Source organism: Crinia signifera, chromosome 7 (assembly GCF_055691185.1).
Source record: "Crinia signifera chromosome 7, ASM5569118v1, whole genome shotgun sequence".
Lineage (NCBI taxonomy): Eukaryota > Metazoa > Chordata > Amphibia > Anura > Myobatrachidae > Crinia > Crinia signifera.
The window spans coordinates 73,832,794-73,976,972 of record NC_139223.1 but is presented as its reverse complement, the minus strand read 5'-3'; the positions used below and the strand labels follow the sequence as shown (position 1 = coordinate 73,976,972).

At 42.0% G+C, this 144,179-nt stretch overlaps 1 long non-coding RNA gene across 1 annotated transcript; it reads right to left on the bottom strand.

Annotated features, from left to right (window-relative positions):
- Positions 1 to 48,811: 48,811 nt before the first annotated feature.
- LOC146020314 (uncharacterized) lies at positions 48,812 to 132,752 on the bottom strand. Its single transcript, XR_014450764.1, has 3 exons — positions 132,161 to 132,752; positions 51,957 to 53,974; positions 48,812 to 48,958 (listed from the first exon to the last, which is right to left on the bottom strand). It is a non-coding gene; the product is annotated as an uncharacterized LOC146020314 (long non-coding RNA).
- Between the last annotated feature and the right edge of the window lie 11,427 nt (positions 132,753 to 144,179).

Here is a 144,179-nt window from a genome sequence, read left to right as displayed (position 1 = left end):
TTTTTCTTCAAGTTTCAATACATGCCCACGTGTCCTAAGTATAGACCTGTTAGTGAACAAATCATCTCCCAGTTCTATATGATTCCCAATCCTGTATTTGAACATGCTAATCAAATCTCCTCTCGACCTCCATTTCTCCAGTGAAAACATATTCAGCCTGGTTAGCCTATCTTTGTATTCTAGTGATTTGAGACCTTTTACTAGCTTAGTCGCCCTTCTTTGTACCAATTCATTTATGTCCTTTTTAAGGTGCGGTGCCTAGAAAAGGAAAACACAGTATTCCAAGTGTGGTCTCACCAATGCCTTGTAAAGAGGCACTATCACATTAGTATCCCTTGAATCCCTTGAATCCATTCCCCTTTTAATGCATTCCAGTGTCCGGTTATCTTTTTCTGCTGCACTTGAGCAGTGTGTGCAATTAGCCAATTTTGTATCTATGATGACCCCCTAGTACTTCTCTACAACAGAATAGCCTATAACTCCATTTAGCCTATAAGAAATGAAAATAAACTTAATGAAAGTTTATTTTGAGAGGTTAAGCACAGCATCTGATCAACAGTAGGCTAATCAGGATACAGCTGAGGGTACAAGGATTTTGGGGGGTGTCTTGCATCTGACCTACACAGAGGGCTCACTCCTCTATCCTTCTTTACTTTGAGGTCACCTGCAAATAGCAAGTCACGATTGCAGCACAGATAGCATAGAGGTTAACATTACTGCCTAACAGCATTAAAGTCATGCTCTCAATTCCCATGCATGCCTTATCTGTGTAGGGCTTGCATGTTTTGCCAAATTTACATTTGTTTCCTCAAGATGCTCCAGTTTCTTCCCACACTCCAAAGACATACTGATAGGTTAACTGAAATTAGTTAAAAATTAACCTAAGTGTGTATGTCCATCTGTGAGAGACTATAGATAGAAAGCAGCACTGGGCAGGAACCACTAATAGCTCGAGGAGGGGGCTGCCCACTCTGCAGTTTTCCATTCCCAGACAGCAGTGCCCATGTCTCACTGCCTGCCATGACCTACTGCCAGGACTGATGACAAAAAAGGGGAATAGCTTTCCATCAATACCGTCTGCTAAGGCCGATGGCCAATGTCGTTGACGCATGTAAAATCAAAGAGCAAAAATTAATAACATTAAATTATCTGATGAGAAACATAAACTTGCCAAAATGCCATTCACAACACAAAGTGGCAAGTAAAGGCTAAGGCTTTGTCCTATGTTCCTAAATGATGGTTCAGCTTCTCATGATGTTGAAAGCCCAACTCCCTCTTGAAAAAAACAACACAGATATCACAAATTTCCAAGGAGAGTAGTTGCGATGTCTTTCCAACTCTGAACGGAAAGAGAATGTTCCTTCCATGCCCTCTGCAAGTGCTGTTAGGAGCACCGTTAGTACAGTTGCTGACATTGAGATTGAGGATTTCACTGTAGAAGTATACCAGGATGAGGAGGACATTGGTGTAGCTGGTGCTGAGTAAGTTGACAATGAGACTTCTAATTGCAATGTGGTTTGTTTGAGTCAGGCATCGGTGGAGTTGTTGGCAGTGGGATGAAAAAGCCCATTGTCATGCCTGGGCAAAAGGCCAAAAAATCCACCTCTTTGGTCTGGAATTATTTCTATCCAAATCCGGACAACAACTGTCTTGCCACATGTAGTTTTTGTAAAACCATAAAAAGTAGGGGTAAGGATGCAAAACACCTAGGGACATCTACTCTAATATGTCATCTGCAGCACAGTCATTGTCAAGTTTAGAAACTTTGGCTGTATATCCAAGCACCTAAAATCGACACCACCAACTCCCTTATCATCAATTTCCTCCTTGATCAGGATCGGAATTAGGGCTGTATTCAGGGTCCGTCGTTAGGACGTCCAGTTCTGCCTGTTCTAGCTTTTACATCAGCTAAACAGGCGGATTGGATTTCCCCTTTTCACCAATTACTGTATTCAGTGTGAATAGAGGGCGGAACGCCTCCTGGCGTTAAAACACCTAGGAGGCGAAAGGGGGCATGTCCAATTCGCCTGTAGTCCAGTAACTCCCCTGCTTCTATCCACTGCAGGGGAGTTAGCTGGACACCCCCGCTCTCACTTCATACTGGCTGGCCAGCCCGGCGCCTGTGTCCCCCGTCCTATCCTCTCTTCTAGCAAGGCTGTCCCCTGTGTGCCTCTAGCTCCCACTCCGCCTCCTGCACCATCCGCCCGCTGCCCGGCCGCCGGGGGATTGTTACAGCCAGCCTTGAAGGAGTCTCCTGGGAGCCGTGCTGCCCTGGAATGTCACTGCGCTGTCCCCATGCTTGCCAGCCGCCCGCTCTCTGCCAGCCCCCCGCCATGCATACCTGCGTGTACTCGCCGGTCCCCGCTCCAGAGCTGCCGGGATAGCGGCACTGACAGCTGCATAAGTAATGAGCGCTCATTGTGCGCACACTGACAGCCTGCTGCCCCGCCGGAGGATTGTTACAGCCAGCTTTGAAGGAGTCCACTGGGAGCCATCCCCCTGCAGCTCTGGAGCGGGGACCGGCGAGCACACGCAGGTATGCAGGGCGGGGGGCTGGCAGAGAGCGGGCGGCTGGCAGGACAGCGCTGTGACATTCCAGGGCAGTACGCAGGGGGACGGCTACCGGTGGACTCCTTCAAAGCTGGCTGTAACAATCCTCCGGCGGCCGGGCAGCGGGCTGTCAGTGTAGCAGCCTGGAAGGGGGAAAGAGGGCGCAGCAAGCTGTGCCTCTTCTCTCCCTTGTGAACATACACACCCTCTAATGACCCCCATCGGCTGCCGATGTCCAGCTGGCCTGCATGCCCGGCACCTGCTGCCTGCCTTCATGGATTAACTCACTGGGTTGACTTTAAGCTGCCCCACCTGATGCCCACCTGCATCCCCCTGCTGCCCCCCTGCATCATCCCCCCCCACTGCTGCCCACCTGTAACCCCCCCCCCGGCTGCCCACCTACACCCCCCCTGCTGCCCACCTGCACCCCCTGTTGCTACCTGTGCTCACCTGCACCCCCTGCTAGCCACCTACACCCCCTGCTGCCACCTGTGCCCACCTGCACCCTCTGCTGCCACCTGCAGCCACCTGTGCCCACCTGCACCCCCTGCTACCCACCTACACCCCCTGCTGCCTCCTGTGCTTACCTGCACCCCCTGATGCCCACCTTCTGCCCTCCTGCACCCTCCTTCAATCCCCATGCTGCCTTGCTGCACCCCCCTGCTGTCCACCTGCACTCACCCCTGCTGGCCACCTGCACCCACATTTGGTCGACATAAGGGAAGGTCGACATGGGGGAAGGTAGACATCGGGGAAGGTCGACATGGGGCAGGTCGACAGGGTAATTAGGACAAAGGGATCGCCGACATGACTGAAGGTCGACAGGGTTATTAGGTCGACATGGGGATGGTCAATGTGGTCATTAGGTTGACATGTTCATTAGGTCGACATGGGGAATGCCAACTGGGTTATTAGATTGACATGGTCATTAGGTCGACATGGGGAAGGTCGACATGACTGAAGGTCCACAGGGTTATTAGGTCGACAATGGGAAGGTCGACAGTCTCAAAATGGGAGTTAGGGATAACAGAACCATGGGTAAAAACTGTATCATATGGGTACAACACTGCATGCTGGGAAAGACTGCATGCTGGGAAAGACAATGCAACATGGGTAGAGTAAAAAATAATAATGATAAAAATCTAAATATATTCATATGGGCAATAATAAACATACAAAATATAGGTACTTGTGAGTTATCTGGGCGTCCGATTTTTTGATTGTATGCCTTAAGTTAAGGCATACAATCAGATGCGATGCGATGCGATATCGCATCGCATCGCATGCGACCATCGGATGCGATGACCCGATTTTTCCATAGGAATCAATGTTAAAATGGACTGAGTCCATTTTAACATGGAATTCAATGGGAAAAAGGGGTCCTTTTCATACCCCTACTATCCAAGTGGGCATGGAGTTGGATATAAACCTGTGGCGAGCGTAGCGAGCCACCGAGCCCGAAGCGTGGCGAGCGAAGCGAGCCCCGCGAGGGGACGGTATTCCGTGTCCCCTCGCGGGGCTCGCTACGCTCGCCACGCTTCGGGCTCGGTGGCTCGCTACGCTCGCCACAGGTTTATATCCAACTCCATGCCCACTTGGATAGTAGGGGTATGAAAAGGACCCCTTTTTCCCATTGAATTCCATGTTAAAATGGACTCAGTCCATTTTAACATTGATTCCTATGGAAAAATCGGGTCATCGTATCGCATCGCATCGCATCCGATGGTCGCATGCGATGCGATGCGATGTCCCGATCCGACCCGATTTAAAAATCGGACGCCCGGATAACTCACAAGTACCAAAATATATTTAAAAACCAAATGAAAATAAATTACATCGATTCATGTCAAAAACTACATAAATAAAATAATATTTAAGGTTTTGCACAGCAGTCCCGACAGAAGAAATTGTCTAGTTCACTTTGTCTAAAGCCTGCCTGAAAACTGTAGAATCCATTTAGACAATCACACACTGAATAGGCTAAATCAGATTAACATGACAGAGTTTAGACAAAGTGAAAAAAAAAGTCGAAATGACTCATTTAGACAGGCGAGGCAAACGAAAAGAGTTGACAGGTGAAATGCTTTAGACTGTCTAGAAAAAATGATAGTGAATACTACAATTCATCTAGACTTTTTTTCCAGGCGTAAAATATGCTGTTTTAGACAGAATGGACCTAACGACCAACAGTGAATACACCCCTTAGTCCTGCAGGCCATTTCATTAGTATGACTAACTCCTCTCCTATACGAGATTCCTCCAGCAGATCCTTGAGTGCATTGCCTACTGCTGCTGCTGGGAGCCGATCATCATCCCAGAAAGGAAGTCGGAAGGCCATTTCTACTATTTTAACTAAGCAATTGACTGTCCAACAGTCCTTTGCCAGGAAGATGAAATATGACAGCAGTCACCCTGTTGCAAAGTGGATTACTGTGGCCATAACAATTATGCTGGTTTTAGATGTGCATCCAGATTCCGCCATTAGTGCAGTGGGATTTAGACAGTAGAGGATGTGCAGTGTCTTCAGCAGTAAGTGGAGAACCTGAAGGTGGAGTATTGTAAACCAAAGAGAATAAAATCTTAAAAGCTTTGCTTTTTGGTCTTTGATATAAAGGTGCATAGGGCTGATTTGCAGTTCTAATAAGTCTCTGCAGGATATTTCTGTAAAATCTTCTGCTTTTTTTGTGAACAACTGTCCTAATAATTAGGCCCCACAATACCTCTATACATTTTAAAGCTTCCTACCTAAGTGCACCATAGTTTTGTAAAGGTGTAAGCTCGCTTGCCTTTTTTCTCTCTATTTGCTCCCAGTCCCAATTACCAGGCTTTTTCTAAAAGGAATAAGGGAACACCTCAAGGAGTAAAGGGGTGTTCATCCGGTGCCATGTACTTTCTATTCAATCCCGATTCGATCCCATAGGGGTAGAGTTAGGCAGCATGGGTAGAGTTAGACTGCAGCAGGTTTAGGTGTTGCAGGGGGAGAAAGGTTGTGGGAGGGCTCAGTTAGGCTGTGGGAGGGAGTCAAGTTTAGATGGTGAGGGACAGAAGGGTAAGCTGCGTGGATGGCACTATATAATAATATATGATCCGGCACAATGCTGAAACAGAGGGTGATGGAATATCGGTAGTGTAGTCTTTGAGAGAGTTTGTCAAACTAATATTCATCGAATAAGAAATTGGAAGACCAGGCCGCATTGAATACTCATTTTTAAAGTGATCTAACACTGCAATATACACCCATTTTAAAGAAATAATAATTCATAAATAGGGACGTGCAAGTTCAGATTGGGGGAATCCAGACACCCCTGGACACCCCCAATCCATACAGCTTTCCAAGCCTGTTCAGGAATTCCCTCCCAGGCTGTACGTCGCAAGATCTCGCAGTTGGATCTTGCAAGATTTAGACCCTTTAAAGGGGCAACCGGCTGGCCGCCATCTTCACTCCAGACACGTGAGTGAAGAGGCAGTGTGTCCTGAGGGGAGGGGAGAAAGGGACACCCTCAGTAGGTTTTGTACATATCTCAACAATAACAACCGGAATATAGTCCTTTCCTTTGATGTCCAACCGACTCAAATAAATTTTTTGGACATCACTATATATGTTGAGAATGAAATTCTGAAATTTAAAAATTACATAAAACCGACCGACTCAGGGTCATATATCCCATATTCTAGCTGCCACCACGAACACTGGCTCAATTCTGTACCTACAGGACAGTTTAAGAGGCTTAGAAGAAACTGTCTTGATGACTCAGTGTATACTGCCCAAGCTATAGAAATGAAGGACAAATTCTTGGCTTGTGGGTACAAGGATAGTACCATTACAAAGGGCCTAGATTCAGATTCAGGAAAACCAGACAGGAGAGAGGGCAAGTGAACCTTTGGGGAAGCCCAAAAAAGAAAAATATGACAATTATGCCTATGCTTTCGTCACTACGTTTACTGACGAGCATAAGAAAATAGAACGTATCTTTAAGAGACATTGGAACGTTGTCCTTGAAGATCCTATTCTTGGCAAAATTGTCCCGGCGAAACCCAAACATATTTACCGACGAGCTCCCAACCTTCGTCAAAATTTAGTAAGTAGCAATTTTCTATCCAATGCCCCAAAGCCAGGGATAAAGTCAAAAGGCTTTTACAGATGTGGGGCTTGCCAAGGGTGTAAAAACATCAAAAGCCCAGGCAATAGAAAAAAGGAGGAATATACCAGCAATGGCTATAATATTAAAGTTGGAGAATTTATAACTTGCAGCTCAAAAAATGTCATATATATGGTAATGTGCAGTTGTAACAAATATTATATAGGGCGGATTTCCAGGCCCTTAAAGGTTCGCATTGGCGAACATCTGAGGAACATAAAAAAGGGCCTGGAAACTCACGCCCTAGCGGCACATTTTAAGGCAGTTCACCGATGTTCCACTAATGAGATCGTGGAGTTTGGTGGCCTTAGCATTATAAAAGGGAACCTAAGACAGCCTGACTGTACAGTAGCCCTGGCTAAGGCTGAAATTAACCTTAAATATAACTGCAAGACCCTACTGCCCGGTGGGCTCAACAGCGATTTTGAACTTAAATGGTTCTTATAGTCGCTGTTGGGCCCACTGAATATGGATCGCAAATCTCCTATGATACTATTGCGAATCCTTCCCCTCCCTCCTTTAGATTGATCCTTATGTAAGGATTATATTCTCTCTTGCTGAGCTGTATAAATGTTTAAAAAAAACCTTTCCAGTGCTGCGGAGTCAAAAATAAGTTGTACTAATTATGAATGGCAAGCCAGATCTCTGACAGTGGAGATAATTATAAACATCTGACATAGTAAATTACGCTATGGATTAACATCATTATCTATGAGGAAAGAAAATCTCCCCTGTCTAGTGAGGCCCTGTATTTTGTCATTATGATAGATATTGCATGCTGTTTCTGTGTAAATAGGTTATAATATGTTTGTATTTTGTTTGCACACAGCGTGTTCGGCTGCCATGGCAACCCGGCGGAAATCCGGAAATATTCCTCCACAAACACCCTATCAGCACTGTCCGCAGCAAGTGGAACGCACGCATTGCCTTCCTGGCGTGCGTTCCAAGAAACGTTCCCGCCAACCACCTTATAGGAGAAAGGATGCTGGAGTGGCTGCATTCCAACAGCACCCAATAGCGTCTGGCCACTTCCGGCCGCCTGCGCTCCAGCAGCATTTCCAGGTAGGCCAAATAAGCCTACATCATGGCATAACTTCATCCCAGATCAATTCTGGCATCATTCATTTAGCCAACACCCAGTATAACACCTAACAACATCGTATCTCCCAATATCCATGCCACTGAGCTTAAAATAAAGCCAGCATGTATCCGGTAATGCCACACCGGTTTCCATGACAACCGGACACACCATCATCATTATATGGACTGAAAATTCATGAATTGTTCTAGAATTGAGGACTTTTTTTATATATAAAGATTTGTTTTATGTATGGCTTTTATATTCTATGCATAGATTCTTAATTTATATGATATTGGGACAAAGGAAGAAATAAATTGCATATGTCACTTCCCGTCCCCTGTGATTGGCTGTTCATCACATAAATACAGGCTTTTCACACTGCTCTGGCATATCTTGATAAAGGTCATTACGACCGAAACGCGTAGATTCTGCCAGAGGACAGTGAACAGCCACCACCTCGGATGTATGTATATCATGTTTTTTTAAAGATTGTTTTTGGCTTTTACATTTTTTTTGGTTTTTGGACATTGTTTTTTCTTTGGATGTTTTCTCATGTGTCCTCATGACCTGCCCATGGGACTTATGTTAAGTGTTTTTATGGATTAAAATCTTTTTGAAATTTCTTACCTACATTGGCCTCCTGGTTTACACAAAGCAGTATTGGGATATATCTATAAAGAAACTGCTACGGGCTTTGTGTCCCCACTTTAAGGGGTGAGTAAGGTACGCCATTGAATCTCAGGGTGGTAACTTCATGTAAAATATCACCTACTCAACATATTCTAACCACATTGGTGTTGTTTTTACATTCTCTCTACACCTGGGAGTACTGAAATAGTGGATACTACAACTGCCCAGAACACTATACTAACGAAGAACATACGGGAGAAAGAAACCTTTATAGGTTTGAAAACTCCTTATAACACCGTGAGTAGGGGTACGCTTCTCCTCTATCTAAGGAAAAGAAACCTTTTACACATGTTCTTTCTCAATCACTTATGTAAGTGAGGTACGCTGTCACAACTCATTGTGTTCTGTACAGCTCTCACATATATTTAACTTCACCACTGAAAGAGAGTCTCAGACACTGATTTCTCTTTTTTATGAGCACGGCTGGAAAAGCCCTTCGATTGTCTCACAAATATTCGGAGTGATATCCACACTGAGACTGAGCCCCTCCGGGATAAAAGAAACCTTTACAAGAGGGAAACCATCATTTATCTAGTGAGTTCTGGTACGCCCGGAGTGACCCAGTTTCTCTAAATAATTAGAGCACCCACTCTTTAGAGTGTTCATAATAAAGGACACACACAAATATTTAATTGTAATCTTTATTTTTTGTATTTTTTCCTCACGCAACACCCTGATCTGGCGAACCTTGCCCATCCGAGAGTAACACCCTACAAGAAGAGGAAAAAAGCCTGTACCTAAGAAATCTAAGTATCATCTCTTTTGCGCCATTGATTTTATATCCCAATTTTTTGTATGTTTTAGTGTGTCCTGTTCGCCTGCCTACCTGCCTGCCTGCCATCCCGCCGTCCAGTGATAGGGCTGCATATTGTCCAGTCCAGTGAAATTGCTATATAGTCCAGTCCAGTGATACTGCTGTATCGTTCAGTCCAGTGAAAGCGCTGTATAGTCCAGTCCAGTGATACTGCTGTATAGTCAAGTCCAGTGATAGTGCTGTATATAGTCAAGCCCAGTGCTGTATAGTCCTGTCCAGTGATAGTAATGTATAGTGCTGTGGCATAAGTCCAGTCCAATGGTACTGCCATCAACGTCCAGTGGTACTGCCGTTAAAGTTTATAGGTACTGTTGTTAAAGTCCGGTGGTACTGCTACATAATTCCAGTCCACTGGTACTGCTGCATAAGTCCAGTCCAGTGGTTCTGTCATTAAAATCCATTGGTACTGCTGCATAAGTCCAGTCCAGTGATACTGCTGCATAACTTCAGTCCAGGGATAATACTGGTGCATAATTCTAGTACTTTGTGTCCTGTGCTGGTGGTGTCCTGTGCTGCTGGTGTCCTGTGTTGCACTTGCCATAAAACAAAGTCCTTTGGTACTTCTAGGTCCAGTCCAGTGATACTTCTGCATAATTCCAGTCCAGTGATACTACTGGTGCATAATTCCTGTCCAGTTATACTTTTGGTGCATAAAGAGAGGGGAGGTGTCATTTTTAAGAACCAAGAGGAGTTGGGGGAGGGACTGTAAGGTGCTTTTTGCTAGGAACAGAATAGATGTATTCAGGGTTTGTAAAAATCCTTGGTGGGCTGCACTGCCTGAGGGCACAGCCCATTTTTCTAATGTCTGATTCCAGTGCACTTAAATTATACACTGTTAGAGGGCCAGTTACATCAGTCATCAGCTCCGTTACATGATCTTTATTGACTGCCCAAACTCTTGAGGGGCTATTCTCAATCAGTGGCAACTGGCACCACCCTTTAAGTAGAAGTCCTACCCACTTTATTCCCCCGTTGGATAATTTATGCCCCAGTCCAACACTGTGTATACTGTTCACACATATTTGCAGAACAATATTTCATGACATACAGATAAACTCACTAGCAAGGTGCGTTTTAGCAATAAATAGCATTTTTGCTCATATAAAAAACTAACACATAATAAAAGCAGTCCAAGTGTCCCCTCACTTTCATTGAGTTTATGTAATAAATAAGGTAAACTCCGCTTGAATAAGGTTGCTTAGAGTTTTAGTTCTAAAGTGATGGGAGGTTAGGTTTGTCTGCGGTCCTCATAAACTGTACTTTTTTTTTCATAAGTAATTTGTGCAGTTGAGCTACAGCATTGTTAATCTTTAGCCTGACTCTTCCAAAAATGCCCCCCCCCCCCCCCCCCCCCCCCATATCTTTTATCCGTTCAGCGGTAGAGATTTCCCTGCAAAGGGTTCTATCTGGACTGTGCAGAATAAGGTAGTTGTGCGAGGTTCAGCTACACAGCTTCATTCTCAGCCTGAATTTTGGTCTCTGGTAGCACTAACCCCCACTTTGACAGTTGGAACGATAGACTGTTCAGACCACACCGGGATCAAAGTGTAAAATGCCTGTGGTGCAAAGCTCCATTCAGTCATTCTTTAGTTACGCGTTCCTTTAATCTAGCATTAGAAGAAAGAAACAAAGAAACTCTACCGCCCTTTAAACCTCTTTTCTGTCTGTTGATCACGTTTCCAGGAATAATTTATAAGACGGCTGTCTGAAATAAGAGCAAGATGCAGATGCTGCTGACGTCTAGTGTGTGTGCATTGCTGACAACCAACGTTCCAGTGACTGTTAATAATACGCTGCTCTGGCTTGCGCTGTGCACAGAAGTAGAATAAAATGACTATTTTATTATAATGACTTTTATCACAGGTTCCAATGCTGAAGACATTATGTAGTAAATTAATGATAATGATGTGTTCCAGACAGGTACATAATTATTATACCGTATACACATTTCACCTTTTCGGTGTGGGATAATTTATAACTGTATACCTTTGCTTTATGCAGTATTTCACTTTGAAGATAAAACATTTCAATATAAAGGAGCACTTTTATCTTCCTGTGTAATTTGTGATCTACATAATAAAAATAACACAGATACATAAAAAATGATGTCCTGAATAAAAAAATGCCACCCTACTGCAACCGTGTCACAGTCCTGCCAAATACTCCCACTTGCAGCATTGGCAACCTGCAATCTGGTTCTCTGCATTGAGGAAATATTATGGCAAGCATTTGTACAGCAGCATATGACATCATCAAACACAGGAAAGAGGTCCACTACCTAAGGGTCCATCTGAGCAGTAACCTACAAGCTCTAGACCAGGCATGTCCAACGTTGGCCCTCCAGATGTTGTGAAACTACACATCCCAGCATGCTTTGCCACAGTTTTGCTATTAGAGAGTACTAAAACTATTGCAAAGCATGCTGGGATGTGTAGTTTCAAAACATCTGGAGGGCCAACGTTGGACATGCCTGCTCTAGACCCTTGGTGGCTAACTTTGACACTCCAGCTGTTGTTGAACTACACATCCCAGTATGCTCTGCTTCAGTTTTGCTATTTGGCCATGCTAAATATGATGCAAAGAATGCTGGGATGTGTAGTTCAACAACAGCTGGAGCATCAATGTTAGCCATCAAGGCTGTAGGCAGAACAGCTTTTATCCATACAACTGTCTACCACCTGCCCAGAAGACTAGGGGACAAACCACCTTAATGGAAGTGACATATGGGGAAATGAGTAATATGATCCTGTGACTGGTGAGGTCTGACCAATAATAGAGCGGCTTCTGAAAAGGAAAACATTAATTGCGACAGAAAGAGGTTACCTCTGATCACCTGCAAGGGTAGAGAGTCTGTAAATAGGGAGCCTCAGTAGTTGTTATACCTGCAAGAGACTCCATAATCAAAGCCTTTGCTTTGTTTCTCCTTGGGGTTTCTTTTTATACATACCTTTTATTACACATTACCTGAATAATGAAGAAGCAGCAGCCAAAGGTGTTACCCTGCATGCCGCAAGGGGTCACATGTAAAAGCTATAGTCGTCTTTACCTGTCCCCAGGTTGTGGCCCGAAGCCATGAAAGCCACACAACCACTACTTGTAAAATAAAAACATATTCATATTTTAGTTAGGAACAGACAGTGCTATTTTTTCAGCAGGAACCAGCAGGGCTGAGTTCCTGAATCTATTCTGGGCCAAAATGTACTTTCCATCTGGATACTTACTGCCTTGAGAATGGTCCTGTAGGACCGAAATGTCGGCAGGCTCCATATTGACACGATTAAACACGGGACACCCAAATCCTGATGACCATTACTGAATGAAGTCTGGTGAGTGCTGTTTTCCCACATGGGAGTTACTGTATTTACATAGCACTGTTTCTCCACATACACTGCTACCTATACAGCACCCTAGCGGCTACCTAGACACAGGGGTGAGAGTGCAGGTCTTGTTTGCATATATATATATATATATATATATATATAGTGGCTTGGGGCGGCACTCAGAATGTTCAAACACAGTACTTTTTGTTGAAACAAATGATGAAAACGCCGGTGCCCTCCTAAATGCTTGCAGCGATTGCTGGGCATACATATCCTTTTTGTGGATGGCGTCACTCGGAAATAAAGACAACAGGCTCCTTGGATGCCAAGAAACATTGTCTTTATTTCCGAGTGCCGGCATCCACAAAAAGTAAATAAATATATATATATATATATATATATATTAGAGATGTGCGGGCTCGGATTCCCCAGATCCGAGCCAGCACGGGCAAAACGTCATCGCCCGGCGTCGGATTCTCGCGAGATCACGGAACCCTTAAATTCCGCAACCTCGCGCCGCCATCTTCACTCCAATCTCGGAGAAGGGTAGGGAAGGGTGTGCTGCTGCTGTGTGTGGTCTCTGCTGGGGCCGTGCTGCTGTGTACTGCTCAGTGATCAAGACATCACCATTGCAAGGATGACTGGTGCTGTGTTCTGTCTCTCCTTTGTGCTGGGGCCTGCCTCTGCTGAGTCTGCTCCTGTATAGTCAGTCACAGTGTGATAGTCCACTGGTGCTGCTAGTGCCACTGCCTACCCTGCACTGCCTAATGTCTGCTGCAGTCTGCTCTCTGCTGTTGCCACTGGCTAGTGCCTACCAGTACCTATTGCAGTATATAATTCCAGTGTGCTGTTGCCCTTGGCTACCAGTACCTATCACAGTATATAATTCCAGTTTGCTGTTGCCACTGGCAGTGGCTACCAGTATTTTATTTATTGCAGTATATAATTCTAGTCTGCTGTTGCCACTGGCTACCAGTATTTATCGCAGTATATAATTCCAGTCTGCTGTTGCCGCTGGCTACCAGTATTATTTATCACAGTATATAAAAATCCAGTCTGCTGTTTCCACTGGCTACCAGTATTTATCGCAGTATATAATTCCAGTCTGTTGCCACTGGCTACCAGTATTTATTGCAGTATATAATTCCAATCTGCTGTTTCCACTGGCTACCAGTACTATCAGTCCAGGGGTGCCCACATGTGTGCTGTATCCATCCAGGGGTGCCCACATATGTGCTGTATTTGTCCAGGGGTGCCCCCATGTGTCCTGTATCAGTCCTGGGGTGCCCGCATGTGTGCCGTATAATTCCAGGGGTGCCCCATGTGTCCCATATCAGACCAGGGGAGCTGCCCTTTTTTTAAAATAAAAATAAATTATAAGGTGGGTTTTTTTTTTTTACTGCAAGGGCTGTTAAATGCGCTGTAGTCCAGGGGTGAACCAAGAGTGCTGTATAATTCATGGGGTGTTGCTAAGTAAGGTGTGCTGCTCTTTTTTATAATTAAAAGAATACACATTTTTATTTTTACTGCAGGAATTTGTCTGCCGTATAATTCCATGCCTGCCGCCATGTGTGCCGTAACAGTCCAGGGGTGCCGCCATCTGTGCCGTATAATTCCATGTGTGCTGTATCAGGTCAGGGGTGCCACCATCTGTGCCGTATAATTCCTGGGGTAAGCCAAGTCTGCCGTATAATTCATGGGGTGCTGCCAAGTGTGCTGTATTAGTCCAGGGGTGATGCTAAGCGTGCCATATCAGTCCAGGGGAGATGCTAGGTGTGCTGTATCAGTCCAGGGGTGATGCTAGGTGTGCCGTATCAGACTAGGGGGGATGCTAAGTGTGCCATATCAGTCCAGGGGTGATGCTTAATGTGCTGTATCAATCCAGGGGTGATGCTGTGTGCCATATCAGTCCAGGGGTGATGCTGTGTGCCGTATCAGTCCAGGGGTGCTATTAAGTGTGCCATATCAGTCCAGGGGTGATGCTAAATGTGCTGTATCAGTCCAGGGGTGATGCTACCTGTGCCATATCAGTCCAGGGGTAATTCTAGGTGTGCAGTATCAGCCTGGAGGGTATGCTAAGTGTGCCATATCAGTCTAGTGTTTGTGCCGCACACTTGTGTGGCTTATCATAGTTATCCAGCTATCTCGGTGCAACCTTTTGCCCTAAAAACAATATTGTAAGGTGTGAGCTGTTCAGAATAGACTGTAAATGAGTGGAAATTAATGTTATTGAGGTTAATATAGCGTAGGAGCAAAACAAATAAAAAATTCTGCGATTTTAGCAGTTTTTATGCTTTTTTAACAAAAAAATCAGAACCCAAAACCCAAGAAATCCAAACACAAAACACTTAGGAGGTGTTTTGGCAAAACCCATTAGAACCCAAAACCTCAAGGTAATCAGAACCCAAAACCCGAAAAGTGGCCGGTGCACATCTCTAATATATATATATATATATATATATATATATATATATATATATAAATATATAGTACACAATAGTGGTTGTGGCGCCTATAATTCAAATGTTAATGTCTGAATACAATATATGCAATCCAAATCCAAATGAAGTAAAAGGGGAGAATTCTTCCAACACTTGTTTATTTTTTTCTTCACAGGATTATCAAGTAAAAAACGGCAAGTAGAAATATTCCAACGCATTTCGTCTCACAGAAACTTCATCAGGGGAATATGATAAGACAATCTTTCATTATCTACATAATATTTTGTATCCCTATTGGGAGTATATCAACTTCAATTGGAGCGATTTCATAGAACAATGCCTTCCTTATTCCTATTTTATCTATTATTTTCCAAATCCTGAAATTGTATATAATTTTCAAAACGATAATTTTACTATATATTGGGTAGTTCAATTATCCTCCCCTAGATACGTTTGATATCCAACCTATAACTATATGGTGAATAATAACGTGATCATCCAGTTGTATTGTGTGCCCTTTGTAGGGTCTATATATTGAGTAGCTCGGGGGTACCTCAATTAGCCTCCCCTGAATCGGTTTGATAACAAGCCTAAACTAAATTGTGGATAAGTATGTGTCCATCCAACAATAAAAAATGAGCTTAATAGAGTCTCCAATGGTACTGTGTTGTTCCTCCAGAGAAGGCTAGCAGAAGGAACAACACAGTACTATTGGAGACTCTATTGAGCTCATTTTTTATTGTTGGATAAGAGACCCAGTATAGAAATGGAAAGAAGAAAAGGGGGGTTTCAGGGTGCGCTTAACCTTTGCTGATTGAACGGAATCATTCAAATATAATATGAGCGTATAAAAATACCCATTGTGACTGTACACCATTTGCAAAAATTGTTACTTTATATTGGTGATTCACTGTAATTGTAGTGATAAGAACCTTTACTGTACACTGCTATGCCCTTTGTGGCAATTTTTATTAAATTGTTTTATTATATTTGAATGATTCCGTTCAATCAGCAACGGTTAAGCGCACCCTGAAACCCCCCTTTTCTTCTTTCCATATATATATATACATATACATATATATAGATGACACGCTGTGATCGGCACTGTCAGATGCCTTTAAATGGAAGTAACAGGAGTGTTCACTGGAAGCATTGAACTGGACGCCGGGGGTATGTTCCACAACCGGCGTTCCAGTATCACTGTTACACATGGCTAATGTGGTACATTGCTATGGGCATATCGAAGTAATTTGTCCAGGTGTGGCGGTAGTTGGCGGGTACCCTATCCCTATTTAGCCACCAAACAACTAGTCTGTTTTGACAGATATAATAGTCATCATCATCATCATCATCTACAAGTAAACTTACAACAGACCTCTGGCTTATGGGATTCACTAAGGTAGTCCTCCTAAAGTCATTTCATTTTGAACACACGCACAGTATATGTAAAAATTGGGCACTCAAGGTTCAGCCGCCAGCAAACAGAATTGGTTTAATGATTGGTAATTGCTTTGTAATGTGGTTTCCTTTTTTTTAACTGCCCCACAATTTATGTGACTTTTTTTTTAAATGTTCAGAAAATAAATAATAACTTGCTACCTTTTTGAAGCACAAAGGAGTCAACTAATGTAGTTCTAAGTAAACAATGTCTTAAAAGCTTGTTCGCACGGTTTATTTTAGCCTAAATATTATTAAGAAAATTGATAAACTTAAAGTATTTAGATTCATTCTTGTCATGGCTAGGAGTTTTGTGAACACGGCGTGTGTGTGATGTCTGTGCGAGAGGGTGGAACAGGTGAAGACAGAGAGCAATCCTTGACCGTGAATCGAAACCGGGCTTCGGCAGAGAGAGACATATCCTGACCACTGGATCACCAGGGCTTTGTTAGCAGGGTGGAAAAGTAAAGCTGAATGTCTGAGGTGATCAGGTTATCAGTTCTCAGTGGAGAAGAATATGTTGATGCTATCAACTGGAGCTGGATACTGAATATTAAAGTAGCAGACTAAATTCTGGGTGCGACTGACGTAAACTGAATGCAGGATACGACCAGGGCCGGCTCTACCACTAGGCAGCTTTAGGCAGCTGCCTAGGGCACCAGGATCTAGGGGGGCGCAACCAAGTCTGCCTATCAAATAATAAAAGATGTCTGTGAGGATCCTTGTTGTACTTAATGCAGGCGGTTGCTGTGGAACCTCTACGACCTCACCTCCATACTTTCTCTTGAGGCATACTTCCCTATTTTTCTTCCCTCTCTTCCTGTACTCTGTTGTGGGTGGCAAAGGGGAGGGTGCTGGGGGCCTCCAGAGAAAGCAGGAGTCTTGCCCACCTACCTGGGGGGCTCGGAGGACCACTCAATTTTGGGAGGCTACCTTCTATTCCAGAATGTTAAGTATGCATTAAGGGTTGGAGAATGTTTATTGGTGGCAGTATGGGGGGGGGGAGTGGCAGTAGGCTGGAGTTTTGCCTAGGGTGCTGAGAAGCCTTACACCGGCCCTGGATATGACTGACATAGGATACAAGATGTGACTGATTACCAGATATGGCTGTACTGGTGGATACTGGAAGCAACTGCTGTAAACTGGATACTGAAGCTGGGCTGGTCTGCACCGGCGGACCCTGGAACCGGACTGCACCAGTGGACACTGGACCGGACTGCACCGTCAGACACTGGACCGGACTGCACCCGCGGACACCGGACCGGACTGCACCAGCGGACAGTGGACCGGACTGCACCGGCGGACACTGGAGCCGGATACCGGATAGTGGCTTTGGAACAACTGGATAACCAAAGCAGGAATTTACAAGAGCTAGGGTAGCCAGTATATTCACATAGACGGTCAGATGCTAAGCTCACATTAGCTGTGTGACTAGAGGAACTGACAACCTTGGAGTCCAAGGTCTCTCTATTTATACCAGGGTGATTTATGACTGGAGACAGGTGATTCTGAGAGACCCAGGTAGACACAGGATTGGATGATTCATGGTCAGATGTTCAGACCGTGTGATGTCAGTACTCCAGGCAGGCTTGAATTGGAGAGAGGCCTAGTAGGCCGAAAAACACTGACGCTTAACTCCTAACATACACAAGGAATGCTGGCTTTCAGATCCGGATACTAAGTGCTGATTTGCAGAGGTTTATCAAGGGCTGCACCACGGCTGCAATAATTACTTCTAGAGGAAATCCCTGAGAGTTCAGATGGAGAAATGCTAACTACTGCTAGCAGGGAGCTAAGGGGTTACAGCCAGGGACGTGCAGTCAGGGGAGGCAGGGGAGGCAGTGCCTCCCCTGTCATTAATGATTAATATAATAAAATAATACAAAGAAAATACTTATGACACATATTATGTGTCATATGTATATGCTTTGTATTATTATAATACTTTTTTCCCCATTTTCCTTTATTTTTTATAGTTTAGGAGGCACCAAGTGCGGTGCCTCCCGTTGCCTACTGTATAGAATTAGAAACAGGGAGGGTGCAGTGGGAGGGACCGAGCACCGGGCTGCAAAAGCCCATTAAAAAAAGGTGCATATGCGGCACCTATAGCAGTGCCTCGGTGACAGGGACGTGCTTTCTGCCTATATGAAAGCACACCCCTGTCACTGCGGCAGATGTGATTGGGGACGGTGGCGCCTCCTCAGTGACAGGGGCGTGCTTTCATATAGGCAGAAAGCACGTTCCTTACTGTCACTTAGGCTCTATCTATACAGTAAGTGCCGCTTATATAGGCGGACGGCACTGGGAGCCATTGGGGGGGGGGGAATGGGCTCATGGAGCCAGGCTGATAGCTCCTGCCATCAGCTGGCCACCGGCACCGCTTATATAGGCGGACGGCACTGGGAGCCATTGGGGGGGAATGGGCGCATGGAGCCAGGCTGATAGCTCCTGCCATCAGCTGGCCACCGGCACCGCTTATATAGGCGGACGGCACTGGGAGCCATTGGGGGGGAATGGGCGCATGGAGCCAGGCTGATAGCTCCTGCCATCAGCTGGCCACCGGCACCGCTTATATAGGCGGACAGCACTGGGAGCCATTGGGGGGGAATGGGCGCATGGAGCCAGGCTGATAGCTCCTGCCATCAGCTGGCCACCGGCACCGCTTATATAGGCGGACGGCACGGGGTGCCGTTGGGGGGGGAATGGGCGTACGGAGCCAGGCTGATAGCTCCCGCTATTAGCTGGCCACCGGCGCCGCTTATATAGGCGGACGAGCCGCACGAGGTGCCGTTGGGGGGGGGGATGAAATGGGCGCGCGGAGCCAGGCTGAGAGATCGCGTGTAGCAGTGTGCGCCGGTGGCCAGATAATAGCCTGAGCCCGCACCATCTCCTGTCCTGTCCGGTTCCTGTTCTGCATCTGATCCTGTCTAAATGCTGGGCCAGTTACGTGCTGTGCTGCTTAGGTAAGCAGTATCAGTAAAAGGGTGCTGTGTGTGTGGCAATTGTGGAGGGTGGGGGCTGTGTATATGTTTAGTGACAGATGTGTGTTTGTGTAAAGTAATAGAGGTGTGTGTATGTGTAAAGTAATAGAGGTGTGTGTATGTGTAAAATAATAGAGGTGTGTGTATGTGTAAAGTAATAGAGGTGTGTGTATGTGTAAAGTAATAGAGGCGTGTGTATGTGTAAAGTAATAGAGGCGTGTGTATGTGTAAAGTAATAGAGGCGTGTGTATGTGTAAAGTAATAGAGGCGTGTGTATGTGTAAAGTAATAGAGGCGTGTGTTTGTGTAAAGAAATAGAGGCGTGTGTATGTGTAAAGTAATAGAGGCGTGTGTATGTGTAAAGTTATATAGTTGTGCACTGTATCTATGTGTTTCTGTAAAATAAGTGTTTTTAAATGAAAGAAGTATACAGTATGGGCCAAATGTACTAGCCTCTGGCCGGTTTCACACACTCCGGCTCCTGCCGGACGGTCAAATCCCGCACGGCCAGGAAGCCGTGCCGCACACAGTAGTTGTGAATGGACACTATTGTGTCCATTCACACGGGACAGTCACGGCCCAGCCGCACGGCTGCAGCCGGATCCCGCCACTGGAAGGGACGGCTGCCGGGCTGTGGCCATCCCCTCCATGATAAACTACTGTGTGCGGCACGGCTCCCTGGCCGTGTGGGATTTCACCGTCCGGCAGGAGCCGGAGTGTGGGAAACCGGCCTCTGCGTTCAGTGGTTGTGCAGGATGCGGGCTGAACTCAAGGTTCTTTTAAAGAGGCAGACATTTACAAGGCAAACCCATCCCTTGTAAATGATTGCCCTCTTAAAAAAACCTCGGAGTTCAGCTGGCATCCTGCACAACCACTGCACACAGTCTAGTACATTTGGCCACAAGTGTTTTATTTTTTTTTTAAGTAGAAGAGGTATGTGGGCAGACCAATGGGCAGACCCTGTGACAGCTTGGTGGAGCCAGCAACGAGGGGGTATGTGGCAAGTGCTGGGTCCGGGTTGCTTCTGCGCTGTCAGGCAGGAGCTGCACTGCCGGTCTCTCTGCTGCTTATGCAGACGGCAGCTCCCACACCTGCCTGTCAGCGCAGAAGCAACCCGGACCCAGCTCTCCCCACAGACCCCCTTGTCGCTGACTCCACCAATCCAGTGCCTCACCAACCGCTAACCTCACTGCACGTCACTGGTTACAGCTGTCAGAACCTGGGCTACAGAAGTCTCACAGGTGTGTAATTAAGGAGAGCTGACCACAGTTTCACACGCACACAGTGATTGCAGCCTAGGTGCAGCTGAATGAATCCAGGCAGAATACACTGAAATACCTTTTAGAAACTGGAGAATGGACGAACAAACACCCAGGTTCGTGACAATTCTCGTGTGTTGTTACACACAGGTGTGGTGTGCTGTATGTGTTGTTACACACATGTGGGGTGTGCTGTGGGGCAGATTCTGGTTTACTCTTAGTGAACCGAATTCGGCCCCTGTCCCGATGGTTGGGGTTTTATGCATGCACATGTGTCTTCGCATGGTTGAGAGGGGGGACAGCAGCGGGGGGGGGGGCATTCACCAGGGTTACTTCACAAGGACTCCGTAAGCTTTGTAGCTTACGGAGTCAACTAGAATCAATACCCCCCCCCCCCCCCCGTGTGTCTTGTGCAGTGGCGGATTCAGGGGGGGGGCACCCGGGCACGTGCCCCCCCTGTCATTTATTTTGTAGCTAAGGACCAGGGCTTTCCAACGAGCCCAGCCCCGTGTCTCTAGCCCCCCGGGAACCGGAGATATCGCCTGGCAAACCTGTAACGTTTTTTCCCCATAGGATAATATGGGACCCGTCAATTCGGACCCCCACCCGGTTCCGACGGCTGCCAGTTCCCGCACTGGCATCACAGAAGCTTGTGGTTGATTTTATTCAATTCCAAATCGCTGGGACTTCAATATGATACCAGGCTGGTCCAAATCGGTCAATCGGTTCCAGAGATATCGCGTGTAAACCGATTTTTTTATTTTTGAAATGTAATTTCATGGCTGTTCATGTTTTTGAGGGCAGATTACTCTGCAACCAAACGTTCCAGTTTCACTGGACCAAAATCCTTCAAAGCCCACTCAAAAGTTCTTCAATATAATACTTGTCTCATGTAAATGGGTCAGTTGGTTCCGAAGATATAGCTGGTTAAATGAGATAACTGGTTAAAGGGGGAGGGGTGGTTTTCTCTCCCCCTCACACCATAAAATGCAGGGACTAGGCTGGTGTAAAAGGGGCCAACCTGAGAATGCATTTTCTGGTGTGAAAGGGGTATTATTTCAAATAGCGGGGACCTGCAGTGCTCTGAATACAGCCAGGCTCTGCCACTGTCAGTGGCTATCACTTCTGCCTGGCGGCGGCTGTCCCCCATTTACCACGAGCATGTATTCCCCCTTGGCAATGAGCATGTAATCCCACATGGCAACGAGCATGGAACCTCTGGCAATGAGCATGGAACCCTTGCAAATGAGCATGTAGAGAAGCAGCACTTATGTAGCATAATTTTTAATAGGCATTATGGTGTTTGGCATAACACATAATGGACATAATGGCGTGTAACTTAACGTGTAATGGTATGTATGTATGTAATGTAAATGTTTAATGCGCGCCTTTGGTGGACAATGTTCCTGTTTATGAAGTGTATTGTGAATTTTGGCTTTATCTGTGTGGCATTATGTGAATTCTGGCTCAATCCATGTGGCATTATGTGAATTTTGTCTCAATCCATGTGGCATTATGTGAATTTTGGCTCAATCCATGTGGCATTATGGGAATTTTGGCTCAATCCGTGTGGCATTATGTGAATTTTTTCCCAATCCGTGTGGCATTATGTGAATTTTGGCTCAATCCGTGTGGCATTATGTGAATTTTGGCTCAATCCATGTGGCATTATGTGAATTTTGGCTCAATCCGTATGGCATTTTATGCATTTGGCTCAATCCGTGTGGCATTATGTGAATTTTGACACAATCCATTTGGCATTATGTGTATTTTGGCTCAATCCGTGAGAGTTATTATGTAAATTTTGGCTCAATCCATGTGGCATTATGTGAATTTGACACAATCCATGTGGCATTATTTAAATTTTGGCTCAATCCATGTGGCATTATGTCAATCTTGGCTCATTCCATTTGGCATCATGTGTAAGGGGCAAGTATAATGGGGTCTAGTATTTTGTTGCATAATGTGTAGAAGTTGTATATGGTGTTGACATGCCCCCTGTTGAGTGGCCACACACCCTTTTCCAGAGTGCGCCTTTGGCGCGCGCACAACTACATCATTCACTTTTGTCGCCATGGTGGGCCTGCATACTTTAAATGCCAGGGCCTATTTTTAATTCCATTCCCACCCTCTCCTGCCGCTCTCTTAGCATGTACACTGGCACCACTAACACCGCCCCTCCCCCACCCAAACCCTTTTTTATCATGGTGCCCCCCCTGTCATTTTATCCTGGATCCGCCCCTGGTCTTGTGACACAAACGTGTGCTGTGCTGTGTCTTCTTCAGTGCAGTTTTTTGTGTTTTAAGTAAGTTATGGATTTTATTTCAAATAAAAAATAAATTTCGGCAAAATGTTAGAGAGCATTTCCCCTGCATTAAAAGCAACATATCAGCAAAGTGCAGTGAAGTCATGACACATTTGTAAGTATACTAAAATAAAATGAAAGACAATTTGATTACCAGACTGTTTTTTAATAGCTTGCTGCTACAAACACTTGCTGGTAAAAAAAAATATGTTTTTCATTACACAGATGTTGTTGCTTAATTATAATAATAGAGAGCTTTGCTTTTTAATAACAACAGATTTGTGTTGCAAATAGGCCATGTAGCATTATGTGCGAGCGAATGCCAATGCCAAATCACTGCTGCTGGTTCGTTATCTGACTTAATCGGCCAGTTGTCATCAAATGATCCCATCTCTTGTCAGCTTTTATTGTCACGTCTCAGAGACGGCCGCCTGCCTGCCCTTCTGCACACTATCACTGCTTGTCTCATTAACACAATCACAGCTCGGGCACAAGCCAGATTTACTATTTATCATCCAAGCTCTCGCTGCTATGGTCTTAGTACAGTAAGAGAGTTTAGGGATCTATATACATGCTTGTGCTTTCCCATAGATAAATTATTAGCTACTAAAAATTTAAGATGCCTGACCTGAATCATTGAACAATGGGCCCGATTCAGGCACGTTGATACGGGTCCGAATTCGCCCCTGCTTTCGAGGGTGGGGGGTCTGTGCATACACGATAATGCACATGTGCAGACCCCCTGGGCAAACGCCTTCGGCAAGTATCCCACTCAACGAGGTGTTCGCACTGGGCATTCCTCTGGGAATGCAGGCGGGTCGATGCCTGCTCAGAGCGGGTGACATGGCGTTTTGGGACAAAAATCATTTGATGCTCGATGACCATCGAATGATTTCTCTCTCCTTTGGCCGCATGCAAAGGAATGTTTTCTCGTTGACATCCCCTTGCATGCAAGTCCGGATAGTCCATATAAAGCATGACCGCTATGCATTCTTTGGAGATAGCGCCCCAAACTTAAAGTGAGACTATAACGTTGGGAACACATTACCGGACACCGCAAAGGATGCAAGGTTGTCAATGATTTCCCTTGGACTGCCTGGACCTCCCTGACAAACAATGTAGTGCATACACCCTAAACAATGTTACAGACAGCGGCCGCATCTAGGAGTATGCGGTCATTGACAATATAGTCAAGATTGAGCTGCCTGTTCAGACGAGTGATGGTGCATTGTTAACAATATAGTGCATATAGGGCCTTATTCTAGTTCACTCTTTCTGACAAAATCCTTCTTAGATGGACAAAGCCATGTGCACTGCAGGTGGGGCAGATGTTACTTGTGCAGAGAGAATTAGATTTGGGTGGGGTTTTAGTTCAAAGTGAGATCTATATTGCAGTGTAAAAATAAAGCAGCCAGTATTTACCCTGCACAGAAACAAAATAACTCACCCAAATCTAATTCTCTCTGCACAAGTAACATCTGCCCCACCTGCAGTGAACATAGTTTTGTCCATCTAAGAAGGATTTTGTCAGAAAGAGTGAACTAGAATAAGGCCCATAGTGCATTGTTAACAATATAGAGCATATAATGCATTGTTAACGATATAGTGCATATCGTGCATTGTTAACAATATAGTGTGTACAAATTAGATAATATGCACAAAATATTGTTAACGATGGTCGTTAGAATGCATATCATATATTTTATCCTCTAATGATATTGTACTTTAGTGTTTGGAGAAACTACAAATAAAATGTCAGCACCTGACCTCCAAAAATAAATTGTTGCAAAGCATGTGCAAAAATCATAACTGTAAAAACATCCAACAACACTAGTACTAATATAGACAGTTTAAAGTATGTAGCTCCTGTAACATCAATAACGAAAATTCAGTTTAAACAGATATACAGTATATACGTAAAAACATGTATTATTCTGAACCTGATGTAACACCTTAAACAGTTATTTGTATTAAAGATATATCCCCCACAGTAGATGGAACCATTAAGTCCCACTAGCTGAAGACAGTGGAGGGTAGAAATTAGTTCCAAATTTAACTGGAAGCTCCAACTCCTAGTGACTGGCTCTGTGTTAAAAAAAAATGTTACTTGTTTCCCTGTCCCTTTATAAAACTAGTTTTCTCAGTTAGGGCTAGATGCACTAAGCTTCAAAAGTGATAAAATGGAGAGTGATAAACAGCCAACCAATCAGCTCCTACCTGCCATGTCACAGACTGTGTTTGAAAAATGTCTGGCAGGAGCTGATTGGTTGGTTGTTTGTCACTCTCCATTTTATCACTTTTGAAGCTTAGTACATCTGGCCCTTAATGTGGTTTACATCCGGTTCTATTTGGTCTATTCTTCTATTTCATTTTACTTATATAAGCAAAATCAAATCAAAATCGAATGAAAATCGAACACTTCCAATTTCAATTTGATCCCGATGCAAGATCCCTTAGCATTGAAATCAAATAGAAAAATAGACTGTGCGGGCAAGACTATATACAGATCTGTACTATATAGTCCAAATCTAATGCATTTGCCTTGCCCTGCAATTCAATCCAGATCGAATCGGGATCTAATAACAAGGCAATCGCACCATGTGTAACCTCTTTAGTTGACATTGTGTAGTCTAGAAACAAGTGCAATTTCCAGAAATCTGTACTCTTTTTTAATTGTTATACACTAGGACTTACCTGAGACACAGACTTTGCTGGATATGCAGACCACAAATAAGTTCTATGGTTTGTAGAGGGTCTGTCTGTGTGCCAAAAAGGAATCCCCTGTGAGGGAAAAAGGCAGAGCAGGAGGGGAGGTGCAGTACAAGTTGCACAGCAGGAGTAGAATTTACCCATCTGGTGATAGTCTAAAACAGCGGTTCTCAACTGTGGGTCCCGTCCTTCTCAGCATGGGGTCGCGACTCCATGTTGGTGACCATCAGGCTGATGACTTTTCTAAACTCAGTCAGTGATTCATGGAGTCTGAAACATCTGTTGAACTGTCTATAACTGTAGACTCCTCCCATCATTTTGTGCCTCCACAATGCTGCCATGTATGTGCTCTCTGCTGACTACACATGTGATGTGATGACCTTCTGCAGTAACTTGCTGGGGTCCTGTAATTATTTTTATTGTCTGATGGGGTCCCAGAGCAAAACAGTTTCAGGACCCCTGGTCTAAAACATAGTTACTATTCTCCTTGTGGCAATAGTGCAAAAAATTGCCAAGTTTGGAACATTTTTCTTCTGAAAATAATTTCAGTCTAATGGCTAGGTCTGGGTTGGGTATGAGATGTTGACATGTTCAGAATGTCAGCAGTTGACAGATCCACAGTGTCAACAATAACATGTCAACTTTGTCAAAATATACACTGTGCTTCAACCCCTATGTCGAATGGATAAGGATATTCAAATGTGCTACCCCCATGCTGGGATTGTGTGTTAAGTCAGACCTTAAGATATAGAAATGGTATGTTTGGGTATAATGTATACATAGGATACTCAGTCAATATGTGGTGATATATTAGGGGGTGAAACACAATGACTGCAATAATGGTATAGTGAAATAGATTATTTGCAATATCAATAAGACTTAATATACAGTTAGAAAGTGAACAATATATTACAATATAAGTACAAAGAAAACATAATATAAATAAATAAAATTGTAGGCTTCCAATGTTGCACCACAAATGATGCAATAATGGATATTATCCGATTCAAATGAAGATTAAATGACTTCTATATTGCAGATGGCAGCATCCTGCAAAAGTCTGTACATTATGTTTGTGCAACTTTTTGTTGTTGTCAGTCAGAAGGCTGTTTTGCCCAGGGTTTCCTCTTTGAGCAGGAGGACAGGAGCTAGGCTCTGGGCTAATCATTCTTTCTGAGAGACTGTCAGCCAGGATATGTCGGCATTCTGTAGTCAGAGATATTGTGGATGTTGACATATCATGTTGATCAAATTTTTAAGCATGTCGATATCCTGAATGGTGACAATCAGAAAATGTTGACATTCTGGCATTGGCACAGTTGACATTTTGAATGTTGACATGAAATGTTAGATGACTGAAACTCTCTACGAGATGAACAAGATGCACCACAGCTTAGGACAACAGTGAACAATTTATTGAAATCAACAAATATAATTGTATATATCATATACTGAGGGAGGTTCAGCTGATCATTGTGTTGTGCTGCCCTCTGTACATGATTTGTGCATTGATACCACTGTGGGCATGTTGTATTTTTTTGTTTCTTTACAAAATGGTGGTCACTTCCATTTGTGGTGACCACGGATCAGAAGAGCCACTTTATTAAGGTCACACAGGACAACTGCATTGATTATGGTGTTGGCTAGCCCATGAACTGTATATTTTAACATTTAAAAGTCTATACAAGTCATTATGATCTGTTTAATGCATTTCAGGAACAGGAACTGAACACTGACATCACTTGCTCCACCAATGTGACCTTAGATCAGCTGACACGGTGCTTGTATTTAGGTAGCAGCTCGACACCTACTGGGGTTTCTTTGTCCCATGCTGTGGTGGTCTGTCTTGAGAAAGGCCAGTCCTTGGCCAAAAATATTACTTTAGAAATAGAAGTAGAAGTTTGCAAGTAATACAAAGCATCATTGTTGAAAACTACCTGGTGGGTGCACGCTTTATTTTGCAATGAGGACATATTGATAGTTATTTTAAAATATGCAGCTATTGGTGTAAACTTTCTAAATATGTAATTTTAAAACTATGCTCTAAAGTATTTTAAACTGGATTCATCCTAAAATACAGTTACATTTTTTGGGATGTGTTACTTTTTTATAGATACATGAAAATATTTTAAAGAGTTACAAATTTTCTAGATGATGCCGCTGCAAGCAGTAAACCGTAATATTAGCTTAGCTTGAAGTGAAACAGCTCAAAAACTTGACTATGCCTATTGAGAGTTATTTTTGTAAGCTACACATTAAGAAACAGGTCCTGTAGTAACAAGAAAAATGTCCATGATTTTGATAAATGTAAATTTGTGTCATTATTGTAACAATAACATACATTTATTATGCTATTTACCATATTTATAGGAATACTAACTATGTGTGCTTTGTTAGATGTTTGGACATACTAGTTTTTTATATACTGTGTCATATTCAAAGATGTGGAACAGCAACAGGCACCATGTTTGCTCCCAGTTATGCAACACATGATATATTGGTACATAACACTCATTGACTAGGAGAAACCTTGGGCATGAAAACATTTACATAAGATATTTTTTCACCATAATCCTCGCAATTTGACCTACAGTATATTAAATTTTGATAGCATAATATCAACAATGAACTTTTTATTGTATACTTCTAGTTGACAATCTACGTCAATGTTTTTAATTAATTTGTTACCTTGAATGTATTCTACACAAAGCATGTACCGGTTGAGTCTCTCATATACAAAATGCTTAAGTAGTATATTGGATGTTTTTGTATATTGGGATTTGCACACTATTATGAAATTTCTTGGAGATGGGACCTACATCTAAACATAAAATGCAACTGTATTTCATAAACCTCTTATAGACATATCTGAAGTATCTTGCAATATTTTTTTTTAAAAGTTAGTGCATGAAATAAAATGTATGTTCAGTCTCAAACAATTTTGGATTTAGAACATTTTGGATATCAAATATCTGTATATGGGAGACTCAATCTGTAGATGCTAATAAATATAGTCTGATAAACAAAGGAAAAAAAGTTTGAAATAGAACAAGTGTGCCAATAGCTGTCCACTTAAACCAAACTGGTGCAAGAGTCACCAACACTTAAATCAATAATAATATACAAACAATTACTGACAGGTTCTATAGGCATAGTGTTAGAGGTGTATTTATCCAGTCTCAATTTGGTTCCTCTTCATATGTTGGAATGGTCACTCAAAGACAAATAAACTCCATAGTATCATGCCTGAGGTCAGAGTCTGACCCGAAGGAGCTTCAGGCAAAGGGGTAGATGTGTAGATAAACCTGGTAGGCTGGATGGGGTTCCTGAATATGCACAGAAATGCAGATGGCAAACAACAAACATTGGCCCCATGCGAACAAATGTGGCACTGTGAATGACCTGAATAAGGTCTACAGAGTAAGGATCACAAAGCCAGTAATATTCTATAATGCACTGAAGTCAGATAAAGCTATAGAAAAGTTGGGAAAAGACTGTGCTGAGTAAGTGGTATGTGTGGGGTTGCTGCAATGAATCCTAGGGTACACTACAGAAAAACACCCTTAACTATAAAAAAGAAGGGTACTTAGGATCTAAATGCGCAAAACTCCACCGCTAAATGATGTATAATCTGACACCAATGAATTAAAGGGTATATTTTATTTAACGAGTAAACTATATGAAAGATATTAGATCTGATGTAATACAAATGAGTAAACCTAATACACGGACAGGACATACACACATATAACATATAAAAAAATATATAGCGGACCAGCAGAAAAACTGATTTGATAAGTTTAAGTATATGTTGATTAAAAGAAAGAGACGTGTGGTGGAACTCTTACCACAGTTTAGCAGATGCAGACCACAATGGATGTCTGACCAGTCCAGATTTATGCTCATACAGAGCATAAGAGACGCAGCAGCACATGCAGTATTATGGTGAGGGTAGAAGTGACGCCAGGAAGAAGGGTGGAAGTACCGCATGGAGGAGATGCCAATAATAGGCACTCAAAGGGACCAAGTAAAATGCCCTGCATTTTCCTGACAAAGCCTGTTAACCGGTGAAACGCGTAGAAACACAGGACAATATCGACCCCCCCAGGCTGAGCTGACTACACAGGAACGCACAGCAGGAAGAAGAGTCTGCCGGCAGACCGGACCGATATCCGCAAAGAGCCATCCTATGCACGGTAATTCTCTGTTTACAGGGGCCCTTTGGTCCCCGCCCTCAAGACTTTGCCATTTGTGCTAACTTGTGGTAGGAGTCCCACAATACGCTCTATGTATGAGCATAAATCTGGACTGGTCAGACATCCATTGTGGTCTGCATCTGCTAAACTGTTGTAGGAGTTCCACCACACGTTTCTTTCTTTTAATCAACATATACTTGGACTTATCAAATCTGTTTTTTTGCTGGTCCACTATATATTTTTATATATGTTATATGTGTGTATGTCCTGTCTGTGTATACCGGTATTAGGTTCACTCTTTTGTATTACATCAGATATATCTTTCATATCATTTACTCTTTAAATAAAATATACCGTTTAATTCATTGGTGTCAGATTATACATGATTTGGCGGTGGAGTTTTGCACATTTAGATTCTAAGTACCTTTCTTTTTTGTCAGATAAATGCTGCTGGTAATATTAGGCATCAATATGGTAACAATCATAGAAGATGCATTTCTGGTAAAGGAAGTCCATAGAAGCAGACAGCTAACAAGATGCAGAGAGGTGATTAGCCAAAATTGACCAGGGAGTGGTGATACTGAAGGTGCAGTGCTGATGGCACACCGATGGTAGCCGGAATCGATGATGGAACACCGATGGTGAGAGGAACCAATGATGGAAAATCAATGATGGAATAGCAGCAGGTATCATGTGAGGGTCTTGTATAAAAGTCTCCTGTTCCACTCATCCTCCTTCCAACGCATTTTAATAGTATCTTCTTCCAGGTTTAAGGAAGATGTGTGCCATAGCCCCTATAAATACCACTGAAGTATAGCAATTAATTAAAAAAAGGTCTTTCCTATTTCCAGACATGGATATCCTAGCAACTAGTCTGTCCTATACATTACATTCTATTTACATGCTCTCCAGATTCAGACAATTTAATCCATTCAGTCCCACATATATTATGCAGTATTTCAATAACTGTCCTGTGTGGGTTACTGGACCATTCTGCAGTTCACCGTGGCCCATTTAATGGAACTTCTTGTTTCATGTCTCTTCCGGTATGCCAAGTGCATAGCATTTTCAGGCAGAACGGTAAGTTTATTTATTAGTGGCGGCCATGTTTCCTTAGATTTCATCAACTTTCAATTTTGGGGGCCATCTTATTAAAGCTCAAATACATATATAGAAAAAATGAAATTAAATAACATACAATAAAAATAGAGTTCAAATCCAACATACTGTATATGCATTCATAATAAACATTTTAAGTCTTTATTGAGTCCAAATGGAATAAGGGCTTTAAAATTAAAAATCATATTAATTTCACATTGTGCCAAATGCTGTGCTAATTCATCACCTCTAATATTGCTGGTGACTTTTTTTTATCCAAAAATTTTTTAATGTGTTTAATTTCGCCATGATGTTCCTCTTTTAAGTGTAAAGGGACATACACAGGGGGCAATTTTCACCCCATTTCTAAGCCATCTGACTAGATGGCTTAGAAATGGAGTACTGATTGCTCGGTGAGTATAGCCCCTGGCAAAAGAGATGTCCCGCAAGTCACCATTGCCTTGTCTTTCATTCTAGATCCCAGGGCTTTGCCTATAAACAATAGTTCAGCACACATCGGTGTGCATCGCGGGTGTACCGTGATGTGTGCTGAGCAATCGTACTTAAGCCGATCACTCAGCATGGAGGCTGGGTCGTCACGTGTGTATGGGGCTTAAGCAGAGCATATGTGATTCTATTCCGCAAATGCTCACTGATTTTTATCATTTTAATGGTCTGCTCTTTCAACCAATATAAAATTCATTGCACAAGCATTCTATTCCATATACAATATTCGATAAATGACACGTAATAACATCTTTATTTTATGTTCTTTAATATAAATCATCACTTCTGTTTATTTTTCATTCCAAAGGAATTGACAATCTTTTAGCATCCCATGAAGAATTGCATCCAATAAAGGCTTTCAATGTTATTCCACTTTTTTGTTTGGCGAGGTTGGATATAATCTCATAAATGTTTATTTTAAATTGGGTGCTTTTTATATTACAAACAGGGCTATTGTGTAGATCATTCCCTATCACTGGGTCTCTGTAACAAATGCCAATGTTTCATTACACTCTATTAACCTGTTGGTATTGGCAAGAATATTGTATTACAAAAGCCCAGTTAAACTTTTCATCCTGTCTAGTTCTTTTCTCGCTTTTTGAGTAAAGTTGTTTTTTATTGACAAGAATAAACGTGGTACAGCCTGGTCAATACATCACATATTATTGCAGTGTTTGTATTTTCAAATTCAGCAAACAAGATAATACAATATATCCAATAAATACCATCACAATATCGTATGATCTATGCACCCCCCCCCCCCCAAAAAAAAAACTATACCCAAAAATTAACATCAACCCAATAAACATAATATGTGGTAACTAGCTGGTTGCCTTCATATGCCAATTCCAATCGAACTATACTACATATCATCCTACACATTGCTGCCTTACTGCACATCTGCCTGGTCTTTAATTGCTAGGCACTTTGTATGCTTGGTTAGTGCCCTCCTGTGTATAGTGCGGGGGTTCCATCCATTTTAACCAGATTTTATCAAATTTAGCATTGGCTCTTTTTGAGCCTTTTAACAAATCTGTTCAATCAAGTTTTGCCACATATTCTAGATTATCTGCTACTTTTTTCTTCTGGTACCCGCAGGCATCAAAAGAGTTTTTTAATTTCTTGAGCTTGGGATAGGAATCTGAACAAAAAGGGCATATCTATCCACTTAGAATGATGGAAACTCCATCTTTCTACATATGCTTGGGAATTTGTCAGCTTAATAAAATCTTTCGTTTTAATAGACCCCCTCTTCTATATAAATCTCTAAATCTAGGAAGTTTGCTCTGCTAATATTGAAGGTCAGGTATTTCTATCATTGTTGTTCAAATATTGACATAAAAGATACACATTGGTTTAGTCTCCATCCCAAATACATAGGCTGTCATCTATGCACCTGCCATGGACACTAGGCTTGCCCTAAATGGACTGCCAGAGAAAACAATCTATGCCCTCCACAGTCCCATAAAGATGTTTGTGTAACTTGGGGCAAACTGAGTGCCCATCACAGTTACTCTTATTTGCACATAGAAATCATCTTTAAAATGAAATAATTATTGAAAAGTTTAATATTTATACCTTCCACTAGAACCATATGGCAGCATCTTAACAGAATGTTTTCTCCACATATTGGGGCAGATCTATTAAGCCTGGCAATGTGGTGATAAAGTGAAAGGTAATAACGCACCAGCCAATGAACTCATAACTGCATACACCGTAGCCATGTCAGGTGTGTTGCTATAGGACTTCCCACCTTTTCAATGTTAAGGTGTAACTCCTCTACCTCTTATTCTGGGACACAGATTGCTGACCTGGGAAATGTAAGTGACATCCCAGAGGTCTGTGTGTGTAAGTTCAGTGGCAGATAGCAATAATGAGTAGTCTATGTACTGGAGGGTAGCTCGTAACGTGGAAGAGGTGAGAAGTCCCGTAGTGGCACACCCAACTCAATTTCTATGCACAGTGTACTAGGTGATCCTTTGCAATCTTCAGCACATCACAGAATGTATACTTACATTTTCTCATAAAGTATGTATTTCTTCATGTAAACTCTGAAGTCAACAGCTGAGCCAATTGCTGATTTCTCTATTTTCCTCATACAGGCTCCTCCATTGAACCTAATGTTCTATCTTCATCTTCTGGACCTGCAGTGCCTTTATATGTCTCAAAGTGCAACTACTAATCCATCAGACCACTGTGGTAGTAACTGCACCTCTTGGTGCCTTGTTCTTCAATTCTTGTCCATGCCTATTTCCATCAAATTCTTACTAATTACATATAGTGTCTGTGAAGCCCTGCCCTGCAGAACTAGTACAAACTAAATCAGATCTAGTACATCCCTGCGTACTGCAATAATATGCTGACAAACCTATGACATCACTATCTTCTACCCTTTTTCTTAATTAAATCTCTTTGAAGTTTAAAATTTACAATAAATTTACTGTGAAGTTATTTACTGTCAATTCATTTGTGTTCATTTTTAATTTGCATGTCTCTTTCATTCAAATTATCAGTACAGATTTGCCTCTACTACCTTATGTGTCCCGTTGCCTATATAGTCCGGATGAACTTCATCTATTCTTTCTATAATTTTCTGCACATGAATCAAAAACCTGACACTCTCTACAGCAGAGTATCTATTTTATATCTATTCTGTAACATTGTTCCAATTCTACTGAGGGTTTATTCAGCTAAATCTATATTTTTGCAAAAATTGCTCTTGCCTTGGGCAAGTTGAACTAGTTATTAGAAAAATAAATGAAAAGCCCCGAAGTCAAACATGTATCAGATTAGTCTGCACTTCCCACATACCAAGAATTTTTCAGTAGACAGCAAAAATATAACCCCCAGGTTCATTAGAATAAACAGCATATGACACCACCAGCACATCTCTTCTCAGTCACTAAACTCCTATCTTATCACAGAACTGACAATATCTAGCAACTTCATACTGGTGCCTGAACTTTTGCCATCTGACCCAACTTTTGTAAGTACAGTAAGTGAATTTCTCAAAACACCCACACAGTAGGCACTTCTCGTCTATAAGGGCCATCACTAGGGTGCCAGAGGTAAGTAGTGTAATCAAGCATAAAATATGGCACATCATACAGAATTGCTTGAACACCCCAGATTTTTTTTTTATTTTGCAAACTTGATGGGACACCACACATTGTAAGTACAGTAGCATTCATCTTCAATCTGTGTATTACTATTTTATTAAAAGTAAGGACTAAACAAAGATGACCTGTGGCTCCAGAGAACAATGGAGTTAGAAATCCTACCCATTTTCCACTATCCTAAATAACTCAGAGTTTTGCACAGGAGCACGCAAAAACACAGGTTTTCAGGCAGTGTAAATGCTCCGATTTGAATTTACCTGGATTGTGAGACCCAGCATTTCAACCCGGGTAGCAAGCAGGGTTGAACACGGATTCAACCCGGCTCACTGTGCAGTGTAAACGGCTAACTTGGGTCGATGCGACCCGGAACCCCTTCACTGCTATGCAATTTCTGGAGCTGGGAGTTGCTCTCATCACGCCTCTGGTGTAAAAGGGGTCACAAACTGGGCCGCACCCGGGTTGGAGCCGGGTACGAAATCTCGGGTGCGACCCGGGTTGTTGGTGTAAAAGGGGTATTACTGACATTCAATCAAGATATGTATGCATACAAATAAAAATGTGTGTGTGTGTGTGTGTGTGTGCAGGCAGTATTTCATTAGTTTATGTATTACTTTGATTGAACCATCAAATCTCTCCCCAAGTTCAAAATTCAAATGGTGAGCAACACCAACTGCCATCCCAAGAGCTGACAACATTGCTGTCCGGGATTCATTGGCAGTTGGAGTGACTCCACTATTTGAATTTTGGACTAGGCTGCAGCCCCACCCCTGGAGCCACCACAGATTAATAATATTAGCATTTACTTTTATGGTGCCAGCAGATTCTGTTGCACTATACCATTTTACAATTATAGACATTGATTTCACTAAAGGGTTTAAATTAAGAAGTTCTGCAACTTGTGCTGTAGCTGTAGCCAATTCTATCATAAGACCTAACTAGATGAGAGGTTTATGATATAAATAGCAATGTGTTGTTTAAGGCAGTTTAATGCCAAAAGCACTGTAGTCAATTTTATATTTCTGCTAAAATGGACTCTTAATTGCAATATTTAAAAGAACACTATAACACAAAACAATAAAACTTTGATTTGTTTTCTATGCTTTCAAATAAATAGAGCCAACATTTTGTAATCAATGCTATAAAAACAAAATGTCAAGTAACTTTGTTTGTCTTGGAGTATTGATTTGGAATCACTCTGTGTGTATCTGCACTGCATCTCTACTAGAGGCTTGCATAACATCCAATCTATCGTGTAACAATATTATTTATCATTCCAAAAATATTATGCTTAATGGGTGTGATGTGATCTTCAAGATTAACAAGAACAAAAAACAATTTGTAACAAAAAACTTAACAGAAAATTACCGCAATTTTATTATAGATAAAAATACTAAAATAATTGATTTCTGTTTCGGGACTAGAAAATTGTAATACAGGTTGAGTATCCCGTATCCAAAATGCTCGGGACCAGGAGAATTTTGGATAACGGATTATTCCGTATTTCGGAATATTTTAATATTTCAATGATGTATTTTGAAGTATCTTGCATTTATGCTGTATAAACACATAATATACACACAAATATATTTTATTACCACATAAAATACACACAAACATATTTTAATTGTTCAAAAAACAAGGTTTCAAAACGTGAAACAAAATGTGTGTACTATCTCAGCACTGAATTTGAATGCCAAGCAATCATTGTCTTGCACATATATAGTGCCAGTTACATATCATGTCCCCAGTGATGCTGTTACATATGTCCCCAGTGAGTTTTTAGCAAAAAAATTTTTTTTTTTTCACTTTCTGGAATGTCCGTATTTCGGAATAATTCGGATAACGGATATTCGGATACGGGATACTCGACCTGTACACATTTTGTTGTATAAAAAAAAAAAAACACTATCCAAGCAATATTATCTCAACTGTAATACAATGTAATTCTACCTAATGTAGTTCTCCAAATGTCATTCTGAATAGATGAATAAAGTTTAATGTTGCTTTGACAATTCCACAAATAAGATCAAAAGAAACGCTCCATGGTTCTGTATTTTGTCATTATTTATCTCTCATCATAAACGGTGCTTGGCAAGTTAAAAATTATCATTTCACTCTGTGCAGTAATGTTGGGCAGACACAAATACGGGTGTGGTATATTAGCCCGACAGTCGGGATTCCGACAGTCATTAGTCAGACGTCGGAATCCCGACTGCACAGCGTGGGGAGCGCAATGAAGCCACTTGTGGGCTCGCTGCGCTCGCCACGCTGCGGGCACGGTAGCGAGCTGCGCTCGCCACCTATTTTATTCTCCCTCTATGGGAGTCGTGGACCCCCACAAGGGAGCAGTCGGGATTCCGATGTCGAAGGAAAGACTGTCGGAATCCCGACTGTCGGGGAGCCGTCCGGCACCCACAAATACAGTGATACTGGACTCACATTCAGATATATAGATGAGTAAATAGCATCCTGTTTCCTCCGGCAGAGTAAAAGGGATCTATGTCTATTCTAGAGCTGTGGATGCTTATTCTGTTGTCCTCCATTAGTAAGACAGTTTCAAGGTACGTTGAAGTATTTCATTTTATCTATGAAGAACAAATACTAACTACATCATACAGTACCTAGTTCTCAATGTTTTTCTTCTAGATATAATTAAAATATATGTTTAAAAAGTCAGTGAAAAAATGTTTCTAATTACAATGTGGATTTTTATTTATTTTATTAATTAAAAATATTTTACTTTTAGTTTAGATTAGTTGCATACACCACTGTCATTGACCTATCTCCATTGACACTTCCCAGAGTATGAATCATAATCAGAAGAATTTAAATCATTGTTATTAATAGCTTGTGCCAATTTATCCAAGAGAACCTTGAACATGGTAAGGATCCAGTCTTCTTTGAGATGCATTGGGGTACATTTATTAAAGATAGGATGTTTCCCATAGGAACCAATCCGATTCTAACTGTTATATTCTAGAAGGTGCTATATAAATAAGAAGTAGAATCTGGTTGGTTGCTATGGACATCCCATCTTCAACCGAACTTCTATCTTAGTAACTTTACCAAATTGAAGGCAGTCATGCAGTGCCATAGTATTATGAATTTAAATGAAAGACTGTTCTAATGAATATTATTCTGTGTGAACTAACCATATTTAACACATTATTGGCATTAATACAAAACAATTCATAGAGATAACCCCGCTACCCTTCTTTTTCAAATACATTCATGATGCTCATTCCTAAATCTGATAAGGGTGCTCTTTTAATACGCTCATATCAAGCAATTTCACTCCTTTATACAGAGTGTAAAACTTTGCCAAATATGATGATAAATAGGCTCAGATGATACTCACAGTTTTATTCACAGTACATCAAATGGGTTCTTCCGTGGCATTTATTTGGTAAAGACTGCCATACCGCCATAACTACAGTTGGAACTGCTTCTCAATGTCTTAAATTTAGGAGAATGCTAATAAGCTTGGACACTCATCAAGATTACATACTCACCACCTCTTAACACTGTTCTTTGGACATGACTTTGGATTTGCATGAATTTGATGCATTACTTTTATTTGCAGTCTTCTACATCTTTGTAAGGTAATGGAATAAAGAGAGACATTGATGTCACTGATTTCATTTATTTTATCTGTTATCCAATTACAGGTTGAGTATCCCTTATCCAAAATGCTCGGGACCAGGAGAATTTTAGATAACGGATTATTCCGTATTTCAGAATATTTTAATATATCAATTATGTATTTGAAGTATCTTGCATTTATGCTGTATAAACACATCAACCACATGAAATACACACAAATATATTTTATTTGTTCAAAAAACAAGGTTTCAAAAAATGAAACAAACTTTGTGTACTATTTCAGGCACTGAATTTGAATTGCAAGCAATCATATTCTTGTAGATATATAGTGACAGTTACATATCATGTCCTCAGTAGTGCTGTTACAGATGTCCCCAGTAAGTTTTTAGCAAAAAAAAAAAAACATTTTTTTTTTCTCTTTCTGGAATGTATAGTTTTCAGAATAATTCCCATAACGGATATTCGGATAAGGGATACTCAACCTTTAGCTAGAATTTTTTAATCTTGATCATCTTTTTGGGGCATTCCTGTGTAGCCTGCTGAGGACAAACGCTCAACTTTTGCTGCTGATATTTAACTTTAACAGCAAACCTTCGAGATTTTCTAGCACCAATTTTGTTGAAATTGAACGATTTTGGTAGTGTCTTTGGATTCACACTAATTATGACTACATTAACAAGTCTCTAGCTTCACCCTAAGGTGGCTATGCAGATTTGAAGTGACCCTTTTGCTTTCAATAGGGTGAGGAACCACATCAGCTATTTACATATTTGAATCTGTAAGTGGCTATTGGGGATATCATCTTAACTTTACGATTTCTAAAACTGATATTCTGTCACAGCTGGGAAGTTGAAGCCACCTTCTTTGGTCGTACTTGGATAGAGCTAGTTTAATTGCAATAATGACATTTCCAATTTTTGCACACACAGAGAAATATACAAACAATTAACTCTATAGTCAGACATTAATTTACAGATTAACATACAAGTACTGAACTCATGAAATTACAGAAATCGACAGTAAACCTAATAAAGGCATCAACTGTCCACAAATACAACACTGTAACCAGGACAACTTTTTATTATGTTACTGGTTTCATGGATAGGACTCACATGCAGACTTCTTTGGAAAGGCATATCCTGATTTACTGTAATCTCATAATCTTTCTTCATTAACATAATCCAGAAATTAAATAACAAAGTACATAATTATCCCTAATTACTAGCCACACATTAGCATATTGAGCTATTTTACCCTTTTATCAAACTGTATCATGCTGTGGAGGCACTGATTGGCTGCTTTATAGACAACATGTCTAGACATCAGGGGGTAGATCACCTTCCAATTTTTAGGAACTTCTGTCTTGTAGTTTTCCAATTGTAGCATTATGTATGCACATCAATTAAATGGTTAGCAGACAGGCAAGCAGACTTCATTAGATCATCTATTTCTCTCTGCCCATTCTCCAGCATGCTATTTCCATTAATTAAGTGTTCTTAAGAACTATTATGGATAATATCCAGGTTAATGATATTTAAATAATGGATTATTATTATTATTATTATTATGAAAGTGTTACATGACAGGCAGTGTGCAGGACACCCCAACCCTTGGCTTTACTGTTAGTCATTAAATGGTTGATACTGATATTTCTGTTGCGCTCCACAATACAAGTATGTATTATATATGAGGAAGTGGGTAGTGACCTGCAAAATGCACTATACTAGGGTAATCCAAAGCAATTTACTATGTATCAATAAAATTGATGAAACTGTGAAGAACTACATCACATTGAGGCAGACTCTTATTTAATAGAACATTAAATAACTAAGTAAATGATTATTACTGTTAATATTATTATTATTATTAATAAAAAAAATGTATGTAATTATTATTATGCATTATTTATATGGTGCCATAAGGTGTCTGCCTGGCCTTACAAAGTACATAGATCAGAAACAGTATGATCACAATAAGACAAAAATACTTACAGTATTGAGCCTTGCTGGACATTTACAGGGGTAATAAACACTGCTGCATCAGCAGTCATAAAAGTAAAAAAAACCCGTAGGGAGGCAGAAACCAAGGGTCCGGTGCTGTTGTAGGCAGTGGCAAGGAGATGATGGTGTAAGTGAGGGAAAGTAAATCCCATAACACTGAATAATATGCACCCTGCTTTTTTTCTCAATCAATTTAAATGTTTGATTTACAGTGATTATTAAATGCAGTTTCAATACAAATATAAAAAAAATAAAGTTCATCCCAGATACTGTATTTTCTAAAAGAAAGAAAAAGTTAGAAAAAATAATTTGTAGAAATGTTATATGATTTGCTAAGAGACAATGTTAAACTTCTTTAACTTGTACCAAAAACCTGCTAATATCAGTAGAGGGGGCACCACAAATGCCTGTGATTGTATTAGGAAATCACTAGAACATTGATTCACACATTCACTGTAGTCTACTAGTCATAGGACTGGAATACAGTCGGCTGTGCCAGAATAATAATATCCTTCCATTTAAAATCTTTCATAGAATAGAAAAAAACATTAGGTGTGTCAATTTGTCTATAATAATTGTCAAATTTGAAATGAAATGGTGTGCACTTCATTCTAGTAATACAATTAAAATAAAAAAAAAACAGATTTATTGGCTCCTGCTACGGTCTCTGCCTGGGAATCACAACGTACTGTGTCATCAGAAAAAGATGACCACCATACCATTTAAAATTTAATAAATACACTTTACAGATGACAGGTTATATAATTTATTCTATATTATCAAAAATGTCAAACTGACAGCTATTCATTTTATTCTGAATACAAGCTTCATATGATTATTCCTGTTCATTGGAAATAACATCTGCATTTAATCAAAAATGTATACCATATAACAAACCGCTCTAATTATACAGTATGCTTGAAATTCTTACCCAAAGGTTGACTAGTGTATTTATGTAATTTTAATTTTCCACATAGTGCACACTGTATGTTTCTTTGTTTCCTTACTCTGACTTTACCTGTATCAGTTGATATCTTCCCAGTTTGCAATATTTTTCTTCTCTCTACAAAGCTGCGAGTGTTAATAATTTCCTAGAAGATTCCCAATTGGTGGAAATACTTTTTTGAAAAGTTAGTGTTTAATATCTGTGACCGGACTGACCCTTAGAAGCATGAACCCATAGTAACATCCCATCTTCAATAGAGCTCCTATCTTATTAAATAAACACATAGTAGGTTAGAGAGCATATGACTTTCTATGTAAAAAAGTACAGTGAACTGTCCCATGTCCTGCATTTTAAAACCAAAAATAAAATGTATCTACATTTCTCTTAAGTGCTTTGTCCATGCATTTTAAATACATAAATGTTAAAAGCTATGCTTTTTCAATTTAATTTCACATTTATCAGCCTGCCACCCACCGTCTAGGGAGGCCGGGGACAGCCAAAATACGGGGGGACCCCAGTTTTTTTAGTATCCAGTATTTATGGAACCAGGACTGGCTCAATGAGCCCGGGTCTGGTTATGCACCGGAGGGGGAACCCCACGCCATATTTTTATTTTAACTTTTAAACATTTTTAAAACACAACCATGCACAGATCTCAGTGCATGGTTCAGTCAAATTCGCCATTCAGAACCTAGTCTATTTTTTTGTTTTAGATTTTTGGTAAGATTTACCAAAAATCGCACCCTATTACATTTGCAAGTTGTATACTTTATAATATGAAAACATCTGGATGTGCATTGAAATGTGAAAAAAAATCAACAGGTCAAAATGTGCGATTTTTTTTACCACAATTCTCATCCTATTAAATGTGTGATTTTTGGAAAAGTGCGAATGCAGCTTTTTTTGCAAAAAAAATTGCACAAGTCTAAAATTTGCAGTCTATTTTTAGAATTTGCACATTTTCCAAAAATTGGACATTATCATTACTAAAAATTGCACATGTCTAAAATTACACATTTTCTTTACTAAAAATCGCACTTTTTCCTTACTAAAAAAGCCCTAAATCGCAGGCGAATTCCGACTTTTTCTAAAAAAAAAATCACACCCTCCTACATTTTTGGGTTTTCAATAAATTAGGGATTTTTTCGCTTGTGATTTAATGCGATTTTAAAACATGACTAAGAATCGCACCCTATTACATCTCGCCCATAATCTTTTTTACACAACATTTAAAAAAAAATTATATAACAAATGTGGGCGATGCTGGCATTTTTAGCTGATATTTTGCACATATCACACAGAGATGTTGACACTCAAAGGGTTAAGGATAATGAAGTGGTCCCTTAGTGTTAGTCTGGAGGTCAATAGAATAGCAATTGAAGGTGGGAAAGGAAAGAAATATATGTAAATCAGTCCTTCTTACCAAGTAATATAACCTTATTTTGAGTCATTTTCTCTTGATCATGTATAGCAGTTTAACAATGGTTCTACTTGTTCCAGTCTTGATTTGTGCAGCATATTTGGTGTGCTTTTTATTGACACACACATTAAGACACTTAACAGTTTGCATCTAAATACATGTTTTTAATAGCACTTTTGGATAGAATGTGTAAATGAGAATGGAAATAATTGAGGTTCTAATCACCCCATACACACTAATATTTCCCCTTGAGCATGTGATTGTCTGAGCTACCGGTCACCAACATGGTCTGCTCCACTGCTTGCTTTTACCGCAAGTGAGCTCTCTCGGGTCAAACTGGAGCATCTCTTACTCACGCCCATGAGGGAAGGATAACCAATGCCTGTTGTATTGTATGTGATTGTTTCTAAGTCAATGCCAGTGAGCCTTGAGACAGAAATGTTTTAGGGTTTTAAAACACATTGAGAGATAGACCAATGTGCATTTACAAGGTCACCCATCTCCTTATCCCATTACAGACAGATATGAAAATACAACACAATATTTATTTTTTATTGTTTTAATTCATATTCAATAAGAAAAGATAAACATTAACATATCTTTTATGCATAATGCTATGTCTACAATATGTAGCAATTTCACAGATTAATACATAAATAAATATGCTATTACTATCAACATGTAATTATTAGCAGAAACAAGATTGGATGAAGAGTTCAACCACTGTTATTATTAAATAAACTAGAATTTGATTTTGGTAAACCAAACACTATGTTTAATACAATATTCTGCAAACATCTAAGACAGACCTGCAATTTGCTACAAAGTCAGAAATTATACCAAATAAACTGCGCTTATACAATCAAGGTGCATGTATGTCTGAGATAATACTAGACACAACTGTATAAGAAACTTTTTAATAAAAAAAAATGAATAATTTTGATTATAGTATTATTCTTAATAATATTTTTATTAAAAAGTGTTTAATACAATTGTGTCTAGTATTATCTCAGACATACATGCACCTTGATATTATAAGCGCAGTTTATTTGGTATAATTTCAGATTTTAAGGTGGACACCTACTTATTGTAGGACTGCCACCTAATTAGGTGTGATTTCACAGTCACACCACTCTTCTGCTGCTAAATGTTGGTGGGGCCCTGTAGACGGGAGAGGAGGGAGCCCTGCAGACGGGAGAGGAGGGAGGCAGAGACAGAGGAGGAGGAGGATGGAAGAGGGCGGCGGAGCGGACGCCGGAGGGTGGCAGCATCCACGGCCCCACCATAGGAGACCACCATGGCCGCCAGCAGGATCCCCCGGCCGCATCACCTGGCTGCTGTGATAACACACGCTGGCATCAGCTCGGCCCCCGGCAATGAGGGAAGAGATGTCCACCGTGCACAGCATGATCCCCCAGCCGCACCAGCAAGATCCCCCGACCACGACACATGCGGTCCTCAGGCCTGCAGAAGCCTGTCTGCCCCCACTGATGCTCCAGCGAACCCAGTGGCAGCGGCACCCAACGGCTGAAGGTACCACTATACTATCAGGGGCAGCCCAGAGAGGGCCCAACTCTGGCCCCTGGCCTCACAGACTCTCCCCCTGGCCTCACTGACTCCCCCCCCTTTCCACTGCCACCCACGCTGGCATGCTGAGCCCCTCCACTGCTGCCCTGTGAGCAGCAACATAAAGATGGCGCCGCTGATGGCTGTCTAGGATCTGTTCCACTAGCCAAATATGTACCCTGTGTCACCCCTGTCGTGTCCCATATCTGTACTGTTTTACTGTCTACCTATCTTGCTGTTGCAATCACCAAGTGGTGCCGCTGAATGGCTGCCTGGGTTCTGTACAGCTCAGTAACTATATGTCCCCATGTCCTTGTCCCTCATCAGGATACATCTAGTGCATATCTGGGTACTTGTGTATTATCTGGGTGCCCGATGTTGAAAATTGCATGCCTTAACTTAAGGCATGCAATGCGATGCGATCGACGCGATTTTGCCATAGGAATCAATGTTAAATGGTTCCAAATGGTCCCTGACAGCCGATTTCACATTAGGGGCAATGTTAAATGCCCCCCAGGGCCCCCCCATTAGGTGTATTAGCCCAAATGCCCCCGCATTGTTAACGCCACCCCACCATCAACGCCAACCCGAAGCGTGGCGAGCGCAGCGAGCTCGCGAGGGGCGGCAGAATGCTTCCTCCGACTGTTTCATACCCCCAATATCCACGTCGGCGCGGAGTTGATTGAATATAGTGTGGCGAGCGCAGCGAGCCACCGAGCCCGAAGCGTGGCGAGCGCAGAGAGCCCTGCGAGGGGACGAGGAATACGAGCCCAAAACGTGGCGAGCGCAGTGAGCCCTGCGAGGGGACGCGCAGTGGCGTAACTTCAAAAATTGCACTCCCCCCGCCAGAGGTTTACGGTGCCGCCCCCCCGCCCGCCACATATAAATACATACTATATGTATAGAAATACAGGTTCTGCGCAAAATCATAAATTACAGCTTTACGTCTGTGCAGAGATATGTAGTGCAGCTCACTCCAAATGGGGCTAGTCAGGCCTCAAATATAATGGAAGTGTGGAAGGAAGAAGAAGGAGCGCACACATGAGCCAAATATTTAGATTTTACTAAAAATGTCTGTATACTGTATAAGCTCACACATAACAGTAAACATAGCCGGCATGAGAATAGTCACCAACAGTATTGCACGCTAACGGGTACGGGATCTGGGGACTCCAGGCAACTCCGACCAAGATGTACAGCGACAGCAGCGTTCTCAATATGGAAAGCGTATGGCACGGGATCTGGGGACTCCAGCAACTTCCGACCAAAGATGGACCAGCGGTGACAGCGTTCTCGGCACACCACGCTGAGGGCTCGGGACCTGGGGACTCCAGTCACTCCGACCCAGATGGACCAGCGGCGGCGGCAGCGTTCTCAGCACGGCAATACAGCAAACAGACGGGAATCAGCACAGGTGATTGGAAACGTCAGAAGGACACGCCCCAACGCGTTTCGTCGTGGGACTTCGTCAGGAGGCGTGTCTTAGGTAAGTATGGTCTCAGTTATATAGCCGGCTCATTAGCTTCAATATAAAACAGCCTATGCTTACTCAGTACTTAATAAACTCAGTTATAATACAATGGGAATACAAAGACTTAGAGGATTTTTTTAACAGATTCAAACCAGTGGAAAAAAAAAACTTGCTGGCTGAAGTTCTGAAGTTACAAAATATAGAAACATTCTAACAGAAGTTAACTAACTTTAATAAACAGAAATATAATAGTATGTGTATAACATACTATTATATTTCTGTTTATTAAAGTTAGTTAACTTCTGTTAGAATGTTTCTATATTTTGTACAGCAGACAGTTTCCGAGAACTGTCTGCTATATGGGGGCGGACATTTTATGATGGTCCGTTCTTCATATCAGAATGAAGCCAGGACGGGAGCCGGGACCACTGCAGCGCTGACACAGTGACAGGTATCCCAGCTCCCACCCGCACCACACTGATATTACAATAGCACCGCAGCCCCCCGGCGCCCGCACTTACACTGCGCCTCCCCACGACCGCGGGGGCTGCGGTGCTATTGTTACGCCACTGGGGACGCAAAATACATGTTAAGTAATCCGCGTTAATATGATTATTCCTGTTCATTGGAAATAACATCTGCATTTAATCAAAAATTTATACCATATAACAAACCGCTCTAATTATACAGTATGCTTGAAATTCTTACCCAAAGGTTGACTAGTGTATTTATGTAATGTTAATTTTCCACATAGTGCACACTGTATGTTTCTTTGTTTCCTTACTCTGACTTTACCTGTATCAGTTGATATCTTCCCAGTTTGCAATATTTTTCTTCTCTCTACAAAGCTGCGAGTGTGAATAATTTCCTAGAAGATTCCCTATTGGTGGAAATACTTTTTTGAAAATAGTGTTTAATATCTGTGACCGGACTGACCCTTAGAAGCATGAACCCATAGTAACATCCCATCTTCAATAGAGCTCCTATCTTATTAAATAAACACATAGTAGGTTAGAGAGCATATGACTTTCTATGTAAAAAAGTACAGTGAACTGTCCCATGTCCTGCATTTTAAAACCAAAAATAAAATGTATCTACATTTCTCTTAAGTGCTTTGTCCATGCATTTTAAATACATAAATGTTAAAAGCTATGCTTTTTCAATTTAATTTTACATTTATCAGCATGCCACCCACCGGTTAGGGATGCCGGGGACAGACAAAATCCGGGGGGACCCCAGTTTTTTTAGTCTCCAGTATTTATGGAACCAGGACTGGCTCAATGAGCCCGGGTCTGGTTATGCACAGGAGGGGGAACCCCACGCCATATTTTTATTTGAACTTTTAAACATTTTTAAAACACAACCATGGACAGATCTCAGTGCATGGTTCAGTCAAATTCGCCATTCAGAACCTAGTCTATTTTTTTTTTGGTAAGATTTACCAAAAATCGCACCCTATTACATTTGCAAGTTGTATACTTTATAATATGAAAACATCTGGATGTGCATTGAAATGTGAAAAAAAATCAACAGGTCAAAATGTGCGATTTTTTTTACCACAATTCTCATCCTATTAAATGTGTGATTTTTGGAAAAGTGCGAATGCAGCTTTTTTTGCAAAAAAATTCCACAAGTCTAAAATTTGCAGATTTTTTTTGGCCAAAAACAGCCGAATTTGCACATTTTCCAAAAATTGGACATTATCATTACTAAAAATTGCACATGTCTAAAATTACACATTTCTTTACTAAAAATCCCATTTTTTCCTTACTAAAAAAGCCCTAAATCGCAGGCGAATTCCGACTTTTTCTAAAAAAAAATCACACCCTCCTACATTTTTGGGTTTTCAATAAATTAGGGATTTTTTCGCTTGTGATTTTATGCGATTTTAAAACATGACTAAGAATCGCACCCTATTACATCTCGCCCATAATCTTTTTTACACAACATTTAAAAAAAAAATTATATAACAAATGTGGGCGATGCTGGCATTTTTAGCTGATATTTTGCACATATCACACAGAGATGTTGACACTCAAAGGGTTAAGGATAATGAAGTGGTCCCTTAGTGTTAGTCTGGAGGTCAATAGAATAGCAATTGAAGGTGGGAATGGAAAGAAATATATGTAAATCAGTCCTTCTTACCAAGTAATATAACCTTATTTTGAGTCATTTTCTCTTGATCATGTATAGCAGTTTAACAATGGTTCCACTTGTTCCAGTCTTGATTTGTGCAGCATATTTGGTGTGCTTTTTATTGACACACACATTAAGACACTTACCAGTTTGCATCTAAATACATGTTTTTAATAGCACTTTTGGATGGAATGTGTAAATGAGAATGGAAATAATTGAGGTTCTAATCACCCCATACACACTAATATTTCCCCTTGAGCATGTGATTGTCTGAGCTACCGGTCACCAACATGGTCTGCTCCACTGCTTGCTTTTACCGCAAGTGAGCTCTCTCGGGTCAAACTGGAGCATCTCTTACTCACGCCCATGAGGGAAGGATAACCAATGCCTGTTGTATTGTATGTGATTGTTTCTAAGTCAATGCCAGTGAGCCTTGAGACAGAAATGTTTTAGGGTTTTAAAACACATTGAGAGATAGACCAATGTGCATTTACAAGGTCACCCATCTCTTTATCCCATTACAGACAGATATGAAAATACAACACAATATTTATTTTTTATTGTTTTAATTCATATTTAATAGGAAAAGATAAACATTAACATATCTTTTATGCATAATGCTATGTCTACAATATGTAGCAATTTCACAGATTAATACATAAATAAATATGCTATTACTATCAACATGTAATTATTAGCAGAAACAAGATTGGATGAAGAGTTCAACCACTGTTATTATTAAATAAACTAGAATTTGATTTTGGTAAACCAAACACTATGTTTAATACAATATTCTGCAAACATCTAAGACAGACCTGCAATTTGCTACAAAGTCAGAAATTATACCAAATAAACTGCGCTTATACGATCAAGGTGCATGTATGTCTGAGATAATACTAGACACAACTGTATTAAAAACTTTTTAATAAAAAAAAATGAATAATTTTGATTTATTATAATATTATTCTTAAAAATATTTTTATTAAAAAGTGTTTAATACAGTTGTGTCTAGTATTATCTCAGACATACATGCACCTTGATAATATAAGCGCAGTTTATTTGGTATAATTTCAGATTTTAAGGTGGAGACCTACTTATTGTAGGACTGCCACCTAATTAGGTGTGATTTCACAGTCACACCACTCTTCTGCTGCTAAATGTTGGTGGGGCCCTGTAGATGGGAGAGGAGGGAGCCCTGCAGACGGGAAAGGAGGGAGGCAGAGACAGAGGAGGAGGAGGATGGGAGAGGGCGGCGGAGTGGACGCCGGAGGGTGGCAGCATCCACGGCCCCACCATAGGAGACCACCATGGCCGCCAGCAGGATCCCCCGGCCGCATCACCCAGCTGCTGTGATAACACACGCTGGCATCAGCTCGGCCCCCGGCAATGAGGGAAGAGATGTCCACCGTGCACAGCATGATCCCCCAGCCGCACCAGCAAGATCCCCCGACCACGACACATGCGGTCCTCAGGCCTGCAGAAGCGTGTCTGCCCCCACTGATGCTTCAGCAAACCCAGGGCAGCGGCCCCCAACGGCGGAGGTACCACTATACTATCAGAGGCAGCCCAGAGAGGGCCCGACTATGGCCCCTGGCCTCACAGACTCTCCCCACTGGCCTCACTGACTCCTCCCCCCCCTTTCCACTGCCACCCACGCTGGCATGCTGAGCCCCTCCACTGCTGCCCTGTGAGCAGCAACATAAAGATGGCGCCGCTGATGGCTGTCTAGGATCTGTTCCACTAGCCAAATATGTACCCTGTGTCACCCCTGTTGTGTCCCATATCTGTACTGTTTTACTGTCTAACTATCTTGCTGTTGCAATAATCAAGTGGTGCCGCTGAATGGCTGCCTGGGTTCTGTACAGCTCAGTAACTATATGTCCCCATGTCCGTGTCCCTCATCAGGATACATCTAGTGCATATCTGGGTACTTGTGTATTATCTGGGTGCCCGATGTTGAAAATTGCATGCCTTAACTTAAGGCATGCAATGCGATGCGATCGACGCGATTTTGCCATAGGAATCAATGTTAAATGGTTCCAAATGGTCCCTGACACCCGATTTCACATTAGGGTCAATTTTAAATGCCCCACAGGGCCCCCCCATTAGGTGTATTAGCCCAAATGCCCCCGCATTGTTAACGCCAGCCCACCGTCAACGCCAACCCGAAGCATGGCGAGCGCAGCGAGCTCGCGAGGGGTGGCGGAATGCTTCCTCCGACCGTTTCATACCCCCACTATCCACATCGGCGCGGAGTTGATTGCATATAGTGTGGCGAGCGCAGCGAGCCACCGAGCCCGAAGCGTGGCGAGCGCAGTGAGCCCTGATACGGGAAGCGCAGTGGCGTAACTTCAAAAATTGCGCCCCCCCCCGCCAGAGGTTTCTGGTGCCCCCCCCCCCGCCCGCCACATATAAATACATACTATATGTATAGAAATACAGGTTCTGCGCAAAATTATAAATGACAGCTTTACGTTTGTGCAGAGATATGTAGTATAGCTCACTCCAAATGGGGCTAGTCAGGCCTCAAATATAATGGAAATGTGGAAGGAAGAAGAAGGAGCGCACACATGAGCCAAATATTTAGATTTTACTAAAAATGTCTGTATATAAGCTCATACATAACAATAAACATAGCCGGCATGAGAATAGTCACCAACAGTATTGGACGCTAACGGGTACAGGATCTGGGGACTCCAGCAACTTCCGACCAAAGATGGACCAGCGGTGACAGCGTTCTTGGCACACCACGCTGAGGGCTCGGGACCTGGAGACTCCAGTCACTCCGACCCAGATGTACCAGCGGCGGCGGCAGCGTTCTCAGCACGGCAATAACATGTGTATAACATACTATTATATTTCTGTTTATTAAAGTTAGTTAACTTCTGTTAGAATGTTTCTATATTTTGTAACTTCAGCCAGTGAGGTTTTTTTTTCCGCTGGTTTGAATCTGTTAAAAAATCCTCTAAGTCTTTGTATTCCCATTGTATTATAACTGAGTCTATTAAGTACTGAGTAAGCATAGGCTGTTTTATATTGACGCTAATGAGCCGGCTATATAACTGAGACCATACTTACCTAAGACACGCCTCCTGACGAAGTCCCACGACAAAACGCGTTGGGGCGTGTCCTTCTGACGTTTCCAATCACCTGTGCTGATTCCCGCCTGTTTGCTGTATTGCCGTGCTGAGAACGCTGCCACCGCCGCTGGTCCATCTGGGTCGGAGTGACTGGAGTCCCCAGGTCCCGAGCCCTCAGTGTGGTGTGCCGAGAACGCTGTCACCGCTGGTCCATCTTTGGTCGGAAGTTGCTGGAGTCCCCAGATCCCGTGCCATACACTTTATAGAGAACGCTGCTGCCGCTGTACATCTTGGTCGGAGTTGCCTGGAGTCCCCAGATCCCGTACCTGTTAGCGTGCAATACTGTTGGTGACTATTCTCATGCCGGCTATATTTACTGTTATGTATGAGCTTATATACAGACTTTTTTAGTAAAATCTAATTATTTGGCTCATGTGTGCGCTCCTTCTTCTTCCTTCCACATACTATATGTATACTTACATATTCAGGAGTCCGGTTGTCAGCGATGCGGGTGGGAGTCCGGCTGTCATCGGCGCGGGTGGGAGCTGGGATGCCTGTAAGCGCTGCAGTGGTCACGGCTCCCGTCCTGGCTTCATTCTGATATGAAGAACGGCCCATCACAAAATGTCCGCCCCCATACAGCAGACAGTTTCAGAGAACTGTCTGCTATATGGGGGCGGCCATTTTATGATAATCCGTTCTTCATATCAGAATGAAGCCAGTACGGGAGCCGGGACCACTGCAGCGCTGACACAGTGACAGGTATCCCAGCTCCCACCTGCACCGCACCGATATTACAATAGCACCGCAGCCCCCTGGCGCCCGCACTTACACTGCGCCTCCCCGCGACCGCGGGGGCTGTGGGCTATTGTTACGCCACTGGGGACGCGAAATACATGTTAAGTAATCCGCGTTACCTCGAGGGGCTCGCTGCGGTCGCCACGCTTCGGCCTCGTATTCCGCATCCCCTCGCCACGCTTCGGGCTCGGTGGCTCGCTGCGCTCGCCACACTATATAAAATCAACTCCACGCCGATGTGAATAGTGGGGGTATGAAAAAATTCGGAGGACGTGTACCACCGACCCTCACGGGCTTGCTACGCTTCAGGTTGGCGTTGATGGTGGGGTGGCGTTAATAATGAGGGGGCATACACCTAATGGGGGGCCTGGGGGGCATTTAACATTGCCCCTAATGTGAAATCGGGTGTCAGGGACCATTTGGAACCATTTAACATTGATTCCTATGGCAAAATCGCTTTGATCGCATCGCATGTGCGATTTGGTCGCATGCGATGCGATCTACGTGATTTTCCCGACCCGATGAAAAAATCGGCTGCCCAGATAATACACAAGTACCCATATCTGTATGTGTCCTATATCTGTACTGTTACTGGCTACCTATCTGGCTGGTGCAAGCACCAAGTGGCGCCACTGAATGGCTGCCTGGGTGCTGCGCAGCTCAGTAAATGTATGTTCCTCATGTGTCCGTGTCCCTCATCAGGATACATCTAGTGCATATCTGTACGTGTTATATTCAATTTTACTGTGACTGTTTTTTAAGTGTTCCCACCCTGGCTGTTGCACAGCAATCCAAACCAAATTCCTAGTATACGTAAGTATACCTGGCCAATAAAGCTGATTCTGATATAACTTTAATTATATCTAAAATTACTCATACAATGATAGTTTATTAGAAGTAGATTTTATTCAGCGCCCATCAAGGAGGGTAACCTAAAAAAAATGAAATTGCTACAAAGTACCTGAACTTAACGGTCAGAGGGTCAGACAGTTAGTGTAGAGCAAAATAAATCTGTCAGTGATTGGCTGTAGAGATTACTTTCACCTATAACACTTAGGGGGATTTCCAATTAGCAGCAGTAATTTACAACTGCTTATAGATTCGGCAGGGGCTATCCTATTAGCCCCGATGCCCGCACGCTTGTTTCCCGATGCCAGCACTTAGCAGAAAAATGAACAGGGCTAATAAGCAGCAATATAGTAGTAAGGTAAAAAATTATTGTGTAATTTAAAAAAAATGTAAAAAATAATTGAAAATTGAGTAGCTATTACAAAAAAAAAAAAAAAACAGCAATAAAACATAAATAATCTTCACTATCCAACAGGTAGATCTTGAACACTATAACATGTTATCATGTACTTTTTTTTTTATAAATACTTACTTTTATTATAAAATTTTGTTGCACTTGGTAGATTTGTTACATATACAGGTCGAGTATCCCGTATCCGAATATCTGTTATCCGAATTATTCCGAAATACGGACATTCCAGAAAGTGAAAAAAAAAATTTTTTTTGCTAAAAACTCACTGGGGACATATGTAACAGCATCACTGGGGACATGATATGTAACTGGCACTATATATGTGCAAGACAATGATTGCTTGGCATTCAAATTCAGTGCTGAGATAGTACACACATTTTGTTTCACGTTTTGAAACCTTGTTTTTTGAACAATTAAAATATGTTTGTGTGTATTTTATGTGGTAATAAAATATATTTGTGTGTATATTATGTGTTTATACAGCATAAATGCAAGATACTTCAAAATACATCATTGAAATATTAAAATATTCCGAAATACGGAATAATCCGTTATCCAAAATTCTCCTGGTCCCGAGCATTTTGGATACGGGATACTCAACCTGTAATACATTTGTTGTTTTATTGTACATTACAGATACAATCTTGAATTAAGTTTACAAGAACTCATTGCAGTCAAACATTCAGCAATAAACATGAGTGTTATGAAGAGGTTAAATACAGCCCACTCTCGTGTGTCCTTCAGCCTCTCTGGCAAAAATACTTTGTCTATATTGGCACATCTCCTCTTCTATATATAAGTGTGCCCAAAAATAAAGCAAGGAAGTGAATGTGGTGGTCTAAAGTGGCTTTCCAAAAACATGCCAGCTACATCCTGATGTCCGGATGGGTCCAGAGACTCAGACGAACACTGCAAGAGCAATAAGGATTTTTAGGGGCATTATGGTAGTGTAATGGAAACACATCTGCCCCCAAAAGTCCCTCATTTTCCCTGCGGTACACAGCTGTGCAAAGTGAGGTAGTGTAGACCTTGGCAACTCGTGGCTGAACTAGAAAGGAAAAAAGTACAATTAGTACAGCGATGCACAGGACAGATATAATAAGGCAGAGTATAGATACAGTAATGCACAGTACAGTTATTACAGTACAGATACAGTAATGCACAGTACACCTAAGACATGAAAGCCCAATACAGATACAGTAATGCACAGTACAGTTACAACAGTAATGCAGAGTACAGATACAATAATATACAGTTCAGTTAGTGCAGTAATGCGCCACAGTACAGATACAGTAATGCACAGTACAGTTAGTACAGTAATACACAGTACAGATAAAGTAATGCACATTACAGTTAATGTACAGTATTTAGAGTTATAACTGTAAAGCAATCAGCTTTAACTAATTCTATTTTCTAGAGATAAACTATAATATTAACTTAGACATAATGGGGGAAATTTTATAGGGTGAGGGATTCAGAAAGTGAGAGATTTGGTAAGAAATCTTCAGTTTTTTTTAAAGCTGCAATCATTTACACTGCAAAATCAAACTGGTTTTGCAGTGTAAATGATTGCCACTTTCAAAAACAAACTGGGGTTTCTTACCAAATCTAGACTAACTTGCAATCTGCTCACAATTCACTCGCTTATGGTGAATCACATGATCATAACTCCGCCCCCTCACTGCCTTATGTTGTAAATTTCAGCACTGAGCATCAGGTTGGGGTTATGCTGTGGCAGTGTGCCGTCTCACCAATGTTTGATCTTGAGGAGAACATATAACAAATGTAAGACAGTGGCAGGGAAAGTCATAGACGGCAGGTACTTTTCCCCTAGAATCCTGTCTTATGGCATATAGACTGCAGGCTATTTCAATCTGTGTGGTAAGCTCCGGCTTACAAAGGGTGTTCTGTCCTGGGCTGGTAATCAGGAGAGCACCTGATTCTTTAAAAAGGAGTCAGCCCTTTCCATAGAGCTCTCTCTCTCTCCCTGGGTGTTGGAGGCAGTAAGCTGCTGCTAGAGAGAGACAAGGCTGTAAGTACTGCATTACTTGATCTATATCTGCTGTGTGTGTCCAGTGTCACATAGTGTGGCCCTGGTATAGAGAGGGACGTTTATTCTGTTTAGTTAGAGCTCAGACGAGCAGGTTTTTGTTTTCTGTTTTGCCTGAAGTGTAAAGGCTGTTGTTAGTTTCTTGCTCTGAGTGCTGCAATAAAACTCAGGCAAGCCCTGTTTTGGACCCAAGCCGTGATGTCACTGTCTAAGTCTGTGCCAAATCCTCACCTGTGCCTACCCGTTTGATGCTAAAACCCCACATATGGTGGAGAATGCAAGCAGGCATCTCACTTAAAGAGACATACATCGAACTATAGGACTTTTTGCTACAGCAAGCTGGAAGTTGTTGCTAAAGGCAACCAGCCACAAGTGAGTGTCTGGAGTGCACTGATACTTGCATGTCCTGGCTAAAGGCTGCTGTAACACTGCAACAGGAGACTGTTAAAATGGAGGACCTTTTAAAACACTTGGTGCAGGCAAACGCATGTCAGCAAAAGGTGCATGAGGAGGCCATGCGTGCCCAGGCTGAAACCAATGTTTTGCTGCTTGAATCCAACAGACTAGCCTTAAAGGAACAGCAGCAAATTAATCTGCAATTACAAGAGCAAATACAGAATGTGGCTAAGAGTGTGGCGCAGAGTGTGCAAACACCCCAACCCTTGCTTCCAGCCACACGGGCTGCAGTACAGAAATCTCTGCAAAAGATGACTCTCACGGATGATGTAGAGGCCTTTCTTGCGGTGTTTGAACGTGTAGCAGAGCGTGAACAGTTACCCGTGGATCAATGGGCAGGTGTGGTAGCACCTTTTCTAACTGGAGAACCACAAAAGGCGTATTTTGATCTGAGTGAGCAGGATGCTAACGACTACGCGAAACTCAAGGGAGAGATCCTTGCTCGCTTAGGCGTAAACATGAGTGTGCGTGCCCGGAAGGTGCATAACTGGACTTTTTCTGAACAGTTACCTGCGCGGTCCCAAATGTATGACCTGGTCCACCTGGTAAGGAAATGGCTACAGCCAAAGGAGTCTACACCAGCGCAGATCGTGGAGAGAGTCGTGCTGGACAAGTATCGTTGTTCCTTACCTCCAAAGGTTCAGCGCTGGGTCGGTCAGGGCGACCCTAATGATGCCGAGGGGCTTGTCAACTTGGTTGAGAGGTACAGAGCTACTGAAAATCTACTCCAAGAAGTGCCTCCTGGACATTCCACCCTCAAGAACAGCAAAGCGGCCGGATCATCTGGTAAGACTGTTCCGTTTACTAGAGGGGTGAATAATGTTGTAAAGGGAGGTGGCCTAGATGGGGAACAAACAGTGGAGAGGCGTTCCCAAGGGACAGTGGGGTCCAAACCTGGGTCGCAAAAAGACTGGGGCCGCATACAGTGTTGGCGTTGTCATGGACCTGGGCATATTGCTGCCAATTGCCCCCTTACTTCTGAGCCAATGGAGTGTGATACAGCCTGGCGAAGCTCTTTATATGCACGTTCTGTTTTCTCTGCTGAGACTGTGTCAGAAACTGGACAGCAAATTTGTCATGTAAAGGTGGATGGTTATCCCGGGAGGGCTCTACTGGACTCTGGGAGTTTAGTTACTCTCGTCCATGCCAGCTTGGTAGACCCTGGGACACTCACAGGACGTTACATAGGGGTCTTCTGCATACATGGGGACACCAAGGAGTATCCCACAGCTTTAGTCCAGCTAAAGAGTACTTGTGGAACTGTGTCCCATGAAGTGGGCGTGGTAAAGACCCTGATGCATAGTGTGATCCTGGGAAGAGACTTCCCATTGTTCTGGGACTTGTGGAAACAGAGTGTACACTGCACTAGAAATGCTGTTAATAATGAGAATGTGTGCCCTGTGATTAGTCCTGAGCCTTTTGATCAGGATACTGAGGTTCAAACGGTAGGGGTGACCACTATTGAATCTGACCGTTTTCCCCTAGCTGTTCTTGCAGGTGAAGCTGAGGAGCAGGAAGAAGCAGGTGACATGCCTGAGCTAGAGATGTCACGTGATAATTTTGGGACTGCTCAACTTAGAGATCCCACCTTATTAAGAGCTAGGGAAAATCCTAAAGTCATAAATGGTGAGCCCCAATACCCCAATGCTGACAAAGAGTTCCCAAAGATGGCCATTAACCAGGATCTACTGTATCGGGTAGATAAAAAAGTGGGAAGTGTAAATTATAAAGTGTATCAACCAGGTAAACGGAAGCCAGAACAGTTGTACCATGTGAACTTAATTAAACCCTGGAAAGACAGAGAGACTCTGACAGCTGTAAGTGCCCCCTCTAGTGATAGCCCAGAGGTGCGGGTGTCAGAGACCCTGTCCAAATCCCAGAAGCAGGAAACTAAAGAGTTAGTACAAAGGAATTATGATGTGTTCTCAGAACTTCCAGGGCGCACCACAGCCATAAAACATGACATTGTCACCGAACCTGGAGTTCGGGTACGCTTAAAACCCTATAGAGTACCAGAAGCGCGTAGACAGGCCATATCTGGGGAGGTCCAAAAACGTTACCTGGGGTATGTTATCGGGAGAGGTATAATAAAGCCACAAATAAATAAAGTGGAGGCTATCCAAGACTGGCCTCGTCCTTCGACAAAAAAACAAGTCAGGGCTTTTTTGGGAATTCTGGGGTATTACCGTAGGTTCATTCCCCAGTTTGCAACCATAGCAGCGCCCCTAACCGATCTTACCAAAGGAGGTAGGGCAGTTATGGTCAGCTGGAACCCAGAGGCTGAAAGGGCATTCCAAGAATTAAAAGTGGCCCTTTGTAATCAACCAGTCCTGATCACTCCAGATTTTAAAAAAGAGTTTGTCGTACAGACTGATGCTTCTGATGTGGGACTAGGTGCTGTCCTCTCCCAAAAAGTTGGTGGAGAGGAACACCCGGTAACATATTTGAGCAGGAAGCTCACACCTACGGAGAGAAACTACAGTATAGTCGAGCGGGAGTGCTTAGCAATCAAGTGGGCCCTTGAATCCCTAAAGTACTATCTCTTAGGACGCTCCTTTAGATTAATCACTGATCACTCCCCACTTACATGGATGTACCAAGCCAAAGAGAGAAATGCAAGGGTCATGAGATGGTTTCTCAATTTGCAAAATTTCAAATTTACAGTGGAACACAGAGCAGGAAGGCTTCAGGGTAATGCCGATGCCCTATCCCGAACATACTGCCAGTTGGCAGACAGTGTCCGACCCCACAGGTTCGAACAGAGGGGGAGGGTATGTAAGACAGTGGCAGGGAAAGTCATAGACGGCAGGTACTTTTCCCCTAGAATCCTGTCTTATGGCATATAGACTGCAGGCTATTTCAATCTGTGTGGTAAGCTCCGGCTTACAAAGGGTGTTCTGTCCTGGGCTGGTAATCAGGAGAGCACCTGATTCTTTAAAAAGGAGTCAGCCCTTTCCATAGAGCTCTCTCTCTCTCCCTGGGTGTTGGAGGCAGTAAGCTGCTGCTAGAGAGAGACAAGGCTGTAAGTACTGCATTACTTGATCTATATCTGCTGTGTGTGTCCAGTGTCACATAGTGTGGCCCTGGTATAGAGAGGGACGTTTATTCTGTTTAGTTAGAGCTCAGACGAGCAGGTTTTTGTTTTCTGTTTTGCCTGAAGTGTAAAGGCTGTTGTTAGTTTCTTGCTCTGAGTGCTGCAATAAAACTCAGGCAAGCCCTGTTTTGGACCCAAGCCGTGATGTCACTGTCTAAGTCTGTGCCAAATCCTCACCTGTGCCTACCCGTTTGATGCTAAAACCCCACACAAAATATTGCCGAGTATAATTTACTCCGCTCCAATACAATGTTAATGATCCTTTTATCAGTTTCACTCACTATTTGCATTGCTTGCTTTGTTCTAATATTCAGTGGTGTAAACACGCCACCACAGGCCAAGCCGCGGCAGGGGGAGCTGGTGCCAAGGGGCTGCTGAGTCAATGAATCAGACGGCATGGAATCTGCAACTACGGCCTTCCAAAAATGTCCGCCACCTTGTAGAAGACAGAGTTCTACTAAACCTCTAGCGTCTGTCAAGAAAAGGCAGTGCGTACAGTGCTACCCAGAAGTGTGGATTCTGGGAGCGCTGGTGCACTCTGAACAGTAACCCCCTGGCAATTAGCATGAAACCCCCTGGCAAGGAGCAAGAAATCGCCCTGGCAACAAGCATTTAACCCCAGGCAATGAGCATATGTCACCCCTTGCAACAAGCATGTAATCACTGGCAACGAGCATGAAACCCCTGGCTATAAGTATGAAACTGAGCAAGTAACCCCTGGCAATGCACATATAACCCTCTTACAACAAGCATAAAACCAAAGGCAACAAGCATGTAACCACTGGAAACAAGCATATAACCCCTGGCAATGAGCATGTAACCCCTGGCATCGAGCAAGAAACCCCCTGGCAATGAGCATGTAACCTCAGGCAACAAGCATGTAACCCCAGGCAATGAGCATATGTAACCCTTTGCAGCAAGCATGTAACCCCTGGCAATGAACATTTAACCCTGTGGCAATAAGCATGAAACCAAGCATGTAACCTCTGACAATGAGCAAGAAATCCCTGGCAATGAGCACTTAGCCACTGGTAATTAGCACGCAACTCATGGCAAAGAGAATGTACAGTAGATAAAAATATAATGAATGTAAGGGGGGGGGGGGGGGCAAAATTTCTAGTTACGCCACTGCTAATATGCTCCTTCAGTTTTCCATGATAATAATAAATAATTATTTGACCAATGACATTTGCTTTAAGATGTTCCTAGCAAGGTCAGCATGTGACATATGTTAATTTCAGCTCTGTCAAAACCACTTGATGAACAGCAATCTACTACAATCATGCCAAAAAGATGTGCATGACAAAACTGAAATCACAGTATATTTGTTACAATGAAATAAATTACAGATCCCTTCCAAGATATTAGAAACATCATCAAAACTGGTAATCAAAGTTACCAACACTTAAAATAACCAATACAGGGTTTTGTAATCCACTGTATACTAGAAATATTCTAAACTTTACTAACAAATTATTGTTAGCATAAGATTGGTTGATGTGAGCATCAAATAGTGAATTACTTAGTGACCTGGAACAGTAATTAAAGTCACTTAAAAAGTTGGAAAGGTTTTAATGAAAACCATCTTGGGTTGAAGCATTATATTTATAAGGTGCAAGATAAATTATCACAAAACCACAATATATACAAAAACTGTACAACATTTTTTTTAGAAAGTGTAATAAATATATATATATGTAACACCCCCCCCCCCCCTTTTAATAAGATATAATAAGCCATGCCCTAAGGGTATCGTGGTTAACATGAAACTTAAGAGAGCAATTATGCTGTAAACATTATTGTGCCCTTAAATATTTAAGTTAAACGTATACAGAAGGTGGAACGCAAGCTACTGTAAATTACAAGCCCTAAAAATCCTAAAATCCAAAAATCCCAAACAAACCGGCTGGAACTTGTTATGTTGATCAAAGAAATGTGCTGACTTATTGCTTGAACAGTTTTCAGAAGCTGGCTAATATAATTAAAACTATGTTATGTTGTAGCTGCAGCTTAGTAACTCATAGTAAAATAAATATACAACTAAATAAGTAAATTAGTGGTCTACACTGAGGGCCCTCTGTTAAATCCCACTTGAACCTTTTGTCATTTACACTAAAAATTGTTAACCATACACATTAAACAGTTAAAATATACAATAACTAATTTGTGAAAAATTAAAAAAGTGTCAAATTCAAATAAAAAAAACCATAACGTACGTCCTGTTCTTAGGCCCTAACTCTCATTGCCCCATGCAGGTCAGCACACACCCATATGCAAAAACAGGTGTAATAGCTGTCATTTTTGGCTCAGTCTCTTATGCATGAGCCTGACACCCTGCATCTAATTAAAATAATTAATGAGTTTGACTTATTTATGTTAATTTCTAATTTTGACTCACTCTGTATAATACAACAAATAGGCACCTTTCCCTAGAAAATTCCATTACCTGAAACCAGGACCTACATAAAGAAAGCTCTATTTGGATTGGGGGAATTATTCAAACAAGCTGATCATAGCACACATGCTCGAGGCCAAACAGTGACAAAAATCAGCCATTACTTTTTTCACAATCCATTCGCATTTTGACTGACAGGAAGCCGGCATTTGGTCGCAGTAACAGCCCGAGTGTCAGAAAAAATGAAGGCGTGTCCAGGCATTTTTATGGAGGGTGTGTAATGTCAGCTTTGGCCTCGATCAGCCCCTCTGTGTCACAGATTCAAATTCCTGCCCTGTGCAAGTCTGACACCTTTGACAAAGCTGCTTATATGCAGTGAAACGCGTTAGCTGCTTTCACTCGGCTCTGGAATTCCATTCCTATTGGACCAACAGTTCAAGCCAGTCCTGGATTCCTTTTTACCCACTTGATATCTGGCCAGAGATACCCTTGTGCTACTTATGTAAGTGGATACCATCAAGTATTTGTGTTAGTGGCATTACAATGGGGCAATACATTATATGTGTAAGTACATTACTAATGTGTAACCAGCATTTCTATGTGGCATTAGGTGTATAAGGGCATTACTAATGTGTGGTATAATGTGTAATGGGCATTACTGTGTGGCATTATGTGTATACGGGTCGCAATTACTGCTTGGTATTATGTGTATTAGGTGCACTTCCGTGTGGTGTAACGTGTACAAATGACACTACTGCATGGGGCAGTGTGAATAAGGATCAATATTGTGCAGTGTGGTGTAATGCGAATAAGGAGTAAATGGGTCAGTGCAATGGGGCACCAGCTAAAATCTTGCCTAGGGCATGAAAGTTCCTAGAAGCAGCTCTGTGTCAAACAGTAATCAACATGTAATCACAGAAGTGTGCACTGAAGCGTAGCATGGAAGACAAAGCATAAAAATCTCAAGTGGGAAAAAAAATATTTAATTCTGTGATACTATAACAATATTTATTTACACATAAAAAGACATTGCAAAGTATATGCTATTGTTCAGAAAACAGCATTGAGATATGGAAGAAATGAATGCAGATAAATAATGTCCTGATAAAAAGTTAATTTCCAAAAGAATCCAGAGCATGTATTTCATTGTATACTCCATCACATTAAAATGCTGTAAGCAAGCGTGTGTCTGGAGGCATCTGAAATAAAATACCCAATGATTCAGACGAACAGATGTTTTCTGCTACATGTTACTTGGACCTGGGTGCCTGCCAGCTGTCTAGATCCATCAATGACAAAGTACCCACATATTGGTGGCAACGGGTCGGCTAAAGATATTGTGCCACAGGTATGCATAACTAAGGAACACGTTGTACCATGCACTGGTTCACCACGTTCTACTGCTTTGGAAGAGATCCCTGAATTCCAGACACAAGGATAGTCCAGCAGAATTGGCCCATATAAACCAGTTTCTAATTTAAATACTGGTTAGAAACCCAAAAGTAGCTAATTACCACTGTGCAATACAGGCATCCATTTACAAAACACACAACGGTATAAAACACAAATATTAGGAATGTTTTAAAGGTATGCCTCAAAACAGTCTGGAGCTGAGTTTGCCTAGGTAAAAATATATCAGTTGTAGACCTTATAATTGCATAAAGGTTACTATCCCTACCCCTTCTATTTTTAACGTAGACAAGCTAACAAATCTTCACTTTATTGGGCCAACAAACATTTAATAGATTTGCGGACACACAGAGCTGTTGGTGGGTTATTTTAGAGCACAAATTATACAGTATTTAAGGTGTGAGCAGACTATGGGGGTAATTCAGATGCTCCACCAAACACACTCCCCCCCCACAACCACCAAAATCCCCACTATACCATGCTAGCATATGTGTATGTTTATACATCCGCTAGCATGCGTCCGCACACAGAACCGGCCCTAGGCATAGGCAGCCTAGGGCGTCTGGAATGCCTAAGGGCGCTCCACGCCTAGCCTAGGGCCAGCGCCCGTCCCGCACGCGGGGGACATGCCCCCTGCCCCTGCTGCCACCGCATGCTGATTGGGCAGCCGCGGCTCAGTGAGAACGAAGCAGGCAGTCAGCTGCACCGGTGACCAACAGCACCCGCCCTGCACGCATGGGACACTTCCCCCCTGTAACTCACAGCCGCCACGCCGCACACTGGGAATGGCAGGCAACCCCCTCATTTGTGCTGCCACACATACAGTAGTACTAACATCGTGGCAGAGACATCACAGAGGTCCTGCTTCCACCACTGACTGCACCTGCAAGCATGATGGACTGCTGGAGTGACTGATCCCCCCTCCTCTGCTGGCTTCTATTAGGTGTGATCTCTTTATGTACAAAAATGTTTTATCCAGTGGCGGTTTTTACCTATGGGCTGTCTCTGCCTAAAGTAAAGCCAGATGCAGTCTGTGAGACCGCACTGGCTTCACTCTGACTGGCAGTGACTTCCTATTGGAAGTCTGACCTGCCAGTCACTCAAGGCTTCCCATCGGGAGGTGTTCCCTCCCTCCGGGATGCCTCTCTCTGCGCAAATGTGCAGCAGCTGCCAAAACAGGTTCTCCGCATGAACCCGTACCTGCGCATGAAACTTTTATCTTTCATCCACTATTGGGCTTGACCACATAGGAGATGCTACAGGCACTGGGCATAAACAGCAGCTCTGGTACACACCATATACTGCCTTCTGTGACCAGTAAAATTGTATTATAAATTACTACTACTGTGCTTAAGGTTTTAGCTGTTGGTCTGGGAACGAGGTCTCAGAAACTGACACTCCCTTTGCACTTGTTAAATGGCTAGCTTAAATCCTTGTTCGCTTTCAGCAAGAACAAATAACTAATTTGCATGAACCCTTTAGGAATAATGATTCTGCTGCTGCACAAATCACACATCAACTTCTGCCTTCAAGGATCATTGGAGATCGTTGCCAATACAGAGATTTCCCAAATCAATGCTGCTTTCATTTTAAAATGCATCATGCACAGTTCATTAATGACAAACTTTCGATAATGAATCATGTTTTACAGAGGAAGCCCTTGTCAAGGCCTTTTTGTATTAGTATAATCAGTGATATATTTGCAAATTCTATTTCAGCCATGGGCCGAGTTGGTTGAAACAATTATTTGTTGATCAATTGTACGTCCCTTACAGATGACATTGCCACACCCCCTACAGGTCAAATTGTGAACAATTGGATGACAAATTGTCCAATTGTAATGCAAGCTCAAATCGGTTTTGTATATTACCGTGTTAGTTGGATGGGCACACATGGTGTATACACAGGGGGCAGATTCAGACCGATTTTGGCCCCGTCCCCGATGGTGGGGGTTTGCGCATGCGCAATTTTTATTGCTTTTATCCCATAAAAGCCTTCCTACGTCCTCTTTACATAAAGCTAGGGCTAATGAGGCAGCTTGATAGACTTTGCCAAAAGGAAAAGAAGGCATTTCTGTTAGTCCACACCGATAGCACCCACCACTTCGAACCTGGGTATTGGGTGGCACTCTGTTGGAGATTTCTGTACGGACGACCCAGTCACGGATGTTCGGGCCACGTTTATAACATGGCATTAATCTTGAGTTCCTGAATTTGCCAAGTCTAGCTTGCGCTACAGTATATAATAATAGACCATGTGCCCCCAGACATCAGAGGAGGTGACCGTGCCAAGCGTCTGCTCCAGCTTAAGAGCCGCTGGATCTTCAAGCTGGACACGATGTGCCCACGGGGGCTGTATGAGCAGTGGTCCTTAAATATGTTTATGTGAATGTCATTTATGCATCTGTCTTTTGTCGCCAGTGTACCTTTCAGCGTAGTGTTCACTACATTGTATATATGCACTCAAGTTTGTTATGTGTTTCTTTTACAGTGTATCCGCCTGTGTCCCGGCATCGGGGGGTTTCCTAGCAACCAGGACGCACTCGGTGACAGGGTGGACGTGATGACGCGTGCACCTCAACCCGGGAAGTGCGGGAGCTCCGAGAGGACGCCCTCGCCGGTGGACGGGGCTGTGATGATGCTGTTCACTCTGCTATTTAGATGAGTTACCTGTATTGTACTGTGGTTGGTGTTTTGCTTGAAAACGGAGTAAAATCCGAAACGTCGCTATGACTTAAAGATACCTGGTGTATTGGTATTTTTTTTCCCATTGATCGAAGCCCGAGTGAGTGCCGCTATCTGTGGATGTATATCAGGTTCTGGTTGACTCGCAAGGATGCGAATTCGCATCCCAACAAATCAACCAGCATAACCCCCTAGATGAGAAAGTAAAACATATCGCTCACAAGGGCCCTTCTGAGCGATATCCTTAATTTCTTATCTTGTGTGTACACTCAATATCATTAAAGTTGCACCCTCCCATGCACCATTTATGACCCTCCCCCTTGTCTGTTCAGTACAGATGAGGAAGGACTATATTAATAAGAGCCATGCTGCAGTACAGCCTACCCGCACTTTTTTCCTCTGTTTGGACGAGATTTGGTTAACATAATGGCTGTTGGGATGCTGGCAATCAGAATACCAAGGGCGGAATATAGGCTTATGGGCAGAAGACCATTGCTATAATCCACAGATGATAGTAGCAATCTCCCTGACTCCCTGAAGAGTCTAGTAATCTCCCTAACTCCCTGAAGAGTCTAGTAATCTTCCTGATTGCACTTAACACACATTATGCAGCTGTTACATATTTGAGGCAAAATAAGAAATCAGATATATTGTATATACATTCAAATGGAACCATCCGTGCCATTTCCATGCTATGGTTAGAACTTATAAGGCACATACCTATGTCTACATGAACTTGGCTACATGCATTTGAAATAAGACTTCTTGTAGTCACTTATATGGAACCACTTTGTTCAACTACATTTGGACGCAAGTCATTTATGACACACCTCCCATATGTAGCAGTACAAGGCAGCACCACTATGGCCACCTTTATAATCTCCTTGAAATCCCTTTTCAAAAGTAGGCAAGTATTTTTTGTTGGTCCACTCTGATTTTCCTTCTTTTGGCCCTTATTCAGATCTGATCGCATTACAAATTTGTTTTCAAAACTGACAAAAGCATGTGCACTGCAGGGGGGCAGATGTTACATGTGCAGAGAGAGTTAGATTTGTGTGAGTTATTTTGTTTCTGTGCAGTGTAAATACTGGCTGCATTATTTTTACACTGCAATTTAGATTTCAGTTTCAACACACCCCACCCAAATGTAACTCTCTCTGCACATGTTACATCTGCCCCACCTGCAGTGCACATGTTATTTTATTTATTTTTTTAACCCTATTTTGACACCTAATTTATGTCTTATTGAGTCATTGGAGAAAAGGACTACCCTTATTTCAGGTGTTGCTTTTGTAACACATGAAATTGCTCCTGTGTGCATATACATGTACTTTCTCTTGTAAACATAGCGATCTATGCTATTCAATGTTTTGTATGCACATGCTAGGCAATCTATCTAGATTTTGCAGGACCATGCATCGCCATCACTATGGGTGTACACATGGGGGGGGGGATTTTACTAAGATGGGATTTCTATTTCACATGGGATGTTGCTATGGGCAACCAATCAGAATCTACTTCTTATTTATTTAGCACCTTCTAGAAGACAATAGATAGTATCTGATTTCTAATAGAAAAATCTCATTTGAAAAAATACTCCCATTTTAGTAAATTTCCCCCATGCTTAATTTCTAAGCGATATGGGGCTAGATTCTCTAAGCTTCAAAAGTGATAAAATGGAGAGTGATAAACAGCCAGCCAATCAGCACCTACCTGCCATATCACAGACTGTGTTTGAAAAATGTCAGACAGGAGTTGATTGGCTGGCTGTTTATCACTCTCCAATTTATCACTTTTGAAGCTTAGAGAATCTGGCCCCTAGACAGATCGCTTACAAAATAGACAAAAATCGCCCCGAGTGTATGCCCCATATGAATACCTCTGTTCCAGCACATTTACATGTTTACCTCTTTTTGATTTACATATTTGATAAACATTTTTCAGTAAAGCAGACATACAACTTACATGGGACAAGTGCTGAAAAGTGTGGTAGGGATAAACCAGCTCCATGAAGAGGTATGTATAGTATACAGTATAATGCGTTATACATTAATCTGCACTATCCCTTCAGCGTCACAGTACACCAGTCAGGTAGCTGTCATTTGTAGAGAGGAATATTTTTATTTTGTATGGTAACCAATTACTTGCTATTAAAAATAAATGAATGTTGTGGAAAGATAATAAACCCCTATTTAAAGGTATAGTTATATTATACAATTTCTCCATAAGTCTGTCCATAAAATCAACATTGCAGAGACATGATAGTGCCTTGTTATGCCAGGTCAGCACTCATGTATAGATGGCAATAATAATACCCTTTGCATCTCCATATACTGTACATATATCCCCAGCCCCCCACATCCTTACACAGTCTCCATTATACTGAATTCTCTTCCCAGCTCATCACAGTGCCCTTTTTTCCACTGGTCTGTGATCCCCTCTACTAGTTTCCTCTGCTCCACTGTCCGAGAGTTAGTACTCCTGTTATATCCTCAGTTGTGGTTTTTTTTATGTGTCTGAGTCCTCTGCTCCATTGCTTGGATCAATAATCATCTCTCTTGTTTATTTTATACACCCAGATTCATTCTCATTCTTCCTCTGTCCCCCAATGAATGTTGGCTCTCGTCGCTTTGTGCAATACATTTGCCAATTGGGTCTGTAAAATAGGGTTATCCCAATGTATCTGCCAATTAGGATGTGTCTGGCAATGGGTTCTGTGTAATGTGTCATCTAACAGGGTGTGCAATTATTAATAGGCAATAAATATGTCAATGTGTTATGTAATGTACAATTGCAAAACTTATATGGATATGGAGACACCCCCCCCCCCCCCCACCACCCCCACCCCCCTCCACCATTTCCTCCTCTGTAGGCCCCAGCTACATCATTCTGCTTCAGCCATGGCCCCCTCTCTATGCCTTATGACTCTCAAGTAATGATGTTGCCAATTTAACCTGGCAATGCTGGGAAATACAGGTGAGCATATACCTAGGGATACATAAATTTGCATACACCACATTTTATCTGTACTCATTTGCATATAATAAAATGTCAGTCAAATTGTTTGCCTGATGAAGGTGACATTTAATATAAAAAATAGTAAAAGAAAATGACACATAAGCCAAAATGATGCAAAATAATACATCTCTCTTACATGGTGCTAGTCCTCTATCCTTGGCAAAATTTCAACAAAATATCCCCTTACAATTTAATGATGGCCAGTTGTGTTCAGAACACTCTGTACAGAATGCACTAAACCAAGCCAGAATGATCTGGCCAGCACACATGATCATAATATAGATCAGTTATACTCAATAGAGAAATGCAACACTTAAGCCTGACCGCATGATGTCATCATAGTACATAACATAGAATTATATATCTAACTGACATGATATGATCACCACACATGATTATAACATCATTGCATTAAACTCTATATATACATCAAACATGTGCCTTCCCAAGAAAACATAACCACTATCATTTTGCAAATGATATCTTAGAATTCTATTTAGAAACTTTTTCATATAGTTTACGTTATAGATTAGGATTACAATGTATCAGGCTTTCCTACCCTCCCCGGAATGGCAGGGAGGCTCCTGGATTTCGGGTCCCGAATCACAAGTCTCCCGCATCAGCTGCACTGTCCCCCTCAGCCCCCCTCCCCCACTGCGCTACATAGCAATTTTCGCGGTCCGCGGCGAGGGGTGGGGCTAAAATGACACGAATCACGTCATTTCGCATCATTTTAGCCCCGCCCCCAAGTCGCGGACATCCACCTCCTCCCGCCCCCTGACATGCTGCAGTCTGGTCTCCTCTCCGGGCTTCTCCCGGAGAGGAGAATGAAAAAGTAGGCAAGTATGCAATAAATATATATATATATATATATATATATATATATATATATGTGAGTGTATATATATATATATATATATATATATAGAATCCAGAAGTGGAGCAGCACTACCTTAACAGGTAATGTACTTGTTGCGGTGCCATCCAAAACCCCTCGGGGTATACACAGCAGTCCAGACGGCGGCACTCAGCAGAAATAAAGTAGATTCAACCAGGTAGCTCAATCAACGTTTCGAACTTTAATCAGTTCTTCATCAGGATATAACAAGACAGAAAGAACAAACTTACATTTATACACCACACCAGATAATGGACACCTCGTTCTCGGGAGGTGAGAACGAGGTGTCCATTATCTGGTGTGGTGTATAAATGTAAGTTTGTTCTTTCTGTCTTGTTATATCCTGATGAAGAACTGATTAAAGTTCGAAACGTTGATTGATCTACCTGGTTGAATCTACTTTATTTCTGCTGAGTGCCGCCGTCTGGACTGCTATATATATATATATATATATATATATATATATATATATATATATATATATATATATATATTAAAATCTACATCTAATTTATTTATTATTTATTTACAGTTTCTTTTATAGCACAGCAGATTCCGTTGCACTTTAAAAATGTTGACAACACTGAAAGAACAAACTAATACCCCTTTTACACCGCCGAAAAATCCGGGTCAGCGGCGGGTCAGACCCGGATCATCGGCGGTGTAAATGGGGTATATCCGTGTCCATTTACACGGGTCCTCTACCCAGGTCCTGCTGCGGGACCACGCACCCGCAGGGGGTCCACAGCGTGCAACGCTGGGGAAGCTGTCCCCCGGTGCTGAGAGAGGAGGGGGGTCCCTGCGGCTGCTGAGGGGAGGGGGGGGGGTACCTGTCAGCCTGAGGTCTGAGCCGGAGGGGATGATGTGCGCCGCCGCTGCTGTACCTCCCCCCGCAGCCGCGAAATTCCTGCGGCGAATGGACAGTCAGCATCAGGGGTCCCTCCGGCGCATGGGAACTAGTACTAGTTCCCATGCACCGGAGGGACGCCTGCCACTGACTGTCCATTCGCCGCATGTGTATGTATGTGTGTGTGTGTGAGAGAGAGAGAGAGATAAGAAGGGAATAGGTGGAAATGGAAGAGGGAGGGTGAGAGAATGAATAGGGGAAATTGGTGAGGGGGCTGCTAGGACATGTAGTTTTGTCTTAAGTGCCTGGCTGCCAGACGCTTAAAAAAAACTACATGTCCCTGCAGCCCTGCTGTCCTAGACCAGAGCAGAGTCTGGCTGCAGCAAAGCCGGTGGACACACCACAGGGACAGAAATCAGAGGCAGGCAGTTAGCTGGTAAGGAGCAATTTAATGTTTATAGTTGTAGGACCTGGGGGGAGATTCTCTAAACAAGAAATGCGGTAAAAATCCCGTTATGCTGTAAGCATCCCCCGCCGGGTTAACGTGGCGGGGGGCATCGCCAGAAAAATCTGGCGATGCTCCATAGAAGCCAATGGGCTTCTACCGCATCCCATCGCCGCCCCGCAACGACCCCCCCCCCCGCCGCCCCGCATCGCCCCTCACCTGTGTCCGGGCAGCACAGAGCAGTGCTACCCGGACCTGTGACCTCCTCCCTGCACTGATCCTCTTCCGGGTGCAGGGAGGAGGAGAGCCCGGCGCAGCAGCAGCAGCGCCGGGTGTGTGAAGGAGGGGGGAGTCATCGGGACCTGCTGGGACCCGACGACTCTCACCGCAAAGGACAGCTCTTAACGCAAGAGCTGTCCTTTGCTATAATTATCGCATATGTTAAAACATATGCGGTAATTATAAATGTGATGGGCGGCGAAGGGGGGCGGAGATTCTTAGAAAATCTCCCCCCAGGTCTGGGCCCCCTTCTCTGTCAGGGCCCAGGACTCCAGACCCCACAGACCCCCCTTGTTGGCGGGCCTGATAGGCTTGCCTGAAGAGGTGAGTTTTCAGGGAACACTTGAAAGTTTGGAGGATGAAGGATAACACTTGGCAAGGGACACTGAGGGCCAAATGTAATGTGATGTTTGTGAGAATCAGAAAGTGAGAGATTTTGGAAGAGTGGTCCCATTTTTTTTAAAGCGGCAATCATTTACACTGTAAAAACAGGATGATTTTGCTGTGTAATTGATTACATACTAGAAATGTCCAGTAAAATCAAGAAAAAAATTACCATTTTTATCAGAAGCAAAAAACAAAACAAATTAAATATAGGATGTTGCTATGGGCAACCAATCAGATTCTATTACAGATGGAGAACCTCTCGTTCAGCGCCAGCACTCGCCAGATCCTCTCCATCTGACAGGGATGCGCGCTCTTCTCACAGTCACTCGCGTCCCCTTCTCTTGTCGGTGGATGGAGGAAACCCTGCCCATCTCTGCTTCAAGGAGACAGGCAGAGATAGGGTGATGAGGTGGGCTGCGGGCACCGATGGGGGAGTGGCAGGGAAGCGACGGGATGCGGTGGTGGGCTCAGGCGGAACAGGGCACGTGTGCATCTTGTGCGCGCGCCCCCTTCAGTCTGATGGCGGGTCCTGGCGGTTGGCGATAGAATCGCCAGGACCCGCAACAAAGAGAGCGGCTCCATCTGTATCTTCTAGAATGTGCTAAAATAATAAGAAATCGATTCTGATTGGTTGCTATGGGCAACATCCCATCTTCAATAGAACTCTCATCTTAGTAAATAAACCCCATAATGTGTTCTCAAAACTGAAGCTTTGGAAAAGATCCCTTTAATACAGAAAGTCCACAGTACAACTATGGTTCTAAGCATTACCGTCATAAATGAAGCTCATTATACTGCAGTTGTTCACACATTGAGTTAAAGTGTTACATAAGACTAAAACAAAATGCTTTTACGTCAATATCCCTTCCACAGAATCGCAGTAGGTTTTCTGAGTAAAACATGTGACAAGAATAAATAATGTTTCAGTGACAGTGGTTGGAAACAATCTACACAGTAAATCACATTTCACCCAACTGCTAATCTTGAGGTTTCGTATGGATGAGAAGTATTTGTGTTAAATAATATTTGTTATGGGTCTGTTAATAATGGCCAGTACTGGGAATATTCCAAGAATTGTTTCAAAACATGGTTGTGATCCCTGTAACACTTCTGCTTTGGTTAAACACGATTAGTTTAGCAGCTGAATGTTCACTACACTTTTTTGTTTGCTATCTTATCAAGGCTAAACGTCAGCTATAACACTATTCATGCGCTTAAACTGATAAACTGCAAAGTGAGCAGGAAAAGTGACAGGATTCATGGCAATATGGGGCAGATGTATTAACTAGCGTTAAGTGCAGAAATTCTAGTTAACTGGGGGGGATTACATTTTCCCAATGTATTACTACTGTCCCCTGCAATCCCCCCCCCCCCCCCCAGTGATTAGCAACCTTGAGGTGTGTCAACCTTCTGGTGTCAACCTAATGCTTGTAGACCTAGTGACCATATCCCTTTTCAGACCGCAAATGCAGGGTCGAAGCGGGACTTTGAAAGAATTGCCTCCTCCACAGAATAATCGGGAATCGGGTCACTCCACCCGATTAACCCTTTCACAGTGCACAGCAACATGGCAACAAACTGGTAAGAACCCTTCTTTTTACCTGGCTCTTATTGCCGTGTTGCTACCAGTTAGCTGTAACTGGTAACCCCTTTCACATCGCACCAATTACCGTGTCGAACCGGCAAGAAACCGGCATGAACCTGGTAATTACATACCTCCCAACATGACCCTCTCTAGGAAGGACACAATGCTCTGCTCCTGGACTTTTTTTCTTAATGTATGATTACCTTCATCTGTGTTGAACAAGTTAATTGATAAGAAAGGTGCTTCACAACAGGTGATGGCAATCATACATTAAGAGGGAAGTGCAGGAGAAGAGCAATGTGTCCCTCCTGGAGAGGGTCATGTTGGGGGGTATGTAATTAGGTGAGATGTGAAAGGGGTATAAAATATGTATAAACACACCAGTAGGGTTCATATTTGTCAGGAGCCAATTATCCTGCTAGTATATGTGCAGGAAAACCCACATAAATACATAGAGAATATACAAACTCTGTTAGGGCTGTGGTAGGAATTGAACTCCAATGCTTAGCTGCTAGGCAATAACCATTACAGCAGTGGTTCTCAACCTAGGTCCTCATGTACCCCCAAAAGTTCATGTTTTTCAGATCACCTGGCAGGTGCACAGGTGCACTCATTATTCACTGACATATTTTAAAAGATCCACAGGTGGAGCTAATTATTTCACTTGTGATTCTGTATGGAGACCTGGAAAACATGAACTGTTGGGGGGTCCTTGAGGACCGAGGTTGAGAACAACTGCATTACACCATCTACGCTGCCCCAGTACGAATTAACGATACCAGTGCTGGCTCAGACTTAGATATGGGGTGAGATTTAATAGGATGAGAGATTCAGCAAGTGAGAGATTTGGTGAGAAATCTCCAGTTTTTTTAAAGCGGCAATCATTTACACGGCAAAACCAGTTTGATTTTGCCGTGTAAATGATTACCACTTTAAAAAAACTGGAGATTTCTCACCAAATCTCTCACTTTCTGAATCTCTCATCCTATTAAATCTCACCCATGATTTCAAATGTTTTACCATTTAGGCTGCTTTTCCTGCATTCTCAATACAGCTCCATTACTACATGCTCTACCTGCCTCTACGGCTGGTAAAAGAAATACACATATTCTAGAAGTATTTCAAAATATAATATTTTTCTGGCTTGTGTGCCACACAATACCTCATTCCCCGCAAAATCAGATAAATATCAAATAAGCAAAACCGATATTCAATTTCACATCATTAATGGAAACATAATGGCATGCTTCCTACAATACCCCAACCATAGACCTGGGTGATTGTAACTTGCACAAATCCAGACTTCTCTATATGTACAGCAGACAGCGCTTTCTCACTATGTCGTATATTCAGTCTGTCATTCATACAAATCATATCTACAGTATCTCTTTTTATTAACAGTGCAGCAAGGATAGTTTTGTGCACTGGGAAAATTAGGAATAAAAGCGGCTGGCATTACATTATCACTTATATTACACTCTGGCCACTAGGGGCAGAGCTTAGGTAATCCATAAGGCAAGCAACATAGGGGGTGATTCTTTAACGATTGGACGGGGCATAATTCGGTGCGGGGTCTGTGCACGAGCATATTTCAACATGTGCAGACTCCAGGAGCAAAAGGCTTCTGCAAGTTTTTCATGAGCCGAGGGGCGGAGGCAGATACTGGGCCAGATCATGGGAATGCATGCAGGCGAATGCCTGCCGCTGGCGGTGGCTGGCGTCACATGTTTTCAGTGCCTGCCTCCTCTTTAGTGGACTCCAAAGGAAATAAAGGTCAGTCTGGACTGACTTTTATTTTCAAAGGTGAAGGAAATCATTCAATGGTGAGCGAATGATGGTCTACCAAATTCCATTCCTCTGCTCAAACCATCAAACGGGAGTATCAAGGTGGCAGTATCATATAGAAAGATCCCCAGCACAACTGCAAAGCTATACTGGTGCGGTTCGGCCATGTGGCATGCAGCATTAAGCAGCTCGCTAAGCGCAGCACTCCAGGCAACTTGCAATATTAAATTCAAGGAAGCATAGAGTAGAGGGCAACGTTCACTGCCTATTATTGTATCGCAACATTACCATCAGGTCAAATATCAAAGAAAGTTATTACCTTATAAAGACACCATGTTAATGCTACTAATCCACCAATCCACATCTGTTTTCTTCGATCCACAGACTTTCTGACAATCGACAGCGGGAACCTTGAATTCCCGGCTGTCGATTCAACCAATAACAGCCCGGGATTTTGACTGTCGGAACGTCCCGACAGTCGGAATCCCGGATTGAATACCTTCCTAAGTGTATTATGATCTAGACCTCAACATGGCCATTGTAGAACATTCGTCTTTTTGTTGTTCAACCGCACCAGTATAGCTTTGCAGTTGTGCTGGGGATCATTGTCTGCTGAAAGACGGAGTTTCTTCCAAACATTAACTTTCTATATGATACATCCACCTTGATACCCCGTTTGATGGTTTGAGCAGAGGAATGGAATTTGGTGGAATTGTGCCACACATAGCGTCTTGAAAAAGGGCCAAAAAATATTAATTTGTGTCTCATGTGACCCCAAAACCTTAATGTACATTTACATTGGAACACTTTAATGTTTTATTGCTAAACCCCAGACCTGCTTTGATCTATTTTTCCTTCAGTAATGGCTGTATTCTAGCCACCTGCACATACAGACCAGTTGAATTTTCCCCCAACTGACCAAGCTCTCTGAAATGACCAAGCACTTGGATATTATTGTAAAGCATTTTCCTATCTCCTTCATATCATTTTATATTTAATTTTAAAATAATGCTACTTATTATTTAGATGCTTTTGTAATCCACTATGGAGGTCATTCTGATTTGCTCCCCCGCACATTCGCACGTGGGAGCGATGTTTTGTTTCTGCGCATGCACATAACCATTTATGCGCACGTGCAGGCTCTGAGTGCGAACGGACGCAGCGACTTGCATAGTTGTCGGCCCGGTCACACGGAGTAGTGCGGGTGGAGGGCGTGGGGTGGCAGGCATGACTCGCGCCCATGGGAACGCCCAGCATTTCATAGTTGTTCCCATGCAAATGCTGGGCATTCCCATGCATATGGTGGCATGACGTGGCTACCGGGGATGGGCAGCTGACATCACTGGATGTCACCTGCCCGCCCTGTTCACGTAACTGGGCGCTGCATATCTGAGTCACCAGAGAGGGACTTCGATTTGTGAACACTAAAATCATTTCATTGCTGGTGACCATCAAATGATTTTGGCCTCGCATGCTTTCAAAGCATCCATTCCCATACCTGCAGGGAAAAATCGGCGTGCCAGCAGGGGGGTGGTCAATCGAGTTGGCGGTGTTTAGTTAGGTGTTTAGGTACGAAATTTGCAGCTTTGCGAGTCAACCAGAATGACCTTCTATATGTAGATAGACAGACAGGCAGAGAGATAGATAGTTGCAAAAATAATACAGTAGCTAATGGCATAGGTCCTAAAACTGGGGGCCTACACATGTAAAAAAAGGGGCCTACACACGTAGAGATTTGCTGAGCGTTGGGAGCGATGCTAGATTTATGGATGATGGAAGCCACTGTGCTCATTGGGACCTTCAAAGCAGAATAAATTTTTCTGTACCCATCTCCAGATTTGTGCCTCGAGACAATCCTGTCACAGTGATCTACTGACAATTCCTTTTACTTCATGCTTGGTTTGTGCTCTTAAATGTGTGTGGGACCTTATATAGACAGGTGTGCTTCTTTCCTGTCCATTTAACGGAATTTACCACAGGTGGCCTCCAATTAAGCTGTAGGAACATCTGAAGATGATTAGTAAAGACAGCATGCAACCGAGCCCAATTTTAAGCTTCATGGCAAAGGCTGTGTATACTCAAGTACATGTGATTCTTAAGGTGCGTACACACGGGGGAGATATATTGCTGAGCAATATATTGCTCAGTGTTTCCTTTTCATCAGCGACCAGAGATGGCCGCTGATGAAACAGAACCTCTGCCGCAGAGGTAATCAGCTGGTCGCAGGAGCAAGTGATTAGAACGGGGCTGAAAACGTGAGCGAGCACCCGGCGCTGGGGCACACTCCCATCACTGGAATTATGGTCGCCAGCGACCATATTCCCAGCGAAATCAGCAAACATCGCTGCCATATGTACACAGCCTTAGTTCTATATTTTTATTTATATATATATATATATATATATATATATAATAATATATATAATGAAAAAAGGTTGATGTATGAAAAGGTCAAAATGGGTTTTTCACAATGTTTCCCATATTTGTTTTTTTTTTTCATATTTACCATCCTCGTGGACTACTGTACAATTGAGAACAAAGAGTTAAGAGTGAAGCGAGCCATATATGTCAAACTAATTGGGTGTTCAGGTTGACAGATGATTATCGACAACAACATTCGACAATTAAAAAACTCATGTTGACAATTTCATGTGTCAATCTTTTCCATGTCGATATTTTGATTATGTTAAACCATGTATACCTTTTGATGTCAACTTAGTGCATGTCGACCTTTTCCATGGGTTGACTTTTTCACTGTCAACTAATTATGGTCGACCTATTAACTGTCTATCTAGACACCGTCTATATAATAATCCACACCCGGTCTCAGTACTGTGTCATAAACAGTAATATCACTAGAATTTATATTATACACATATTTTTGGCTAAATAAATATATAATTGATGAGTTCTGATGTCCCATCTCAATTATTATAAAAGGATTTGGCATATTAACCAACCTTTCACAGCAGTCGTCCATTTCCTTACTTACAATGTTTTTTTCATCATATTCAGTGCTCTGTGGTGCTCGAATTACACGCTCTGTTACATAACCAAATAACATAATGCACAGCATTCCATTCCAAAACACTTTCAGAGGGAGCTATGTGCCACTAGTACATAAGCAATGGTTCTTGCGAATAGCACCTACTGCATACTTGCCTACCCTCCCGGAATGGCCGGGAGGGTCCCGCAAATCGGGTCCCCCTCCCAGTCCCCCGGGAAGGGGGGCAAGTCTCCCGCATTTCCCTACAGCCCCGGCTCCCCCTCTCCCCGCGGTCTAAAAACTATGACTTTCACGGGTCCGCGGGGAGGGGGCGGGGCTAAATGACGCAATTTGCGTCATTTTTAGCCCCTCCCCCCACCCACGGACCCGCAAATTGAGGCTTCAGCCCGTCATGGGGGCGGGGCTTGATGACATCACCCGTGGCCCACCCCCAAAACGAAGCCTCTACCCGCCCCCTTTCACTCCTCTCCGGGCTTCTCCCGGAAAGGAGTATGTCAAAGTCGGCAAGTATGACCTACTGTACATTAGTGAAGACTCATTTCTCTGTACTTCCTCAGACTCCTTCCACTCACATCAGGTTCTCGCACATTTCAGACACTTATCACAACATTTTTTTTTTCATTAATGTGTGAACATTAAGGCACAGCTAGGTGAACAATGTAAAGGATCGGGCCCAAATCGGATGTATCTGACATCCGATCCGATGCACAGTCCAGTGGGCATTATATCGGACCCATAGATCCTAAGTGCTACATGTATGATCTCTGTGTCGGACCCCCTCCCAGCGGCAGGGATTGGGGATCGCATGTGATGCATCGCATGCAGATGGGCCCCATGCGATGTTTCACATGCGATCCTGCCATCCGGGAGGGTTGTATGCAACTTCTCCGAGGGGAGAATTCGCATAGCAAATGGGCACCTTTAAGGTGGGTACACTTTAGATGTATACATCGTGGTTTCATGAGCTACCCATGGAGCTTCCCGATCAGAAAAGATAGGAGGGTGGAGCTGTAAGATATACAGGGATCCCAGCTACTCATCTTCCCCACATCTGGGTAATATCATATGAAACTATTAGTTTAAAACTAATATACACAATTGGTTTCAATTTAATATATACAATCGGTACTTATATGTTAGTTGGGCACGCACTATAGTAAGAGTGAAGTTCATCAGGTAGTGAGCATTTGAGCCTCTTGGAATGGGGTCATTTGGGAGATACCGTATGCACAATCTAATAAAACCCCCCCACCATCCACCGGGGCACCTCTGCCTTAAATGCCTCCTGCACCCTCAAGTCTTAATCCAGCCCTAGTTAGTATGTGATTAGTATGTATTATGTAATTGATGTACATTTGTACAATTCCTGTTTTATATTTTATTACTTGCATTTTGTCTGGGCGAAGCCTGGAGAGGAGACCACATACTACGAGTCAGGTAGGTGTGACAAGGCTAACATCACCAAGTCCCACCCTCAGGTTAGTCAAAAGTTGCAATTCGCTGGTCTGCGGTTTGGGGGAGGGGCTAAAATGACGCAAAAAGACACGATTTGCGTGATTTAATCCCCACCCACTACCCGCGGACCCGCAATATTCAGACTTTAATGCTGCGGGGGAGGGGGGTGTGGGGACAGCGGGGTCAAAGCGGGAGCCTTGCCCAACTTCCCGGGGGGGCCGGGAGAGGGACCTGATTTGCAGGAGCCATTCCGGAAGGGTGGGCAAGTATGCTACAATATCCTTTAACCAAATACGTTCTATAGACAGCAACTGCAACACTTGTATCATTACTTGTATTCCAAGTGATGGCAAAACTACAAATATAAAGTCAAAAGTATTATTACACATATTATTATATTTTCAAATTACAGTAGACAGCACATTAAAGATAATATGTACAAAAAGCATATATATATATATATATATATATATATATATATATATACTACATTTTGATATGCCGGAACAGATTGACATATGTCAACAGTCCATTCTCTGGTTAACTTAATTTAATCAAAAACAGTCCGCTTATAGGGCTGTTCCCTTCTACCATACAGTCCTAAATACATACATAATACTTAAGAAGACTGTATGGCATGTTTTGCTGTGGAAATTATAATCTAGGAAAACACTGCAACATCAGATTATTTAGGTTATTGCACATTTTGAGGGACATTTTTCTGACATCTCAGTCAATATGGTTATAAATTAGAACAGTGTGGGGTCACTAGGGAGGTGCAGGGGTAAATCCAAAACATATTTGCCTTCCCTACCGAAATTGCCAGGTGGCTCCTGAAAATCGTGTGGCCCTCTCACCTCACTGAACCATATCAGTAAGCGGTATCATTCAGTGTGTATGCACTCTTTCTCTATATCAGTGGTGCAGCTAGTTGGCTAGTGTGTATGGGGCTTTAAATACTAAAACCAAATAACCTAAAGACTGCTGCACATTGCTATGCATTGAATATTATGTGTTATTTCTATCCACCACTGTAATGTCAAATCTTACAGTGTTTACTAATGCAACTGCCAGTTACAAAAACAAATATTACATTTTAGCATTTGTTTTTGTAAATATTTTTTGCCCCCAGCATTAATGCTGTTGAGTTCCTCGGCCAGTTATAATACATATTGTTATACAACTAGGACTTTTACTGGCTTTAGGCATGCTTTCCAATGTTTTTATGTAATATTTTTAATCAGCCCAATCCACCCCCACACACCCTATTAAGGTCATTTAACTTACTGCTAGCCATACCCTTTAACATACTGCAAATATCTATATTAGTGTATCCAATATCTAGGTGTGTATCAGTGGCTTATATTTATAATGGGTGCAATGTGCGAGGTGCACACGGGCCCCTGAGTCGAAGGGGGGGGGGGGGGGGCACACATCGTGCACACTGCACCCATTTCTTTATACTTACTCTTCGGAGTCCTGCGATGAAGGCAGCAGGGTTGGCGGAATCTAGGAAAAAATGGAGAGGTGGCCATTTTTACGGTGGTCTCGCATGCGCTCTAGTGCTCAGACTCTATTGCGTTGGGGGCCGGTACACTGCACCCGGGAGAGAGGAGGGTGCCCGGCCAGAAGATGCTGCACACGGGCCTCCTCCTAGCTTGGAAGTGTCCCTGGTGTATATATTTTCTCTCTGGAATATATTCTCTCCACAAGAACATGTATTGGGTTTGGAGGTCAATGAACTGTGGGGTAAATATTTAAATGGATAAGCAGGATTTATTTTTGCTTTATCCATTCCAATTCTCAGTTAAAACAATTTGTGTTAAAAGTTACCATGACAAGCATTAGGGTCATACCAGTGAGATCCCATGTATTATTTAGTAAAAATAATATACTGTAGCAGAGATTAAGAATTAAACATATGAAAACTGGCACTTGGCTGCTGGTGTAACTGGCATATAACGGGTTATCCTGTGCAGATTAGCCTGTCTTCCCTCTGATACACAATGGAGGTGTTTTGGAAGACATATCAATGCTATGAAAACTGCTGGAGTGTTTAGTGAAAACATGAGTGATTTTAGTGGAGCATTAAATACAAGAGTATAAATAATGTATTTGACCTTAGTTCATTGGGTAATTAAGCTCTTCATAAACATACATACTGTACAGTAACATGCATACATACATATACATAAAAATACCATTGTGCATGAAATAATAGTTATTTATTATTACATTAAAAACTAGCTATGCATCTGCCACCAAAGCATTTCTTGCTAGTATTTGAATCAACAAGGCCTGTAACAAATGATGTTAGTTTACACATTACCAGAGATACCCCACCTCATTTCCTAAATATAAACGCTCACTTTCTGACTGATACCCCTTCACTGATACTCTTGAGAATTTTCCGAGCTGTGCTCCAGTGCCCAGACTGGCAAACCCAGAAAATTCTTGAGAGTACCAGGGTCTACGCTGCTTAGTGCCGGGCAGCACAGCTGAGCTCAGCATCAGCCGCTGTCCATCTCCGGCTGCCAAGCTTCTCCCTCCTCCCCCCCCCCCCCCAAGCTGTGTGCGCTGTGACCTTGTAACGTCACACCACACACAGCTAGGTTGCCGGGGACAGGGCCGTGCAGCGGCTGATGTAGTGCTCAGCGGCACTGCCCAGACCCGGGAGTCACAGTGGTGGGGTTCTTTTTAGGGAGCACTCCCCAAAAAAACTCACCCAGTTAGGAGTGGTCCCTAAAAAATAAACATCACTGAAGGGGTTAAAACCCTGCTCGACCCATAGGTTAAAGCAAGAATTTCCTGTACTTGCCCCCATTCATTCATGGGTGTTGACCTGGGTTATTCCCAGATCATCACAGTTCATGCCGCACCATTGTCTTCTTGGATAATGTCATCTCAAAGCGCTACTGTCCCCAGCAACGCATATTTTTAAGGCATGACCCAGGTCATCAAGACACAGGTCATACGTTTCACATATAAGCTGCCAATAACCCTGGGAGCAAAGACTGGATCTGTTCACCTGGGTCAACCCTGGACAGACATTTTCAGGCACAAGCCAGACCCGGGTTGATGTGTGTGCGTGATACGAAATCTCGGATTTTGACTTATGTCTGAATGTACATACCGTAAACATGTGACATTAATGCATGCCTGTGTATATATAACCTGAAGTGTCGCTATCACTTCTAGCTATATATATTTTTTTTTTCACTAATTAATATTTTTTTTAATCAGTCATTAACTATGATATGTTTAGTGATACACTGTACAGAAAAGGAAAGATAGACTTAGAAAATGAAATATTGGTCTCCATGTGTAAAATTGAATAGGATGAAAGATTCAGAAAGTGAGAGATTTGGTAAGAAATCTCCATTATTATTTTTTTATAGCCGCAATCATTTAGACTGCAAAATCAAACTGGTTTAGCAGTGTAAATGATTGCCGCTGTAAAAATCTGGAGATTTCTTACCAAATCTCTCACTTTCTGAATCTTTCATCCTATTGAATACCCCCCCCCCCCCCCATATCTTTGAAGGAACTGTCACACTACTCACACTATACTAACCATTATTCCATATCTTTGTAACACATCTTGTGCTAATTTTAGCAAAAGCATGATTTTTCTTTGATCATGCTTTAGATAATCTACGTTTTTTCACCACAGCTGTCCGCTAAGAACAACTTTGATTGTTTTGATGCATAGGGTATATATTACACCTGAATGACTTAGGAAAATAGGAGTCATTTCTGGCATTTTTTACACACAGCTAACTTGGTTTTGGATTGGAGTCATCTGTACACTGGTTTCTTTAGGTGTTCTGTGGGTTGTACTCACACCACTATTGTGTACCTTATCAGCACTTGATGAAGAGGTTTCAGATGCACCAACTAGGTGCTATATTATTAATATGTGTACACTGGCTAAAGTTTTTATTGCCTGATTATGGATGGCCCTACAGCGTCCAAATTTAAAGTCCTGCATAAACACTAAGGGGCAGATTTATTAAGCTTGGAGAAGAGATAAACTGGAGATAAAGCAGAGAAAAGGTAAAAGGAGATAAAGCAACCAGCCAATCAGCTGTGTTTGAAAAAAGACAGTTGGGAGTTGATTGGCTGGTGCTTTATCTCCTTTTACCTTTTCTCCGCTTTATCTCCAGTTTATCTCTTCTCCAAGCTTAATAAATAAGCGCCTAAGACTGAGGCACATGACAAATTTGGATATTTTTGGCCAGAAAAGCAAAAAAAACAAAAAAGTGATGCTATTTTTGCTAAATGGGTTGATTCCCCATATGCAACAAAGACAGGATGACCGGTTACCTCCTGTGGGTTAGGCGGGGTGATTACTGAGCCTGGACAAGCTGAAGTTCCAATCATTTAAGAGGTAGTTAATACTTATGCCACTGCAAACTACCTGTATAAATTTAGAATGGATGTGAAATCTGATTTCTAGTTGTTTTGCCATATTACCTCTTATGCTACCATGAATTTCGTTAACCACTTTTGCTATGTATACATAGATTGATTGCAACCAAGTTTTACTCATTATATGCTTGAATACATTTATATCTGTACTATATGGATAAAATGTCATTATGTAGAGTGCATGTTGTCAATCTGTGTAGGTGACTTTGACCACACATACTGTTGTATTTATAATTTGTTTTATTGTATGTTAATTGTTTTTCCTCAACAAAAAAACACAATAAAAACATTTAAATAAAAAAGAGAAATTGGCTTCAACTGGTACCCTACAATTTAAGGGTAGGACAATGACCTCACGTACAAGCTGATGGAGCTCCTCTGCATATTTGTCTTTTCATCATGCCACACTAAGGGGGGTATTCAATATCTGCCACTAGTCCCGACGGAGGAAATAGCGGCGGGGCACTATTCAATGCTGTCTTTCCCTACAGCATTGAACAAGGATTTCGGCAGAACGGACCCGACTTTAGAAGCAGTCGGGCCCGTTCTGCCGAGAACGGCCGTGGATTGTTGAGCTCATGGCCGCAGCTTGACATTCGACGGCCATATCTTGCAGCCACGCCCCCTTTTTGGCGTTTGGTTGAATCCGGCCTGCTGATTCTTCATCGAGCAGGCCAAGAATAGGACAAAGTCACAGCTGTCAGGCCAGACTGACAGTCGTAACCCAGGATTGAATATCCCCCTATCTCTTACCTGATTAAAACCTTTAATTGCAATCTACAACATAAAGGTTGATTCAGGTAAATGACCAATTTGACCAAGCAATATATTACTCTCTGTAAGAGATTTAAACGATCTTGCCATTTAACAAATTGCACACAAAGAGGACTAAAAGGAAATTGTTATTCACTAATGTACCCCCTTCTTTCAGATATCATAGCAGCAGAGGTACTTTAGAGCAGCTGTGAATTAAACTCATAATAATACTAATGCTGTCAGTGTGTGCAATAACTTAGACCAAGGTGGGAGATCTCTATCTAGGACACATTTAAATCTAGTCTTCAAGTGACGACACAAAACATGTGATATTTTTGCCTGCAGTCTAAAAATATATATGGTCGTCTAGGGAGCAGGATGTTCTCTTTAAAAGCTGGCTGCTGCAATTCATTTTAGGCTGTGCATTGATTGCCCATTAGTTCTGTTTGAATGCACTCTGAAAATCTATTGTGGAATATGACTAAATAAAAAAACATTGTTAAAACAATATCAATTCAGTAAAGGGGATACAACAGTTTGCATTGTAATGTATTATGTAATACCATACCAATTAATTTATGTTCTGTAATTAAATTTCCCATGTAATAAATGCACGGTTTAGTCCTATATATAAAACATAAAAATCAAATCTGAAACACTATCTTATCTAGGTGTGTTTTGTAATGGCATTGGAAGGTTATAACGATCAGATCAAATTAAGATTGGGTAAAAAACGAATTAATCAATCAAAATTGCCTGGTGAGGTCTGTCAGAATACATATACAGGTCGAGTATCCCGTATCCGAATATCCGTTATCCGAATTATTCCGAAATACGGACATTCCAGAAAGTGAAAAAATTTTTTTTTTTTGCTAGAAACTCACTGGGGACATATGTAACAGCATCACTGGGGACATGATATGTAACTGGCACTATATATGTGCAAGACAATGATTGCTTGGCATTCAAATTCAGTGCTGAGATAGTATACACATTTTGTTTCACGTTTTGAAACCTTGTTTTTTGAACAATTAAAATATATTTGTGTGTATTTTATGTGGTAATAAAATATATTTGTGTGTATATTATGTGTTTATACAGCATACATGCAAGATACTTCAAAATACATCATTGAAATATTAAAATATTCCGAAATACGGAATAATCCGTTATCCAAAATTCTCCTGGTCCCGAGCATTTTGGATAAGGGATACTCAACCTGTATATACTGGAGTTCCAATGTGGCATAATTTGAATTGAGTTCAACACATCTGTGTGTGTATGAATATTTACAAATTCAATTATCATCACCAGTATATCATACAGACAGTTGTATTGGTCGGGCCCACACCACATTAGATAGTTTCAATGGACCTTATATTGGCTGTGGTTATAATGTTAGTCCTAGAAATTACTAACATCATTGCAACAGAACAGAGGCAATGCTCATATATTAACACTGTAACTTTGATTCAGTTATTTGCACACTGCCTTAAAGTAATATGCAATATGGCCACTATTCATCTGATTCCGATGGATTGGTCCAATAAATTGGATAAAAAGTGTCAAATTACAGTGGTGTTTTTTTTAAGGTAGCACTCCCCACTGGGCGAGTTTTAGGGGGAGTGCTACCTAAAAAAAAAAACACCCCTGCGTCCTCCTGGGCCGGTCAATGCTGCTGAACACTATGCCAGCCACAGAAAAGCCAGAGGGGAGGGGGGAGGAGGAGGCGCGGCAGAGGGGAGGGAGCTGGGCAGCGCTGAAGCTGCCTGAGTTCAGCGATTAACTCAGCAGCACTGCCCGGCTGTAAACAGTGGCAATCCCGAGAATTTTCTGGGCTTGCCAGACTGGGCACTGAGGCACAGCCCAGAAAATTCTCAGGATTACCACTGAAGGGGTTAAATCCAATGCACAGTCCCATGTGCATCGGATCAGAGCTGGATTTTGCTATGGCTGCACTCAAGATTTATTTTTTTCAAAGATATTTTAATTGCCATAAATGAAGAAATTACAATAAAGAATAATATTGAATAATAGTAGAATGATTGCATTTATTTTGCCTTTTTTACATGTATTAACAATTGTATGACTAAGGTACAAGTTGTACATTAAAGATGTTATGTAACATTTTATTTATACATTTACTATTTGTACAATTTCAAATATGAACTGTAAGATTACTAGTTATACAATAAAAATGTTGCTTACATACAGTCACTTGTTAGCGTTGTGTATTCAATTCTTAGTAAGTGAACATAATGTATGAGTATAATATGTCAGTAAACTTAAGGTCTTGTAAGAACTTCTTATAACGATAATACTACTTTTCGGTAAGTAATAGATCACATATGAAACTCAATATAGAGAAAGAAAAGAAAACAGAGGGGAACCATGCATGTCCGAGATATCCATCCCATCCTAATGTTGGGCAATTGGTGGGTCTTGCTAAAGTATTTTGGTTTCATACCCGAGAGTCATACGGAAACATTTATGTATTTGTTGTTTCATTTCCACTGGTAGCCTTTCTATGTAGCGTTCCCATACTGTACCTTGAAAAATGCTTCCATGTGTATTTCCTTAGGGAGAGATGTTTAGGTCCATTCAAGTTTCAATATTTGAAATAGTTTTTCTTTAAACATATTAAGTGAGGGTGGGGTGGTAGAAATCCACTGTTGCAGTATACATTTTTTAGCTACCCAAGAACGGTACAACAGTAGCTTTTTACACCCCATAGAAATTTTTGGAATAATTAGCAAAAATCCCAAAATGGCCCAATCTGGGGTGAATGATAAGGGGATTTTTGTAAGAACTTACCGTTCGAATCCCTTTCTCTGATTTCATCCTGGTGACACAGATCAACCTTGGGATGTAGGAGGGTCCGAAGGAGCCAGGCGCCTATGCTAAAGCTTTGAGAGGCAGGCTCATCCCTTCTGCATCCCAGCATTCCTAAGTACAACTTCTAGAGCACACTAGGATACATTAACTCAGTACAACGCCTGAACATATTAACATGCACAATCAATTAAATTAACCATTTTAACATGACAACACATGAAACGGCATTACTTACTGAGAGTAAAGGGAGGGATCTCTGTGTCACCAGGATGAAATCAGAGAAAGGGATTTGAACGGTAAGTTCTTACAAAAATCCCCTTTTCTCTTTCATTCATCATGGTGACACAGCTCAACCTTGGGACGTTCAAGAGCCGGTCCTTTGGGAGGGTATGCTCAGGTCTGCAGCTCTCATCACTGCTCGCCCGAATGATGCGTCCTCTGACGCAAACTCATGGAACCTGTAGAATTTTGTGAATGTGTGAACAGAGGACCAAGTGGCAGCCCTGCATACTTGATCTGCAGAAGCCCCTTGGTGCACAGCTGAAGAGGTAGCAACCAACCTGGTGGTATGAGCATTGATTCTGGACAGCACTGGTCTGCCCACTTTAGTGTAAGCATAAGCAATCACCTATCTCAACCAATGAGCAATGGTCTGCTTAGAAGCTGGCCAGCCCCTTTTATGTACATCATACAAAACCAGTAAAAGATCAGTCTTTCGAAATTCTATCACTCTGTCCACATAGATTCGCAACATGCAAACCACATCCAAATTCTTTAATCTGTTCCTATTTATGACCTCCTCAGAAGGAGAAAACATTGGAATAAAAATTTCCTGGTTTAAATGAAAACTTAAGGTCCATACACACTGGGCGACTATGCCCAGCGCGTATGGACAGCGATGATCGCTATCATCGCTGGGGGGAAAGCCGCTCAGTGTGTATGGCTTTCCCCCTGCCTGGCGCCGACGGAGGGGGGGGGGACGGCATTGCATAGCGCAGTGCTATGCAAAGCCGTCCTGAAAGACGCTCATCTGCTGGTATAACCAGCCGATGAACAGCTTTCCCGGCGATGTTGCGGGACGGCACAGCCCCGCTTCCACGTTCCGAACTCCTGGAATGAACACAGCAGACAAGGCCGGAACATTTTCCTTCGCCCATTGGAAAATCCTGGAGACGTCTTTCATCTCCATTTTGCTGCGAGTACCCCCTGATGGTTCAGGTAGGCCACAGACGTGGCATTGTCTGATTGGATCCGAATGGGGGAACCCCTCCACATTCTTTCTGCCTGCACCAACACTTTCCAAACTGCCCTCTGTTTTAGCACATTGATCGGTAACATCGATTCTTCCCTGGACCACAGGCCCTGTAATCTCGACTCTAGGACAACAGCTCCCCAGTCCCTGAGACTGGCGTCAGTGGTAACCACCAGTCACTCCCATGACTGAAGGGAACGCCCTAATTGGAGGGATTCCACATCCGTCCACCACAGTAAGGAAGTCCTTGTTTCTGCAGTCAAGAGAACACTTTCTGTTTTCATGGTCTTGGGATTCCCCGACCAACATGCCAGGATGTTCCATTGGAACGGCCTGGAATGGAATCTGGCGTACTGAAGGGTTTCCAAAGTTGCCACCATCTTGCCTAGAAGTTTTAAGCAATGCCATACCGATGCACTGCGTGACTGTATAATAGTCCAAACTAGCTGGCATATGTCCCTGACTTTTTTGTCTCTGGTAGAAACTATCGATGGAGATGAGTGTCCAGAAGTACTCCCAAAAACTGGAGCCTCTGAGTAAGGCAAAGATGGGATTTTTGTAGATTCAAAATCCACCCATGGCTGTGCAGAAATTGAATTGCCGTTGACAGATTCACCTGCAACTTCTCCGCCGACTCCACTTTGAATAACAGGTCGTCCAGATATGGGATGATCACAATTCCCTGAAGCCTGACCGCAGCTGCCATTACTGCCATTATCTTGGTGAACACTCTTGGAGCTGTAGCCAGCCCAAAAGGTAGTGCCCAAAACTGAAGATTGCTTATTGTGAAACGCAGCAAAGATTGATGCTCTTCGCATATAGGAACGTGCAAATAGGCGTCTTGAATATCCATGGTCGCAAGGAATTCTCCCGGTTCCAAACTCAGGAGTACTGATCTCAACGACTCCATCTTGAAGTGATCCACCCACAAGTGCAGGTTTAGAGACTTTAGGTTTAGGATTGGTCTGAATAACCGATCCGGTTTAGGTACTAAGAAGAAAATGGAGTAAAACCCCTTCTTCCTTTCCTCCCGCAGTACCAGTACCGCCAGGCCCTTTTCCAGGAGAGATCTCATCGCCTAGGGTGACCAACTCATCCCTTTAATCCGGGACACATATTAATTACACAGGTTCTGTGGCAGTTTAAAACCAGGTGAAATGGAGTCTTGAGGTGTGGCAGTTTAAAACCAGGTGAAAGCCAACCACAGAACCTGTGTAATTAATATGTGTCCCGGATTAAAGGGATGAGTTGGTCACCCTATCACCACCCCCAAAAGGGCTTGTCTTAAGTGTGCCTCCCTGGGTAAGGACGTAGGAAGAAATCTCCTTGGAGGATCCCCTTTCAGACTGATCCTGTATCCCTGGGACACCACATTGAGAACCCAGGGATCCTGGCCTGACAAGGCCCAAAGGTCCCGGTACTGCAAAAGGCGACCCCCCACTCTGAGTCCAGACCAGGGAGCCTCTGTCCCATGATGCGGAGGGCTTGTCCTCACCCATGGCAGTCTGCTTTTTTGCAAAGGCACCAAAACGGGATTTGAGAGCTTTGCCTTTCCCAGCAGCATATCTTCCTCTTCCTGACTGAAGGGATGAAAGGACTGGCTAAAGGCTGCAAATCTGTAAGATCCCTGTTTACTTGCCGGTGTAGGAAGAAAAGTACTCTTAGCCCCAGTTGCCTGTTTAATGAGGGATTCCTATTCAGAACCAAAAAGCAACTCCCCTTTAAAGGCCAACGCCTAAAGAAACTTCTTGGAATCGTTATCTGCCTCCCATGCATTAAGCCACAAGGCCCTTCTGGCCGTCACTGAAGTAGCAGACACCTTGGAAGCCATCTTGACTCCCTCTTCCCCCGCTTCACAGATGTATTCAGCTGCCGCCTTTAATTTCTCTGCCAAAGCCAATGCTTCGGAATCAGGTTGAAGCAGTGAGCACAAGGTGTTTGCCCACGCAATCATGGCCTTGGGGACCCAGGCTGAAGTAATAATTGGTCAAAGTGTAAAGCCAACACCTTCAAACACAGCCTTTAAGCAAACCTCTAACTTCTTATCTACTGGGTCCTTAAATGCAGCACCACCTTGAACAGGCAAAGCGGTAGCTTTTGACAATCTTCCACCAGTGGAACAGTCTCCCACAATTTTACATGTTCTTCCGGCAATGGGTATAAAGTCAGAAACTTTCTGGGCATAAGAGGCTTTTTATCTGGCATTTTCCACACTCCTCCCAGCAATTCCTGCATGCCTTCATCCAAAGGGAAAGTGACTGCGTCATATCTTTTGGATAGAGTATAATAAGGTTTTTAAGATAACTTTTTCTGCACTCAAGATTTATCAGACCCGCAGCCCGTGCTGGGATTGCATGCGATATATTGTATGCAATAGGACTAAATTCAACATATCATATGTGATCATGCCACCCGGGAAGCTGCCAGGTGGTTCAAGGGAATTCTTCAAGGGATATCTTATGCGGCTTCTCTCTCTAAGAAGTCACATAAGTGTATGGGCACCTTAATAATGAAAATGGGAGAAGAAAGGTATTAGCAGGAAACATTGCAACACATAGGGTGCTGATGAAGGAGGGTCCAATCACATGGCCAGTCAGTGACTTAAGGTTTAATGCGCCTGAAAAGATTAATCACTCATTAAAAAGAGAACATTTTAAGAAATGATCCATCCAATGTGATCTTACTGAATCAATAAACTGGGGCCACATGGAATCAATCTTGAATTCTCAGTAATTAGTTTTACCAGTTAATTGATTGTGCATATAAGAGAGTTACATTATGCAAAGACCCTTTGAGAATAGCATAATTGGCTGAAAACAGTCAGGGGCTCTTTTGCTCATCTTTTTGTACAAGTAATTTCAGATGAACAGAACAAATGTTAGGTACTTTTTACAAGTAATTTCAGAACAAATGTTACGTTTCATCAATTTTACTGGACAGCGCTACAAAGGGAAAGCTCAACTTCATCATTACGGCCAGCAAAGTGACTCATCCTTTTTGGATACATGCAACGATTGCATCCTGCTATAACTTTGACTTTGAACTTGTGGAATTTATTCATATTATCTCTGCTCCAATAAAGGCTTGTCATTGTCCCTCACTTGTTGAGGTTATCAAATAAGGCAGAGAGTTTAGTAATTGCCGGCAAATGACCTTAAGTCAATTGAAGTTTTGTTAAACATTGTGCCAAAAATGAACAGTCTCTGTGATCGACGCTCTCATTTTGAATCTGTTATTTAGCACATCTCTCACAGCAACGTTGGTGCTCAAAGGGTTAACAAATATGTAAGAAGGTCTAGGGTTGGGCAGATAATAAACCCTGTTGTTGCCACTGCATCCAGTAAGATGACACTGCTAGTAGGAGGGAAGGTGAGAAGGTTCTGTGTGGCTACCTATGGCTCTGTGTAGCTGCAGGACCCCAGAAAGTTACTGCAGAAGGTCATCACATCACATGTGTAGTCAGCAGACAGCACATACGTGGCAGCATTGTGGAGGCACAGAGTGATAGAAGGAGTCTAACATAACAGACAATTCAGAAGATTTTTTCAGACTCCTTGAATCACTGACTGAGATTAGAAAAGTCATCAGCCTGATAGTCAGCAACATGGAGTCGTGACCCCATGCTGAGAAGGTCAGGACACACTGTGGGGTCAGGACCCACAGTTTGAGAACCACTGTCCTAAAGGAATAATGAAGGGGTCCAGCAACTGATAGTTGGACAAAAATGTTACTGGCAACACTGTAGTGTAGAGCCACAGGAAATTTTGCTTTAGTAATTGTTTGATTTGTAATGCAATTAATTTAAAATAAAGTGTACTATTAGTCTTTTGTCCTAAGTATGTAAGATTTTGTAAGATAATTATGCTTAGCATTCTTATGTATCTCAGATCACTCTATTGCTCTGCTAGAAAGGCAATGCAAAACATGGAAACATTAAATACAGTATGAAGAAAATCCGAAATCAGTTCCGTGCTGAGGAAAGAACCTGGCTAAAATTGACCTGATAACAATTGCTGCATGAGCCTTTCTGGTCTACTTAGCTTGCAAGTGCAAATGGAAAAGAGAACTGGCCAGAGGGGATTCAGTTAGTGGATTCAGAGTTAGGGTTGTTATACTGACAGGGAACAAAATGGAAAATTACAGAATTGAGAAACAAATAGACTAGACTTGGAAAAGGGAGATGGGTATATAAGAGGTCATCAGAGACAGGTAACTAAAATGACCATATAAATGTACAATATCATGAATACTGTATGTTATCTCTGTATTATATATTTCTGTATTGTTCTAAAGGCTAAACCCAATTTTCACTTGTTCAAAAGTTGATGATCATAAATAGATGAATGTAGCTAGTTAGTTAGTTAGTTTCTGGGGTCTGTAATAACATGGGGTACCTCAAACAATAGTATCAATTTGAGAACATCCTTTGGATACATTCCAGACCTTAAAGACAGATTTATCGTTCATTACCAATATTAACTTGTGCTCCAACCAATCAGCTCTTATCATACAGTGTTTCAAACACATGACAGTTAGGGCTGATTGGTTATACAATTTAACAATCATATCACTTGATGTTAAATCTGCCCCTAGGGAGGATTCAACTATCTCCACATATTCACCCTTTGAGTACCATCGTTTCCATGTTCAAAATATCCACTAAAAATGCCAGCCTTGCTCACAACAAGGCTTTTTTGGGGACACAATACTTAACTAAACTTCAATTGATTGTCTTCAGATCAATTAAGTAATTCATATTCTCAACGACGGCCCTGGCATTTTTAGCGGATATTTGCACATCTCTCACCGCAATGTTGGCACACAAAGGGTTAATCACTGAATTTTCATAACCCACTCCGGTATCATAATTTTTTTCTCCATGGCCTCAGACATCCTTCCCTCTCTGTACTCTCTAGCAAGACTTATGTCTTCTGTCACCCTGTACGAGCGTAATCTGTGCATAGTCAAACTTATGAACCATGAGAATTCCATGAACTCCTCTTCGCATTACCCTTCGTTAGTTGGGTACACACTACAGGATATGCTTCTTGACTGATATCTTTAGCGGTGTACCTTAAACTCCCTGGCAAATGATCTAATGCATGAACACTGAATGTTATCGTTAACAATGTCATTCAGTGATATCATCCCAAACATGCTAGGGCACTGATATAGTTAGGATTTCACTTCATGTACAGACAACAAGGTTGGTCGAAAAGGACCTGTAGAAGCGTGATATGTACTATGTGTGTCCATACACACTAGACAATATGCACAATATATCATTAATGATATCATTATACATCTTGCAGTATGTATGTACCTTTAGTGATGAATGTACTTTATTTAGCATGAGCTTTGTTGTAGCTTTGATCAGCAAGTAAGGTAACTTACAACAGAATCAGAATAAATAAACTGAAATGGCCTCCTGTGAAGTGGAGATATGTTACATATAGGGAAAGATTCATTCTGATGAATGCTTTATATCGGTGGTCACAAACGCAGGCCGGCAGTAACACCTTCTGTCACGGTTCTGGTGCCTGCTTCTTTGAGCTAGAGATTCAGTGTGCCCCCCTCCAGACTGCTTTCCTGTGCAGCCACCTCCCGATGCTGGCACCAGGCTTCAGCTTAACATTTTGTCTCCTGAACTTCAGAACGTGAAGGATACACAGGATGTATCTGTGGTGTATATAGTTCCTATTGCCGTGTAAGTATCCGGTGGAAGGATTTAACAGATCTTATATTCTTGTGTGTAAATTGGCGTATGAATATCTGTAATGTATGTAGTTCCTTCCCTGCAGTTTATGAGTAAAGAAGCATGCTGATCTTCCTGTGTCCTCCTTCATGAAAGTTTGATGTAATATAAGTCACAGACTTAACAGTATCATTCACAAAAAGGCTTATGTAGTTTCTGTTCTAAGGACACAAACCTTTCATGACATTACTTAATTTTGATCAATTGCTTTTGAAATAGGTATATTGCAGTGGCGTAACTACCGAGGGTGCAGGGGGTGCAGCTGCTATGGGGCCCGGACTGTCCCAGGGGCCCGCTGCATCCCCTGCACCCTGTCACACCAGACCAGCGAGTGTGCACTGCAGAGCAGAGCGCAGGAGCGTGCCGGGGAGGTGTCCGTCATTGGGTTACAAGCCCGCCCTCCTGCTGAAGCGCACAGAATGGTCTCAGCACCAGTCGGCACTGGAGGGGGAAGGATTATTGGAGGAGGAGGATATTGCGGCGAAGCAGCAGCGGCCCCGCCAATAGGACTGGAGCCAGAAGATGGGTGGGGCGGGGGAGCTGGAGGATAGGAAGGTGAAAGTGCCGGTAATTTTAAATGTTAGGGCAGCAGCGCGGACGGGACTCCAGCGCTCAGCGTTAGAAGCCCCATACACTGACCTGCAGTTAGTGGATGGGACCTTCCGCGCTGCTGCAGCAGTGATATTGTAGCAAACCCTTTTCTCCCCATTGCTATCTATCTACTGTCACCGTCCCTCACTCTCTCCCCCAATCGCTGTCACCTACTCACCCCATCGCTGGGGGGGGGGGGGGGGGGGGGGAGAGCATCCGGTCCTCAGTCAGCTGCAGTTAGTGCTGTGCCACAGGTAATTTATAGCTGATCTAGAAAGGTGATTGACTGGAGCATCTTTAACCAGCCACCAGTGCTCTTATAGACGTACATAATTAACAGGCTGAAATTGAGCACAGGTTTCAGACTAGCAGAGCTACTGTATATGATGTGATATTCATCATTATGGCCAATTTTATATCCAAAGCTGCATATTCTGTTTGTCACAGGAATATCAGAGGAATTATATTTCAGATGGGATGCTGCTATGGGCAACCAATTAGAATCGACTTATTTATTTAGCACCTTCTAGATGATAATAGATAGTATCTGATTGGTTAGAACTCCCATTTTAGTAAATAAACCCAGTTGTCTCCAGTTTGAAGATATGTGCAGGCATGCTGCTAAGTATATGAAATTATCTAAGCCAGACACCCCCCTTTTGAGTGGCCAAGCCCCTTTTTTGCCCATCACACAACAGTATAACCTGTAGTGAACTGTATTAAAGTAATGGGTACTTGTTTAGTTTTAGGGCGGCAGTTACGTAGTGCTGTATTGAGAATACCAATACAGCACTATGCTGCCTATGTAAACTACGTAACTGCTTCTGTAGCCCTGAAACTACACAATGGTTAATATCCCCACTATCCACGTCATAGAGAGATGGGCACAAACACTTGTTTGGTTTCACAGCGCCGGCTACACTGACAATGTAGCTTAGCTTAGGCTACAATGTCAGCGTAGCGTAGACTTGCCGCCGTGAAACTAAACAAGTACCAAGTAATGCACCTATTAACAACTTAAAGTACATAAGCCATAGACATCAGATTCACATTACAGTTTCCAGATCATGGACTGTTGGTTGGTGCAACTAAAAACAAACTAGGAGATAATGCAAAGGTGAAGGCCCCAAAAAGATTTTGACTATCTAGTGGCCTCCACAGGGTGTATCCGGCACTAGGAGGAGGAGAATTTTATCTTTGGCATTTGAATGAAATAAAGATCATGGCAGTTCTGCTGCAAATATTTGGCTAACTGTACTGGGCATGTGTAAGATCTCGCTACTCATGCAAAAGCGCTGTCCATATTGTGGGGGTGGAAGGTCAGCGCTGCTGACCGTTCATACATTTGCCCTGCATATTGGCCTGCTATCATTTAGAGAGCAGCGCCGGAATGCACAGGGACACCCCTGTAATTTAGCGCACACTGGCTCCTTCTCACATGGGGGAGAAGCGGTATTAGTACACATAACATGCGCTGATACCCCTTCACCCTCATAGCACACTGTCTTACATCTGGCCCAAAGGTCTTTGGAAAAAAATATTGCTTTTCCATAAAGTAATTTCTTTAAATTGTATGCTGTTGGAAAGGCAAACTGCAGCATGTCACCAGCATTTACTTGCTCTTCAGCTCTGCAACAGATGTTACCCATACCTTACATAACTAGCAGCCAATAATAATAGCTATGGATATAAGAGACAAATCTCACACATTCAGTTAATTATACAGCAGACTTACACATTCAATATTAGTCAGCACTAAGGCAGCAACCGGTGCTCAAATTACAAATTAGCCTAAAACTGATTAACTAAGCAGGGGACCCTGAGTCCTTAACATTCACTGAGCGTGAATATTAAAATGTAGAGTCCTTGCCTTCAAAATGTATGTGTAAGACTAAAATATTTATTACTGCAAAGAACAGAACTAATGCAGATTAATCAAAAGCTCTTCGGGGAAGAAACATACATTATGTCTACATCAACTGAATAAGCTATATGATATTCTGTGGCTTTTCAGAAACCCCTTTTTTTATACTTGCCTAACGCACCCTCTCCATGAAGGAGAAAATGCTCTGTTCCTGGACTTCCCTGGTAATGTATGATTGCCATCACCTGTGGTGAGACACCTTTCTTACCAATTACCTAGCTCCGCACAGGTGATGGCAACCATACATTACCAGGGAAGTCCAGGAACAGAGCATTTTCTCCCTCATGGAGAGGGTAAGGTAGGCACGTATGCTTTTATAGGGCCAGATTCTCTAAGCTTCAAAAGTGATAAAATGGAGAGTGATAAACAGCCAGCCAATCAGCTCCTGATTTACATTTTTCAAACACAGTCTGTGACATGGCAGGTAGGAGCTGATTGGCTGGCTGTTTATCACTCTCCATTTTATCACTTTTGAAGCTTAGAGAATCTGGCCCATAGTCTCTAACTACTATATAGTATGTAGACCATATAGGCTGTGTTGTCTATATGTGAAATAGGCATTTCAGGGTGGCAAATGGGTGTGTACATAAAAAATAAGTGTTTGAATTGCTGTGGACATATAGCCATAGTTAGATCCACCAGTTTATTTTAACTACACCCCTGCAGCCATTCCCCCAGTAAAGGGAGCTCTAGAAGCACTGTCTGTTAATCACATTCTCGTCACTTCCACTGGGACGCCACTCCCTGTCTTTTTTGCCAGCTCTAATCAGCAGCCAATGCCATCCCTATAAGTCACAAGGAAGAAAGAAGGAGTTTTGTTACCAGTCATAATGTAATTCTATTGGCTGCATCAAATGCAGTCCCTAGAAGGCAGGGGCTTGTGTACATGTGCGATTCTCGGTTCTGCTTTGTCATCGTCCTCCCTACACTTAGGTGGGTTGTGGGCAGAGTCACAGCCCTCTAATGGATACTATTCTCAGTCGAGCATTTGCTGAGGGTATGCTCATTGCTCATGGATATCTTGGTCTATGTGCGTTTTGGGCTTGCGATGTGATGCGCACTCCTGCAGCACATACTTTTTTAACTAGATCGCATGCCATCTAGTTAAAAAAGCACGGAGCATATTGCACCATGGGGGTCATTCTGGTTGGGTCGCTAAGCAGTGAAAGTTTGCTGCTTAGCGAGCACCCACCGGGCGTGCGAATGCCTGTCCCCGACATAGTCCGCACATCCCCGATTTTTAGCATAAACATCCATTCACAGGGTTGCGTATGGGGGCAAAATCATTTGATGGTCAGTGACTTAGACTTACGGCATCCCGTCCGAGAATTGGGGCGGCTGACATCATATGCGTTTTCGTGGGTATGCCCAGGCATCCCCAAGCAAATACCCCCCCCCCACCTCCGCCCCCCCCCCCTGTGCGAGCGCCATGGCCACTATGCAAGTCACCGAAGGCGCCCGCACAGAAGACCTGAACATGAGCATATACGCACAGCAGAAACATTGGTAGCAAGGACACGAGGATCAAAGCAACCAGAATCAGGGCCCATGTGTGGATACATAAGATGGTGGGTCGTAAAGCTTTAAACCCAACTTACAGTCAAATTAGTATTGTATTTTGCATTCCGGATGCAGCCCGATTCAGACCTGTGTGGGATTTGGAAGGTTCCCACCCAAAATATATTAGCTAGCCAATCCTTTTTTTTCTTTTCCTGTGATATTAACACAAAACAAATGTTCATATCCATTAAATGCATACATCCAGGCTAAAACCTGTTATCCTTATTGGCATCCACATTGAAATTGCCAAACCAAGAACAATGTTCTGACAATTCCCATTACAATAATTACTGTTAGTTTAGAATATATGATACAACAGCATAAGGATATAATCATAATATCTGAGTGTATGCGGATGGGAGAAATTGCTCCTCCAAGCAGTGATTAAGTAATTGTTACTTTACAAAGAGTATTGACACTGTATAGTTAACAAGAAAACCTTGTTTCCTTGCATTTGAACAAAACATTCATTAAAATATAATTTGCGGGGGAAGGTCACACTCACTTTCTTCATGCTGCTATCTTTTCCTGTAGATCTCAAATTCACAAGTCAGTATTGTCAGCTCTGATGATTTCTATTGTTGTAAATTTCCTTCTATATTCAAGAGATTATTATCTACTGAATTCCTCTTCACAGGAGAACCATATAACAACTTGTATCCACTGCAGTGATACTGCTTTGTAAACCTAAACCCCTTTCACATCGCAGCTACTTACGGGTACAAGCCGGTTTCTTGCCGGTTCGACCTGGTAATTAGTGCAATGTGAAAGGGGTTACCGGTTACAGCTACCAGGTAGCAACACAGCCATCCGAACCAGGTAGAAAGTTCTTATGGGTTTGTTGCCGTGTTGCTGTGCAGTGTGAATGGGTTAAACGGGTCTAGCGACCCGTTTTTGTTCACACTATGGAGGAGGCAGTGCTTGGAGCAGCGCAAGCTCTAATCGCTGCCTTCTCCCCCACCCCCGATGACGTGCCGATGCTCCACTGCGCCCCCACATGGTGTCAGTGAACCGGCAATATTGGTTCGCAGAGGTGATCTGAATAGACCGCACATGCATGGTCGCACCGGGACTGAACCGTTTCAAAGGCCTGGTGCAACCCTGCATTTGCAATCTGAAGGCTGGTACAAGGCAGACACATGCACCAGAACCGGAGGTCAAGCTGCGGGGCAGAAATTTGGTAGACCTAAGGGTATTACCAGAGGGGGCAGATCATTTTTCGAGACAATTGAATATAACATGACTATGAAAACAACATGAGTAGGTGATTCACATGGATATCTGTAATTAATGATACAGAACTAAAATATAACAGAATACATAAAAATAGTTTCAATTGTACAGAAAAATGCAACCAGCCCTAGTAAATAAGTTTCCTTTAACTCTTTCAGGGGTCTTTTCATCAGGAATATTTCAGTAAAATGTTAATTTGCTGCAGAAAACAGCTTTTTTGCTTTAAAACCCCCCCAGCTATTTATAAACTCTCAATTACCTAATTACCAGTTTGGAGAGCTGCTTTTTCTGTGAAGCACCTCACCCCATCCCTTGCGGTGATCATTTCTGCATTTCTGCTGTTTTACAGACAGTGCATGCACCTTTAAACTTGCTGCACATGCACAGTGGTATTTCTAAAACACTTCACTAAAGATTATAGTAACAGAAATTCTGGGGCCTGCTACACTATTACATCTGGGGCCCCTCCTCCCCAATAATTCCCAGGCCTTTTTTAAATAAAGATGTGATATATTTATATATAAATTATGCCACACTATAATTCCTACACATTATGACACACTGCAGTACCCACAAACTATATAACAATGCAGCACCTACATATTATGCCACACTGCAATGCCCACACATAATAACATAGTTTACTATGTAGTAAGAGAATTTGCTGTGCTAAATAAGAAACTGTTAATAAATAAGTTATTGAGGTTTAAAAAATACATTGGTCACAAGTTCGACCTGTTTTAAATAAACAATTATACTACACTGTAGTCCCAACATATTATGCCACATTGCAATGCACACACATTCTACTACACTGTAGTCCCAACATATTATGCCACATTGCAATGTCCACACATTATACTACACTGCATCACCTCCCCTCTGCCACACACACACACACACACACACACACACATTGTATCATCATGCTACATGCTAGTGTGGCTCTACAGTGTGTAAATAGTCAATAGGTCACACACCAAAAGGTCAATATGCAATAGGTGGACAGTTAGAAAAGGTCAACGTGAAAAAGGCCGACATGAAAAAAGTTGATATGGTGAAAAGTTCAACATGAAAAATGTAGACACATGAATATGGCAACATGAATTTTTCACCATTTTTAAAAAAAGATTACACTTTTTCATACATTACCATCCCGTAGACTACAATTGGTAAAGTGTGTCAAGAGAAGCGACAGTGAAGTGAGGCACCAGTCCCAAAGCATGGCGAGCAAAGTAACCTATGCAAGGGTAAGCGTTACACTAATTGGGGGTCCATGTCGACAGGTGTTGACATTGACACAAAAATGTGAAAAACTCACGCCATGACTCGCTTCAGTCACCCACTGGCCACATTGCATTTACGATTCATAGTAAAATTCTGTCGCTGTTCACCCTCGCACATGTGCTCTATGCATCCGTACGCATGCACAGTCATTCTACAATCGCTTGATCTGTGAATTCGCTGATCAGCGATCAACTCTGAATCAGGCACCTCATTGGTTGCTATGGGCAACATAACCTCTGTTCATAGCTAGAAGCTTTAGTAAATTTGCCTCTGAGAGGGGACTTGAACTAGGTGTGAATTTGCAAAAGGAATTAATCTCGCACACTTCACCTAAACATTTGGACACTTCACCTTTGTCGCGCACGACAGATTTTCAGCATTCAATTAGAAATGAGTATAGCGCGTCTTTATGAATTCCATCCAATAAACTGGGAAAGTATGAAAAAGTGGGGAGACCTTCCTAGGTCCCCAAAATTTACAACTTTATGTGCAGAATTATATAGAATACATTTCATGTAAATGGATATAAGGAAAGTACCTTTTAACCACTTGCCTGGCAGGGTCAGATTGTTTGTGACCACACCAGTGCGTTATCTGATCTGATTGCAAACGATGCGACCAGTCTGATACGCAGCATGGGCAGCTGCAGGAAGGCTGTCTTCCCACCCAGTGGCGCACGCAGGTGGGGTTTATGAGTACCCAGAACCCCTCCCCCAGGAGTCTAAGGGGACTAGGTTGAAATCTGAGGATCCCCTCTTTCCATGGGTATAAGAATTGTAAAAATCGGCCCTTGGGAACCGGAGATATCTGACTTCAAAACAGTGGTCCCCATCCAAGCCTGTTAATTGCTGTTCCCAGTCAGATATTTCAGGTTTTGTCTGACAGAGTTTTTCTGAGGATATACTCCAAAAGCTGGGACTCTCCCCCTTTGAGGAACACTAGCAGCTTGTCTCTACCTTTCCCAGAACCAGAGATATTGGCCTTCCATCAGATGGTTACTGCTCCAGCTCCACACACCTGGTATGTCGTTTTATATGCTCGTTGGCAGATTGCTCTGCCTCCTGAACTCTGATCCCCTAGTCCCCAATACCATTTAGTAGGTGGGATTCTCTAGTTTTTAATTCCATTAAAATCTAAGAAATCTATTTCCGGAAACTGGAGATATCTGCAGTCAAGCAAGCTGTCCTCCCACCAGAAAATTATGAATAATAAGCCCACTCCACTATACACCCCTCCTCTGCATATGAAACATCCTCTACCACCCTGGAAGTTATGTATCAGGGCCCCTTCATTCAGCCCAATGTCCCCTTCTCCGACCCAATCTCACACCATCTGTGCAGTAAAGGGGTAATAAGTGGAAATTACTGATCCAGGCCCTACATGCTGAGCGGTTGATATAATACCCCCTACCACCCGCGGGACATCAAAGCTTCCCCCACCCCTACCGCTGGAGGATCGGTAGGGGCCCCAATACATTGCTATGCCCAGGGGTCTACACTGCTGTGTGTGTGTATGTATGTATGTATGTATGTATGTATATATATATTATATATATATATATATATATATATATATATATATATATATATATATATAGATTATTATTATTATTATTATTAATTTTTCATTTGGTCTATCTATAATACTTTATATGACCCGGCATATACTGGGTCACCTAAGTGTCCATCTCTGTGCTTTGCTCCGCCCCTCTCAAAGGGATCTCCCAGTTTCTCTTGTTCTCTGGGGTGGTGCGTGGGCGTGACATGGTATGTGATGCAGACATATCAGGTCGTGGGGTGTGGCTGCATGACTATCACCCTGGCCATATTGCTGCAATACAGCAGGAATGGCAATTGTGTGGTGGGTTGGAGCACCACCCGACTTCCTGGCCATTCTGGCAGAATAGGCAAGTATTATGAATTCTCCTCTAGGATAAGCCCTGCTACCATATGCAATGCTCTTATCTAAATTAACTATTTATTATATTATTTACTAAAGCAGTAAAAAAAAAAAAAAGCATAAGCAATAACTAATGAATGCATGTTGTCAACATTGGGGACAAAAAAGTGAAAAACCCCATTTTGACCTATTGACTGTCAACCTGCCCCATGTAGACCAAATGCTTGTGTCGACCTAATGACCCTGTCGACCTAACTCATGTTGACTTTCCTGCATGTCGACTTTCAGTCATGTCGACCTTCATGCATGTCGACATATACAATGATCCATCAAACATGAGGGTTGTTAGTGAGAAGATGGAAGAGGAGGCAGTTTAATGAGACAGTTATAGTGTCTGCTGCATGGGGGGAATGGGAGAGTGACTAAACTGAATTTAGGCTGTGATGATGTTATTTACTTTGATGTTAATCCCTGCAATGTTCCAACAAGGGTGATACACTTCTATGTTCCTTCTATAAAACGGCTGAACAAACCCTAGTGTATGCATGAATTCCCCATTAAGATGTGCCTGTCATGGTCCTGTGGTCTTCTGTACGGGGGCTGAAGAAAGCATCTTATATGCTCATCACTAGTGAGACAAAATGATTCATAACCCGATAGTGTTTGATATTACAGTTGTTTTGGATACAAACACACAGCTATTACTGTACAATATCTCCAGTGATATCATAGAATGCATGAAGACATTTACTGCTACTCAGAAAATGTCTCATACCCCTTTCACATCGCACTTTTAAAACGTTTAAGGCTGCAATGTAAAAGTGCCAGAGTTGATTTACCGGTTAAAGATAACCGGTATTTCAACACGGTTAAAAAGCAGAGTCCTACACGTTTCAATCACGTTTTTTAGGCAGTGTGAATGGCTCTATTTCAATGGCTTGAAACGTGTCCCTTGGGGGTTAAACGGGTTGAATGTTTGAATGGTATTAAATGATTTTTAAAACGGTTTTCACCTGCAATGTGAAAGGTCTCAAGGCTCAGACCCGTTTTAAAGTCCCATTTAAGAAAACCGTGTCATTACCCATTTCTGCAATGTGAAAGCAGTATGAAGATGCTGGATGAAGGTTACACTTTTGCCCGAAAAAGTGACAATCAGCATAGCTAGTATACTGTAGAACCTTAAATCTATGTTCAGTTCAAGCACAATCACATGACCTGTGTTAATAATATTGTGTATCAAGTGCAGGGCCTTAATGCTGAATATTTTCCTATATTAAATACACTATATCACCTGTCATCCCTCCTAGAACAAAACTTCTACAACATATATCCATCAAGCCCATGCAGCACAAGGTTTCAGATTGCTCCTCTGTAGTTAAGGAATAACTGTTGGATCTGGCGGAGACACTGTTAAATACTCTGCTAAATAATATAAGCTAAATTCAGTACAAAACATTTATCATTGTAGAACATGCATTACTCTCAATGGGTCTAGGTGTGGATGGGATACATTGATGGTGGGCTCCAGGGCGTAAACTGGTCCTGGAGAGGTGGATGAACTAATTTATCCTGCCACCTGACCTCCCCCTCACCTCCATTAAGTTGAGCAAGAGCTAGTGCTATGGTTTGGGGCACCCCCCCAAAAAATACTATAAATTAGTGCCCTACCTCCCATGCTTTAAATAGGAACAGTGGTCTCACAAGAAATTATGCCACTAAGTAGCACAATCTTATTTACACTACCTCATAAAGTAGTGCCCCTTATTCACATTACAGAACACAGTAATGCCCCTTATTCATGTTACAGCACACAGTAGTGCCCCTTATTCATGTTACGTCACTCAATAGTGCTGCTTAGTCAAGTTACACTACACAGTAGTATCTCTTATACATGTTATGCTGAACAATTCTCTTATACACAATTTCCAGAGTAGTAGTGCCTCTTACACATAATGCCCACAGTGGTAGTGCCACTTATACACATAATACCCAAAGCAGTAGTTCCCCTTACAAAAAATGCCCAAAATAGTAGAGCCCCTTACAATGCACACAGTAGTGACACATCAGCATCAACAGAAGCTTAATATATATACATAATGGCCACAGTAGTGCCTCTTATACACATCTCTGCCTCTCCCTCTAGCAGCTTCCCTGCCTCTCTGTGGGCCTTATTTTGGTTCACTCTTTCTGACAAAATCCTTCTTAGATGGACAAAACCATGTGCACTGCAGGGGGGCAGAAGTAAAATGTGCAGAGAGAATTAGATTTGGGTGAATTCTTTTGTTTCTGTGCAGGGTAAATACTGACTGCTTTATTTTTACACTGCAATATAGATCTCACTTTGAAGTAAAACCCCACCCAAATCTAATTCTCTCTGCACAAGTAACATCTGCCCCACCTGCAGTGCACATGGTTTTGTCCATCTAAGAAGGATTTTGTCAGAAAGAGTGAACCAAAATAAGGCCCTGTGTCCCACTAGCACCTATCACCTTGTCTTCAGCACGCACAGAGCCTGCTCTGCTTTCTTTCTTCAGACAGTGCGGGCCAAATGTAATAGGGTGAGTTTCAGAAAGTGAGAGATTTTGGGAGAGTTCTCCCATTTTTTTAAAGCAGCAATCAATTACATGGCAAAATCAACCTGGTTTTGCAGTGTAATTGATTGCTGCTTTTAAAAAAATGGGAAAACTCTCCCAAAATATCTCACTTTCTGAAACTCTCACCCTATTACATTTGGCCCTGCATGTGTAAATGTATATTACAAGGGAGGGACCCAGAGGATCCTTCTCCCAGTAAAGTATGCCATAGGTAGCCTATAGGCATAATCAAAACGTAGTTTATAGGCATATAGGCTGCAGAACCTGTATAGAGGTTGAATATCCCCTATCCAAAATGCTCTGGACTACAAGCATTTTGGATAAGGGATTATTCTGGATTTCCAAATTTATTTATTTTTTTACATACTCACCTAGTCCCCAGGCGGGCCCAAGGATACACTGCACATGTGAACGGGTGCTGTCACCAGAACACACATGCAATGCTTCCTTGGAACCGGGGATGCCGCTGAAGACAAATCCGAAGGCCGCCGTGGACATCGGAGGATGAGCTGAGCATGAAAAAAGGTGCGGGGGGGAAGAAAAAAAATTCTGAAAACCGCCAGCTTTCGGAATATTTTGGATTTGGGCTATCCGGATAAGGGATTCCCAACCTGTACCTGAATCCTGTCCCAATAACACAAAGCTGATTTAATACTGTGTGTAGCCATTTGTGAGGTATGTAAGTTATGAGAGAGAGAGAGGGAGGGAGGGAGGGAGGGAGAGGGGGAGAGAGAGAGAGAGAGAGAGAGAGAGAGAGAGAGAGAGAGAGAAAGAGAGAGAGAGATAGAGATCCCCCAAATCCCAAATGGGTAGCGCGTCAGCACGGCACTGGAGCATTTTTTTTTTTTTTTCAAAAAGCTTTATTCACCTCAATGTTTGGGGAAAGACGCCCGGTCTTCAGAATGACATGTGCATACAGAATACCATTACAAGTGCTCACCCATTGATCAGCGTCAGGCCGCCCAGGTGCTGGGAACAAGTGCACTGTCGCAAATGAGTGACCTCATCAGTGGGCCTCTCCCGTCACAGGTAATGCGATAGAAATACCCGCACAAGGACTAATTCTTAGATGTACTGTAACTCTCCCGCCACCTAGGCAACCTCCAAACACTCATGTGCGGTCATCAGACCGGCATCACCAATGCACTAACCGAGTCTACGCACAGAGATCGCTAGATCTACATTTTGATCTACATATAACGTTTTTGTACCTGGTGTTTGGGTAAGTTGCCATGCCAAAGGGGCGTGGCCTAGCGTCGATTGTGGAGGAGAGTGTAACCGCTCCAACTGGACTGCTGTGTGCAAGTCCGTGACTCATGCTGTTAACGCTGCAGTTGTGTTAACCACCATTATTGGTAGGTGATTTATTACCTTTCACTGTGATTGGATTTTTTAAAAAAGAATAAAAACTTTCTATTTTGATACACGCACTATGGAGTGGTCCTATTTGTTTTCATAGATCACACTAACCTACAAATCCAGGTACCTGTAAGGCTTAATTTGGGAGCTGCCGGTCACAGAACAGTGATCTCAAGTGCATTAAATTTACCATCTGCGGAACTTGTTGGCTCCTTACGAAGATACTGATAAAGAGCTAAGGACTTGTGCACTATCATATCTTTTTCTTGTTTGAGATTTTATATATATATATATATATATATATATATATATATTATACTTCATTGTAAAGATGGGAGGGGTTGGGCTGGTAAACCCACACCCCAGGACATTTAATTCCAGCTATGTGCTGTGTCACTGTAATCTGGCACTTACATGCCTCTTTAAATCCAAGGCAGGTGTTGTTTCGTTGTCCATGGTAAGTTTTATTATTTCCTGGCACGGCTGCACCTACTAAAGTCAAAGCCAGGTGCTCTTTCTTTACCCATGGTAAATTTGATTATACTCCAAATCTGGATGTGATTTCTAACTAATGAATTAAGTTTTTTCCATTTTAGCTATGTGTTGTGTAAAGTGGCGTATTTATAATGGGTGCGAGTTGCCCGATCCCAGAGCGGGCCACACTGTGCACACTGCACCCATTCCAGGAGGTGCAAGAAAAGAAGCCAGCAGCGGGGAGTGATGGCAGAGACTGTGAATTGTGGGCAGTTGCAGCTGCCATATGAAGGAACAGGGTAAGTGTTTTTAGCCTAGGGGCCTAGGCAAAACTTCAGCTTATTGCTCTCAACCCCACCCATACTCCATTACTGAATTTCCCAAATGTCAGCTGAAAGTGTGGAGCTAGCGTCTTAGAAGTTTAACACCTACTGTCTGTATTAAGTTCAACCTGTATGCCTCTTTCACAGTAATCCTTCATTTTGTCAGTCATAGTCAGAGATGCCTTTCCAAAAGCTGCCTGCTGATAGAGCTGGCCTTGGCTATAAGCCCCCTTAAGCTCGGGCTGCAGGACTGTGGCCCCAAAATCACAAACCTACGATTTGCCTTTGCTGTGACTGAGGGAGAAGAGAATGGGTGTAGAGTGGAGGAAAGTGGTCTGTGACTGTTGGATGCCAGAAAATGACCTTCCAGCAGCCACTGGGGATGCGAACTGAAATGCTAGCATCCAATGCAACCATGGACCAGATTCAAAGGTGTATGATGGTCCTAGTGCCCTCCCAGGTGCTGCATGAATGAGAGGACAGAAAAGGAGCGTCAATGGCAAGGATTCCAGAAAACGGGAGACATTGGGTGACTATATAGTAATTTGTGCTGGGTTTCTTTGCCAGGAATTAAACACGTGTGCAATCGATTGAACACGGGCATTTTTTATAATTGAAATCCTGGAATTTACTCTGCTCCCCTGTTTTAGGCAATTGTGTATTCCCATGGTGTATGCCAGGGTTGCCTACCCTCCCGGAATGGTCCCCTCCCGGTCTCCCGGAAAGGTGGGCAACCCTCCCGGTTTCTGGGGGAACCCTGCTCCCCCCTGTTTGCGGCTACCTTCCCCCATACCGCGCCATTTAAATAACGGCATATGCCGATCTCCGATGAGGGGGCGGGGCTAAAATGGCAGAATCGGGTCATTTTAGCCCTGCCCCCTCTGTGGTGATTGGCAAACTAAGTAATTTCCATAATGGGGGAGGGCTTAATGATGTCGCACTCAAGCCCCGCCCCCGACCTCCTTCTGCAAGTCACCTCTCCGGGCTTCTCCCGGAGAGGAGATTTAAAAAGTTGGCAACCCTGGTGTATGCATTCATGCTCAGCAGCCAAACACTCCCAAACATGAGGCCTGCACAGATCAGTTACAGTGAAACACTGTGTGGACCCTCCGTATTTTTTAAACCAGCAATGTTCCCCACCAGCATGGGGTAATGTAATGCCACAACCTTCAAGAAGTCCCATGACTAAAGCATTGACACCCCACCCGCACCCCCAACTAGATATCCCAGGTCAGGGAATCTCCACACTGTTTTTTTCTGATATTTATCAATTTACTTACATTTACACAGCAAAGCACTGCACATATCTCACGGATTGGGTGATATTGGGTTCCTTTTTCATTAGATTGCACCGTGTGATATACAGAGAAACAATTCTTTAGCCGTAATGGGTGCAGATGTGTGGGGGCTTGATTCCTCATAGGGATTTTGGATGATTATATGCAGATTCTTTCCCTTAAGAAAGGGCACCAGGCCTATTCATATGGCCCCACAGGAAAAAGGCTTTAGTAGGCCCAAAGGTATCACCCGCTCAAGTATTTCAATATTACAAATATCTATATCAACGCCCAGAAAATCACCTTACAGCCATGAGGAGTGTTCACAAGTCAGGCTCTGCAGAATTATAACCAACAATACAGGAACTATTATAGAGCTCCAAGGGGCTAGTATGCAATATAGCCACATATGGCCAGCATCCAGTGCAGTCTCTAATAATCTGAAGCATAAATGACCATCACAAAATGCGGCTAAAATGCCTCTACAGTTTTCAATTGACCAGCATGTTACAGTATCAGAATCTAAATCCCAACTACAGACACTAATCTTTAGCACATTCAATTTAAAAAGCACCAAACACAAATTATTATGTAACAGATATGCCACACTTGGGTGTGCGGTCAGAAATGTGTTCGTGTGTCAATGAGGCAGGGACATGCTGCTGTCAGAGAAGCAGTGATGTGCGGTTGTCAGTGAGGTGGAAATGCACTGCTGTCAGTGAGGCGGTAATGCGCTGTTGTCAGTGAGGCATTGATGTGCCGCTGTCATTGTTGTGCTGCTGTCAGTGAGGCAGTGATGCGTTGTTGTCAGTGAAGCGCTGCTGTCAGTGGGGTAGTAATGCACTGCTTTCAGTGATGCGCTTCTCTCAGAGAGGCAGTAATGCACTGCTGTCAGTGAGGCATTGATGTGCTAATGCCAATGAGGCCAGAATGTGGTGCTGTCAGTGAGGCATTGATGTGCTGCTGTCAGTGAGGCAGGGATGTGCTGCTGTCAGTGAGGCAGGGATGTGCTGCTGTCAGTGAGGCAGGGATATGCTGCTGTCAGTGAAACAGGGATTCTCCCCAGTCAGTGAGGTAGTGATGTGCTGCTGTCATTGAGACAGGAATGCTATCCGGTCAGTGAGTGATGGTATTGTTTACAGTTGGATATGTTTACAGATGGTAGTGTGACAGCTGGAAGTAGTTCAAGTACATTTATTGCGGGAAGTATGTGGCAGTTGTGATCTAATGTGTCATGTTGCAGAAATTTCTGTCATTCGGCCTAACTCAAATTTGCACACACATGCAACCAGAAATGAAAAAAAAGATGCCCACAGGAATCATCTTAAACTCATTCGCATCTGGGTACACATTTGCAGCCTATACTCAAAAACTAGGTACAGACGCAGCTGCCCAATCCATCCTGTGATACGGTCATAATGAAATAATCATTGTGATCAAGATTGCAGTGGCACCTTGTTGCATGTGTATTGCGATCACAGCACATGTTTAGAAAAAAATTATTCCCGTACAAGAGGGGGGAATGGGGGGGGTAGGTTAGCGCTGATCAGGTCTAGAAACAATAAAAAGATATTGGACTGATTTTACAAAAAATGTAAAATTTAATGCATAAGTAAACAGTAGTGACCAAAATAAAAATAGATTAAAAAAAAAAACACATTTCTGGTTAATAAAAAAGCGGATATTGCATATGCTTGTTATAAAATAAAGCCCTCACACAAAATGCAGGATAATGGATGGGACTATCCATTCCTAGTATGCCTCGGAATTATTATAAGCAGGTACCAAAGTCAGTGCATAGGAATGACTAATTACTGCCCACCTTGAAGATAGGCCAGTGTTTCCATGTGCCTCCCAGTCTCAGCCAATCACTGACTGCCCATATATTTGTATGGTCCCCCCCCCCCTTTTGGCTCTCTGGTCCCCTCGCCGCGTTCACCGCCCACTGTCTCCCTGTGTCCTGTGCCCGACTCTCCGTGAACAGCCCCCACCAGGCTCACGGCTCCCTCTGCCTGCAGCTCCCCGGGAACTGCATGTGATACATTGCATGCGATTTATCACATGCAAAACTTGACACACCAAGTGCCAAATCGTGTGTGACTCCTCGTGGGGAGCTCTCAGGATGGCCTAATGTATGGGGGTCTTAACTCATTTAAGTTTATCAATTAACAAAATGCAAAGCTTACACAGCTGTTTCTGTTGCAGTTATGATAGTGATAATGATAGTGTTTCAATCTACATATGAAAAGAATGATCAGTATCACCTGTTTGGTATGATTGGTTAATACAGGTTGAGTATCCCGTATCCGAGTATCCGTTATCCGAATTATTCCGAAAACCATACATTCCAGAAAGTGAAAAAAAAAAAAATTGTTGCTAAAAACTCACTGGGGACATTTGTAACAGCACTACTGGTGACATGATATGTAACTGGCACTATATATGTGCAAGAAAATGATTGCTTGGCATTCAAATTCAATATCTGAGATAGTACACAAATTTTGTTTCATGTTTTGAAACCTTGTTTTTTGAACAAATAAAATATATTTGTGTGTATTTTATGTGGTAATAAAATATATTTGTGTGTATTTTATGTGTTTATACAGCATACATGCAAGATACTTCAAAATACATAATTGAAATATTAAAATATTCCGAAATACGGAATAATCCGTTATCCAAAATTCTCCAGGTCCCGAGCATTTTGGATACGGGATACTCAACCTGTAATATGTCTGACTATAATCCCTGACTTGTGTAAGTGTACCTAGATGAATTGATGCTGTTTTTGAAGGCAAAGGTCGAGTCCAAACCCAAAAAATACATTGCAGTGTAAAAATGAAGCTGCCCAGAATTCGGGCGCTACCCGAGGTTGTGGCAGAACTGCTTCACGGGGAAGGGGGTGGAGTGCTACAAGCAGACGCCGACCTGGTCCATGGCGGGGATGTAAGGGCGCTACACAAGACCACTGCTGACATCCATGCTTTGGGGGGGTGCTGCAGGTGGCAGCTACCGACCTGCTCCACGGCAGAAGGGGGGGGGGGGCATTTTTAAATATACTGCTGCTACCAGCGGTGGGGAGGGGTTGACCGGCTCCATGGGGGTGGACTACTCGTGGCTGGGGACGGGAGACCGTACTTTTCCCTGAAGATAGTGTGGCGTGCTCTGACAGGCTGAGATGATAACTGGGCTGGTGGCTGTTTTCCTGCTCCTTGCGCGGCGGGTGGCTTTATTAATGCAACTCAGTGCCGCCCTCAAGTGGCTGTCACCCATAGGCAAATGCCTAAAGCTGCCTAGTGGTGGCGCCGGCCCTGAATAAATGTACTTGGTGTTGAAGAAAATAAATGGATTTTCTCGCTTCCGTTGCAACATGGCTTGTCCTGATGCACAGTTACTTGCTGTTTTTTTTGCTTTACTCCCAATGCAGAATGAGCTCCACAATGATATACAGTAGAAGAACAGCAGGCAGAAGAGTAAGTTATTCTTGCCGTCCTTCCCTAGCACTGGAACGAGACTCTTGAGTGCAGGGGCTGGCTGGCAACTTTTAGCCTAGGGGGCAAGTCCAGAGCACTGGCCCATAATCAGCCAAGTCACCGTCGGAAGGAATGCTTTTGCGCGCCGTAGGCGCGCCGAAAAATTAGGGGCGTGGCCTATCATAAGGGGCGTTGCCTGTACCATGATTGTATTGTGTACCTGCAGATTGCACATTTTAGCGAACCTTGTAATACCCATTACACATAAAGCCACATGCCGTAATGCCAATTACACATTATGCTGAACACCATGATGCCAGTTACACATTACGCCCAAACACTGCGATGCTAATTACTCAATACACCGCACACTGTGATGCTAATTACACATTATGCTGCACACCTTGATGCCCATTACACCCCATACTGTGATGGCAATTACCCAATGCTCCCCACACCGTAATGTCCATTACGCCCCATACCATGATGCCCATTACACCGCACAATGTGATGTCCACAGTGCCAGATATGCCCCCACAGTGCAAGATATTCCGCCACAGTACCAAATACACATATGCCCCCACAGTGCCAGACACAAATGCCGCCACAGTGCCAGATATTCTGCCACAGTGCCAAATACGCATATTCCTCCACAGTGCCAGATATGCCCCCAGAGTGCCAGAGACACATATGCCCCCACAGTGCCAGAGACACATATGCCCCCACAGTGCCAGAGACACATATTCCCCCACAGTGCCAAAGACACATATGCCCCCACAGTGCCAGATATGCCCCCACAGTGCCAGAGACACATATGCCCCCACAGTGCCAGATACACATATGCCCCCACAGTGCCAAATACACATATGCCCCACTGTGCCAGATACACATATGCCCCCACAGTGCCAAATACATATATGCCCCCACAGTGCCAGATATGCCCCCCACAGTGCCAGATACACATATGCCCCCACACAGTGCCAGATATGCCCCCACACAGTGCCAGATATGCCCCCACACAGTGCCAGATATGCCCCCACACAGTGCCAGATATGCCCCCCACAGTGACAGAAACACATATGCTGGGGTGAGGGAGGGGGGGGGGGAGAGCGCTTACCCACTCGCTAGCTGCGGGCCGTGCTGCGGCTGGATCAGCTTCTCCAGCCCTCCTGCGCTGGCCGCGGCTTCCAGAACACGGCCGCGGCTACAGGAAAATGGCCGCCGGCCTCCTGCACTGAGAACATGTCCTCAGTGCAGGGGGCCGGCGGCCATTTTCCTGTAGCCGCGGCCGTGCTCTGTAAGCCGCGGCCAGTGCAGGAGGGCTGGAGAAGCTGATCCAGCCGCAGCACGGCCCGCAGCCAGTGGGTGGGTAAGCGGCCCGGGGGGCATATGGCACTCTGCCCCCCGGCCCAGCCCGCCCCTGCCTGTGAACTGCTGACAATATATTTCTGAAGGACTCCCATATATCACAGCCAGAAGCATGTGCGTGACACTGTCAGGAAGTCTCCCTCATAAATAGCTGAAAGTTTTCAGTATGAATAAGACTTGTTTTCAATCCTGTTAATATTCTTAACCTCTTCATTTCTACATGCACTTATGGCTTGTGGGCAGTGAATGCTGTTTTCTCATCTTTAACAGCGTGAAGTATTCCAGTTTGCTAGTAAAAATCTAACATGGTGCCAGTGGTAATTACATAGCACTTATATGATGATCAGTATGTTTACCAAAATTAAGGCAACCTTAATTGTAGATATATAACATAGTAACATGGAATTTAAATTAAAGGGTCTTATGGAAAATGATTCCCATGCCAGAGTTTCTTTATGAATTCTGACATAATATCCCGTCCCCTAGTCACATTTACATGTATTTACTACCCAGACTTCTACTTCCTTCCTATTAGCTAGTTCCATGATTTCTTGTGTAAATGTTGTTGCATGTCATCACTCTGGCATTGACCGTGGGCCTGATTCAGAGTGTATCACAAATGCATCTTTCTCAAATAAGCAAAACCATGTGCACTGCTGGTGGGGCAGATGTAATGGGTGTGGTATAGCACACCGACAGTCATTAGCCAATGTTGGAATCCTGACTGCTAGGACTCAGACAGCGAGGAGAGCACAACGGATCCCATTGGGGACTTGCTGCTCTCACCACCCTGCAGGAACAGTGGCTCACTACCCTCGCCACCTGTTCTATTCTCCCTCTATGGGGGTCTTGGAACCCCACAAAGGAGAATAGCTGCTGCCCGTCTGTCGAGGTTTTAACAGTTGGGATTCCAACGTCGGTGTAATGACTGTCGGAAATCCTGACTGTCAGTCAGTCATCCTACACCCGATGTAACTAGGGATTAGAAATCATCAATGGTTTACGGGTGATGTTGAGTAGTTTCGCCATCAATCTGGGGAACCAGATGGTTTCCCACTATCACTATGTCACGAATAGTTACATTTTGCTTTTTCCTCAAGGGGCCGGGACACTGAGCATAGCTCCTTCCCCAACACCCGTGATGTCCGCCCCCGTATTTTCTACATGCACTTATAGCTTATGGCCAATCAGTCAAAGAAAATGGATTACTATCAATATGTGAAATCATCCTTCTGAAATCAAATAATTAAACTATTATGGAGGTTTGACCCCTGGGGCTATTCAATTATCTGTTTTCAGGTGTTAATTCATAGCATGCGGGCTAAATTCCCAGCCCTATGAATTAACACGATCACGGCACGTGAGTCTGTTTAGACAAAAATAAATCCCTGTGTTCTGCCTACAGGGATAATTGGATGCCCCCGGGGGCAAATACAAATATTATGCCTATAAATTAAAAGAAAATAAGGATATGACACGCTGATGCAAAATAATTAAAAAATATTGCAGGCTATGTTATCTGCAATATGATGAATGACACTTGTGTGAGATCTATTTCCCTATGGGGAAATTAAGGACCTATTTCTGGTCCACACGCAATCCAGCGTTGCGTGTGGATGTAACGCTGCCCACATGGCCACCTGCCCCCCCCCCCCCAACCGCACGCCGCATTCCCTTGTATGCACGTGAATGGATGTTTAGCATTAACATACATTCATAGCTTGCATGCGGGGAAAAAATAATTTGATGGTCGTCTGCCCCCGGACCCGCGTCAGGGGCGCATTTACATAGGAACACCCAGTGTTCTCATGGGCGTTCTCATGGGTGCAACTCCTTGCCGCTGTCCACCGCCCCCGCACTGATAAATGCGAACAAGAAGGCAAACTAGCAGTTCCCGGCATCTGTATATGCGCATAAATGCACATGAGCAGACGCTCTACGTCACTCCCCTGCGCGTGCATGCAGGGGAGCGTGTAAATTACAAAAAAAAGTTTTTCCAGGCCCCCCTCTAGATAGTTTACACTAAGGTCATTTACAATAAGCGCCTCTGGTTCTGTTGGAGGAAGCGCACATGTGGGCAGCATTTATTTGTTCGATAGGTTGTGAGTATACGCTGAATCAGGCTGAATCAGGCCCTTTGAGCTCCTATCATAAAAAAAAAAAAAGATCATAAATCTGACATGATGTTTGCGCAGATGACACAATCTATCGAGTTTAGGTCTCACAGAAAAAAGTAAAACAATTCTTGAAATGTATTCCATCTCATGTTAGCTAAATGTACATTCATGTACAGGAAGATGAGTACTGTAAATGAAACACTTGGGTAGAAAAAAAAAAGTATTTCCCGGGAAAGCAAAGACATATGGGAACCGCACATATTCCCAGGACAGCTCAGACAGCAGCCTAGAGATATTATTTTGTTTATGTCATGTACTTTTATGCCTTTATATTTATGCTTTTACTGTATTTACTTCTCTCCCAAACATCCACTGTTCTCAGTAAAAAAAACAGAAACAGAACAGGGTCCTGCATGTACATTTATACTTTTAATATAGGGCGTATTCACTCAAATGTCTAAGGCTTAATCTACTCTATGTTCTGTTCCATAGATCCAGTAAATATGCATATATATATATATATATATATATATATACCAGTTTCCGAAATAAATGTGGAGCATTTGGTGCCTAATTTTATTGTGTAGAACATAAAATCCTGGCAAGGCAGAGCTAAGGTCAGGAGAGATCCTTGCAGTGTCTTTCAGCTTATTATAGAAATGTTGCAAGACATATTTCACCACGTGTGGTGACTTTCCAGGAAAATCCCACAGGAGGGGTGTACCAGACTCCAGCAGTATTCCTGCATTGGGGCCCTGTTTTTCCTCCACAGAAAAGTCCCATGCGAGAGATAGCAGTATCATTTAGCGTTGCTATAGTTAATAGTTAACACAACATATAATTCAGTGAGTTTGTGCCTTAAAAAAATACATTTCTGCAGAAACTGAACACTTTGTAGCACATCATGATAACGATAATGGTAGCAATAATACAAATAAAATATGAATCCACAAGTGATCTTTCAATAATAAAGACATTCTTACAGGACAAAAATAAGAAAAATCTCTTTTATATCCAAAAGTTGCACGCAGCTATATTGCATGATGATTTTATTGTAACAGATACAGTGCTAATTAAAAATGTTCATGCTTCTGTAACAATTAGATCACATGACTGCTTTCGAGTAGCTTGTTAGGCCTCCTTAGTCCTGACTGGCTGTAAATGCATGGAGATAAAAAACTTTCTCTATCCTACTCTACATATGACGAGGAGCCATCAGATATCAAACGGTCCAGATCTTTGCTGCAGTAGAACATAGACCTTGGCACTTATTCAGATCTGATCTCAGTACAAATTTGTTCTCAAACTGGGCAAAACCATGTGCACTGCAGGTGGGGCAGATGTAACGTGCAGAGAGAGATTTCTGTGAGTTATTTTGTTTCTGTGCAGGGTAAATACTGGCTGCATTATTTTCACACTGCAATTTAGATTTCAGTTTCAACACTCCCCACCCAAATTTAACTCTCTCTAAACATGTTACATCTGCCCCACCTGCAGTGCACATGGTTTTGCCCATTTTGAGAACAAATTTGTACTGCTATCAGATCTGCATAAGGGCCTTTGTGTATAGCCATCATCCTATGGTGCTTAGCCGACTCGGCTTTATGATTTGAAAGGGGTAATGGTGTGTCTATATAGTCAAAATCGTATAGCACGTAGTGCAAATTGCACCATGTTGTGCAGCAACCAATCCCAATGTGCGGCACCTCGGCATCGGAATCAAATGTAGAAATAGACTGTGCGGCACAATATATTTCTACTATCTCGGAACGAGGGCCACGCTGCTCAATGCATAAAGTACCAATTCTGCAAGTATTTCTGTACTCCTTAATGGTAAGCTCTACCTTTTCCTGCCAAACATCTGCCAACCACTGTATTAATTCTGGATTTATTAATTCATTAGAACCGTGTAACAAGTGGAATTTTACCTTTTGTGGTAATAACATAATTACAAGTACATTATATTCTATTGCTCTCAGTCATCTATTTATATTGCATCTAGTTTTCAATGTTTACAATGAGTTAATCATTTCCAATATTATTGTATGGAGTGTTCAAACATGTTATTCTTCATCACTGACAGCACAAGGACAGTACAAGAATTCAGCTTAAATTGTTATTGGTGTAGCTGTAATGTGGTGCATTCTTTCCCATAACCCGGTGTATTCCTTATAGGCCTGGTGTAATATATGTATAAATAGGAACATACAGTTCCACCACTCCAGTGTTTGGGAGACTCACTGACACTAGACATATATATAGCTTAAAATATATATATATATATATATATATATATATATATATATATATATATATAACATCAATTCTGTACATGTGGCACGAGAACAAGAAACAAGTACAGCAAAAAGTTAACACCAATTTAAATTAATTCATTATTATTATTATATTTTTATATAAGTGGTTCTTAAAAAAAATCTTAACCTGATATTTATAACTTGCTCCAATAATAGTTTCTCTACAAGTACATACAAACTAGCCTATATATTAAACAATATGCACAATAACAACAATTGTTAATGATTGTTTTGTGCATATCATCTAGTATGTATCTAATTAACACCTGATAAGCTGGCACATGCCATGGCTTATCAGGGCTTTTGTACACCTGTCTCACTGAACCTTGTTGTTTTCACTGAGAAGCGAGTTTTATATCAGGTGATCCAATCGGATAGCCCATGGGTCTTCAAACTGTGGCCCTCCAGATGTTGTAAAACTACAAATCCCAGCATGCCATGCCACAGTTTAAACATTCCCTTATAGCAAAACTGTGGCAAGGCATGCTGGGATTTGTAGTTTCACAACATCTGGAGGGCCATAGTTTGAAGACCCATGGGATAGCCCAATGAAAAAAATTGGCAAAAATTGTCTAACGTGTACCCAGATTAAAACCCAGGCAATGATATGAAAAAAGTTACTGTGGTGATATGTCTTTCAACTTTCTCGTCTTAAAATAGGTAACAGTCATATAAAACATTTGTGACAATTTGTGCCAAAATTTTCAAATTTTCACAAACCACCATTTACTACTCATTTGTAATAGCATAAAAATGTACAGAATACTGTATATTAAAATGCAAAATGGTACATTATCTATTGCTATTGTATCTGCTTTCTTTATATATAAAGCAGTTTGCAGTGGAGCTTAAACTGTAGTGTTTTTTATAAAAATGGCAGTTTAGGGTGGCTAAGACTACTTCTGGCAATAGTACTGTTCGGCGATCCATGAAAAAAATAGCAACATTGCAAAATAGGTTTATTGAAAATGATTGTAACTGCTGTAATAATTAATATCAGAACAAATTCAAACTGACATTTTGTTCTTAAAGTCTTACGTGACTCCTCTAGGTCTCACCATAGACACATATATATATATATATATATATATATATATATATATATATATATACAAAAGAAAGAAGAAGGAGCGCACCATGTAAATATAAATGTCAGATTTTACTGGGTAAAAATAAGCAGCTCACATACATATTAGAAACTTGAAATCAGCATATCACCGAAAAACAGGCTTTACAGATCAAATCAGCAGTTCTCACGGCTCAACGAAAATGGATGTTATCAGGGAGCTTCTTTAGCGAGACCACTCGGCGGTACAGCGACCGCGGCTGCAGGATCAGCAGGAGCACCGGACGGAGATATGTACAACAATCAGCAAGGTTGGGAGGACACGCCCCAACGCGTTTCGTCACGGATTTATATATAAAATCATATAACTGGCTCCATCTTGAATAAAGTGTCTTTGCGTGGTATCCCCCAAATTGAGGAAACCTGGAAACAATTTGGTGACATTTTTAAAGGGCTTTGTTAACTTCCTAAAATGTAATTATTGAGAGAATCAATGAAAAGTATTTATTTGTATTATTTTATCCACTTATTTATTGTCTATACTGATTCTAAAATATAAATACAGGTAATCCAGCATAGCACTTTTACTAGGGATGACAATCGTGGGCGCTTTTTTAAATCCAGGGTTTAGAATTTAAATATTCTCAATCCATGGATTCCTGGAATCCTTAGATTGGCATCCCTGAAAAATGCTGCACACCGGGGTCGGGAACAGCTGGGCAGCTTCTGCGTGGGTGCTCAGATGCTGCCAGGCATCAGACTGCGCAGTCTAATTCCAGGTTTTAAATCCTTGCAATTTTGGGCCCAAATCCCAGGATCCGATCGGCCACCCTACCATTTACCTTCTGAAAAAATGCTGGTGTATTCATTACAATTGTTCTGGTCATTTTTACCTACAGAATCTCTTATCATAAAAGGGCTAAAGAGAATTCTGAATTTCTTTGTTGCAATTCGTTCTTCACATCACTAACAAAGTTTCCAAATCATTATTATATACAAATTTTAAAGATCTCTTTTTAGTACACCTTAATTGCTTGTAATCTATTGGATAACCAATTTTTTTATGCTGGCTATTCATGCTGGAATTTTATTTATTTATGTATTTGTTTAATTAATTAATGAATTGGATTTTGAAAATAATTGTTTTAAGGATTTCACTGAATCCAAATAATAGAGTAGTATTTATATTAAGGCTACATTAGCAAAAATTAATATATTTAGAGTATTTTAAAATAAATTTTTAATTTAATCCTTTTATGTACTACAAAGTATAGCTCTAAAATTCTTATTTTCAAGCGGTTAGCCGGTAATACAAAACATACTGCACAAGCTCTTAAAAAATATATAACCTGCACCCTTATAAATTATGTCAATAAAAAACATTTATACCACAATAAAACTAACAGCAAAATATAGGATTCAGAATTTGTTGACTAATTAAAAAAAAAATGCTATTTTTTTTTACTATATAGCTTGTTCTACTGCTGCCTTGCACTAAAAAAAACAGGCGGAGTTGCTTAGTATATCACCGTATATAACACATTATAAGTTATAAGTTATATATAGTATATAATAACAGTATATAAGCCATAATTGTACCAGGTTTCTGCAACTTAAAAACTGTCCATGATAGGGAGACAGAGGAACATGGATGACAGCATTGTGTATTCACAGTTAAAAACAATATATAGTTAAATAATATACTTTACTTGCTGTAAGGGACTGAGTAAAATGTTTTTTTTTTTTAACAAAAATCATTTAAACCCACTAATAATTTTTCGAAGACTACATACAGTAACATATTTAGACTTCCTGAACAAAGTCATTGAGCAAACTCTAATAATACAAGTTGGAGACCTGTGCACATTCAATTATACCTCTTTCACACAAAGAAGCAAATTCCCATTATGACCACAAGCCTAGAGTGGGTCCACCTAATCAGTTTCACACTTCCCACCCGGCAGTTACCCGCCATTTTTGAGTGCGGGTCATTTTGCCAGGTGCTGTCTGACCCCAATTCGCACCATCAGCAAATTGAGGAGTTAAAGCTTTTCAACCTGAGAATTTTTTAACAACCTGGGTTTTTCTTTGGTGTGTCCAGGGTCAGTGACCCGGGATTTAAGAGGTGTGTTGACCCTTTCACACCAAAGAAAAACCTGTGTTTTTCAGAAAATACCCAGGTGGAAAAGCTTTAACCTGGTAATTTGCTGATGGTGTGCATTGGGGTCAGACAGCACCCGGCAAAATGATCCGGCACTCAAAAATGCTGGGCAACTGCTGGGTGGAAGATGTGAAAGGGATATTAGGTGGACCCACTCTAGGCTTGTGGTCATAATTCAAAGACCCCTTTACTTTACTTGTTTTTACATCATTTTACTAATAACTAAAGATGCTCTAAAATTACGAACCAGTCCGACAACTCCTATAGAATGTCTGACCCAGTCAAACAAAATGCTCTGAATCTCACAGATTGCGTTCAGCATTTGCCGTTAACATTTTTTTTTTAATTCAATCAAAATAACACTTTTATTTGATATAAAAATATGATACATATTTAAAAAAAAGAAAGTTCATTCATTGCTGGAAACAGAAAAGGCCATGGTTATTCAAATAAAGTCAATTAAATATGAGTGCAACACTGTGCAAACGTAGTCATGTGGAAACAAACATGTTGGAAGAAAACATGGCTGAGCCGGTTTGTTGCGTTTTAACATTTTAGAAATTACAATGACAGCAGAAACGGTTATGGGAATTGAACCACAACCAGTATATAATTTATATCTCTTTATGTGTCCCTATGTTATTTACTGTATCTATGTTTCATTGTTGTAACCACTGTTACTGTATCTGTGTTTCATTGTCGCACTCCACAGCCAAAGTGGAAACCACTGGCAACAAGGATCGTATTTTTTAAAAATAGTGTGTAACTGAAACCTTTAAACTGTCCACATTGTGGGTCTAGCTAACATTCTGCTGCCAGTCTGACACCACAATTGCCCAATGCCAGAATAACTATATTAGACATAAAGATGGAGAACTGGAATTCTACAATATCGGAAAATATCTTATTTGAGAATGATTTTGATGGCTCTTAAGCGAACAGATGATTCATTGTTACATTTACTTTTGCTAAACTATGAATCTAAAATTAATTAAATTCTAAAAATACAAATATAGAGCCGTATGTAATGATTTCCTAAACTTGGTGGCCATGAGGGATGACAGGCCGAAATCAGCCATTGTTTTAAAAGGGCAATCCTTTACAAGGCATGGTTTTTACTTGTAAATCATTGCTCCTTTAAAAAAAAAAAGTCCAAGTTCTGTCGGCATCCCACCGAACTCGAACTTCGTTGCATCTGGCCCATAATCTCTAAAATTAATTAAATCACAAGTATAATAAAACAAAGTCACTTTCTCTTTATAACATGTAAATAATATGTATATTTGCTGGAATTTGGCTTTGTGCTTCCTAATACTTCACAGAACTGTGAGAAAATGGATATGTGCCCACTAGCTTCCCCTTCTCCAGTTTTCTCAGCTAACTCCCTTGTCCCATTCTCCCGTGCAGTTTAGTTTTGTTGATCTGCGTATCAGAGTACTGTCTATGCTGTTTGGTTACTGCATAATCTCCTAATACAATATGTGATCAGATGTAACATTAACCAATAAAAAATAAAACATTACATCAACAAAATGTGTTTTCATTTAACAAAGTAGTGGAGGAAAGACCATAAAACCAAAGTGCTATATCTATCACATGTGCCTAGAAAAGACCTGGACTAGATCAGAATTATGGGGGAAAGTGGGAAAATCAAAATAACGGTATTTACGCTTACTTTTATCTTTGTCACTGTTTAATCTGTGCCATTGAACCTTTACCATTTATAAAACGTTAAAGTCAGTGCTGGATTGAGTAGTATAGGCCTGCCGTATGCATCATGTTAATGTACATCAGTGTAAATTCTACAGCGTATAGTGTTAGTATACTTCAGATTTTCATTGTGTGTGTAAGCAAACTTATACTGGTACTGAAGCACATAGGCCACCTGTTATCCTTATGGTAATTTTGTAAAACAGCAGTTAAGTGCCAGGGAAAGGAAACTGTGCAGAAATTCTCAGAGCATTCAAACAGCAGAGACAAACTTAGCGAGCAGAATGATATGGGAAAACATATTACAAACACCCATTTAAAGTTTTCTAGACCCCCGACATAAAGCAGAAGTAGCTATAGTATATATGGGCTGAAGCCGTATTCTGCTAAACAAATCAGAAAGTACCTTATGCCTCAATGATGTCAACAGGTCCTAGTTAATTAGGCTGCATTCTTATAAAAATAAGTTCAACCCCCAAGATGGCTGCTTACACTAAAAATGTAAAAACTGGTCTATTAAGACTGTAGAGTGGCCATGTGATCTCTATGATAACTTAGAATACAACAAAATATTGGAGAAGTTTCAACAAGTTTCTTGGCTGGTTGCATTAACTGTAACACGCTGCAGATGATGTACTAGAAAAACACGCTATAGTCTGGATATGTATATACAGAGATACAACAGTAACAAACTTGACACTACAAGTGGCCATACACTATTCTGACTTCTCACAGCAGTGTTTGGCCTGCAGATCCCCCTTTAGCCATTCGGAATCTTCACATAATAAAATTTGCATGCGATCCCAGCAAGTGCTGCTGTAGTCTGTCCGATCCGACAGATCCTATGTCCAGCACTTGCAATCTAGGTGGCTCTGATCTGATGTGCACGGGACCACGCATCAGAGCGGAGCAGATCAAAAACACATGCAATTTGCCCGATTTCACCAATCGAGCAAAATTGCCGTAGTGTATGGCCACATAAAGATTTATATATTTTACACACAGAGGAACATAATAAATCTGGGGAAACATTCCGAGTGAGACAAAGTGGCTTTAACAAGCCATGGGTTTATCACATTTTGCAGGATATTTTTTATAAGAAGCGCTCCTGATTTTCTTGCATTTTAATTAGAAATGGCATATCACATCTGTCAGGTGGTAATTTGGTGGCGTGTGTGTTCTATAACAAGTACTTGCTAGAGATGGGAAATGATTCCCTCCCGGAAAAAAAAGTGGCAAATAAGATAGCAGTACAGTGTTGAAGGCTGTAATTTGTATTAAGCAAAAGGTTGGAGGCTATTGGTGGTAATACGCAATCATACCAGGACCTTCAGTCACACAGTTACATCCTGCTCTATTTTCAGCACACTTTTGAACTAGGATTCAAATTGGAAGAAGTTGAATGTGAGATTGACTAAAACAGAAAATTGACAGCTGCTGCAAAACAGCGCCCTTCCTTGCAGCTCCCATGTAAAGTGGCAAATGTCGCACTCTAGTTATCAACATGCCCACATACTACTTATATTATACATAACAAGTGTATATAATAATCAGGTAAGGTCACTGGTATGGAAGGAAGAACACTGAATGAGCTGGAAAAATATAAAAGTTGTGGGGAGGGGCGTAGAAGATTGGGTGGAGCAGGGGTGGGACCGAGATGAAAGTTCACATGGGGGCACAACACCAAATTGGGAGCAGTGTGGCCTTCTCTGGGACCCTTCTGATTTAAGGGCATAGCTGCACTGGGCCCTGTTATCCTAGGAACCCCAGGGGGGCCCACACACAGAACAAGTCTCTCATAGTGTGTAGGCAGGTGGGAAAAGCTCACTGCAGCATAATTACTCTGGCCACTGTTTTGTTTGCTGAGGGGTGCGCATGACAACATGACCACTCCAGATTTAGAGTAGCAAGCCTGGTGGCCCAGAGCAGTGGCAAATCTAGAACAGGGTAGGGGTCCCTCACTGCAAATCACAGTCATGTTCTGATGCAGCACCATCCCTGGAAGCTGAGCTGCGGAAAACCGGTAGACACAAAAAACCCCAGCCAAAGTACTATGGGCGGACTGACAGCCCCTCCTTCCCCCCAGTAAACAGTGCAGGGTAAACCCCTACTCCTATGTACACAGCGGTGCTGTCTGCTATTCCAAGGGGTGGTCTGGAACACATCCGAACCAGTGGCCATCATAATACATAAAAGAAGATGTCAGGGATAGAGAGACACTGTGCAGCTAGCTAAAGGAACGCTGTTGGGGCTAGGACTGTCTTGTGAGACACTGTGGGGGCTGTCTTGTTAGACACTGTGGGGGCTGTCTTGTTAGACACTGTGGGGGCTGTCTTGTGAGACACTGTTAGGCTGTCTTGTGAGACACTGCGGGGACTGGCTGCAAGGATGCTGTGGCGAGCGGGGCATGCAGGCCCCTACAAAAATGGAAGTACCTGGTAGCATGATTTCTGTTTCCAGCTATGCCCAAAAGACAGGAATTTGGGAATTATACATCACCAAATGATCCCATCGGGTCCTAGTCATTGTGCCTATTAGGTCCTTCTTCCCAACACTATTTTTCAAAGGAAAAGACCCATAAAAAATAAATAGTGCAATCTGGTCACCTCAGAGCCTACTAAGCCCCTCAGAGCCTTTCAGGGCCCACTATGCCCCTCAGGTAAACACTGGTCCCCTGGTGCCATAAAGCACCTCAGAGCCCAGAAAGCCAGAGACCACAGAGCCTCTCAAATGCAACTAGCACTGCTATGAGGGCGTGCTTTCCGTGCTGTACTAGCACGGATCACATTGCATTGCATTGCCTGTGCATGCGTTGTGCATGCAATGCAATGTGATGAAACCTAAGCACATACTTTTTGTACTTAGGTTTCATCACATTGCATCGCATGCAATGCAATGTGATCCGTGCTAGTACAGCACGGAAAGCAAGCCCACAAAGCAGCGTGTATGGGCAGCTTAAGCCCTCGCAGCCCACTAAAGCAGCCCATACACGCTGCTCTGTGGGCGTGCTGTACTAGCATCCGTTGTGCATGCAATGCGATGCAATTTGATGAAACCTAAGTACAAAAAGTATGTGCAAGCAGGGATTGCCTAGTGTAAGTATTTTTGTGTACAATGCCACATATTCTGCTATTTCCCTCTACATGAAGGTAGGAGTTAAACACATGTAAAAATAAGCAGGAAATAGCCAAGCCTGACAGCCCTCCAAATCTACAGCTCTAGAGACAGGCTTCTGTGGCCTTTCTGACAAGCCAGGCATGTATTCAGAATCTCATCCAATTCATACTAATGGCTAAATGGCCTCCAAAAATGTTGATGATGGTAATTTGTTAATATTATGTAGTTTTGACATTTATATTAAAATATAATATTAGCTTACTGGTAAGAGACAAAATAAGGAACTGGCGCAATTTTCTTCTTGATGATTCAATACCCTAGTGGACATAATATCCAACAGAAAGGTTACACGGCTAAGAAGGAGAAGAGATGTCGGAGAGGTGCAGTATTAAAGAGCAGAGAAAGTTCACTCAACTGCCTGAGGTTTAACAGAAAGCTGTGCACTTCTTTAGACTAATGTATTTAAATGTTTGACATGCGTGATTATCTTACATAATAAGAAACGCAAAAAAACAGGAGCAGGAGTTTTCTAAAATGTTTATGAAACCTTTTAGTCGCTGATGAGACATGTTAAGGCCTCAGAACTCTGCTTTGTGTTATTATGCATCTATGCAAAGATGCAATATTAACCCCTTCACGACATTGCCTTTTAAGGTAATTTTTTTTTTTTTTTCCTCCTTGCGTTCAAATAAGCGTAACTTTTTTAATTTTCCGGCTATATAGACACATGAGGGCTTTTTTTTTGCGGGACAAGTTGTACTTTGTAATGGTACCATTTACTATACCGTATAATATTCTGGGGAATCAGGAAATAATTCAATGTGGGGTAAAAAAAAAAAAAAACGCCATTGCACAATTTTGCGCTGGTTACGGTTTTTTTGGAGTTCATAGTTCGTTTAAAATGATGGGTTATCTTTATTCTATGGGTCGTTACGATTCTGGTGATACCAAACTTATATAGTTTTCGTTATGTTTTACCACTAAAAAAAAAAATCGCAACTTTTACGGTTTTTCTAATTTGCGTTGCGTCGCCATGTTCTGCGGCTTATAACTTTTTTATTTTTCCACCTACGGACCTGGGTGAGGGCTCATTTTTTGCGGGCTGAAGTGTACTTTTTAATTAATACCATTATGGGATATGGGCGACTTTCTGATCTCTTTTAGTTATTTTTTTTTGGGTACGCGATGCGACCAAAAAACGTAGTTTTGGCGTTGGGGATTATTTTCCGTTTACGCCTTTAACCGTGCGGGATAACTAATGTTATATTTTAATAGATCGGACTTTTAGGAACGCGGCGATACCAAATATGTTTATTTTTTTTATTTTTTATTTATTTTTATTTGGGAAATGGGGAAAGGGGGGTGATTTGAACTTTTAATATTTTTTTATTTTTTTTTTATTTTTAAACTTTATTTTTTTTTTTTAACTTTTACTACAAGGCCCCCTAGTGTACTTGACCACTAGGGGGCGCGATCGCCTGTACTAGGTTCAGCCATAGAGCTCTATGGCTGAACGTAGTGATTTTATGCACTTCCTATTACATCCTGCCTGAGGCAGGATGTAATAGGTATGCATACACGGCCAGCACAGGGGTCTACATTAGACCCCTGGCTACCATGGCAACCGATCGGCACCCTCCGATCTCGCTGCGGGGGGCCCCGATCGGCGCCGGAGGGGGGCGCCCCCCCTCCGATCAGCTATTTAAGCACTGCGGGCGCTTTGCCCGCGGTGCTTAAAGGGTTAAACGGCCACGATCGGCGAACTCGCCGCTCGTGGCCGTGAGAGCAGGGACCTGGCTGTAATATACAGCCATTACCTGCTCTCTTTCAAGCCAGCTCACTCCGTGAGCTGGCTTGATTCCCCCGCAACCGACATATGACGTATATATACGTCATATGTCGTGAAGGGGTTAATTAGTGCTCTCACTTACAAACACAAGTGTTAAAAACCCCACAAGCTGCTCTGTTAACAGTAAATAACAACTCAACGAAATCTGATCCTTTGCATGTCTCTTGTCTCCAAATTATACTTTAAAAACCTTTGCCTGAATAGTCAGCCTGGTTTGAAAGTCTATTATAGCCAATTTTTGGCTAAAATAACACTTTCCAAAATAATGTACTCCTGGAATATTGTGAAATGATGTTGACATAAGCAATTGAAATGCATTAGTGAATCCTTATAGCGCTTACAGATAGACCAATTTAAAATTAGACTATGTACACATTGGTATTTTAAATGCAACTTTTAAAACAAATTAAAACCACAGGTAAAAATTCAAAGAAATCACATGTTCGGTTTTAGTTATATGATTAGAAATAAATAGTTGGGTCAGACACATTGTAATGGAACATAACGCAAAGGTTAACGCTTTGAGCGCCAAGTTAATTTAGGAAAATTGGTGGGAAAATTGACAAGCAAACATTTTTATTTATCATAATGACCTATAATGTTTATCTTATATGGGAAAAATAATATTTTTTACACAACATTTTTTTATTTGAATTTATATAACAAATGTGAGCGACATTGGCATTTTTAGCAGATATTTTGAACATTTCTCAAAGAGATGTTGGCACTCACAGGGTTAAACGCACATAAGAACACATATACGTATGGTCTCATTTGTCTTTTTGCTTACATTCACATGCATGTTAGACAAATCATTTTAACTCCACTGAATGTATAGCCTAAATCACAGACAAGGGCCTATATATAAATCGTGGTGCTACAGGTATATAATGCCAACTGACCAGTAATGTATAAGTACTTTATAAAAATAACACAATCTTATTTACATAGTAATATTTGGAAGTAATTAGTAATCACTACTAAGGAAAAATAAACATATTTTTGCGGCCTCCTTTTTCACGACTGCAAAGATCCTAATTCACAAAATGTCGCAAGTACTCTTGAACTGTGGTTTATGACTTTTACTTGCTGCATCTGTATATAGTAGTTTTATTTATTTTTTAGACAGTACAGTACTTAGGAAAAACTGCAGGAATATAGACTTTTGTCCTTCTAAGATGAGGACAACTGCAGACTCTAACCAATTCTACAAGTGTACCATGAGCATTTCACTTTCTGAATAGTTGTACTCATGAGTACCTCGTGAAAAGATTTGACAGTTTTTAGGTGTCCTTTTTATATTGTAATTACTACAGTGATACTCAGAGGTTCCGTGCTCATCTAGGCCACCCCACATAGATACACTAAGCATAAAAGAGATTCAATTAAGATAGGTAAAAATAAATAAAAATACATGGTAATCTTTGTAATCATCATAATACCACCAGCGTTTATGCACGGTTATGCACAAGTAGTTAAACCGAGGGAGCATGAAAGATGATATTACTATAATTTGTAAGGATTAATTGTCAAATTTAATTAATAAAGTATTTGTCTAGTATTATACTATCATGCAGTATATTTGCTAAAAGTTTTGCCTTGCCAGTTTTTGATATTCTTAGAATTAATCACTGCAAAAGTTTTGAGGGACAAAAAGTTCTTTATTTGCAGAAATAAGTGGTGCCCAGAAGCGGGACTTTGCGGGCCAGTTGGATCAAATATAAGCTCATCTCGCCCCCAAAATCCCGATTCTGAAGCCACACTGATCACTCCTTGGTATATTACACTGTGGGTCAGACAGATGAAAATGTTATTCTCCAAAATCCATGGAAAGTGCAGTGGAAGCTAATGCAGGAACTGCAGCAAGATTTTCCTATACAGAAGTTACTGCCAAATGTCTAGTAATTGTATCCTCCACATTTCAGAATTGCATAATCTACAGCGCCATAAAAAGGCTAAAAAAACTGATAGCAAGTATATATAAAATAATGATAATATAGTTTTGTGTTGCAGATAAAGATAAGCACATTGAAATCTAACTTATTATTAACCCTTTAGAATGAATATTCAGTTTCAGACCTTTGGCCACTTACCCTGGGCCTGAACATCAAATACTTACTGGTAAAGTCAGAAGAAGGAAGGGTTAACTGTAGAACAAGAGGCATAAAATTCACGTCCTTTCCAAATGTAGCTGTCAACCATTATTTTGTTAGCTTTGGCTTGGCTCATGAATTGCAGGCGCCTCGGCCCGAACCCAAAAAAGTAACAACTGGTAGAATAATTGGAAGATATGAAATGTATAGCTGGTTGTCTTTACACTCCTTTTTTTTTTTTAATCCCATTCTGCCGTCACCACTATAAAATGTTAAGGTTTATAAAATATCTGCAACTTAAGGGGCGCTTGCAAAGGATTATTTAAACATGATAACTTTATGAGGGATTGGGAGAGTATCAGTTGCTTTACGAAATGTGAATACAGGGACCTTTTAATGACTTATTGTACATATGAAGTGATGAAGATTATTCACACATGCACATTCAGCGTGCAAATACACTTCTATGGAACTAAACATAAAAGTGGGGAATCTTTATTTTCTGTTTAAAGGTCGATGGAATACAAACAGGTGTGTTTCACAAGTATGCTATACATACATTTCATGATTAGAATTTCAGCAAGAAATTGCTAATATTTGTTTTGTTTGTTATTATTTCTCAATTGTAAGACTATTGGGGAAGATGTATTAAGCACGGAAAATATCTAAAATCAAAGGTGATAATGCACCAGCCAATCAGCTCCCAACTTGCATTTTTCAAACCCAGCCTGTAACATGGTAGTTAGCTGCTGATTGGCTGGTACGTTATCAACTTCGATTTTATCTTTTTTAGACTTAATACATCTGCCCAAAAAAAAAAAAACTAAACAAAACAATCTAACTCAAAACTGTATTTGTTAAATCTAATTTATTATACTGAGAGATTCCCATTCTCTGCAGTGTAAAGTACTGTATATAGTCGTGCATCTGATTATTAAAATACAAAGTGAAGAGAAGAGTGTGCAAATTCAAATACAGTGGCATCACTGTCAAGCAAGACAAGACTGGACTAGCATATATATATATCTATATATATAGATATATCTATATATATATATATACCGTATATACTCGAGTATAAGTCGATCCGAATATAAGCCGAGACACCTAATTTTACAACAAAAAAACTGGGAAAGCTTATTGACTCAAGTGGAACCCTCACTTGAGTATAAGCCGAGGGGGGGCTTTTTCAGCATAAAAAATGTTCTGAAAAAGTAGGCTTATACTCGAGTATATATGGTATATATATATCTATATATAGATATATATATAGATATATAGATATATATATAGATATATAGATATCTATAGATATCTATATATAATTATACATATATATATATAGATATATATATATAGATATATCTATATATATATATGCACATACATACATACATACATAAATATATATGTACATACAGAAGTCTGTGTTGCATGGACAGTATCAGTAAAGTGTAATCTGCTTGGTAACACAAGGTGAAGGGTGAAGCTGGGCCTTTAACCCATCCAGTGCCAGTAGCGAATCACTGAAAGTCTTTACTTTAAAGTTTGCCTTGAAGCAGTTTTATAAATCATCTGATGCTTAAAATATTCCAACACAGAGATTCTTGTGTACTGTCAGATGTTATTTTTTTATCCCAGTTTTCTGCATTAAGCAACTCCAACTTCTACACCTCTAAATGTATAACTTGACACAGTTAGACTAGTGTGCCATGTAAAGAGATTAATAAAATGTATAAATATATTTATATATGTATATTTAAAATTAAACAACCCCCCCCCCCCCCCCCAAAAAAAAAAACCTAAAGCATAAGACAGAATGTGCATTCTTAGTGGGTGTGTCCAAATAATTTTAAATGTGCACGCCATGCTTTTTCAGTTACATTGCTACACGCCTAGGCTATACATTCTACTTAGAACAACCCTTTTAGTGGCGCCATAAAGGCATTTTTAATGGATACATCTTGTATACGGATTAAAAAAAAAAAAAAATAAGTTAAATTGTGCTAAAGAACAGAGTAGTTTTTCTGCAACTTTTCCAAACCAAATGAATCACGAATCACCAAGGAGAATGGCACCATATATAGCTTGGATCAATGCAGTAGGTTACTGTGACAAGGGACAGTGCAATCAGGTATATTACAGATGTAGCAAACACGAATCAGCTGTGATCTGTTGCTTTAGCAGGCAGCACTACAGACTAGCAGACTGCAGCTGAATGTCAGACACTGTCTATGGCAAGGTCCCCTGAGAATACAGGTACTTAGTCCATTGTCTATATGCAATCTGCAGCAAGCTTCTACTTCTTTATTTAAGGAATTCAGCTTTTTTTGCCCCCAGTGCAAAGTATCATTCAATATACAGTACAATGTGCAAAAGGTCAGACTTTAAACTAATCAATAAATGCCCACTGAAACCACAACTGTTACTGCTTGCTTATCCATACAGCCTATTACCTACTGTAGCTAGCATGCCTCCCTCAGCCCACACCTGCAGATCAGAAATCCCAGGCATTATGTGTATGCAATGCACTGGCTTCTAAACATGCTGATCACAGGCTGCTGGGAGAGCTGCAGTCTGTATTATTTATAGAAATCAGGACAAAAGGAGGGTAACTTACAGTGTGTGCAGATACCAGTGAGAGCCCAGGCTGCAGATCTCCTGCTTGTCATTCCTTTTCCTGGGGAAGGTTGATCCTCAGTCCTGCTGCTGCTCCTTTCCCTTAGCGAATCCTGACTCATTACATAAAGATCACATTGCCAGGCTTCTGTAACATTTCTTCATCATCATCATAGTCACGCCACAAGAGGCCAGATCAGGGGTAAAAAAAAAAAAAAAAAAAATCCAGTGGCTGGAGGGATGATCCAAAAAGTGCTTTTAAAAATGTATACACACCTATTAAAAGCAAGAAGAAAAAAAAATCCCAGAAGTGCCATTTATATGTGTTCGTGTGTCTACCACATTGCTGCAAATCATGTTACTGGTTCCTGATATAAAAAAAATTATAGTAATAAAAAAAAAAACCATTTAAGACGGCTCCAGAGTTTTCTGCTGAAAAGGGTCCTTTAAAGTGGGTCTGAATATGGAGCTGTGCTGAGGTCCAGATCCTCTGAAAATTATTTTCCTAGAAACTACCTCCAAATATAGTAACAGGGAAGGGGCATTCCTAGAAATTCGGGAGACGTCAGAGAGAGAACCTGTGATCTTGCTGCTTGTCTCCTGCAGGGGGCCCTGTCGCGCTGGTTTGCGAGGAGCAGCAACTCATTGCAGAGCTCTGCTGCATGCCTTTTGGATCAGATAATGGTTCAATTTAAGAAGAGGGGAAACGATTTAAACCTGGAGTTTGCAGATTAGATCTGGGAGTGACATGTTAAAAAAAAAAGAATAGATAAATCAGGTTACACACAGTTTTCATTATTTTGCTTCAATTCCTTGCAGCACTGGCCAGTCACAGACATAGGAACATAATAGTTCTAAACAGTATTCACTCAGTTGTCCATTGTCAAAATGTTCATGCTGTGCTAGTTTAGTGGTACAGTCATTTGAATTTGAATAATATTTATCTGTTACTATATTTCTCATCGGTCCTATAGATTGTGTACTTGAGAGCAGGGCCCTCTTAACTTGTCTATATGCTATTACCCCATTTCACAGCGAACCTTGGACCCGCGATATTGCAGGGTCGCTGACGTAACGACCAAGGTCGAGGTGTGCTGTGAAAGCACCAAACCAATTCACATACTGCGGGGGGGGGGGGGATGCTCTAACATCCGGGTCCCCTTACCGCCGCACATCAACCCCCATCGCCTACATAATTATCGCATATGCTCTAAATTATCATATGCGATAATTATAAAAAGAAAATTGGTGTTTCAGGCGCTTAAGTGATAGCACCAGTGCTTATATTATAAACATGGATTACTCGGCTTTTCAGTATATTCCCTTTTTTTCTTCTCCCCAAAAGGAGAATATACTGAAAAGCTGAGTAATCCAGGTTTATAATATGAGCACTGGTGCTATCACTTAAGCGCCTGAAACACCACTTTTCTTTTTGTAATTCTATTGTTGGTGGACCTAAGGGTGAAGGTCTTGGTGTTTTTTTGGGCTGCATTGGTGAAATCTGCACCGTTGTATTTGAACAAAACCTTTTCTGTATCATTATATGCGATAATTATGGCAAAGGACAGCTCTTGCATTAAGAGCTGTCCTTTGCGGTGAGAGACAGCGGGTCCCATCGGGACCCAGCAGCTCCCGTCGGCTCCCCCCTCCCTCCCTTACCCGGAGCTGCTGCTGCGCCGGTCTCTCCTCCTCCCTGCACTCGGGAGAGGATCATAGTGCAGGGAGGAGGAGGTCACAGGTCCGGGCAGCACAGCACTGAGGGCGGGGGGGTTGATTCGGGGAGGCGGGGGTCGGAGCGGGGCAGCGGTGGATCGCGGTAGAAGCCCATAGGCTTCTATCAGGGGCATTGCCCCCGATAACTGGGTTTTTACCGCATTTTTCGTTTAGAGAATCTCCCCCTAAACCTGGGTCAAGTAACCCCGCAATTCGACCCGGGTTTTAAGAAGGTTAAATCTGAGCCGCCCTCTGTATAATGAGTAACCCAGGTTTAATGTGAATGCGCCAGACCTGGGTCGTGGGTCGGACCTGGGATCCCGATCCCGAAAGGGCTATTACTGTTCTATTACTGTTTTGTTACCAAGTGTAAAGGGAAACAGAATAAGCTGTGGCTATACGTATAAGTAAATGATAAATGGTTTGCAAGGAAATGTTTTACAAGAATTTGGAGCCCCTCACAATTGTTTATCACAATGTGAGCATAAAATACAGACCTATATCCAGTTATATTGTAACATATATATATATATATATATATATATATATATATATATATACATACATACTGTGTATATATTTATATAGGAAAACTTTTTTATTATTCTGTATTGTGCAAATGTCTAGCTAGTGTAAATGGATCATTCTTGCTAGGGTGTGTCTTTTCTTGTACATTCAGAAATTTCGATCTGTTTACAATCATTTCCCTTTTATGTTGCAATTAGAGCAGAACTTGCAGTTTGGTCAATGTCACAGGAGTGCGAGTGCCTATTACAGTATATCTGCTTTGCAACCCTTGGCAATGCACAATCACATTCACAGCATAACACCAACCTGAAGCCAAATAAAGCAGCACAACGTTCACAACATAATTTAACAGAGCCAACTGTCTTGTGTAAGAGAAAAAGCAAACAGAAATACAGTAAATGGAACTAGCTTTTGTCACAAAATACACACACACTTAACTTGTTCTGATACAGAAGAAATGTTCTTGATGTGGCCTTTGTTGCTGCTCTGGTCATTAATATAACATCCAGACATGGGCATTACACTTAATAATGTACTGTAATCTGCACAAATGTACTGAAGCCTTAGTAACCAATCAGACAATTGCTTTCATTTTTGAGAGCTGCACTGGAAAAAAATTCTGCTGGTGGCTGTGAATGAATTACAACACATTCGGAAAGAGCACTACGTTAATAAAGAAAATACCTATATGGCGCAGTGTTTTTGAACTGGCAGAGAGCCACTGTTACAAGCGAGCACTGGCATGATCACTGTTTTGTACTAGATCTGCCCTTTAGATTACTACCCCATTCTTTATAATGCACTGCAAAATATGTGTATGCTACATTGTTTATAATTCATTTTGCTGACAGATTCCTGAGAAAAGTTAAAACAGCATGACGCTGCATTTCTGTGAATTACATTTTATTACACAATTTTTATTTAAGGCCCTTCCCCGCTGTTTGTTGTACTGCATGCACTTCATATATCAATTATATTTGATGCTGTCAGCTGCTGTCATAAACCTGTGGCGACCATGGTCCTCTGTCACAAGAAAACAATTACATTGTTAATTCCATAGCCCTACGCTGCCATATGGACTGATTTATATAATTTACATTGAATCTGGTTCCAAAATGACTTGTGATGTAGGAAGAGAAGAATATCATGTAACATACAGACGATATACAGCATATACAACAGAACACAGAATATTCACAATATACAGCATAATAAAAATGTGGTTCATAGCCAGCAAAAATAGCAAAATGTAACATTGATGTCAAGATTGCAACAAATGTGGAGTTGTTATGCTGCTCATACACTTGTGCGATTGCATTCAACGCGATATCGGGTTCGATTTCCCTTGAAGCTCACTTTTCGATAAATTGTATCGAAAATGCTTTTTTGGGTGTACAATTGTGCATACAATAATGCGATTTATCAAATGCCCCTTGCGATAAAAAACTTGGGCAGGATCGCATGATCGTACACGATTGCATCGAATGCTGTAAAAGAACACACCAGATTATCGAACAGATCTGTGCACAGTGGGTGGAAGAGGAGTGGCCAGGAAGTAAGCAGAAATCTTCAGGAATCGAATGTCGCAGGTAGAAAAATTGAACACGCACAAAACAACATTCGACCGCACGTACAATTCGATAAATATTATGTACAGGAAAAAAGACCATGAGACGCGTGATTTGACCAGCGTGCCCACGCATCACGTCGAATGGTACACAATATGTGCATACAATCATTCGATTTATCGAACAGATGTGGTCGAAATCTAATGATTACATGCAATATCTCACAAGTGTATGGGCAGCATCCATCTGTATAGGGATCACTCAATAGAGCCCAAGATACAGCAGCAACTGGTGATATTAGTCATGAAAGTATATAAGCGGTTCAGGTTCAAAATCCATACCAAATACTACCAAACAAGGGTACTATTAGTATTCCCGTAGCTACAAAAAGTTGCAGAATAACAAGGGTAAAATTCATGGGCAAAATAAATTCTATTAAAATAACTAGTTAAAGAATAGCAAAAAGAAAGATTGTTTTAAACTCAGTAGTCCTCTTAATAAATATATAATTATATAATTATACCCAAAAGGATTGCTCTTTCCAGGCAAAAATAATAATAATAATTAGTGCTGTGCACATTAACGCGTTAATAACACGTTAACACTCCAGCACATTAACGGCGATTCAAATAATAATCGCTGTTGGGTTAGGCTGGGGGGAGCGCCGTTGTGGAGGCGCAGAGTCTCTGATAGTATTACAGAGACCCTGCGCCCCTCCAAAAATGGCCGCCACCATTGCGTAGATACGCTAGAAGTACTCCTGCACCTCTAGATGCTGTCTCATCTGCTGCGGTGGCCATGGGCGCTGGGTCTCTAATACTGTCAGGGCCTTATTCTAGTTCACTCTTTCTGACAAAATCCTTCTTAAGCCCCCCATACACGGTCCGTTCATTGGATCCGTTCTGTGCTTAAACAGCACACATCGTATCGGATCGCATCCCTTGTGCATGCATTGTGCATGCACTGCGATCTGATACGATGTTTACCTAGTACAAAAAGTATGTGCAGCACATACTTTTTGTACCGTACTATGTGATGCGCGGGAACGCGCATCGCATAGTACAGAACGGAGCGAGTCCACAACGGACCGTGTATGGGCTCCTTTAGATGGACAAAACCATGTGCACTGCAGGGGAGAAGATGTAACTTGTGCAGAGAGAATTAGATTTGGGTGGGGTTTTACTTCAAAGCGAGATCTATATTGCAGTGTAAAAATAAAGCAGCCAGTATGTACCCTGCACAGAAAAAAAATAACTCACCCAAATCTAATTCTCTCTGCACATTGTACATCTGCCCCCATGCAGTGCACATGGTTTTGTCCATCTAAGAAGGATTTTGTTTGAAAGAGCGAACTTGAATAAGGCCCTATGTGCCTCCACGGCACAGATTCCCCCCCCCAACAGCAATTGCTCTCACACACCACACATTCAGCACCTCTCATAAACCTGCCATTTTCATCTCAAAAGTATTTCCAGGATCAGACCCTTTATCACCCAGGACTGGGTGTAGTGTAGTGCAGGACATGCACTACACTACACCCACCTCCCCTCTCCTACAATCCATTCACTGGCTTCCCTTCCCTTTCAGAATACAATTCAAGCTTCTTATAAGGCACTAATACCCCTTTTACATTGGAGCTCTAAATCGTTATATTGACGATTTTTTAGCCTTTTAAAATGGTTAGCGCTGCAGTGTGAAAGCGCCAAACTGCATTTACCAGCTACAGATAACCGGTATTTCTAAATGGTTATAAAGCAGAGTCCTACAAGGTTCAGAGCCGTTTTTTATGCAGTGTGAAAAGCTCTGAACCGGTAGGACCCAGGCAGAAGTGAGCACTGTGCTGGTCCCGCTCAGTGCATATCTAATGAGCGGGACCCAGTGCAGTGCATATTTAATGAGCGGGTCCCCGCCCCCTGCATATGGAATGAGCGGGACCCACTCATTCCATATGCAGGGGGCGGGAACCCGCTCATAAAATATTCACTGCACGGAGGTCCCGCTCATTCCATATGCAGGGGACGGGGACCTACTCATTAAATATTCACTGCACTGAGCGGTCCCGCTCATTAGATATGCACAGAGCGGGACCTCAGTGCCATGCCCTAAATACAGGCTTTAAATGCAAACACAGTTTTAATTGCTGACATGTACCGCAGAACATGAAAGGCTAAAAGTCTAAAACAAATAATGGCTGATAATGCAGGTGGGTGGCTGTACCAAACGCGTTTCGTCCTTAATAGGATTTTTTCTATTAAGGACGAAACGCGTTTGGTACAGCCACCACCTGCATTACCTGCCATTATTTGTTTTAGACTTTTAGCCTTTCATGTTCTGCGGTACATGTCAGCAATTTTGAATTAAAACTGTGTTTGCATTTAAGCTACAGTAGTTAGCCTATTGTCATTTTCCGCCATACGCCCACCCACCCTCACTGCACGGATTCTACAACTACCAAGTGAGACACGCAGAGTCTCGATACCTAAGGTAAGCAACTGCTACTTTTTCCCAAACACCGTTAACATACATTGACCCCTTCCACTCTATTGGAGGTACATGCATCCGGTCCTGACCCAGAAGTGAGGGACCCATGCTGTGAACCCCCAAGTCCAGCTACATCGTGGGACAGGATACTATATACTATATATCACTCACCATCTACAAATCATCTGATCGTTGACCACCTCCCACAACACTCAGCCGACAGTAATCGCTCCCAGTCCCCATCAGAACACCCAGCCAACCAGTCTTTTGTTATCAGCCCTTCTTCTCACCATCAGCATAGACGCTATTGAACTGACTATCATAGACCCCGGAGCGCCAGCACTCCACCGCCAACCATCCGACCCTAGAGAGTGTGCATGGGGCAACAGGAGGGGTATCACTACATAAGCACCCTAGAGAGTGTGCATGGGGCAACAGGAGAACATAAGCACTCTGGAGCGCATGGCCGCTTGCGCTACATGGGAAGGTGGGGTTTATTTACAATACATACTTTAACCCGACCTTGCACATTAACAATATAATGTTCACATATAGAGAAAATATTTCGGACACAACTGGAGAGGTTCTTTTAGTGAATGACCCCACAGCACACAGGTACCTACACACAATACCTAGGACAGCTTATATACATCTTTATAATATGAATCCTTTAGCCCTTTTGTGTTATTCATTTCTCACTTTCAGGATACAAAATGCACAGCCAGGCTTAGCTTTAGAATAGGAAAATCTGGTATTAACAAAATGTTTGCATGTACTGTAAGTGTATTTTCTTTTGGTGTGCCAAATATGTCGTTTTACAGTGCACTATAGGATAAAATTTAGTGCGCTATTGGCAAACCATAATCCGATTGTCTGTATAATAAATCAAATGATTAGTTGCTGATTTCAACATGTAAATATGTGCTTACATTAGATAAGATGTAATATATAGCCATTGCTTTTTGTGGGTGTACACAGGGGAGACATAGTACCGGCAGTTTTCTTTGGGCCTAATTTTTAATTCTTTTAATTAGTTCCAGAAACAGGAAAAGATCAGTGAAACAGTTCACTAAGAACAGAATAACAATCGGTGCACTTATAGAAGCTACTATAAATCTTGTATCAACTTTTGAGGAGTCCCCAGACAACTGTAAATACTGTACAACTACATATAAGTATGGCTTCTCCACCCACATTTCAATAACTTAGTTCCAAAACTACTCTATTTGGAAGTGCTGTTTTTTTCAATATATTACAAAAGGCATCAAATACTGATTGTTATATACAGTATAGCCTGACTTTAGCTCATCTCTCTGTAGCACTATCCTTGATGATGTCAGCAAAGTGCCCCAGACCACCAAATCTTCTGCTCTTTGTAATAAAATATTATGGGGAGAAATTCAATAGCCTGCAAGATGAGAAATCAGCATGATTCCAACGGGTGTGGATCGTATTGTCGACACCACTTAGGTTAACAGTCATTAGGTCGACACCGTTGGGTCCAAAGGTGTATTGGTCGACATGGGTGAAGGTCTACAGGTGGCAAGGTCGACATGGGACAAGATCGACATGGGTTTAGGTCGAAACAGCGTTAGGTCGACACGGGTTAGTTCGACACGTCAGAAGATCGACATGGTTTTTTTACTGTTTTTTTTAACAGAATTTCGACACAGTCGACATGGACACAGTTGGAAGTCAACTGCAGCCCCTTGCATCACTCACTACACTCGCAATGCTTCGGGCACGGTGCCTCGCTGCGCTCGGTACACTATTTTAATGTCCCACCACACCCTAGTGGATGGTAGGGCATGAAATACCACCTGTCGGCACATGTCGGCTCAAATACAGTAAAAAAAAGTCAACCTTCTGACCTGTCGACATAACCCGTGTCGACCTAACACTGTGTCGACCTAAAACCATGTCGACATTGTCCCATGTCGACCTTAACACCTGTCAACCTTCACCCATGTTCACCTAGACACCTGTCGACCTTGTCACCTGTCGACCCAACGGTGTCGACCTAATGACTGTCGACCTAAGTGGTGACGGCAAATACAACCGTATCCCATTCCAACAGTGATGCCCAATAAAGCGGCAATAATCAAATAGGCAAAGTCAACCTAAACATGAGAGAGAAGTCTTTACAGCAAACTTGTCCTCAAGATCTACCAACAGTTCATGTTTTTCAGGCAACCTGTAGATCTATAGTAAGAATGAATGCATCATGTTGAAAATGTGACAGTTAGTAATGACTACAGCTGTGCACCAGCTAGGTGATATGCATTGGTATGATGATAGCTGGTGATATGCATTGGTATGATGATAGCTAGGTGATATACATTGGTATGATGATAGCTAGGTGATATGCATTGTATGATGATAGCTGGTGATATGCATTGGTATGATGATCGCTAGGTGATATGCATTGTATGATGATAGCTAGGTGATATACATTGGTATGATGATAGCTACAGTAGGTGATATGCATTGGTATGATGATAGCTGGTGATATGCATTGGTATGATGATAGCTGGTGATATGCATTGGTATGATGATAGCTAGGTGATATACATTGGTATGGTGATAGCTAGGTGATATGCATTGGTATGATGATAGCTGGTGATATGCATTGGTATGATGATAGCTAGGTGATATGCATTGGTATGATGATAGCTAGGTGATATGCATTGGTATGATGATAGATGGTGATATGCATTGGTATGATGATAGCTGGTGATATGCCTTGGTATGATGATAGCTGGTGATATGCATTGTATGATGATAGCTAGGTGATATACATTGGTATGATGATAGCTAGGTGATATGCATTGGTATGATGATAGCTAGGTGATATGCATTGGTATGGTGATAGCTAGGTGATATGCATTGGTATGATGATAGCTAAGTGATATGCCTTGGTATGATGATAGCTAGGTGATATGCATTGTATGATGGTAGCTAGGTGATATGCATTGGTATGATGATAGATGGTGATATGCATTGGTATGATGATAGCTAGGTGATATGCCTTGGTATGATGATAGCTAGGTGATATGCATTGGTATGATGATAGCTGGTGATATGCATTGGTATGATGATAGCTAGGTGATATGCCTTGGTATGATGATAGCTAGGTGATATGCATTGTATGATGATAGCTGGTGATATGCCTTGGTATGATGATAGCTGGTGATATGCATTGTATGATGATAGCTAGGTGATATGCATTGTATGATGGTAGCTAGGTGATATGCATTGGTATGATGATAGCTGGTGATATGCATTGGTATGATGATAGCTGGTGATATGCATTGGTATGATGATAGCTGGTGATATGCATTGGTATGATGATAGCTGGTGATATGCATTGGTATGATGATAGCTAGGTGATATGCATTGGTATGATGATAGCTAGGTGATATGCATTGGTATGATGATAGCTAGGTGATATGCATTGGTATGATGATAGCTGGTGATATGCATTGGTATGATGATAGCTGGTGATATGCATTGGTATGATGATAGCTAGGTGATATGCATTGTATGATGATAGCTGGTGATATGCCTTGGTATGATGATAGCTGGTGATATGCATTGTATGATGATAGCTAGGTGATATGCATTGTATGATGGTAGCTAGGTGATATGCATTGGTATGATGATAGCTGGTGATATGCATTGGTATGATGATAGCTGGTGATATGCATTGGTATGATGATAGCTGGTGATATGCATTGGTATGATGATAGCTGGTGATATGCATTGGTATGATGATAGCTAGGTGATATGCATTGGTATGATGATAGCTAGGTGATATGCATTGGTATGATGATAGCTAGGTGATATGCATTGGTATGATGATAGCTGGTGATATGCATTGGTATGATGATAGCTGGTGATATGCATTGGTATGATGATAGCTAGGTGATATACATTGGTATGATGATAGCTGGTGATATGCATTGGTATGATGATAGCTGGTGATATGCATTGGTATGATGATAGCTGGTGATATGCATTGGTATGATGATAGCTAGGTGATATACATTGGTATGGTGATAGCTAGGTGATATGCATTGGTATGATGATAGCTGGTGATATGCATTGGTATGATGATAGCTAGGTGATATGCATTGGTATGATGATAGCTAAGTGATATGCCTTGGTATGATGATAGCTAGGTGATATGCCTTGGTATGATGATAGCTAGGTGATATGCATTGTATGATGATAGCTGGTGATATGCATTGGTATGATGATAGCTGGTGATATGCATTGGTATGATGGTAGCTAGGTGATATGCATTGGTATGATGATAGCTAGGTGATATGCATTGTATGATGATAGCTGGTGATATGCCTTGGTATGATGATAGCTAGGTGATATGCATTGTATGATGGTAGCTAGGTGATATGCATTGGTATGATGATAGCTGGTGATATGCATTGGTATGATGATAGCTGGTGATATGCATTGGTATGATGATAGCTGGTGATATGCATTGGTATGATGATAGCTGGTGATATGCATTGGTATGATGATAGCTAGGTGATATGCATTGGTATGATGATAGCTGGTGATATGCATTGGTATGATGATAGCTGGTGATATGCATTGGTATGATGATAGCTGGTGATATGCATTGGTATGATGATAGCTGGTGATATGCATTGGTATGATGATAGATGGTGATATGCATTGGTATGATGATAGCTGGTGATATGCATTGGTATGATGATAGCTAGGTGATATGCATTGTATGATGATAGCTGGTGATCTGCCTTGGTGTGATGATAGCTAGGTGATATGCATTGGTATGATGATAGCTGGTGATCTGCCTTGGTATGATGATAGCTAGGTGATATGCATTGGTATGATGATAGCTAGGTGATATGCATTGGTATGATGGTAGCTAGGTGATATGCATTGGTATGATGATAGCTGGTGATATGCATTGGTATGATGATAGCTAGGTGACATGCATTGGTATGATGATAGCTGGTGACTTGCATTGGTATGATGATAGCTAGGTGATATGCATTGGTATGATGATAGCTGGTGATATGCATTGGTATGATGATAGCTGGTGATATGCCTTGGTATGATGATAGCTGGTGATATGCCTTGGTATGATGATAGCTGGTGATCTGCCTTGGTATGATGATAGCTAGGTGATATGCATTGGTATGATGATAGCTAGGTGATATGCATTGGTATGATGGTAGCTAGGTGATATGCATTGGTATGATGATAGCTGGTGATATGCATTGGTATGATGATAGCTAGGTGATATGCATTGGTATGATGATAGCTAGGTGATATGCATTGGTATGATGATAGCTAAGTGGTATGCATTGGTATGATGATAGCTGGTGATATGCCTTGGTATGATGATAGCTGGTGATATGCCTTGGTATGATGAAAGCTGGTGATATGCCTTGGTATGATGATAGCTAAGTGATATGCATTGGTATGATGATAGCTGGTGATATGCATTGGTATGATGATAGCTGGTGATATGCATTAGTATGATGATAGCTGGTGATATGCATTGGTATGATGATAGCTGGTGATATGCATTAGTATGATGATAGCTGGTGATATGCATTGGTATGATGATAGCTGGTGATATGCATTGGTATGATGATAGCTGGTGATATGCATTAGTATGATGGTAGCTAGGTGATATGCATTGGTAGACCTCAAGGACAGGTTTGGCCACCCCTGCTT